General features: G+C 39.8%; 2 protein-coding genes and 2 long non-coding RNA genes across 4 annotated transcripts; 2 read left to right on the top strand and 2 right to left on the bottom strand.

The window, feature by feature from the left end:
• Window positions 1-6,236: 6,236 nt before the first annotated feature.
• Window positions 6,237-65,251, bottom strand: PTPRC (protein tyrosine phosphatase receptor type C). The gene is made up of 31 exons (XM_068199614.1): window positions 65,228-65,251; window positions 65,025-65,140; window positions 31,436-31,462; window positions 30,869-30,994; window positions 29,970-30,068; window positions 28,583-28,615; window positions 28,106-28,333; window positions 27,425-27,550; window positions 26,469-26,594; window positions 25,700-25,834; window positions 24,379-24,537; window positions 22,093-22,289; window positions 20,307-20,367; window positions 19,535-19,643; window positions 18,652-18,683; window positions 17,390-17,505; window positions 16,777-16,867; window positions 16,604-16,680; window positions 16,340-16,376; window positions 15,824-15,921; window positions 14,824-14,949; window positions 13,249-13,406; window positions 12,739-12,874; window positions 12,048-12,197; window positions 11,538-11,628; window positions 11,071-11,204; window positions 10,088-10,222; window positions 9,647-9,769; window positions 9,041-9,219; window positions 8,229-8,364; window positions 6,237-7,462 (listed from the first exon to the last, which is right to left on the bottom strand). The coding sequence occupies exons 2-31, from the start codon at window positions 65,089-65,091 to the stop codon at window positions 7,190-7,192; spliced, it is 3,585 nt and encodes a 1,194-aa protein (XP_068055715.1). The 5' UTR covers window positions 65,092-65,140; window positions 65,228-65,251; the 3' UTR covers window positions 6,237-7,189.
• LOC137479256 (uncharacterized) lies at window positions 31,395-65,180 on the top strand. Its single transcript, XR_011002091.1, has 2 exons — window positions 31,395-31,438; window positions 64,998-65,180. It is a non-coding gene; the product is annotated as an uncharacterized lncRNA (long non-coding RNA).
• A 9,462-nt stretch (window positions 65,252-74,713) lies between the features above and the next one.
• LOC137478963 (uncharacterized) lies at window positions 74,714-80,592 on the bottom strand. Its single transcript, XR_011001902.1, has 3 exons — window positions 80,398-80,592; window positions 80,196-80,286; window positions 74,714-74,836 (listed from the first exon to the last, which is right to left on the bottom strand). It is a non-coding gene; the product is annotated as an uncharacterized lncRNA (long non-coding RNA).
• An 8,265-nt stretch (window positions 80,593-88,857) lies between these two features.
• Window positions 88,858-100,205, top strand: ATP6V1G3 (ATPase H+ transporting V1 subunit G3). Its single transcript, XM_068199613.1, has 3 exons — window positions 88,858-89,146; window positions 96,475-96,575; window positions 99,768-100,205. The coding sequence occupies exons 1-3, from the start codon at window positions 89,065-89,067 to the stop codon at window positions 99,939-99,941; spliced, it is 357 nt and encodes a 118-aa protein (XP_068055714.1). The 5' UTR covers window positions 88,858-89,064; the 3' UTR covers window positions 99,942-100,205.
• The last annotated feature ends 21,691 nt before the right edge of the window (window positions 100,206-121,896 follow it).

Genomic DNA, 121,896 nt, shown 5'->3' with positions numbered 1-121,896 from the left:
ATGGTGCTCAGCTGCTGACAAGCAGCTTGATTTTCAGAGCTACTGCCGTGACAGCAGAACAGACTTTTCCTGTATGAAGAGGGCTATGACCACGATTTCACACATGTTGTCAGTGCATAGCTGTGCCTCTCAACTCTCTGCTACTAGACTAGAACAGCAGCCTAGAAAACTCAAAACAGATTAAGACCAAAATTTACTATAGCCCAAACTTAAGCACCTGCTTGTAGTGTAGTCTGTCATGAGTTGTGATGTTGTCTGGGTACATACATCTGTTGGGACAACGAACTTTTTCCTCTCTCTCTGGGCATAATGAGGAAAAAAGGAGAAGTAACTCATATCCCAACTCTCCCATTTGTTAAAACTAAAAAAGGGGGAAACAGCTGCCTCAGAAAACAACAGCATTTATAAAGCACATTATATAGCTTTGTACTTCAACAAAAGACCAGAAAATGAGATGAGGTGCTGTTTAATGCATTTCTGTGCAGCAGTGCACAGTTCATGACTTTAGAATTTTGAATTAGGAATGCAAAATTAGCAAGCCTGAAGCTGTAGCTCTCACAAAACCCCATCAGAAAGTTGTTCCTGCATGATGGAAATGTAGAGAACAAGATATCTACTTTGTAGCTATTTCTTTCTTATCTTGTCTAAGACGAACTTTCAGAATAAAACCTCAGCTGACCAGATGATAGAGAGGAAGAAGACACAGCTGTAGCTCTGAGTGGAAATGGGCCTTGAATGAAAATATCCATGAGCATCATATCTGTAGACCAATAAATTCAGCTGACTTGTTTCTTTCTCACCTCTACCTGCACAGGTAATCCCAAGCTAGTATTTTTTCTCAATAAAATCTGGAGTTTTAGTCCAAATATTCAGTTGGTACCTGTGGCATTGATTTTACAGGAATCAGTAGTTTTTCTGTTATCTACACATACAAGACCTAAAATATCGGCACTCTTCTGAAGCAGAAAAGCAGGACCCATGGAATTGTGCACCGTGCCACAAATGAGGCTGGTCACTGTCACAGCCCTGCTCTGCTCACCCTGCTCGAGCACAGTGAGACTGTGTCCATGTGGGGCTGTCCCTCTCCTGCTTTGCCCTCGAGCTGGGCTCTGCTTCCCCGGCAGGGCAGACAGCTCTTGCTGTTCCCTGGCACCCAGGATAAGGGCAAAGGTCAGGGAGCATGGGGACAGGGCTGGGCTGGGAGATGGAAACAGAAGGCTGTTGTGGAAAACAGATAGCTCTTCAGGTCAGTGAAATGCTGGAGCTTCCAAATCAGAGGAAAACCTAGAAAGCTGATAAAATTATTCAGATAGGAAGAGATCACAATTCAGTAACTGAGCAAAAGCTACAGAAGGAAGAGTCAGAGTCTTCAACAAATTGGAGTGTGAAGATGAGAGCAGAGCTGTCTGTGAGGGGGCTGTGAGCCCTGTCTGCCCTGCACTGCCACAGAAAGATTCTTTCCTCTGTGTGTGGAGCACAGCAAGGTGTTATTTGATAGTGGAAATGCCTTGCTCTCTTTGAAACAAGACATAACTCTTTATGGAATAATTTACTAATGCCATTTAAGAAATTGAATTCCTGTTCTGTGAGAATTTTATTTATGCTAAATCAATATATGAAGTCAGAATTTCATTTTATTGCTTAATAGAAATTATATTAAGAAAGAAGCCTAGAAAAAGGAAATACTTAATTATACTGAACTGTTTTAGTCTTGAAGTGCTTTCAGTGACATAATGATATATTAAAAATAATATATTTACATATTTGTGAAAATAGCAGGAGTAAAAGGAACTATAGTGCTAAACATAGAACAAGATATTGTTATTCTCAAAATGACATATTAACATTACAAAAACAGGACTAAAATTATTCATTATTCTTCAAGAAAAAATACTGAAAATTGACATTTTTTACCAAATGTCTGCATTTGACAAGAACACCACCTTCCAGAGGTAACTTTTTGTTGTCAATTTTTTACCATTTTTCTTTGCAGTTGAAGAACACGCACACCGATTTCTATTGCAACGTCAGGAGAGCTGACAAATATGTATTTGGTAGCCTCTGATGCCAGTGCTGATTTAGTCTGTGACAACAGGAGTGCTCTGTAGCCATGCAGTCTCCTGCACCTCACCTGTAATTTACTTTTTGCAAATTCATCTCTGAAAACCACTATTATAAAGACCACCAGCTGCACTGCCCCACAAAAAAAGTTAGTACAGGATCACCATATCATCCCCGTTTCTCCAATTTTCCTTCCTTTAAGCCAAGCAGCTGCCAAATCAGCAGCTCATGGATGTCTGGCTGGGGATGGAAGCTCACTCTTGAGGCAATGAGAGATGCATGCACACACACGCGCAAACACCCTCTGCGTCTGAACTGGAGCTTGGTCCTGGGGAGACACAAGCTCTGCAGTGCTGCATAAACAAATGCCATCTTCATCACCTCAAATGGCTCCATGTTACTGAAATGGAGCAAGCTGGATGCACTGCAGGAGGCTCGGAAGTGAGCAAAAGGCATTTGAAGAGTTTCAGCACAGCCTGCCGGGAAGCTCTGAAAATACACAAGGGTCTCCCCAAGGGCTCAGTGGAGCACTGACATGTGCAAGCTCTGACTCCCAGCTGACTGCCAGGCAAGGTTAGGCTATCGGGAGGGTTCATCTCCAAAAGCAAAAATTTGAATCTGAGTGCTGAAACTGATCCCAAATAAACTTCCTTCTATTTTTCCCTCTGTATGTCACACAGTCACACTTATGGCTATGTTAGTACTACCTGCTGTGGCACTACAGATGTGGGATTGAAGAGACACCCAGCTGTAAACTGATCTATGCCCATTCCTCTGAAAAAGATTTATTACCTTAATTTTTAGAAAGTTTAGTAACATCATGCATTGCTGATGCTGGCAAGCCTTTGTCTGAGGACATAACTATTTAAAGCTAAAACTATTTAAAGCTATATTTTACTAAACCTTGTAGTAAGTATCCTTCCTAAATTATTACTATAAAGAAGATCTTTGAGCATCAACTTGCACAGTACTTTTGTAATCATGTTCCTTCCTTTTGCATTGAAAAGACAGATTGACTTAGGCTTTTGTATAAAATATCCTCTGTTGCTGTACGTTTCAAATAATTGGATTATGTTTATCTGAAGACTTGAGGTTTTTCTGAAGCAGAGCTGATGTACATAGAAATGTTCTGTATTCCGTAAGTGAAACTCCCTTTTCTTCTGTTGTAGTTCTGCCTAGTCCAAAACCAGCACATTGGTCCTTGGCAAACAGTTGCTTTACGTATGGAAAAATAGCTGTGGTACAGCTATGTAGAGCCCTCAGGGAATTTCTGATTTTCTTTTAGAGGCAATCTGTAGAATGTACCATGTCAAAAAAACTCTGGGCCTTTACAAAAGCAAGATTCCTTGTCAAAGAGATAAGCACTGGTGCTGGAGTGTTCTTCTTAGGAATGTTAAATAAAAGACACAACTACTTCCTTAATGAAACACCTGTCTGGAGCCACCACACACTTTACTTTCTTTCCTATCTCACACAAACAAACAGCTCACACTGACAGGATTTTTCTTCCCTTTGTAACTCTTAGCTTCAGCGCTTTCTGTGGCTCAGACCCACTAGCCAGCACAGTTGATTCCATCTCAATCAGATTGTTCCATGCAGCTTTCCTGGACTGCACAAAGCCCAGAACGCACTGCCCGCCCCACTCCCCCAGCAGCCCTCCTGCACAGGAGGTGTCCTCGGGGTAACAGGGAGCACAGCGCTGGGACACGTGGGGACCCTCCAGGCCTGTCCCGACCCTCGGCTCTGCCCAGCCCATCCGCTGGGGGCAAGAGGCAGAATGCGCTCCCTTTCCCAGCGGGAGCGAGCTCCGTGCCCCTGGAGCATGTGCTGCGGCGGCACCAGCCGCCTCGAAGTGGAGACGGCGAGTTCATGCACACTGCACGAATGCGGGGGAAAGGAGCAGGCACAAACACTCCCCCAGGAGCACAAATCCAGCACTGCGAGCCGGGCTGTGGGACAGCAGCAGGGCTCCTGCCCTCTCCTGGAAGCCCGACTGCCAGGGCTCTGTGTGCTGGCCCTGTTTTGTGTTGCATCATAATGTACAGCCTCTGAAAAGGCTTTAATATGACTGCCTTGTTCCTTACAGAGCACAAGAAACAGGAAAAAACTAAACAAAAGCACACACTTACAGTCCACTCCTCACTGCAGTTACCTGACTGAGCAGAATCTTGTGTAGATTCTGGGGTCCTTCCTCTCCCCCACCTTCCCACACCGGATTCCACTAACACAGCACCGTAATTTTTACATACCCACCTTTATGTCAGCATCTACCCAGAAAATCGTGGGAGAAATTTAGTCCCTCTGGTCACATAAGCCCTTGATTACCTTTATTTGTTGCTCAAAGTCCTCTCTCAGCTCATCTGTTGCTTAGTTGTTTTTATTCTGGACTTCAGATTCTAAACCATTCTCCAAGAGTGGTTTGCTCAGCTTGAGGCAGTGGTTGGCACGTTTTCTGTGGTTTGGCTGTACTTCATGAGATAAACATTTTTCTTCTTACTTTGAGACTGTTTCTCAACTTTCAGTCTATGCAAAGCCAGTGTGCTACACTATTGTTCTTGCCCTGACAGAGCCAAAGCAGTTCCTATCAAAGCTTTCTAGCTTGGGCTTCGTGTCTCCCTTGTAAAATATTTCACCGTGTTCCTGGGGAATATGAGAGTAATACAAGTGAATAAGCCAAGTAACTGGAGCATCCAGCATAAGGACCACCTTCTACTGCTCTGTGTCACCACCTCATGGATGTTCAGGAAACAAAGGACAATAGAGAAGGCAAAAAAGCATCCCTGGCACACACATGAAGAGTTCCTGGAAGCAATCAGAACTTCTAAACTGTGTTAAGACAAGCTCCTTCAATAATTGAACTGGGATTTAATAAGGTTTAATTCTACAATATGTTCTTTAATTTTAAAATAATTAAAAGCCAAGAACTCAGTTTACCTCCTTGTGACTGTAAGGAACTTTACTGCAAAATTGGTTCACACTAGGGCACATGAGGGCAGTTTCAGTGCAAAGCTCCATTTCTCTAATAATGAAGACATGCATGAAAGAATATTTAACAGAGTTAAGGACTTCTCTTTCAAAGTACATGCACAAATCAAGAGTTAACTTGGCATTCTTCTCTTTTAAAATATACCAGCAAAAGAACATTGAAGTCATTCTAGAAAATAGTTAAACAAATCAAAATCATGCAAGGTTTTTACAGCCTAGGTGCTGCAGGAGCCTAAAAAACATAGGAATCTTTTTTCAAGGAATTGAAGTATATGATTGCCCTCAGATTTAAAATAAGAAAATTTTGGTGTAATTTTTGATTTGGGAAACACTTTCAGTTATTTTTAAAAGTGTGACTAGTCTCTGTCTCCACAGCCTTACATTAGAAAGCACTACTCACCTCTTAGTTTTTCTATGTGAAAGAGAGGCTTTACAGTTGGCAAATCTTAAACAAATGAAAATAAATTAATTGTTCTCTGACATGCAATGAACACCAGGGAACTAATCCAAGGGTCTTTATACTTTTGACCTTCAAGGTATGCTAAATTTGCAATTTTGTTTTTACTTCCTCTAAAACTAGCCAGCAGATTTTGGGCCTACAATATTTTTTAGATTATCTTCTCATGTAGTCCCTAGAGCTTTCCCTCCACACATGACCCCTTCAGCTTTGTTCGTTTATCACCTAACACAACTCCTTGCTGAAAAGGGAGTTCAGCTGACAGCCAAGGGGAATCCCCCTGCTCTGTGTCTGCTCGCTGCCACTTCCTGAAGCAAGACTGCTAGCAAGCACTTGTCTGAGCCGGTAATTGTGAATGATATATTTGATCTAGGCTAACAGCGCAATCAAATCAGAGTTTTAACCAAGTGTGACTGTACATGTTGGTTAGACAGCTCTCTAAGTGATTTCAATTATGTTTTGTAATGAGAAATTAGGAATAAGCAGTGATAAACTTGGACCAATGAATCTGTTGCATGACTGGTCCTTTGACAGCTTCAAGCAAAATAAAATGAACTCTCTGTTCTAAGAGAGTCATAACACTTACCTGTGCACACAATTTTAGAAGAATTAAATTATGTGTTTTCCTATTGACATTTGTAAATTCTATCCATGTATGGGACAGCATAAGATTTTATACATTTAGAAGTAAGTGATCAGTTTGCATAGTACTAGAGAAAAAATAATTTTCATCTTGTCAACTATTAATTACCTTTTTTATTTGTTCTGAAAACAGTAGGCCAAAATCCAGCAAAAAATAGTAAAAATATCAAAACTGTAACATACAAAACATCATTATGAAAAAAAAAATATCCTGTACCAATTAAATCTACAAGTAAAATTATCGAAGTATTTTCCAATTCTGAAAAGAGGTTGGAGGCATTCATGGAAGTAGTCCTTTAAATAAAAGTTAAGCATAAGAAATAGATATGCAAGCACTCAGTATTTTAAGCTCTAAGAGTAAAAAGGATGTGTTTTCCACCAGAACTGCTGCAATGATCAAATGCTGATCTCCAAACTCTGTTGGAGTATCAGATTAATATATGTGGAGCAATAAGGACACCTTGAGGACAGTTAGAAAAATGCAAAAATTTCTATTCTGCATTGATATGGGAGGATTTACACATCCTATGTAAGTCTGAATTCCTTGGAATTGCCACATGATGTAAATTATAAGCTCTTAAAACTGTTTGGCAAACTCCCACAAGTCCCAAGAGTATTATTAATGCTCTCATTAGTCCTGAAATACTAGAATATATGCTTACCTATAGGTTCACTTACTTGCTAGTAGTTTTGAGGACAGACCTTAATCTTGTTCTGAGTTGCTTTTTTCCTTGTTAGAGAAATAAAAATTTTTGCTTCACACTCCTGAGCATAGTATTACACTGTACATGTTCTTAAAAGTAAAAATATAAAAATAGTGAAGGTTTCTGAAAAAGTATTAAATGCAAATCTACACAAAAATTAAAATTCCACAGTTCTTTGTCACTCTCTACAAGTTTCAAGTATTCCTTTAAATTTGTACCTTTCAAAACCCAAAATAACTAAAATTTAAAAAAAAAAAAGTGGGAAGAGGAAGAGATCTTATACCTCCCTATTTGCTTAAGATTTTTTGCATGTGAAAAAATAATTTCTTTTAGTCTAGCTCTAAGTTAGAACTGCAGTCGTGGGGCCATTTGTAAAGTCTTCTGTTCCCTTAGTGCTATCTGCAGCCTTCAAACCATCACGTATTTCAGGTTCCTCAGTTTCCTCTGACTGTGGTGGGGCAAGATCACTTGTGGTCAAATCAATTTCCTGATCTGATTTTCCTACTTCACTGCAAAATTCAACTTTATCTTCCTGCTGGCTGTTCTTCTTTATCTGTCCATTCTGTGCAGGGTAGGTACTGGCAATGGTGTCATACAGAAATTGGTATTGTTCCTTAAAAATAAAGAGAAGAAGTTGGTGTTAATGGAAGGCTCAGAGTCCAAGAATTAATCCATTCTTTCTTTTTTCTCTTACATTTTAGAAATGTAGCATATAGTTGGAGAAGCAAGACTGCATATGAAGCACTTCCACAGCTTTTGGCACAGAGAGTGTTGCTCCTATGGTTTATTCTGACTTCATGTGTACATAACATCTCTGAAACTGTCTACATCAGCTATTCCAAGTTGTCACTCAGTGCCCTTTTGGTTCATAAAGTACTAAAAACACGTTTTTTAGAGTACCTAAGTTGTAACCAACATGTATTGTACTGAGTCTGGAAGGCCATGTAATAACCTGCCCATATCAATGACACCCAGGTCTGGTTTGTGGTAACTGCACAGTGTATATCACAGTTCCTCTGGAGTGACTAAACAAAATAGTCAGTGGCTGCCAGCCTGCAAATGGAGTCCATCTCCCAGTTGCAGAAGGGACACTGCATGTACCTCATGAACCAACTGCAGGAACAGCAATTTATGCAATTTGTAATTTGATACTACACACCCTTTGCCAAAGGCAGCACAGAATTGCAGCTCTGGATATCTCAGACTCCTTCATTCCTATCAGCAAGTGCCACTGCCCAAATGGTGGTGAGTGTAAATGTTCTGATTAGAATCAGTGCTCCCTATAGAGAAATTATGCCCAAGGTTATGGGGATATTAGTGATCATGGTAAGTAATCTCTTTTTTTTTTTTTTTTCTGTTAATTCATAAGATTTACTTACAAAGGTGGAGACCATTCCCAGCCTGGTGCGACGAAGTGATTTTACTACTTGGAAAACATCTATTACTTCTTCTATTTCTGCACTTTCCAAAAGGGTCATTAAAGCACAAAATACACCAGTCTGCTGTGATCCATCACTAGAAGATGATGCAAAGTATACGTGTAAATTTACAAAGTAAAATCAGAACTCTTCTGACTAAGTGTTAGATATATTTTTAAAACTTTACACTGAATTATATTTCCAAAGCATTTTTTACTGGACTGAAATTGTCACAATTAAGTATATGTGTAGGATTCACACAGGACATAGTTTATCTAGAGACTACCTGGACCTGAAGTACTACTTAAGGGGAAGAGGGAAACTCAAAATTTGAGCCTTACAGAGTCAACTATTGTTAGCAGGATTATTTTCTGGTTTAGATTGTATGCAAGGCTATTCCTGGAAATAGTCCTAGAAAAGTGCACTTTTATCCTGGAGTGAGAGATGATCCTAAAAACTCTACTGGATATCCACTGGTGCATCCTGCAAGTGCACTCTGACCTAGCATTTCCCCACAAAATAGGCGCACAAGCCAAGAGGAGCTGCTCATAGCACCTGCTCTGTGCCCACACTTGCCCAAGAGAAGTGTGCTTTCTTTTCATCACTACAATCCAAAAGGCCAAGATTGAGCAATTCAAGGAATCTTCTTGGGAGAGTTAAGTCTCCAGACACACAGAAAGGCTTGTGAGAAAAGGTAGGCATCCCAAAATTACGGTTGCTACTATACCCAGAACTTAGAGCTAGGGGAATGTGTGTGCTGAATTCAGACCCACCAGCAGTGGACAAGCAGTGGGACACTGCGGGTTCTCCTGTTGTCCTCAGTGACTGCTCTGGCTGGAAGTTTTTGTTTAATGTTGAGAATCATGCTGACTAAATCTTTGGGGGTTGCTGGCACATCACAGCCACTCCACTGACGGTACTGATACTGATACACCTTCTGAGTTTCTTTTGTCTGGAAAACAGCAGTGGAGATGTGGTTATTGTTCAGGATAAAATACAGATTCACACAGTAACTCTATTGTGGCTGATAAACAAAGGAAGAATTATATTCCTGAGGAACTGCAGGGTGATAGTTCTACCTCATGAATATGAGGTAGGTAGACATCCAAGCTTTGTTGAAAGTACAAAAGACAGCTGATCTCCTGAGACTCCTCTACCACAATCTCAGCAACTCACTAAATAGAAAACCTGATATAATTTATAGCATTTTTCATTATTGACTGTTGGTCTAGAAGAGAAAGTATTTCCATTTCTTAGAGCAGGAGGTAAATGCAGTGGGAACTGTTTCTTCTCTTTCTTGAGGCTAAGTTTATAAATTTGTTTTTAAATTTAAAAACTCCTTGAAAACCATGTTTTAGAATTTGCATAGAAACTTTTACCTTCAGATGTGTAACATGAAATGCACGTATGGTATAGCTAGGACCAGAGCTGACATCTGCCATTTGAACTTCTATGCCATCATACATTTGCTTTCCTTCTCCCCAGTACTGTGCACAGAGTTCCTAAAATGGATAAAAATACACACAGTGATTACCATTCAAATCTCCTTTTGCTTTGCCTTCCATGTGCACTTAGAGACTGTACTGACTTTAAAGTAGGAGGAGTTCCATTGAATTTTAAAATATAGCATCATACACTTTTCCCTCAAAAATTCATTGGAAAGCAAATTAAGTAGGTAAATGATAGGGCAAAATATATTCGAAATGCAAATTCCTCATCCTATGGAAAACATTTGAGCAAGGGAATGAGAGATTGCAGTGCAGTGTTTTGTTTGCATGTAGAGCATATTCAGTGTGTCAGTGTGCAGACAATGCCCCCACCTGATCTCCCTCCTTCAGCTCTGTCAGCATAACAACAACTTTGACTTTTCTTTGGAACACCATTTGCCAGAAGTCAGAGATAGTTTCCTGCAGAGGTCCCTGTGTTGCAATCATGGCTTTTGGACCCCAGTAACCCTATAAAAGAAATAATTTTTTTTCTTCAATTCATTTGAAATGTCTTTGTCAAACAATAGAGCTCATCATTTAAGGGATACCCTGTGAAATAAATTAATGAACCTGTTCGTTTATAGGGAAAACATGCCTATCATAGTAGGCATCGGTCTTACAGGAATTCCACTACACAAATGACACTAAGCTCAGTCCTCCTAAGAAGAATATCACTTCAGCCTGACAACAAGCTATATTGATGCTGCAGTGACTGAGATCTCACCCTGCCATTTTTTGAAAAGCATATTTTTAAGGGGTAAAACATTCAGTTTTATGCAGCCATTTAATTTTACCACTAAGAAATTGTGTTTGTACCACACAATGTTGGTGCACCAGTCAGTTCACACTAAGCTTCCTAAAAATAAAGATACATTTACCCTGAATAGGTATCCTAACTGTGCAGCATTTCAAAGGATTCAGATAATTGGAACTTAGCTAGTAATTCCATTAAAATCAGTTACTTCATTTATGACCAATAACTGTTCTTCTTCGGATATATAATGATATCAAAAAATTGTTGGCTCAAATTTTCACTGGTAGGGTTTGATCCATGTGAATAACTATAGTCACATTTCACTAACAGGGGCAATATTAATGTGGTTCCACCTGTAGAGAGATGCCCACTAATGGAAATATTTGTTATCATGAGGCCAGCTGAAGGCTAATGGTTTTAAACATAGATGGATTTGCCAATCAGCCATCAGTTCCATCTCCCTTATTCAACTAAATTCTTTTCTATTGTGATGCCAACAAGAGGACAAGAGTTTTAGCTGAAAGCTTGTGAAATGCCTATAGTGGCTCCTCTAAATACATACAGTTATGAAGGAAGCATTGATGTATTTGCTGGATTCCTCAGAGTCGCTGTCTTCATCCGAGGACTCATCTGAATCATGCTCACCCTCCTTACTGCAATCCTCTTCGTGCCTGATGGGCACTCGGTTAAAGTCATCTGTGTGAGACAAAGTGTCACCGTCACAGCACACGGCCCCCTGGGTATGGCATTTGTGGAGGCAAGGGAATAGAAAAGGCCAGTCCTTTCACAATAGACTGCAGAACCAAGGCCACCATGTTTGAAATAAACACTCCCAAGAATTCACATTGGTAAAAACTCATCTCTTCTTTTTTAATCACTTTAAGAAGTTTAGAATTTTACCGTGTTCAGAAAACTAATCAAATACTACTCTGCAAGGTGATTTGCTCATTTTTAAAAAATTTTTCTAATAGAAGAAAAGAGATAAAATAAGGCAAGGTAGGATAAAATAAGGCAATGGAAAATACTTACAAGGAATTATGTTGGCATTCCTATTTTTGCTTTTATTTTCATCCCGGTTCCCAGTGTTCTGTGTCCGCCACCCCTTATAGGAAGGCAATCGCTGAAGAAAGAGGATATTTGATATTATGCTTGATTTAAATGATTCTTGAGATCGGTGTCTCCTCAGGACTCTCACACCCAATCTTCATCTTGCAATGCCTCTCTCCTTACTTTAGTTCTTTAAACTTTGGTAACATCTGAACTACCATTTAAACATGCCTGCTACACCATGTACAATGGCACAAGTAATCATTCTGTGAGCTCCATCTCTCTTAAAAATATTAACACCAAAGCAGAAATAAAACTTCATTAGCATACAGCTTTTTTCCATGAATGTAAAGAAACTTTCTGTGCCAGAGAAATAAAATAGCACCTAAATGATATAGCACCTGTGGTATCTCTCTAGCTCATGACTAATGTGCAAGGCAATTTTTAACACAAGTGGGAAGGAAGGGCAACTGGAATGCAAAGCTTATTTACCTGGAACTCTGCCTCCAGCAGAGAAGGCTCACTCGGGTGGTCTTTTCTTTTCAGATTGTTAAGGGAAGAATGCAGTTCTGAGAGACTGATCTCCGTTTCTCCATACTGATTGTATTCCACCAGTGCTTGATGAATAAGGATGTACTGTGACTGGTGTTTCACATTTGAAGAGTTTAAACATGAAGTTATTAAAGAGTAAAAAAAAAAACAACTTTTTAAAATCATTATTAAAAGTGATTACTCCTTTGAATAATATCATTAGTGTTATTAATATTAAGCATTAACATTAAAAAGATATCAAATTCAAGTGTTAAAACTTTAAAATGCTGAAATAAGTTAAAAACATGCAATGCATCAGTCCATAACTTTTGTTGTACTCAACTCACATGAAAATTGCACTTGGGCAGATGTATTTTAGAATTTTAAAAATCCAGTTTGACTCTGCAAGCTCAGTTTTGCTTTTATGAGTTGTATGCCAAAAAGCTGTTCTTGGCTTCCTCTTCTAAAGTCTGAACTTAAAAAGTTGAAGTTTCTAAAATCGAAAAATTAAGTTGGAAGTTTTTTCCCTTTTAATACTTTTCAGAGCTGTATTTTCTATTAACAGCTTCAGCTGAACTGAGCAATGCACTTGTAAGAAATACTGCTGAAGCACTAGAACAGGAGAGTTGTGACAGGAGTTTCAGGGAGATACCTCTACTTGGACCATGAGGCATCGCTGCCGACGCAGTTTCACAATGTAGCCGTAAACATCCACTCTGCCTTCTGCGTCCAGCCCCTCCAGCATGGCATCGATTCCTATGTACGTCCCAGTGCGCCCAACGCCGGCACTGCCGGCACAAAGGGACTTGGTTATCGACAGGCAGTGGCATTAATTGGCAACACAAACAATGATGAGTTTGCATTTTCAGTATCTTTTAGTGAAAGCAAGGCCAACGTGGCCAAATACGGTGTTTATAGCCAGAGCAGCCCAGCATTGTTCTGGCTGTTTTTCAAAAGTCTGTGTATCCTCAGGTCTTATCAACCTGAATGTCTTTCATATCCTTCAGAAAAGAGGTCTTGTGTATCTTTTGCTGCCTCATTTTAAAGTGTTTAAGTCACAAAATCTGGGATCAAACAAAGACTTTTGCCAGATCCCTTTTCTGAATAGCTTCGTTTCAGTCATTTAACATTACCAGATTTTTTAAGAATAATATGTATTTACCTGCAATGAACCACAATCGGACCACTGAAAAAGTTGCTGAGGGTGTTAACTCTGCGTCGGAGTTTGAGAAGGAGATGTGGATCCTCAGGGACTCCATGGTCTGGCCAGCTTGTGAACTGGATATGAGTGACATCTCTTCCAGCTGTCCTTTCTCTTCCCTAGAAAAAGAGAAGTGTGTTTTTTAATATATATCAACCTATACATAAATTAGTATGTGTATACAGATGTATATATAAGTCTAAGTGACTAGATTAAAGCCCAAAGCACCTGAGTCTTGAGTGGACTTTGGTATGTTCCTGTTAGACTAAAAGAGAGGACATAAATTTTGATAACCATGATTATAAAACCAAATGAGAAAAACCCCTCAATGACATTCTTTTACTGGCCAAGATTTATATGGCTGTAGGCATTTTCCCACTAATTAACCTCAAAATTCTAACTCATAGTTGAGTTATCCAGTTGTGCCAGAGCTATTCATATAGTTGTTTGTCATTGTTTCAGTAATTATACATCACTATTCTACCAGAACTGCAGAAGTCTCCATTTTCTTGCCACAGACCACTCTTCAATTCCCCAACCAATATCCATTTTATCTTTATTGATATGATGTCAGCTGAACAAAGAGCAGATAGTTCTAAAAATATCAGCCCTCAACCTGCTGCAATCACTCATTTCTAATGTCAGATTCCTTAAAGGACAGAGCAATGTCTTTATAAATAGGTAATTTTTAACATCCTGATCTACTCACTGACCACAGCTTTCTTTTAATCAGACCACCTCCTGAGTAAATGTTAATGCAATATGAGACAGCAGAATAGGAATTTCCAGCTGTAATCACAAATCAAGATGGGCGGATTCTGTTGCTTTGCTGAAGATCTGCCAGCAGATTTACTTTTTGAGTCTGAACACTTTTAGCTATAATTTAGGCTCCATTTATTATCATTGAAATATTTTTGCAAAGAGCCTGAGCTGAGCATATAGCCTTTGATGGCAAATTTTGTTCTCAATTACACATAGGGCAACTAATGTGACTTCAGATGTGTGAAAGAGAGCAATTAACCAGCCTTAATGACTTTGCACATTGCTAAATGGTGATTTTAAAACACTTATATTTATAAACACACTTGAGATTACCAGAATTTGTGATTGTCCCACTGTACAATTACCAGAAGGGTAGATAATGGTTACCAATGAGTCACACTGATTTTAGTTGCAGAGGGTTATGCTGAGATACACACAAAGCAGCAAATTTTTTGTGTTAGAGAACAAACAAAATATATAAAGACATTGCAGTGTATGTATTAATGTTTTACCACTTAGCAGCATATTAACAGTATAATCCTAAATGTGGGTTCCAGAGGATGGAGGAAAAATACATTTTGAAGTTGGGAAATATATATCTAACTCATGTGTCTTGCAAAAAGTGACACATACATCTAAGTTTTCTGTTAAGCTACATGATGCTTAGGAAAGACAGCAGAGCATCTTCCACTGAGACCTGACTCTTCTCTTAAAATACAGACTCCAAACAGACACTCCAGTTCCAGTCAGTCTCACACTTTTGACTCAACTTACATTTGTGATGTGCAGTTTCTGAATGACATAGTCTGGACATGTTTTACTTTCATAGATCTTCACAATGATGTCCCCATACGTTGCAGTCCCATTCTCCATTGACGGCCAGTACTGGGCACATTTGTTCTGTGAAGAGCTGAAGTTAAGTAAGCAGCCCAGCAGTGAAGTGGCAGAGAACTGAGAGCTAGAAAAAAAGCCTAATTTAAAGTAGATGGCAATTCAGTATAGCTTTTCCAACTTTTCCATGCCAAATATCCAACAACTCAGGTCTCTGACCTGAAATTTATGGCTATGGAATTTAACTTCACATGCATAGTGGGAAAAAAAAAATCCTGTACACTAGTTGAAAAAATGAAGAGTGACTGCTACTGTTGCCTGACAGCTGGAGAGATGTTTGTAGCTACTTCCATGCCTTGTTTTTCAGTCTTCAATGAGGGCTGCTGCTCCTGCCTGCCTATTAACATCAGCTTGGGTGTGCTGTAAATCTGCAGGCTGTCAACATCTTTAACTGCACCAAAAACAGCAGCTCCCTTTCTTCCTGCTGTACCTGGAATAAGGAACAAAAGCAGGCCAGAAGCACCCAACCTTCCACTTAAAAAAAGGCAACAGAGGTAAAATATTCTTTCTAGGGTCTACTGAGGACACTGCCAGGTTATCAAAATAGACAGGAGAAATATAGAAACCATACCTTTTCTGACAGATCTATAGTTCTACCTATTCTGGATTAATTAGCTGTAATTTGAAGCTCACCCACTGCTATGTATTGCTGTGACTAAAGTGATATTTTCTGGTAAGACTGGTAATTCATAAGGCAACACTGTTTTAGCATGCTTTCCAACACAGGTTCTGCCACAATGAGAGAACACAGAAGAATGAAAAAAAAAGTACTGAAGAAGAGTGTGAAATTCAGCACAGCACAGCAATCCACTTGGTTTTCAGAAAAAAGAAGGATGGAAAGATAGAAGGAGGGAAGGATGGCTATTTCTTGGATATTTCTCACCCTCTTGCCTTCCTCACAGCGAGTCACCATGACAATAATGGTTGCCTTCTGTTCCCAGATCATTCTCCAGAAATCATCTGTGGTTTCATCCTTGGGGCCTAGAAGGAGATAATTTAAGGGACTTTTTCAGAGTGCAGCCACTTGGAAAAACACCTGCATGCTTAGCCAGGCAATCTGAAAAGCTAACTAGAGATCATGCAAGTAATAGCCATACACTTGATTTCATTATGGCTGCTGTCATTAGGCTACAACATTTAAAAACTCTCATCTGTATCTTTAGTGCATAGCTATGAAATCCGAAAACTTTTGGTGTAAAATTATACAACATGAGAAATCTGCCTTTGAAGTACGATTTATTGTCACTAAATTCCCTAAGCAAAAACTCATTGACAACTTTGTCATATTAAATGACAAAATGTCAGATTTTCATTTTTCCTTTAAGTTTACTAATAGGATTTTACTACTCTAAAAAATGGGTAAATAAAGAAAGCATATTCATTTAAGATTATAAATTACCTTGTGCAGCAATATATTTTCTTGGTTCTTTGAAGCCCTGTGAAAAGTACATTGTTATTCACTTTTAGAAAGAAAGCACGAACAATCTAAAAGATTTGCAACTTTAAAAATAAATTCAATATTCAACAATTCAATAATACCAATACATTACAAAGGTGAAAGCAACCCCAATGGAAATCCTCCAAGGTGCTGATGCTTTAAATACACAGACTACAGGATTTCTTCCATAGTGTCTAAGACTTTTTTTAAGTAAAAGTCACTCACATCAATATAACTTGCATTGATATAGTCTGATCCTGGATCTCCTGGCATCTCGGAGAGCTCAACACGGTTATGGTCATCTGTTTAAATCATTTAAACCAAAATAATTATATTATCTCAAGGCAGTGACAAATCAAACATATATAAAACATGTCAAAACTATTACAAATACTCACATGGAAGAATATCAATGTAACGGTTTTTGTTCTGATTATGGCTCTTTTTGGCCTCCTTTATAGAAAATTTACTGAAGACTCTAGGAATACTCTGTAAAATACCAAATTTATTTTATTAGTTAAGCCTAGATTTCAAATAGCCAAATGAATATGGAAATGATTCAGAATTACTGAATTTGGAAGGTAACATACTGCATAAGATATTACTTCATATATTTCTTACATCAAAAGTTAAAAAATTCTTCTCCTTAATCCAGTTAGCATGTATCTCCACAATTACATATTATTTATATCCCTGTGGCCATGCAGTAAGACAAAGTTTAAAAGAATGTATTAAAAGGTACTTTAGGATGAGAGGTATTTAGTCTGCATACTTTATACTATTGCTGAAGAACACCTTCAGGAAAAAAAAATATTTTCATCTTACAATGGGGACAGATTGGTAGCAAAATTAACTGAGGACTATTTGACCTTAGATGGGAATCCACTCAATTTTCTAGATTATTTATTTATTTATTTCTAACTAGTACATGTATTTCAAACATGCTCCTGGATGGAATTCTTCCAACCACCTGGATAAAAACCTGTGGTATATTTTGAGTGAAGGGCAAACCTGAAATTCTTCCAAGAAGAGCCTTCCTTCATCTGCAATCTTCCTCTTGTATGTGTCCAGCAATAGCTCTGAGGGTATTGGCTCTATGTTGAGAAGTTGCTTGTCATCATCTTTAACTGTGCAAATAAGTCAAATGTTTATTGTTACTGATATTGAAAATGTCCATCACACTTCAGTAAATGTGATTCTAAAACTGCCAGATAAATTAACAAAAGAACTAAACTCTTTCTTTTAACTTGGTGCATTTATTTTTATAAAACTGGTGTTGCCTGAGCCAGCTGTGAGCAAACAGGCTGTGGGAATAAGAGAACTTTTCCAGCTCTGCTGCCTGACTGGAGACACCTCTTGAGGAGGCCACACGCAGGGACAGCACATCAACACTGCTGCACAAAGTGGTGACTGTCACTTTCAGGGCACAGCAACTGCCTCAACACCCACAGAAGTTACACAGCCTTGCCTTCTGCTTCAGTTCTGGTCACTTATTGTCAGTGATTAAAATATAACAACATGTATCCCCTAACTCCCCCCATTTTCTCCGGTTTATGTTCTGAGTCGCAATAATCTGCAATATCATCTCAAATGAAAAAATAACAATTGAACAAGTTTTAACATCTCTTACTAGACATATATTATTTTTTCATTTACATTGAAAAGTTGTATCTAAGCAAATGGATTTGAATTTCAACACAGTCCTACCTCCCATTTAATGTAGTTCGTTTCTGTGAATTTTAGTGTTCTATTTTTTTTTTTCATGAAGCTTTCTGGTATTGAGTGATCCTGTCTTTCTTCACAGGCTTTGAAATCTTGTGCAAAAAAGTGCACAAAATTTTCAGTCTTTGGGATTTGAAAGCCTTCAAAATTTTTCAGTAAAAAATAGCTGGCTAATGTTCAGTCTCTTTTTATGGACAAAGGTGCACAGAAAAGGGAAATGATGTTTTAAACTGGATTTTATTCTGGACTTATTCTCAGTGTTAAACATACCACAAACATTGTCTGGGATAACTGTAACTGGGTTTTTAATTGACTAATAAATAAGAACTTTTCAAACACTGATGAACTTTCAGTTCACTCAAGTATATTCTATGTATTTACTGGAGTATTTTTGTCCTCCATATAACATGTTACCATGCTGATATCTGTAATCTGTGTATGCAACCTAGAATGCAAATAACCCAAAGGTGGTAGCAAGACCTGAGACTAATTTTATTTCCATTTGCTAAATGGAAATAAATATAAATTTCTGAATATATAAAGATACTCACCTGCAACAAGGTTCACGCCTTCAGAAGAATTGCTGTAAGAAGCAAAAGCACCTGTAAATGCTTTGACTAGTAAGATATATATGATAACAAGTTAAATAAAGTCAGTGAAACAAGAGTGCTGTCTGTCAACAAGAGTGCTACACCCAGGATTATGCAGGTGGTTGTGATTCTTTGTCCTTCTGCCCTGAGGCAGAGAAACAAGGTGGCCACATCAAAAACCTTTAGTGCCTGCATGATTTTGCCTATCTCACCTACAACAAATGTGTACTTAATTTCTTCACTGAAGTGACTGCCCACACCATCTCCTCTTCTCTTGCTAGTGACAGAAAACTGACACATACCTAAAATATAGTAAGTTTAAATGCTAAGTAGCCACAGGCATCAGGGAATGCAATGGCCATCCTTCTATTGCCATCCTCTGTCCTACAGAACTGCTGAGCCATCAAGAGGTCGCTGTAATAAGCAACACCGCCCTGAGATGACGTTTAGGGTGAACAAGCATTTAAAAGAGTTCCAAGAAAGTGTGTATTATTTTCATTACTTTTGATTTAAATCATGAAGGAAATGTTTTCCAGATATTTCTGAATTTTTTTTTCACAAAACTAGGGACAAGTAATTTTGTTCTGTGCCTCAAACAAGGGGTAGAGCAGAGAGATTTTAAATCTATTTCATTATATTTGTTTTGTTTGACAAACACCAAAATTGTGTTTCTTTTAAAATGATTTAAAGGTAAAAGGATATATTTTCCCAGTCATCCCCATTAATGAAACATCAAATTTGTAACATCTTGTCGCTACCCACTGTGAAATTTTGTGGAAAAACCAGAAGCTACCCCCATGCCCCTTCCATTTATGTAAGAGAGGGAGACAAACATGAAGCTTACCTAAGCTTTTTTTTGTGAAGATCATAGATTTTGTACAGAACCAGTAGTAAAGCAATTACAGTCACAATGATCATGAATGCCAAGAATATAATCAAGGCTCTAGAATTATCTACCAACAGAAAAAGAATACATTTATTATTTTAAAATTATTTTAAAAAATATAAACCTGTATACTCCCTAGAACCAGTGTTCATCAATTTTTGGTTTGGGGTAATTTTTGAGAAAAAAACTAAACAGGCTTGAGTTTGCTCTGCCAAAGTAGAGGAGGGAATTTTATGTTTTCATTAAGAAAACTTTCCCTTAAATTCTCCATGTCCATCTGTCAAAACGCTACAACTCACTGGTTCAGCATTACTGTGCTTGTCTCCTGCTCTGTGTGACCTGTACAGTGCAGCTCTCAGTTGTTCCTGATCTGGGAATTGGGAACCTCTGCCAAGTCACAGATGTTCAGCTCCTGAAATGCAGGATCCGAACACAGGAAAATAATCCAGAAGTGAATCATGTCAGTTAGAGAAATTAATTTCTAGTTGCATTTGAATGTTTCCTGAAGAAACCACAGCTGTGTAATAATTCTGAGTTATGATTAATGACTTGTCAACATGATCTGCTACATTAATATTGAATGGGGATATTTTTCAAATGCAGATCAAATATTAACTATACAACAGGAAGTTTGGATTTTTAACTAGGAGCAATTCAACTGAATTCCCAATTTACATTATTTATATTATGCTAAAATCGAAAGGTAAAGATGTTGTACATATTTACTTACATCTGGTTTTTATACTCCCCACTACTGCTGTCCCATTGTATACTCCATTAAAGATGAAGATCTGCATGCAGTGGGTGACAATAATAGAGATGTTCAGATATGACAAGTAAAAGTTTCTGCATATAATTCTTAAAAAACAAAGCACAATGGATTTTTCAAATTCATCCATCTATTGACAACACCATTGACACCAGTGTCTGCTGTCAGTCTCTGAATTGACATTTATAGTGCAGCTCAGGTTTCTACCCAAGTTACAGCAAGATCTGGATTCAAAAATATAGAGATGATAGGAAAAGAATGTAGAAAAATAGGAAACACACTTTACAAAATAAAAATCAGATGCATCTCAAAGTAAAATCAATTTTGTCTTTTATTAAGCCTCTCAAATCTGAAAAATAACTGCGCAATAGATAAAAACCCCATTTGCTGCAACAGTAAATATACAAATAGTCCACTGAATTTGATGGTTTTCATACAAACTTATGCATGGGTAGGTAATTCATAGAAGTTTAATTAAATAGGGTGTTTTCTTGCATCATTAACTTTTGGGTACTTTAAATGGTATTAAAACACTAACTTTGTTCAACTGTGTTTATGTTTTGTTGTATATTTAATATTTATTTTATCTTTTAAATTTTCTTAATAGAAATTCCTGTCAGATCTAAAAGACAGGTTGCAGTCAAATATTTCACACTGGGATTATTTTTCCTTGCGAGTTTTCTATAACTTGACCATTCATTACCAGCTAAGCCCATAAGGCTTTCTCCAGTTTTTGGGCAAGAATTAAACAAAATATGTGCAAATCAGAAGCCAGGATTTAGAGGTGCAGAAGCAAATTCCTTCTGTAAGGAAAACTGCTCACTTAAAGTGGTGGACAAAAACCTTAAATGGAACAGAGGTCCTGTGCTACTGGGCCAATGCAAGGATCTTTTGCTCCTACAGGACCTCATCTTTGCTTTTCAAATATAAAGCTCTCTGAGCAGAATCTGTTGGGAAAATCCTGACAAAATATTGAAATGAAACTGAGATTACTCAAGTTCCCTGAAACTACATTTGTGCAGGTAAAATCAGAGAAGAAGGAAAAGACTGTGGGGAACAAGCAAAACTTCTTCCTAAAAGTAGTAAAGCTCCATCACTCTTACTGGTTACTTTCTTGCCTAAACTTTACTGAGAGGAGCTATCCGGATATAAGAAATATTCCTACTGGCCATATTAAGGGAATCACATAAGACTACTGGTTTTGCAGGCAACCCCAAAAGGATGAAATGCCTGACAGACGAGAAAATTGCAGGAAGCCTTCAGGAAAGTGAAGTGTGTAAACAGAGGATGCTGTATTTTGTATGGACAGAAGGACTGGCTTGTAAGAGGCTGATGTTAGGGCATACAAAAGGATCTGAACTGCTTTACACTAATTATTCCCTGAAGAACCAAACATCTTCATTCATTAAATGGAATATGTTTTAAAAACTAAAATATCAGTCATACTCAAGAAACTACTTTAATCTCATGGAAACCCCAAACTTCTCCTGAGCCAAGTACAAACAGTCTATTCTGCTTGCATTTTTCTTGCTGTTAGAACCTATGTGGATTGATTGCTTGATAGGTTAGGCACATATGCATTTTAGTTCCAAAATAATAATTACTTTTTTACACCTAAGGCCTATAGATTATAAATTGACTTCTCTGACACCATATTTGCCTTCTTTCCCTAAAATCAAGCATAATATGCTTAAATAATGAAAATACAGCAATATTTTATATATTTTAATGCAATAAGCTGACTTACCTTAAATGTATAGTTTGTCAGGTAAAAGAGATTTTCTCTTTTAAATTCACATTTGCTTTCACTTTCAATTTTTCCATCATTCTCCCAAATCAATTTAAATTCTGCATGTGGTCCAAACTCTCTTTGTTTTTTGCATGTAATCTGGACAGCATTATCAGCTGTCAACGTTGTTTTAATATGATTCACTTTTTCTGGTACTGTAGACAAGAAAAAGGGTTACTTGCTCTATTTCATCATTTCAAACCCAACATTTCGAGCTGTATGTGCTCATGTCTGTTTCCTGTCTTCGTTCAATAACTTCATATATTTTCTTCCTTAAAAATTTCAATCCCAATTTAACAAGATAAGTATAATCAACTTTGACTTAATCATAAGCTTATCTAAGCTGAAAAAGATGTGAAGTGGAACTGAAATGCTCTACTGACAGTCAGACTGCAAAAATAGTATGATGGCAAATCTCTCTTACATCTGACATCACTTTCTCATTTGATGAACATGGGGCAACAGACAAGACAGGAGAAAAAAAGAGTTCTCCATGTGAATATTCGTTTCAAAACTATTTTAAATTAAATTTTCTCCCAGAAGTCACTAGTATATTCTAATATTTGGAACAGTGTCCTTATACTTAAGTCTGGCCTAAAGCCACAAAAACTTTTTAATGATACAGAATCTGTTAAATCTAATCTGTGGTTTCAAACTCTAGTTTCTTCTGTTACAGCAAATGTTGCAGGTTTCAGACTGAGGGGCACAGCCAAGAGACCTTTCACTATGAGCTGATAAAACCTTTCAGAAAGTAAAATGAGGCAGCCTTTGTAAGGCAGCCTCATTTCTGTAGCCATATTTCAGTAGCCATATCTCAGTAGCCACATTTCAGTAGAACACCACCACGGAAATTTTCTACAAAATTATGTCAACTTGCAAAACAGCATAATGAGAAAAAATAAAACCCTAAAAACTGCAGCTGATTTTTATTTCATATGAAGAGCTAAGACCTGTAAGGCTCTATAAACAGATCAAATATCCCAGCTGAGGAGTGGCAGGATATTTGACTTGGCTGAGTGTGAGGTTACATCATGGCTGATCATTTTTATCCACAAGGCAGATCTGTTAGAATCCTATTCCACATAGCTGTGACAAGGAGAAAGTGAACATTTCTGGAGGCAATGTGTTTGTTGAAGATGAAAACATCTTTTATAAAATGTAGGGGTTTTCCTGCTTCCAAGGACTTGTGTTCGACTGATATATTCTTCAATTCAAGAAGCCACAAAACTCTTCCACTTCCTGCTTATCTTGTTATTAACTGTTGTGACAGCTGGAGAAGGTCTAATTAATACCATTAATTCATGATGCAACTCATTATTCTTGCAAAAAAATAAGGGGAATGAGATTGTTTGCACATCCATAAACTTATATTGAAGACTTTAATCTTCACCTGAGTTATTAAAATAAGTGGAATGCAGAAAGTGGGGGCTTCAAAATATGCTCAAACTATATTTTCATGGAGAAAAGAACCACGATCATGCTCATATTAGGGCTGCCTAAAAATTAAAGCCATATTTAAATTTGTATTACAGTTAATTCTCAGATCAACTTGTTTATATTTATCAGTAAATTAACTTATCAGCTTTTTTATTTTTTTTGTGGGGCTTCAGGTGACAATTTGGATCCCTGTGTACTTCAAACTGTACATTTGAAAGGATAGCCCCAAAAAGATGCACAGATCTTTCTGTCAGCACAAGGGTTGGCAAACATTTTTTCATCTTTAACCTAATGTTGGAAACTGCGTACAGGTACATCCAAACTAACTGACATCCATTACAGATGGACAGTGTTGGTGTAGCCTGGGTCTACTTCAAGCAAACAAGTAGCTACACAACAGAAGGTACAGGCTGCACATCTTTGTAGCTTTCATGCCACAAAGAAAAAAAAACTTTTTAAATTCTCTTTTTGTTTAATTCAGAATGTTTTCTTTATATTGGGATATAATGCTTCCTATAGATTTCACAAGAATTTCAAATTAATTAAATATTCTTTTTAAAATTATATATATATATATGGGGAAAATATTAATATATTGCATAATATAGTGCATAATTAAAAAATAGATCAGCATTAATTTATTTTAAAAGAGACACTAACTATATGAATGTCAGTACAATTATTTTCATTTTAATCAGTTTCTTGGCTAACAGTAATACTATGTATTAAAATATAATGTACTACTCTAGGAAAAAACAAATTCTTTGTGTTTGTATCAGCCTAGGTCATAATAGCAAACAGATTTACCTCCTGCATTTGTTACAAATGCACAGCTTTTACTTCTACCTTCAAGTGTGTCATTGTGTTTGTTGATTGTATATGGAATCACAGATACAGAAGCATCGGTATAAGGTTCAAATCCGTTGAAAGTATAGTGGGTTGTGTTGATTTTTGTGTCATTAAATGCTGAAAAATGAAATTAATAAAATTAATTAAATCTATGTTAGGAGCACAGGAATTCTTACATTTTATCAGAGCTACCTGAAACCACTGTCATGTGTACTTCTATTTTAATTACCTTAATCTGGTTGCTTTGCTTACAAATGCTAAGTGAAGGCTCAGGAAGAAGAGGAAATACATAAGTACATAGGGTATTTACACATAAAGAGTACATTCAGCCTGGGAAGGGGTAAGTACAAAGGTGTCGCTGCACACTGAGCAAGTCTGTCCTGGTGTGATGCCTGAGATGTGGTGGTAGTCCTGCTTCCAGGAGCGGCAAACAGCAGAAGAACAGAATTGCATGAGAAGCAACATGAGCAGAGCCACTGCCCACACTGCCCTGGGCTTCGGTGCCTCGGGGAGCGGGGGAGCCACGGCCTTCCCGTGCTGCCTTCTGCCTGCTGCCATGTGGCCTCCCTGCCGCCACACGTTACTGCCTCCGTCTCCTACACTGGCCAAGCCAAAGCAACCACAGAAACTGGCCTGTGGGGCTGCCGCCCTTTTGGGCTGTGGTCAGATTTGGGGCATGGAGAATGGGAGAGATGATTTGCATCAAGGAACACAGGAGCATGACAGCCTTCGGTTCCTGTGGCAGCCCAGGTTTACATAATCTGCAGTATGTGAACAGAAAGGCTGAATAAAGCCTAAAGGATCAAGCCAGGACTAGCTTAAACCTGATACATATTTATTATTATCAGGCTCCTGATATTAAAAACCTTATTTTCCAGTTCTTGTTTTGAAGAAAAGCTTGCACCTGGAGAACATGATCCCAGTACGATGGATACAAATTTACTCATTGAAATGTAAGATGGCCTAGACCAGCATATCTGGAAGGAGTGGCCATTTAGCAGAAGACAATCCCCTGGCTATACCCATCTAAACATATTTATGCCTAATTGCCATGCATTTGTGCCAGCTGAAGGGTGACAGGGTCAAGTCCTTACATGGTAAACTGAATACTCTCAACTGAAAGTTCAACTGGAACAGCCTTAAAGGAAGGAAATTTTAACATTTGTCTGAAAAATAAATTGCCCTGTTAAGAGACTCCAATACGACTTGACAGTACATTATACCTGGTGCTCTGTAATTATGTACATGCAATTAATTATTTATCAGTGAATAGACTTACGTTTGCCTTCCACAAAGACTTTCACCAAGTAGCCATGTATGGGACCGTTCGAAGTGTTCCTAGGCTCTGCCCAATTAACTGTTACACTTGTGGTATTTTTATTTATTATTTGAAGGTTTTCTGGTTCTCCTGGAACTGTTGTAAAAGAAAAATAACAATAACTATCAATAAATGAAAATAAAAGTATTCCTCTTTTGACCGATTTTGATTAATTAGATTGAATGTCATCTGACACTAAAGCAAGATACCAACACCATGTAATATTTTTTGTACTCTATTTCAAGAAGGTATACATAAGTATAAACTGAGTATATGTAAAAATATCATATTACAGTAATTTCATACATTTCATTAATTCAGGACAAGGTGAATACAGCAACATCACATTTTACTAAAATTGTCCAATGTCTTCAAATGAAGAATTTAAGACTTGTTTCAGACCAGGTCTGCACTTCTTTTGTGTGTGCGTCTTCATTAAAAATTCCATATAGTTGACCATGTTCTCAGTCTCCAAAACAACGACAAAAAATAATCACGGTCTCTGATGGAAGGAAAGAAAGGCTCAGAATGGAAGACTGAGAGGGTGACTGCAATGAAAGAACAACCACTAGGGCAAGAGACCAGGAAAGAGGAGCTGAAGGAGAAGCTGAGTATGGCAGAGAATGCTGCTCAAACTATCTTTAACGCCGGGAAACACAGATAATGGGTTTCATAGTAGGAGTTCCCAGAAATATGTGGAATGTAAACCAAAAGTAAGCATTGCACTTACCACCATAGTCTGTATGTATGGTGAAGTTTTGGTTGGCAACGTTGCTTTCATTAAAATGTATGGATCCAATGCAGTTGTACCGACGGTTTGGTGATAAACCTTCCAGCACTCCACATATTCTATTACCTGTAGACACAAGAAGAGCTTTATCAATATTTTTCACTACTCCAAAAGCATGTGGCACCATTTTAACTAAGATTTTCTCTACCATATTTATTTGATATAATTTTTAATGAGCTATCATGATATTCCAAAAAGAAAAATGTACAACCTGATCCAATTACTAGATTTTAGGTTCTTACATACTAACTTAGTTTGCATAGACCTTTACTTTACATCAGTAAAAGTCATAATTTGACTTTCTACGGAAACAGCTTTCCTACAGAAATCAGAACATGTCATGGGGAGTCTGGCAGAACCCTAGAATGGCTTCCTAGCTCTTTGGCTCCCTGAAGCAGGAAATCTCCAGCCCCAGACATTCATCACCCATTTTTCTGGGACACATGAGGCCATTCAGCATCCATATCTGCCCTGTCACACGAGGTGCCTCTGAGCCAGCATGTCCTCAGGTTGGCTGACTGGGAGAGCAGAGCGCCTGGCCTCACACCATCCAGGAGCCTGCGCAGCCAGTGGCCAAGGCAGCCTGCAAGGGTCAGCTCACAGCACAAGCACAGACTGCAGCATTTCCAAACTGCTCAGCTCCCCTCCATAAAATCAAACAGGACCTCAAAATCTCCAGAATTTGTGCAACTTGTGAAACTGGTAAACTCAGCAGAAGAGGCCTCTGGGTTTGAAGCTTCCCAGATCCGCACATGTGGGGATGGTAGCCCTCCAACTGGCAATCCCAGGAATTCTGAGCTACCCTCTCCTCAGACTGGCACAGTTCATTTAAATCTGCCAGTCTTTCACCAAAAGACAATATCAAGAGTGCTTTTAAAGATAAATAAATAACCCACTTTTAGAATACATTGAAAGTGTCCCATTGCAGGTAACAGTCACATTAGCACAGGCAAGTGAGCTACTCCAACATAAATTGGCAGAGGTGTCGTTTGTGTCCTTGACTTCAAGAGGTTCATCGGCAACTGGAAAGAAAGAATATTATACATCGTTATGACACTGGCTATACTGAGTCTTTAAATAACAGTTTGTTCATGTTTTTTGACTTGTTCTGCAATATGAAGACACAATCAGCATAGAACAATATACAAAGAATTTAATAAGAAATGGAAAGCAAAAATTGAAAAAGCCTTCATGAGATAAAGACTCACAGGTATTCAAATAATAAATTTATGTTTTAGTGTCGACATTCAGCATAAATACCAGCTCTGAAGTGGTGGCTGGTCTTGCTATTGTTTACCACAATGCATATGGCCAATGCAGTTAAAGTTCACTTTTTCCTTTAGAATGAAAAAAACTATGGTTTGTTTTCATTATTCTTTAAGAAAATACTGAGAAGTTCTAATATACAACTTCAAAATAGCTTGCAAACCTTGGACAAAATATGAAAACTTTCTGTCTGATTCTCTGAAAAGCAACAAGAATAGACAAAGAAACCTGGGGAAGCTGAATTACTGCATATAAAAATAAATTCTAAAAAAAAAGAAGAAAAGAAACTACTAAAACCCTTGTACACTTACCTTTTGGAACAAGAAAAGAAGAAGAAGTACTGTCTGAACACTTGCCATTTTTAACTTCAACAGTGTAAATCTGGCATTTTGGAAGCTCTACTGAACCACTGCTGGAACTCACAGTTATGTCTATGCCATCTCCCAAAATAATATATTCTCTGTCTTCAGTGAGACTTTTCAGTAAAACTTCAGCCATTTTAGAGTTGTTACCATAGTCTTCTATGTCTTCAATAATATCTAAAAGAAAAGCCACTGTAAATGGAGGTGAAAAGACCAGAATTGTTAAATAACTTTAATCTTACTTCTTCCAGAACTGGAAGACATTTTATAAAATAACTAATTGATCCGTTTAAATGCTAATTGATTGGTTGGTTTGTTTTTTTTTTTTTTTTTTACTGCTTTATCAGCTTTACCAATTTTCTGTATTTGAGTCTACTATTTGGTCACATTTCAAGACTGAAGGAGAATAAGGGGTTTGGTTCTTACCACAAGATGCTTCAGGTATCGCTGTGGTAGTTTCTATAAGAAAAGAAAACAATATGAAGGTCTGTCTTAACAGATTGGGTATTTTTTCCACAGAGCACTGAAGAAGGGAGACCAGTACTGCCCCAAACTCTCTTTTCAATATATTCAATACAAGTAAATGTATTTAGCACTCATCTCACATTTGAAATAGGGAAGGAAACATCAGCTGTACATAACCCCATTCTTTAACTAGTTATTTTAGGGATCATGTGTCTTTCACAATTTTCCAGTGACATCAATGAACTAGAAATTAAACTGGTTATTAGTAGTATTTCTGGGTACAAAGTTACACAAGACTATTCCAAAATCACACATTCTCATAGCAGTATGACAAACTACAGCAGTTTTCCAGGATATGTGTGCTGTGGAATGGGTAACTGAGCTGTATAAAATGTCACCAAAGAAACAAAATTAACCTGCTTTTTGCACTGCCACTCTTACTTTTGGAAAGAGATTTAAACAGTACAGATTGTTTAATGACTACTTTTATACCAGGATACCCAAAAGAAATTTTTGCTGGTATTTTCTGTAGAGAAGCTTGAGCAAGAGTTACTGCTTGAGCAGTAACTGAAAACAGTTACTTAATATATCCCAGGGTAAAGGTGTCACTAAAACACACTGATATCTAATTTCTTCATATATGGCAGGCCCTAGATTTGCCTGTCTCCAGGCTGGGAGCCACCAAATGGATGGTGGCCCTAAGGAGAGGGCAAACTAAGAGGGACCACTGGAGAGTCACCAAGACTGTAAGAGGCAGAACACTGACAAGTAAAAGTGAAGTTCAGTTTGTCGAAGAGCAGACAGCTACTTGAAGGACAGTTCAAAAACACAGAAAGTGTCCAGCTCCTGAATGTACTTTGCACATGCACATACATATATTTTACTGACCTAACTCCTTACAGCCTAATGGCAACTAAAATCACTGTAAGTGCTTGAACTACTAGATGCCAAGAAAGTATTACTGCTGTGTGAAACCAAAGGGAAGACATCAGAAGACAGAGAGGCACACAGATCTTGGATGTATTCACACTTTTTTGCTGCTTGGACAAATTTCTGTGAATAACAAGAGGAGTACTGACACAATAATTGACAGATTTACCCTCCTGCTATATGCCACTGTGTGGAAATAATTTCTGTTTTGCACTTGCTTGACAAGTAACAAATCTGGTATCTTTAATATTACTCATAAACAGTTTGTAAGGTTCCTAAAAACATTCTTAAGTTTAATGCAGTTGTATGCCTAATTTGTATGCTTAGATTTGATACATTCTAAATTAATTGTCTCATTCAAACCCATTTTCTGTGCCTGATGTATCAGAACTGTGGTAACTGTGTGCAAGTTTGTCACCTATTGTGTGAGTGGAGCTGAGAGTGGGGCTGATCGCAGTGCTTGCTGGCATGTTGACTGATGAGGTGGTGCTGTGCAAGGATGTTGAATTGTAAGAATCTGTAAGAAAATAAACAACATATCAGCATTAAAATTGAAATTAATTCTTTCATATGGCTTTGTCATCAGAAATGTCTTACACTACATCACTTCTCTGTTTTTGTTTTTTCTTATGGGATTTTTGTAATTTAGAGAAGACTGCTGAAAGAAAAGTGATGTTAATATATCAAATAAACAAAAAAAAAGAGTATTTAAGCAGAAAGCAAATTTTTAGGAGCATACCACTTACAAATGAATTTTGCAATGTACAATGACAATTTTTTGGTCAATATTTAGGCATAATTCCAGATGAAGTCAAAATAAAAACAGTGTTACAATCTGTGAACTGGGAAAAACTAGAACATTTTGCTAGATTCTTACAGTAAGACACAATTATGAATAGTGCTTGTGCTGTTGTACAAACAGCAACTCTAGGTAGTGCTCATTTGCTGGATCATGCATCTTGCTCCCTATATTTCTTACTATATTTCATTATTTATCTCCCTGTTATCTCACTGACAGATCTCTATATTCTCTTTTAGGCTCATTCCTACTGCTCTTGCTTTGGGGACAGCCTTGTTGGCAGCAGCTGGCATTTTGATGCTACTGTGGTGACAGCAAGACTCAGCCCTCAGATACCAGACCTGGCCCTCCGGTACCAGATCCTGCACATAGTCCTGGTATTTCTGCCATGCCGAAGCACAGACGCCTTCTCCATTTGATGAGCCATGAGCTGCAAAAGGCTACCCTGGTGCTGAATGACTTCGTTTTCCCCTAGAGTTTTGAGAGCAGAGCTTGGCTTCTAAGGGAAGACAGCAAACCTGCAGAAGCATCCCCGAAGGCAGAGGGGGTGCGTGCGGTGAGGGCAGCAGAGCTGCTGCTGCGTGCCGGGCTGCTCGGGGCCGTGCCGGGGCTGGAGAAGTGCGTGCTGTGTGCGAGGCTGGCACCTGTGGGAGAGGTACAGCAGGGTCGGTAACGCTCCATTCATGTGTGCCCGGCCGAGGAGGGACAGAGCTGCCCACAACACCAGGGTGCACTGCTGGAGCACTCTCATCCTGAGACACTGGGAATTTTTAACAGAGCAAAGGCACATCAAACATTTAAAGTGCAGGGGATTCAACAGGTGTCAGATGAACAACAGGTGAGTGTATTCTTTTTTGGTTATGATTGTGCCTTCCATGCTAAATGCTGTGTTTTTAAATACACCTAAATACATTACTCAAAACCAGACTTGTCTGATATTCCTGCCTATTAATACAGCATATTTCATTTTGTTGGGTGAATGAAAAGGCACTCTGTGAGGTAATTGTGTGTGAGAAACAGAAAGAAGAAACTGTCAGGGAAGAAAAAAAAATCAGTGCAATTCTTCCATGTAAATTGTTTCTTACCAGGTGTGATCGTTGTTGTCTCCTGCCCTGAAAAAGAGAAAGCAAGAGAAAACATGTAAATTACACTTTCAAGGAATTTGCCAAAAATATAAAGACACATTCCTTCCTCCCAAATATCAGCTAAGCTTTCCCCAGGAAATTACACATTCTTAAGTAATATTTAGTGGATATAGCAACAACCAGACGCCCAAAATATCAAGTATACGGTCACAGAATCACAGGTCAGGTCAGGGTTATAGAGAATTTTAAAGATCATCTAGTTCAAACACTCCTGCCATGGGCTGGGATGCCACACAGCAGATCAGGCTGCTCAGGGCCCCATCTGACAAGCTTCCATCCACCTGTTTGGCTCTTCCTTCCTCCTTCTCTTGCTCTTTTTCTACCAGATCTTTCCCACTATGTTTGTTTCTTGGAATCTATCTCTTTTTTGTAGCATTTGTCTTTCAGATAGAACTTCCCTGTTTATACTTTCTCTGTTACTTCAGCTTCCCTGCACAGCACTTCACCAGCTGCTGTAGCTTTACTCTTGAAAATAAACTCCTTCAACCTTTAAAGCAAAAAGCCAGGTTTATGTGAGAAACTGCCATACTTGTGAGGGATACATAAGTATCCTGTTCATGTGTCAGCATCAAAACCATGTCCCTCATCTCTGACACAGAAGATCAACATAAGCAGATATTTTCTCCTGATCGACCTGGCAAGCAGCAGCACACATGTTGGCTGCTCAGTGGCCACCATGGATTCTGCACCCCATATGGACAGTTCAGAAGGCTGACAACAGCTGTTAAAAACGCATAACCAGCGATGGCAATGTCACCTGCAGGGAGTGAGAATTTCTTGGTGCTCGGAACTGTCGTGAAGTGTGTCTAAGCCATGATGTGAATATGAATGTACACAAAATCTTTGTATGTACACAAAATCTATGAATATACACAAATACTTTTCTAGTCAGCAACTGAATTTGTTGTGGACTGTACATAATGCAAGAGGTCTTACTACAACTGACAATTAGGAAAAAGCCAATAGCCTGATACCTTACAGAAAAAGTATCAACAGAAGTTAAATGAAGTTTGGCTGAAAACAGTAATGCAGCATTTATTTCTTTACAGAAGTGGGGAAGAGTGTTGCCTAAAATCTAGTCCATGAGATGAGGATATGGGTCTATGAGGTTTGCCTGAAATCATATGAAACTCTCAAAATAACATTGCTCTTAATTGGAAGAATATAATCTCTAAAATGTAGCAGACTGAAAACAGATTGAATAACATAGGTGTAGAAGCCACTATATGATATATAATATATATATATGTAAAACTATACAACAGGTATAGCATGTTAATTAATTTATATCTATATACCTTCATTGAAACACAGACCATGCATTCTTTTCAAAGCTATAGAATCTTAGCATGTGAAGCTTCCTAACCTAAGAGAGGTTACAGATAAGAAACAAAAATATAGCTGGTCATTTGAACTTTCAGCGTACCTTCAGCATCTGAAACCTCCTGTCTGGAACATTTCTTTACAACAATTGCATGATCTATAACTATATGCATTAAACTGCCAAGGAACCCTGTAAAAGCTAACATTCATATCCATTCGTATTTGCCATAAGCAATAGATTTTCAATGTATTTTCATGGTTTTCAATTCAGTGTTTGAAAGCTGGCAGTTAGTCATTCTAAATTCCATAATATGATTTTCTTTTTTCAAAAGGCATATTAGCTGAAGAATCAATTATTCCCCCTCCTTTTCCAAATCTTACTTGTTTAGCACATCAAGTAGACCTCAAGCTAAATATTAACTTTCCATGAGCATCGTCACAGATTAACTTTCACTTAGAAACTTTTCCAAAAACAGAATAAAAGAAGATGCAGAAAAAGTCCTAAATTAACTCTGCTCAGATTAGTGAAACATTCAGAAATAATTTTCAAGCTATTTACTGATCTCTGATGCAAACATAATAGAGACAATATTATATAAATCAAGATTGCCTCTTCCAAGTAAAGTGAGGGATTATAGGTGAGTGTGAGATCATAAGCTTGTCAATGTTGTGTTTCTGGTTGCCTCATTCACTTCCTCAAGATTCCTGCAAAAGTAATTTTCCCCATTCTCCCCCTTGTAAAGTTGCAATAATACTAATAGCTTAAATAGATTGTAAGGTTTATTACTCACTCCCAGTGAGAGGAGCTAAACATTACACAAAATCATAGAACGCCAGGTTAGAAGAGACCTCAGGAGATCACCTGGTCCCACTGCCTTGCTCAGAGCAGTGTCTTAAAACAGTAGGGGAAATAGTAGTCCAAGACTGGCCTTTTTTCCTGTCTATAACTAAGCACTATCATTTTAACAGAACTTCATGGCAGTTTTATGCCCTTCTAAGCATTTCAAGGGTCTCCTGCTCTCCTGTGAATCTATTCCCCGATATGCTTTATTATAGCAATGGAATAGAACACAGTTGAAAAGAATTCAATAGGTGGCACCAGAACACTAAAAAATCCTGTCAAAAAGAAAAGCAAATGCATTTCCCCATGAAGTCTTTTTGAGAGGTACTGTGTAAAATGAAGGAAAATCAAGAAGAATCCCAAGACACCAGACTCTGTTACTCTCAGATTAATAGGTATATTGCTACTATTAATTTATTTTCCAAAAAATGTCCCAGCACTAACAAATGTCTGAGCTAACCTCAGGCTGACCAAGTTTGCCTCAAAGACAAAACTGTCTTCTCGTGTTTATATTCTAAAACATAACTCTAGAAACTTGAAAGCTGAAATCCAAAAATATCTTTAAAATGTAATGAGGATGTCCAATCCCCCAAACACATGCTTTGCAGTATGAAAGCTTGATGCTTGCCAAACTAAGCAAGTCAGTCTGAGTTTAAATGGGAACTACCCCAAAATTTTTCTCAAAGCTTAAACTGCATCCAACCGTAAGACATTCTTAAGATGATATGTGTAAGATAACAAGGATAACATTAGATAACCCAAATGGAAGAATCAGAGCATAGAAAAGGGAAAAGGTTCCTACTACTGCAGTCAGTTTTTTAAGCTTCCCTCTCCCTTCTCTTGATTTGGCCACCAGTTGGTTCCTGCTGACATACCTAAAAGATTTCAAATTCATCAGTAATGTTTGAGCAGATCTGGCCTTAATCACATGCCCTGGAAAAAGATATAACCAGCAGCCCATCCCATGGGCAGATGGGAGCTTGGCTAATTGCTTTCATTCTCCTTCCTACCAGTTGGCGGACAGAATGCAGCTGCGGCTTCAAAGAAAGGTTTGAGATGAAATGACAGGCTGCCAACAAAATACACCTAAAACAAATGAGTTCACCACTCTTTCTCCTGAAAGCCCAAAGATGGACTGGCCCTGGGAGTGAAACATAGGAGTACTGCATTATGAAGTACTTTCAGCGTTCACCAAGAAGAGCAAATGGGAAAATGGTGAAAGAATCCAGGCCACCAAAAAGAAAGCCAACCTCTCAAACCCCTAGGACAGTAAGCTGTCTGGGTCACATCTGGAGGTACAGGAGCTGCTACATCACCTCTGCAGTACTGACTCTGCACTCAGTGCAGTGCTGTGGTTGCACCTGTATAAGAAGTCCAGTTGTATAAGGAGACAGCTTTTTGCTGTCTTAGGAAAATGTTTTCACTTGGCAGGACCAAGCAACTCAGCAGAAGACAACTGGGACCTACAACATGTTAGAAGATAAAAATGTGTTTCAAGGAAGTCCAGGGTGTGATCTTCTTGAGCAGCAGGAAGAGCCAGCACACATTTCCTGTGTGCATGTGCTATTAATAACACAAACTCCAGCTGCTAAGATGGAGATCCTGTTGAATCAGCATTAAGAGCCTAAAAATGTTATCATGTTTATAGGGGCAGAAATCCATTACCTGATGACATGGAACATATCTTTTAATTCCATTCTGCTGCTTAATTTGCACAGTGAGTAAAATGGACGTGGTTTTGTATTTCCTGCTGGACTGGCCAGGAGGCTACGCTTGCATGGCAGCAGCTCAGGCTGTCTGCTCTGAGCATAGGATTGCTGCAGGACTGCATGCCTCCATACACACAGCACAGAGCAATGTGGGGAGGATGCCTCTCCTGCTAATAGTGCATTTGGTGTTTTACCTAGAGTGGTGCCATACCAGCTGGCTCTTCACATCCAGCTGTACTCCTCGTGTCTTTGCCAGAGCTGGGAGGGGGCAGAGGAAGTAATCCTTCCTCTCAGCCTCGTGTCTGTAAAACAGTTGGCAGCCGGGTTTTGCTGCCAGGAAAAATGCTTACTGATTCTGCAGAGCTGCTGCCCTTTTCCCAGGATCTCTCCAGCCTTTAGCATATTGGACAGACCCCAGCAACCCCCACCAGGCAGCATTTTACACCAAGCAATGAATGTAGGTCCAGTTTCTGCCTTCCCTCTTTTCACAGCTGAATGGCACTCCTTCAGCAGGGTCAGGGCTCTTCACATCTGCACAGAAAGCAACAGGATGTGGTCTACTTGTTCAGATGGGGTAAAGCTCTTTGAGGGGGTCTCCTAGCAAACAGCACAGACATTGCAGCTCCCCTGCAAGCCAACACTAAATTGCAAAAAAGAACAGTTCCTGGTGGGAGGTGAAGGGTGAGTAAGGCAAGGAGCCTCACAAAATGCTGCCAGCCGCCCTTTGATTTATTTTTAAACTTCAAGTGGGATAGGATGTAATTCACACCTGCTTTAAAGCTCCCTTGTGCTGCCAGAACCAGCTAACGAGACCTTAAAGTAAATGAGCATCGGGGCCAGAGATGTTACTGTTATTTTTGCTGAAAACACAAAACGAAGGGATCCATTGCTACTTTATAAACAAAGCTGGGCAGACCTAAGAATAGACCAACAAACACTTAAACATCTGAATAATTCTATACCACAGAGGAGCCCTCAAATTTTATAGGTGGGATCACATGTGCTAAAGTGCTTTCATAACCAGAGACTAAAGAATTACACTTTATTCTTTATCTCCAATTCTGGGGAAGAAAAAACTAATAATATTCCCAGTTTCTGGAAATATTGATGCTTTTTGAAAATCGAGTAAAAGATTGCCATATAGAGTTCATATTAAAAATATGTGAAAATTTTCATGCTCTGAGTCAAAAAATAAACTACTCATTTGAGTTTACAGTAGAGAATTTTCTCAGGTGAGAGATATTTCTGAGGACCCTAAAATAAAAATCTATTCTTGTGGTCATTGAAGATGAAGCCATCAAATCACTTCTAAGTTATTCATTGTCTAATTGATAAAAGTCTTCATAGCCCTATAGCAATCATAGAAGTTAGAACTAAATAAACATTACAATTTCTTTTCCACAGGCAATATTTACAATATTTATTTTCACCAGAAATTAGGGGTAAAATGTTGAAACTGTAAATTTTAATTTAACAGAAATTCTAAAATGTTCTGATTAAGAAATGCCAATTTCATTGGCAATGCCAATGCTTTTGATATCTGGATTTAATGTCCATTCTGACTTTTCAAAATGATAATTAAAATCGTTCCCATCTGATTTCTCAAAATATTTCCTTTTGTGCAAGTTCATTAATAATTGCCTCCCATAGAAACTCCTTCACACAGTGCATCGTGCTGCTCAAGAGCCTGATCCTGGCACTCTTTCCTGCACCTTTAACCTTTGCTTAAAGCATTACCTGAGAGTCAAAGGCCTTTTTGTTCCCAAGCACCTGCCAGTGCTGAGGCCTGACTTGCAGTGGGGAAGGAAGGCGTGGTCTGCCTGCAGAGCACAGCTCAGGAGTGAGTGCTGCTCTAACTACGGCCAACGTGATAGCATGTGGCGTTATGCTTTTAGCGAAAATTCACCCCTGAAATTAATGCTTGTTCTAGATCCCTCTCCTTGCTGTCCACCTTCCAAGACTGGAGTTATCCCTATCCTCCTCAAGTTCAGAGTCAACGGTGAGCATTAATCAGCATTTACAGCTATGGAGAAGTGAAAAGTTCAAATTAGCCAGCAATCAAGTACAAGGGGAGCAACCAGAAGAAAGGGATGGAATTAAGAATTTATAACTGACAGATATAAGGAGGAACACAATGTTACGATATATGCTGAATATTTCTGACCATTTTAAAAAAGTATTTTTCTGGTTCTAATTATGCAAAATAAATATAGGAGTATAATTTTTCCAAAGGAAAATAAAAACACTGAGCAAAAGAGAAATTTCCCTGAAGAAACATTAATTTAATGGAAATAATACTTGTTACCAATGATATGTAGAATTTCTCAAAACCATAAACCTGAAGCAAAACAAAAACCAAAAGTAGCAAATCAAATTCTTTTTGCCAACACAGTTCCTGCAAACCTAAAATAAATACCCGGGAATATTGTTTGTTTAGCAGTCAGAAGGAGGGGTTTTCTATCACTTACACCGTATTTTAAATGACATTTTCAGTCTTCACAGGACAGCTTTGCAGTAACCCACTTGTACAGCTACAGCTAACGACGCCTTTGCTGCTCTGTGGTTTCTCTCATGCTGTTTACTTCTGCCTTTCTTCTACAGAATCCTGCTCAAAAGGAAGAGGGTGCAGCATACTGTGGTTTTGAGCTTAAGTGCTTCCAAATGCAAATGGAGTTACCATAGCACCCACATGCCCAAGCAATCAGACTTATCTTAGTGCTAAACCACTTCTCTAGTGCAGCCATGAAATGTCCCTATACTCCTTTTCATCACATTTGCATTTGTAATTATTTTCAGTTGTACAGGTTCATTAATATGATACAGTGAGGGGTGGCAATCTTTGGGATGAAGTCCAGACTGCTTTGCAGGGAGTCCTTGTCACCATGTGAATTGTCTGCAAGAGAGGAGAATATCAAACCCTGATGTAACAGGTCTATCTGCTCTGAAATGCTGGGTACTCTCCACAGTCATTGAGAAACACCTATACATGAGGAATGAAAGACTGGCTCTGATATTTGTTTGGCAATTTTGTGCTACATGCAAAAAAAAAATCTGTGTTCATATTTGCTTTGCCCTTTATATATTTTCAGTATTTGTGCACAGAAAGTCTTGAGCCAGATTCATGTTGTTCCCATGCTAAACTTCTCTGCTCCCCAGGGCCAGTCCCTCCTAACTTCAGTCATGACTTTTCCAGCCCTGCTGGATCCTTCCTTGATCTTCCTTTCCCCCATCTACCTTGAACAGAAACACTTGCTCCATATTGCTCTGCTTAATGGCACTGACAGAATGGTTCTGGATTTGCTGAATGGATATTGTTTACAGCAGGCAGAAGGAGGAAAGAACTTACACCTATTTTATCATCCTCTCAATTTGTCCTCCCACAGTTTTTGCAATTGCTGACTCTGTTGGTCACAGGAAGCTCTGGAGAACAGCAGAAGGCAGCAGCTCTTAGTTCTCAAGAGTTTTGATCACAAAAAGAGGCTACAGCTGAGTAGCCTGACTGACTGACTGGCTTAGTGAGAGTGTGAAGCAGGGGCAAACCTAATTTCAGGCCCTTCATTGGACCATGGTTTATTTAAATATCTGACTCGCTTCTCTGCTTCTCAGAGACAGATATCTTTGAGTTTCTTCAAGACTAAAGCATTACCTGGTTATGTATATCTTCCTGATGGAATATAACTTTTTATCTAATTTTGCCAGCAATAGAAAATGGGTCCTTTGCTCTAAAAAACAAAATCAATTTGGAAATACTTCTCTTAACTGGCTTTAATTAGCTCAAATTCAAACCATAAACAGTTCAGTACCATTTGAAGAGTAGGGGAGGCTGCAAGTAAATGATGTTTAAGGTCTAGTCTAACTCAAGTCTTTCTGTGAGTCTGTGATTCTAAGATCAGCATTTTAGCCACTGATAACATAAAGCCTGTTGAAATCAGAAATACCTTCTGTTTCTCAGAGTTCTATTAGCATGAAATCCATGGATCAACAGCTCTGTACTTACTGGGAGCATTACATCAGTGAGGACTCTGATCAGTGATTTTCAAAAAGATTCAGCTTTTTAAAAAGAACATTTCTTTCAAGAACTGACATCTGCCTGTGAGTTATTCCTTTTCATAATAATATTTTTCCCTGATCCACTGTTATGTTAAACACCCTTCCAAACCACTTGTTTGATTGCTATACACTGCAGATTTTTTACTGATAAAAGATATATAAATGTACCACAGGAGTTCCATGGTTTCACCTTGGCCAAGGGCTGAGGGCAGGGCAAGCAAGGCTGCGTGGTGGCACACAGACTCGAGCCAGCAGGACCAGAGTGTGACACATGACAGAGCAACAGCCCACCAGAGAACAAGACTGAGTAACTGCTGCAAAGGTGTAGCAGCACTGACAGCACCTGAGTCTCGTGCCCCTCAGCGGTAGCAGCTGGGGACAGAAAGAATCCAGAGCCCCCAGAGCTGCAGTCAGGGAGCTCCTCTGGCCTAGTGACACAGGTGAATGTACAGCTGTAGCTGCACCGTCCCCAGAGATTTTCCCTTCACCAAGGTAATTCAGTACTGCTGCAAAAATCACACTTTTCAGACATTGCTGTGAAAACAACATTTCTGATAGTTCTAGGAGATGGCACCTGGCTCAAAGGAGTGCTGCTGTGAGTGATGCAGTGATACTTGGTGCTTCTGAAACAGCCCTATTACAGAATCAGATGCTGGGGCTGGGGGATTCAGCTGCTGTTTTGGATAGAACAAGTCCTGTGGTTCAAATGGGCACACTGGATTCAGAGTGAAGATCTGAGTGAGGATCTGCCTTTATCTACTCACAAAATTAAACATTAAATTTTAATTGGATTATCTGATGATTGTGCAGTTCAGGCCTAAAGAAAACTAGCTGCTTTATTCCACAGCAGAGAATGCATGAGCTATTGCTCAGTATCTCCAGTCACAGTGCTGGGTTTCATTGTGCCCAGTTACTCTGCCTGCACAGCTTCAGCCTTTGAAAGATTCACAAATCAGAATAAAGATGTGGCACAAAAATTTCCTTTTTCAGTGATCTGTCATTTGTATTTCTGTGACTTCTTGCTCCAAGCTTAACAGGACCCTCAGCAGTCCCTGTGCTTCATGAGGCGAAGTCCCAGCCTCACATCTCCAAGCAGCAATGCTCTAAACTATCCTGCTAGTCTCAGTCATCTCCTATGACCCAGATTTCTTCCAGGATGAAGAGAAGATCCTAACCAGCACTGGCTGATAGACAACTAGCTTCTGTTTCTTGAAAGGATAGAGAGTACAGAGGGGAAAAAAATCATTCAGCTCAGTGGAGAACTGTTCCCATACCAACTCTGCCTGCCGGGCAGCTTCTTCACCCTCCCGCAGCTGCCTGCTGCAGCCAGCAAACTCTCTTTGTTTCAAGGGACACTGATTTTACTTGGCTACTATCTTCACTTATTCTTTTTCCTCCAGACATTCAGGCCAAAATTTATCAGAATTGAATATCCTTCATCAAATATGCTACTGAATTAACATTTTTATTGTTCATAAAATACTCTGACAGCCAGGATTCACCGACCAACAGCTAAACCACCTAACTGCATTCTTGTTAGGGTGCAATTTAAAACAGAGTAATCTATACACACAAAATGTTGATAGGAAGCATCATGTAAGGGTCAGATTCTACCAGCATTGTTCATGCAAAAATCATTTGAAAAGTAAATCATTCAGTGATGCATGTCATTATCTTCCAGAACACTGCCAGTTAAAATTTATCATTCATTTTTTATTATTTCCCGGGAGGTGTTTAAGAAAAGGCTGGATATGGTACTTAATTCCATGGTCCAGTTGACAAGGTGGTGTTATGTCATAGGTTAGACTCAATGATCTCAAAGGTCTTGTCCAACCTAGTTAATTCTGGGATTCTGTGAAAAGCAGTAATTACACTATTTAAATTAATCAAAATGTCCTATATTTGATGTGCGACCTGAAATCCATCTTGTCCTCAGCTAGAATGAGAAAAATTGGAACTGTGACCAAGTCCTACCCAGGAATTCCACATTTTACTCACTTAACTGCATGAGTGGTTGGATGTACCCTCCATGTCTGTGTCTCTCTAACATCCCACGCAAAGTGGAGATAATGGCATATTGTGATTAGAAATTAATTTAAAATTATGAAGTTCACAGACAAGGGATCTGAAAGTGACATAAAAAATATGCCCACATCCGTCTGATTGCATAAACAGGAACAGGCTGCAAAGAGAGAAACTCCTTGAACTTGAGCTCCCCAAAATGCCCTGCACACACTTACAAAAGCCTCTCACTATCTCAAAATCTGGATTGCAAAACCTGGGCTCTGTCCCTTCAGGGAAGCTGAGCAGCTGAGCAGGTCAAGAAGGGGCCCTTGCTTCATGTCACGTCAAAAGCAATGACGAACGGATTTCAGAAGAGAGCAGAGTCCACACAACTCCTCTGGAATCCAATAAAAATGTTAAGTGAAAGTGATTTCTTGATCCCCTCTCCTTCTTTATTTTCCTTTTGAAACCAGATCAGTAATTTTGGTACCCAGCACTGGGCCTTTCACTGCATTTTAAATATGTTCTTTTGTTTCCTCTTTCTCCATTTGCTATTTTTATTTTAACAAATAGGAGATGTGAGATCCAACTTTAACAAACCACCTGATAATCACAAGCAAAGGGAGGTGAAAACATTTCATCTAATTTTGCTTTAAATGCTATGCTGATCATCCTTTTCTAAAATACTGTATGAATGTTTCAGGAAATAAAAATAAAGGCACGGAATGGAAGGACTCCACTCTGCTCTCATGTTCCTCAAGATTTGAACAACACTGATTTCAGTATCTGTTTAAATCATTCAAGGCAAAAAGAACATATATAGTCTGTGCTTCCATCTCTTGCTCATGGAGGGCAATTTTCATTAGCATTTCAAGTTTCCTTTTTTAATTATAATTTTTGATTTTAAAATTATTAAATGAGTGATCTGGGAAAGAAAAGAAAAATCAAAGGATAAGGATGCTAGACAAGAATTTATTTAGGAAAAGAATTGTATGGACCTTTCAATGTATAGGGGCCCATGGAAAGCCCTCAGGCCAAAGTTAAAAGAACATCCAATTTCATGCTCCAAATAAATTTACACTCTTTATATAGGCACAGCTATTCACAAGCCGGGAAATAGCACAGACCTGTAAACATTTCTTATGTCTAATAATAAGAAATGTGTATATAGCAGCATTACATATCTTATGACAACAACAACTCCCACTTGGAGGTGGGAGGTCAGAAACCCAATTTGATTTGTAACACAAGTATCAGTTTGTATATTTATATCCCCATAGATGGAGCAGTTTGGAAGTAGTGTGTGTACTGGCTGCTGTGATGACAGATGGAAAAGCTGAAGCAGAAAGACACAAGTAGGTGCAAATGTGGGTAAGGCTTTTCTAAGTCTATACTTTTACAGTATTTGGTTGAAATGCTGGGGAATATGATCTGGTAAAATTTACTGCTCTTTCATTTTTAATATGGAAATATATAAGGTTTTTTTTCAGTTGTGTAGACCAAGGCACTTGAAGATATTATTCAGCAGCTATTATTTTGCATTTAATATGTATGCCCCACAAAATTGATAATACAGATAAACTAAAAAAGACAAAACCTTCTGGTAAGGTGTTCAAGGAAGTGCAGAAATTTGTTATTTGCCATTTACTTCAGTAGGAATTAAGTATAGCTTGGAAAAAGACCATAGTTTGAAGAAAGATAATGTGAATCAAGACTTCTATAGAGTCTGGCATGTAACAGATCTCTTAATAACCCCCCAGCAGCACACGCAAGCAGGAAGTGGGCACTGACAGTGCTTAATTCAGCACTCTGCTCTGTTGGCTCAGGAAGGCACGTGAGCCTTCTCTGTGCCTCCATTTGGTGCATGGAGACCAACTCCAGTGTGGGATCACCTGGATTTCCGTGGGCTGCTCTGCGCCAGCGTGTAAACTGTTAGGTGTACTTGGATAAACTGAACTATGAACAAAGCCCTGCACAATCTACAGCACCCTCACCCAATTTCTTTATCAAATTTTTCAGTTTTCATTATGCTTCATGCTGAAACTGAAACTTTCAAGGTAGTTTAATTCATATTAAAAATATGAAAGACCATTTTAATGGTGTCCAACATTAGCAAGGCAACTGAGAAAGAGACTAGAGCATTTTAGTCAGGATTATCAAGAATACCCTCATGAGCAGAAACTTTGAAAAATCTACAAGAAAGTAAAACTCTAGTTTCTGGATTTTCATTTTGCCACATAAGATCCTTTTGAAGGATATTCCATGGTCAAGGATGATGGTCAAGAAATTCCATGGTCAAGAAATTCCATGGTCAAGATGCTCTGCTCATCTGCTGATGAATAATAAATTCTGCCTTGTTAACACAATGTGATCTTTCTTTCCTTTTGGATATAAAATATGTTCTTTATATACATTTACATAACCAAGACCCAAAGAAATTAAGGACAGATGAACATTATCTGCAGTGACAACAGCATAAAGCAGTCTGAAATAGTGCAATGAAAGATATGTCTGACTGTTTTTAAAGTTGACAGGGTCAAAAGAATGCATTAGAAAGACTTTTGAACTTTCAAGAAAATAAGGAACACAATGATCAGGGAACAGAACCCTGTACCAAGGATATAATGTGTTTCTGTTAGGGTACGAATAGCCACTCCTCCAGGGCCACAGCAGATGGTGTAAAAGAAAATTGAATTAAAGGCTGTCAAGTCATTTTTGGCACATGTATAGGGCCGACAGCCACCCCAAAGGAACAGGATTCTCTGATGAATGGAAATGGAACTTATTAAAAGAATTGTCCAATGAATGCAAGAAATTGCATTAAGGTCAACAGCATCTCCTATACTGAGCTGAGATCCCCCTGCTCAATCCCACATCATGAGTGATTGGGGAACTGGCAGAGGAGCTGGCTCTGCAGAGATGAGTGGCTGATGGCTCAGTGGGATCCCACGGCACTTGGTATCATGAAGAACTTCTCACATTAGAACCATTGCAATCTATTTGACCATGGCTTTGGTCTACATTACATGAGAAATACCGGCCTCTTGCCAGAGCATTGGCCCTTCAGCCAGGAGCGTAAGTGCTTTTACTTGTGCAAAGGTGCACAGAGCTAAAACAGCTTAACTGCCAAGCTTGTTTTGTCTTTCAGTTTTAAGTTACTGGCAGCTGCTAATGAAAGTCATCTTTTACCTCATCAAAGTTAATGAGCTTTGGCACTACACTCCTGAATGCGGTCGGTCGTAAAAGTCCTGCTTCCTCCAGTAGTTGTGTTACTGCTTGTTCAGGGGCCTCTCTGCCTGGCATTGCTGTACTGTGGAATCGTGTCCTTTTTGGCTATGACTCATCACAGGCAGTCAGCCATACGGTCTAACTCCCTTTTCAGTTTAAATCAGCTTCAGGATAGATTTGAGTGGCTTAACTATGGGAGGGTTCCCATTGACTTGTTTCTCCCTTCAGACCTGAGGAGACAAAGCTGAGAGTCGATGTTGGTGTTTATCCATTAGTCAGCTCTACGTTTTGCTTTGGCAGAGATATAGAGACACCACATAAAGCAGATAAAACCCACTGCAGTCCACCACCTCAGCAGGAAGGGGCAGAGGAATTATATTGACACTTTAAAGTCGGTAAAACCCTTGCTACATGTGTTTGGTCTGTAGTGTAAGTTTGACAAAATGTCTGCCTCTGTTCCTTCCCAGGCTCTGTGTTAATGCTGACACTGACAACAGCTCATGAAGCACGGCTGACACATGAATGGGCCCACAGTGGGGGTTTGGGGCAGGTGCTGCAGGGCCCCAGTGCCTTCTGCACATCCACCCAACAATGCTACTCGCCATTGTGCTGCTTAAAATTGCAAAAGCCATATGTGAGGGCCTCCTGCCCTCCCTGCCAGCCAATGTAGAAGCTCCTGATTCGATGCTCCTTCAGCAGCTGACCTTTAAAACTGCAACGGTCCCACGTTCAGGGGCCTGGTCCCTATCTGCCTGGCTCCTCATTATCTTATCATTGTGCATCTGCTTACAACACACTCCAGGAAACTGGCCCACAACCCTGATGATGCCTCCACAGCACAATCTGGAAGATGTGTTCAGTCTAACTCAATAGTCAAAAAATTACATGTTTTTGCACCAGTTTCACCAGGAAATTACAGCTGCTTCAGGCTTGCCACCTAGACTGCTGTTTAGGAAGCCTTGAGAGTTTGCTGTCTGCCAATTTGATCAGAAATTCTGAAATTCAGAGATGATAAGATCACAAGGATTAGTTCAGTCTTCTACAGAGATAGTAGCTCAGATTTGCTTGTCCAGCAAGCCTGGGATGCATAACCATATTACTATGTTTATCTTCCTGGTCTTGACCAGTTTTCACTGGGATAATATGGTTTGACTTCAGGTAAACTAAGAAGCTTAATTAAAATTTATATTTCTTTTCAAATAACATACTGATTTCAGAAGAATTCCCAAAACAGACCCATTCAGCCCTATTTAATAATTTATTGGTTAAGTTAAAGTTGCTAACATTATAGAGTAATAAAAGGAGAATGCCTACTTCCCTAGTCAATAACTTAATCGGAAACATATATGTATTTCAAAAATCAAACACAGTTGAATTTTTCAATAATTTTAAGCTGCATATTCAACATCTTTGGTACAAGGGTACACAGGAATTGGCAGCAAATAATGATTACAGATGTACAAGAAGAGTTGCATTAGCTACCAGTTCTGTGAATTTACTCCGTTCACCTGGAAACCTATTATGGCAGAGAAGTAGCCAGAGCTGGTTTTGCTCTTCCTCTGCCACCACCAGGAAGAGTTGCATGAGCAGAGGGTTAAGCTCACAAGGCACATTTTCAACTGTGCACAGTATAAGGCAAATCAAGTATAACTTTTTTAAGTCTTCGCTGTTTTTTAACAGTGTTTGGAGCTAATGGACTTATTTCAATTTCCTGGTAAATGGCAGCCAGCAAGAACTAAATGGTGTGACAGGATGTGGGTGCCTGAATTTTATCTCCATTTAGCAGAGCACTGGTCTGTGCTTAGCAAAGTAGCTCTCAGCTTGCATTGCCAGCAAGCACCTTTCCATTCCCAGGCAAGGCTGCCTGTCAACCCACAAATGAGTAAACTTCCTCATTGAGGTAAGGGGAATGATGGCAATGTACAGAAGCATTAATACTTCAGCCTACATTGTTTGAGGACACAGAATTTTGCAAGACTAAAGAAACAGAAAGTGTAGTTGCCCTAATGACTAAGTTTTTTTTCATTTTTAGTGTGCTTTTTTAGCTACAAAGCACAACACAGGCAACCACCACAACGACACAAACTTTATAGTACACTATGAGATGGCAAATACCTCAGAACAAAGACTGTCATTTCCCTTCTCTGAGCATTGCACAGAATATCCAGAGACTGTCCTGGGCCTGGATGATCCAAGCTGCCCAGTACAGACCTCCAAAGTACTTTTTTCTTTTATCCTTCTGCTATTACAATTTCAAGTATTTTTTACTTACTGAAGCTTCATTGATCTATCTAAAGTCCAAAGAGCCACCATTATTAAAATGATGATCCCCTGGCTACCTCTACCACAAGCAGCTGATGCTTAGGCAGCTGTTTTGTTGTTTTGTTTGGGTTTTTTAAATTGGAATTTCATATTCATAAGTCCTTCAAGAAATATTGGCTGAATTCCACAACATTCAGCTCTGCAACTTACTTCCTACAGATAACATCCACAAGCTTTTTTAATAAGCTTATGCATAAACTTTTCTTTCCTAAAAGAAAATCTAGCATTAGTTAATTTTTTTTATTAAAAAGGCAACAGATCTCATTTCTGCTCTTCCCCAGTGCTCCCAGAAGCAAACACTTTGTGCTGTTAAACTGCTGGCCCCCCTCCTTACGAATCTCTCTGGGGCTGACTGCATGAAAACTTGGTAAAAAGGCACTTTAGTCTTCAGTTTTATTGCTTCTAGTACTTTTTTAACAATCTAGCAGACCCATCAAGTTATTCACAGCTTTTCTCATACATTGGAATAATTTGTTGATTAATTATGGTTTATGTGATTCCCTGAATAATGTCTTCATTTTGGTAATAATTACTTTGAACTTTATCTACAGTAGTAGATATTAGCTTTATTTAGTATCACTTTAGATGGATTTTCATCTTCAGAAAACCACTACTACCTACACAAACACTCATAACCAAGCCTTTATTTTTTGCTCTGGCTTTACTGCTCCCTCTCCATTTAGCCTGAGGCACACACTTGCACAGTGTGTTGTCATAATTTCCTGACAGGTTCTAGGATTTCAGCTTATATTTGTATACTTTCCTTCCATACATTCTAAAATGCTTTCTCCTAGAGCTAACTTTTAAACTCTCGTCCCAGAGAAGACTAGAGCTCATATTCTGCAGAAATAGCACTGCTATTCAAAGGAGCACTGCAGAAATAGCACTGCTATTCAAAGGAGATGTAACTTTTACTGTTTAAATTACACCCAGAAGATAACATATATACTTTCAATACATTGCATTTATGTAACATAGTCACATCTCTCACTTTCTAATACCAAGTGTGCATATATTTTTACAATACTAACTCCAAATACTACTCACAATACAGAAGCTCTTCATGGTATATCTCTGCCACTGCCTTAAACTGTGCAAGTAGTCCTTTGGTTAGGTATGCTGGGAGCTTGATACAACAGAGTGAATTAAGTGTTTCTTTGTATGCCCGATTTCCAGTCTAACTTAATGGTGTTTGCAGTGAGATTCTACAAATGTGTGCCTTGTCCTCAAAAAGAATACAAACTCGATTAGCATGCACTCCCAAGCACTGGGGATGGAGGATTTTTCAGACCATTAAAACAAATCACCGCATCTGCATATTGTTACCTGTGCTTTTTAAAATTGGAATATATTCTCTGCGAAAAAGCACCAATTAAAACATGACATTAAACCAAGTCATGGTTTTTTTTAGGTAAAAATTGGTGACTTACTACAGCAAGAGCAAATCAATCACTGGAAAAATTACACACTGCCTAAGAGTATGATGAGAGGCAACCAAATGGCCTCAAGTTCCATCCTTTGTGCATCAGTAGAAATGGGTGAATATCACTATACCAACAATCCTGACAACACTTCCAAGATTGCAGGTCCAGATCAAGCACTGACATCAAAGGGGAAACACCTCCATCTGCCACACTGGCTCTACATTAAGGAAGCCTAAATCTGCAGGAGAGATGGAAGCAGCCACGTGTGCCAGGGTGACTTCCTGGACAGCCAGAGGGCTGACAGCCAGGCAAGGATGTCACACCATGCTTCTCTCCTACCTTATCATTTTTATGGATTTTTTTTAATTTCATTGTTTGCATTATTAAGCTTTTTAAAAAGATCCTTATTAATACAGTTTCTCTAATTTACGTTTAAAAACCCCTTATTATTAAAGAAAAAAAATTATCTGTATAACAAAATTACAAATATTAGAAAACAGCAAAAAATCAGTTGATTTCAATAAAGTTGCCCTTACCGACAGATCATAAATGCCAGTGGAAAAAAATACAGAAAATTCATTCTGTTTAATTATTTATCTGCTGACAGCACAAAGGTAGTGCAATGGACCTGGGTGGGTCCTTGAAATGCCTCTAACCTTTGTAAGCAGGAAAGTGGTCAGAATTTGTTTTGCAGAAGATGAACAACCCCTGCATCTCCACAGCATCCTTTGAACCTCCCAGATGTGGAAAATCTGCTTGCTGTGCTGTTTAAACCTCTTTTTTTTTTCTGTAGCATGCAGACAACTCCTATCCAAAATGAGAAACTACGGAATCTTTTTTACTTTCTCTGTTTTCCTCATAACAAGGCTTGACCTATGAAGAAGGCACAAGCTGGGCTTGCCAACTTGATCATTATATTAATAAATCCATCAAAAACAATATTAGAAAGACTCATTAGTAAGACTGCAAGCACTGGACAATAAAACAATATAAAATCTAATTATTTTTAGCAACGAATCATCAAAGAGCTGAAATTCAGAAAGAATTTTCGATATTAAAACAACAGCAGGAATATGAAAAGCAAGTGTACCATAAAGATAATGAGTAGAGAGACCAAGTCAGGATGTATTTGCAATCAAACTGGTTTCTCCTCCAGTAACTGCATTGTGAAGCATCTAGATGGAATCTGTGGTCAAGAAACATTTCAAAAACTCAGCATCACACACTGTCAAGCCATTCCCAGTACTATCATGAGTAAAATCTCCTGTCTCTATATGAAAAGATGTCATAGGGATTTGGGTTTGAGCTTGTTTTTGAGCTAAAAGCTTTGAAGCACTTTTTGTTCTGAAATGTGGCATCACAATGAATTTTGTGATAGATCATTTCCCTAATGATCACATTTCCTGTAGTGAGACTTTTCATCTTCCTCTATGTGACTTCACCAACACTGCAACACCTTCCACCTCAAGTGAAAAGGCTCTTATAGTCCCTTAGATTGAAAGAGAACTCAAAGAAATGTGTCACTCTGACTTAAGTCCTGGGTCAGGACTCTGCAGCACCAGCTCAGCTGATCTGTTTTGATTTGGGGGTTGGACTTGTTTTAAGAAGAAAAGATGGTAGAAAGGTAGATAGTAACTCTATAACAGTCTGCCTCACTAGGACCTACCATCATCCTGATCATGTTAATTCTCATTTGTATTTGCCTCCTGCAATGTTACAATAATTCCAAATCAGAAAATCTGGAACTGTTAAACATACTGTGCCCTACTACAAAATTACTGAGACATCACTGTTATTTCTCTGCTCTTGATTTACTCTTGCTCATGCCCATTACAAAATAACACCCTCTGATCTGACCCAACTGTTCAAGCAACTCTTTTATTCGTGCTCAATTCTATACTTCTGACTGGAATTAGGCAGAACTTTTTCTGTTGAAGATGACAGCAATCCTCCCCCAGGAAGAAGATTAATGCCCTCAAGTCCTCCTGCAGTAGTCTTTGCTGAATACCACATTAAGTCCTTGTGTCCACCCTTACTTGGAGGACAAGTACTTTATGCAGAAGGTTGACCCAGGATTTCTCAAACTGGCTGAGGTGATGTACAGGCCTCCTACCATGCTGCTGATTGACCAACAGGGTTCATTAAATTAATGGTTCATGTATTAATCAGTGTCATACTCTGTACTTCATACTTCATAAAGGAAGTATGTGACTTCCTTTATGAAATTACAGTCACAAGCAATCAACTTCAATGTTTGGATTTAAAAATGCTCCTTTTTTCTTCATTTCTGATACTTTTTTTTTTTTTTTTTTTTTTTTTTTTTTTTTTTTTTTTTTTTTTTTTTTTTGCTTCTTACTCAGCAAAAGGTCCAGAGCATTTCTTTTTGTTCAGCAGCATTTCAAATGACCTTTTGGAAGTCAGCTATCTGAATGTTTCCATTTAACACAGAAATCATAACTTTTACTTGCTAAAGTGTAAAGTGTTCTGAGCTCTGTGGAACAGTAAGACATTTAGAAAGGTGCACTGAAGTCCATTTATGAAATCGAAATATTTTATATCACCACTGTGAGGTGACAATTTGCTACGACGAACAGGTGTCCCAAGGTTCTTTTCTTTAGTAAATAATGTTTACCAGCACTTACTGAAATAAATACGTGATCTGATTTCTGCAAATAATACTTTTTCCCACTAATGACATAAATATTTTGCAAGGTAATATTGTCATAAAAATTTTTTTTTTAAGAAATGGGTCTTTTAAGGAAATCACATTTCTTTGTCTTACCTAAAAGATGAAAATAACCATCACTAAAATTATGTTTCACTCAAAACCACTTATGTGTGTGAAATAATAAAGATTCAGGTACATTCCTGAAAGCAGGATCTATTCTAAACCCTTCGGAAGAATCATTGTGTTTCTACTTGCATACAGAAACTCACACACTGCAAAAACTGGCAACCCATTCATGGCTTGTGAATCCTGAATGGTGTCTAAGGGGTGGCCAAGAGATCAAGCTTTGTGTGTCTGGCCTGAAAAATGATGTAGTTTAAATTCTCTATAAGGAATCCCAAGGAATTTGGCCAAATTTAAACTAGTGAATAACTCTGCTTTCTTAATGGCACAGATTTAAATAAGGAAAACACTGAAACCTTATTAACACTGATTTTAAAGACAAGCTGTGTGGTCTTAGGCAAAACTCTCACAAACATGAGAGCTTCTCCAGGTAACAATCTTCTGAAGAGGCACTATAATCCTTTCTCAGAGCAGAATTCCTCCTCCCACACCTGTAAGAATTGCCTATACTCTTTCTTAGATTGGAAGAATGAGAATGTTCTGCCTACACTTCCTGGAAACTGTGCCTAGGCCTGTGTGTCTCCTTTTATCAAACTCTCCATCAAAGGTCAGGTAATTTTCCATACTCATCTAGAGACAAAGATGCTACCTATCCTGATTAATCAGTTCAAGAATGTTAGTGCTTTTCCCTCAAAACGGATCAGATAGAATCACTAAGAAAATGAAGTGCATTATTTCCATGACTGTCTCCAAGTGTGCTCAGAATTATAATCGTAGCAGATTCCACAGCTTCTTCCACTGTGGCCCTCCAACCAGCTCTTCCCCGGCTTTGGAGCTGGTGGCAGGGGACAAAGGGCTGAGCAGGAAATCAGTCAGGAAGGGCTAACTAGACTTCTGCACTGGTTCTGACAGCTATAAGAAGTATGAGTATAGGACACAGAGCACTAGTTTTAAAAAAGAAAAAAGACAAAAAAGAGAAAAGGGCAAAAAAGTGCTATCACTGAAGAAATGCTGGAGATAAGCCAGTAGGTTTTCATACTCTTTAGACTAATGCCAAAAGGTGATTGTGCCTGCAGTACTAATTTACTTCTTTCATGAGAAACTCCCTGATTTACTGGGAAAGAAAACAATGACTTTTTATAAAGTAAAATAACTTTTACTTGCTAATGTTCTGAGATCTGTGGAACAGTAAGATATTTAGAAATCACATTGAATTCCTTTTACGAAGTAGAAATATTTTATATCACCTCTATGAGCTGACAATTTGCTACGATGAACAGGTGTCCCAATGCTCTTTTCTTTTGCATTCCCTTTAATAAATAATGTTTACCAGCATCAGGGCTGCTTTTTATAATAAAATCATACACATAGCTGTTCCAAAAGTCATTTTCCAGGGAGCAAAGGCAATTACTCAAGAGCTGGCAAATATCCATTTGCATTGCCAGTGCAAAGCCCTAGTCCTTTTCCTTTCCTGATACTGCTGAACATCCACAGAGAGGTTTGATTCTGTGATCACAGACTGCTCTTTTGGTCCAGCTTAGAACACAGCTCCAGAGCACATGGTGAAGATGCCTTTCACCTGCAGAGCTGATTCTGTGCTTCTGCCATGGAGTAAGGGAGGCAAAGAACCCTGAGAACACAGAGATCTCACAGCTAGGTAGGGAAATGGTGGTTTAGGTAACAGGAGTAATATTCCAGCTCTCATCACAGAATCTTGTATGATGTTACAAAATGTAGTCACACTAAATTTTACATGCAGCAATCGTTAATAAATGGTCTGCATTTAACAGGTTCTTAATTATACCAGTCTGATTGACAGAAGTGGTGACCTTTCAAAACTGAAAATTAATCTGAGACAAGCACACCTCTCCTTAAAGCACTCCTAACTTCAGTTAATTTTTCTGATTATTAGACTGATCTTCTCTTTGGGCCATTTTATCATCACAAGTATGGAAATCCATATGTTTGTAGCACTTAGCTACAGAAGATCAGCAGGAGCACCTTCAAAAAACATAAAAAGAAACAAGTATTTCTAGTTGTAGAAAGTTTTCAGTAGCAATTCTGTAAATATGGCCTGAACTGTACATTGAGCACCACAGACATAAAACACTGAAAAGATTTTCATTCTCTTCACAGAAAAGAGAATCTAGTAGAGGAAAAACCTCTTTCTGAAGTTCTGAAGAACTTCTTTCAGTGAAGACACTGATTGCATCCACCACCACTGCAAAGATCTGGTACCAGCCATATGTCAGCTTTATCACCCTCTCTTGCAGTGCTCTTCAAAGACTACCTTAGAGATGTAAAGCAATTTTTAAAAAGTGTGTAGGGTTACTGTACCTGCTATGGTTACTCATTATCTTGAAGAAAGGCTGTCATAACAGACAGAGATCAGATTCTACAGAAAGATTATATTAATAAACAGTTATTACACACATATTACACAGTACAACTCCATTCAAGGCTCTGCTTACAGCTGTATCTTATGATCAACTACTGCATTTGCAAACAAAGCCATTCCAAATGCTTAACATTTTATAATAAAACCTTTTCACTCAAACTTGCAGCCATCTAGGACCCAAAAGTCCTCATGACACTGAAATCCAACGCTGCAAATTAAAAAACAATCAATGCCACAAAAACCAACCAAACAAAAAACAAACCAAAAACCCCCAACCCTCTGTAGTGTTTAGTAAATGTTTTTAAATATTTTCTGTATTGTATTACAGATCCAGGTCACACGTGAATTAATTGAAGAGCTTGTATCTCCTAGAGCTTGTATCTAGAAAATTCACCCACTTTTAATCAGGAAATGTGATTTTTTATTTACGGTCTAAATAAATCAATTAGGTCAATTACATGTCAAAATTAATTTATTATTGCTATTACTATTTATGAGCACTTAGATATGAAAGTGCTGAATGCAACCTTAATTTTTTTTAACTGAACAGAACAGAATGTGGAACCTCTCTTCCACATCCAGATGCTGCTCACATTAGCTCATCTCCTGCAGGTAGAGGAACAGCTACAAGAACTGAGAATCCGTAGGGTGGGATTACATGCTCTCCCATACAAGACAGTGAATGTGTGTATGTGTGTGTTTGTAACACATCATCCACACACTCTCGTTTGTTTACTGTATTTCACTCACTGGTGGGAGAATGCAATATGTTAATGAAAGGATTAAACAGCTGGAGAAAATAATCATTGCAAATAAATATAGTGTCTTTGTATGTGACCTGATTTTTTATTGCTTCCACACACTTCCACACAGCAAGAGAAGAGCTGTGGAACACTTTTTTACCCACAGTAGTTTTATCATTAAGTGTCATCTTCCAGGAATACTTACACCAGTTGTTGACATGTATAAAGATTATAAAAGCACAATGTGATGATATGTACAATACATGGACCTGTGTAGGACAGTTCATCTTGAATCCTGGGAATAATTTATTGCATGCTGCTTTGAATGAGGTGTTGTATGTCCCTTTCTCAGAAAAGGAAGCAAATGGCACAGGGGATTATGCAAGTTCTCTGGCTGGCCACATATGCTGCTATTACTTTTTCCATTATCAGTCTTTCCTCTCACCACTAGAGCATTCCCTTTTAAGAAATATCCATGCTGTCCAGAATCAAATCAGAAATCCTTTGAGAACAAGACTATATTCATCCCACATTTGTCCAGCACCTGGCCCAGCAAGAATGCTTGACCACAGCTATGGAAAATAGCCCTCCTACAAACACAGAAGACAGTCACAATCACAGAGAGAAGCGGCTCATTCCTGACTTCCCAAGTAACTCTTTCTTTCCTCACCAAGTATTCAGCATTCACAACTTCAGAAAAACTTTTAGAAAATATTAACTTGCAGCTGAACACTACAATTTTTTCACATTGTCTCGGTGACCAACACATGAAGGTCCTCTGAAAATCGGATCATTTTATTCTACGTAAAAACAGTTCCCAAGCATTTTAGAGCTTACAGTCAGAGCCAGGCATATCTCTTCCAGAAAGCTTTCTCAGGGCAGCTAACAGGAACTTCGAGTTTGAAGACCCCCAGTAGTCTTAAAGGAAAAAAAAAAAAAAAACACAAAAAAACCACCCCAAACCAACAAAACCAGAAAAATAAAATAAAATCTGTAAGACACTTAAATCCTTTTCAGACTTTCCACTGACATCACCACTGAGGTGAAACTCAGGTAAGCAGCAATTTTATTGTGAAGAGAAACAGAGAGCATCAGCTGCAGTGAGAGCAGCTGAAAATGGCATTTCTGACATGCATTTTGTTATGAAAATGTCTTCCTTGCTTGGTGAAGAGTGTGGTTTTTTAGAAACCATGGTTTGCAAGCAGTCTTTCCCTTGCCATTTAAGACACCCTCCTGCAATGACGACACACTTGATGACATCTACATTGTAAATGGCTTTCTTTCCAATATTAACACAAAAACTTCAACCAGCTACTGCACCAAACATTTGTCTATTTATTCAGGGCAGTGCAAAACTGCATCTTAGCAAGCCATTGAGCCCAGCATTAATTACAGGAGGAAGACAAATGCAGCCGTTGGTTTTTCATTAACTTTTCGAATAATTAATCCACATATCTTGGCATTTTTATCCTGAACTGTTCTATGATTTCTAATCAATTTAATGCATCATGTGTTGATTCAAAAGGCATCTTTAGGTGAGTTCCATAACTGTATGCCTCTATAAATAATATACTACATATTAAAACTTAACTGTTTTATCCCTTCAAAATCCTCATGGCCAAACTGACCAGTCTGTGAAAAGTAAAAAAATGCTAAATTTGGCAAGCCAAACAATATAGGACTTTATGAAAGTTTCATGTCTGAGTATTACAAAGCCTTGATCCGTGTTACTGTCAAGGTTAAATAACTCTTTACAAAATTCACATTCATTTCCTTGAGCTGCCTCCCTTGTATTCAGCACTATTCCACTGTAAACTTTCTAAATGTAGAGAGGAAGCTGACACTGGGTTAAGCTGTTATTATTCATACATTTTTTTCTAAGAGCAAGAATATTGGATGTCACTCAGAAACATTTATTTCTAAGTCATTTCATTAGCAGACAGACAGCAAAATCAGAAATGCTACTAATGTCTACTAATGCATATTTCTTTCTGCTCTGTCACATCTTTCCCTCAAATTTCAACCACATTTCTTACCTCAGACTAACACACCAGACTGCAGGTGTTTGGAGGATGTAGAAAGATCTTTCACTTCTGTTGAGGCAGCACAGTTGAGCATAGCAGCATTAATGAAGCTGCAAACCAAGTCAAGCTTTTTTCTGTACTTGTTAGACAGTCTGAGGTATCCCAAATATTACCCTTCCACTCACACACACTGCACAGGCATGCATATTCACAGACTGTATTTTGGGAGGAGGGACCTTGTGTACTGCATACAAGAGACCTGAGGCAATAATCTCTTACTGCCATGAGGGATCAAGAAAAAAAATTCCACATAATTTAAAAAATATATGTTTCATCATTTAAAGTCTTCCAAGAAAGTATGATATTAATAAAGAAATCCTCCAGATACTCTATCCAAAACTCATTAAAGCTGGATGATTTCTCTAAGGTGTATACACACGTGATTTTGCATTCATTTTAGACACCAAAGGTCTATCTTGAGAGGTTAATCAAACTGCTGCAGTAGCAGCACTGGTCATCTTTCCTTTGGTTATGTGAGTGTATGATTTTACATTATATGCTGACAAAGTCAAGTTGGCCTGCACTTCTCTAGAACAGTTATTCAGGTATATAACTGCAACCACTGAGACTCCTAAAACACCTAATTTACTGGACAGGCTTCCTATTGGATGTACCCTTAAGTGTGGAGGATTCTTTATAACATGACTCCTTTTGCAGCTGTGGTCTGTTCAGCACACCTCAGCTCATCCACAGACACAAGAAGTAAAAGGCTGGTGGTCCTGTTCTGGTGTCTCAAGAACTCATTGACCAGCTTCAGATATTTCACCCAATAATGGGTAAAATAGAGACTACAGTTCATGTGATCATGTTTTACAAAATTTCAGATTTGTTAGGGTTAAGCACAGTATGGGTTGTTCTTACTCAGCACAAAACTATCAGCTCCCCATTGACAATACCTGTGCCTTAGGACTGAGAAAAAGGTATAAATTTATGTACAAGTCATTTGCTCCATGCTTTTGTTTTCTTTGCTCAGATACTCTACCCAAAATACTCTAAGGCACAGCCAGTTTCATCACATTAATTGGTGGTAGTTTACATGTTGCAAGACACAGGCATATCTGTAAATATTTAAGGAATTAGGATTCTACATTTTCGGCAAGGTAAGTGTTACTATCTTCAACTTGACAGATGATGAAACTGAAGTCTAGAGAAATGAAAGCAACACTTCACACCAGGAGTTTCTGAGACAGCCTAGACTGCAGCTGACTTCTGTCTTTTATATCTTATTCTAGAAGCCTGACTCTGTCGTTTATCTTACCCTATTTTTCCCTACATAAATCTTAACTTACAAGCCTTCAGGAACAGTTCAGGGCTTAATACTATCTGAAATATTCAATTCAGTTTTGCAGTGTATATGATTACCTGGAAAGGCAATACTAGCCCTTTATTTTTATAACATCTCAGCTGAGGTTCTGTATTATATACTCCTCTGAGTGTAAAAACCTTTCAACTCATATAGGACATATGCTCCAGTTAACGAACTACTATTTCCTTATGTATTTTACAAAGAGCTTCATTGTATGGCTTCATTTTTCTATTAGACAGCTATTTTGATTATTTCTCTTACTGTCAGGAAAAGAATCTATTTCAAAAGGCAATTAAAATATTCTTCTGTGGAGTTCACATTTTTTGAAACAACAAAAAAGTCATTCATGCCCTAAAAAAGGTACCTCTAGACCTCTTTGCAAGGCCGTGGGATTATGAATGAAGAACAGACAGATTGTGAGAGAAGTCTTTGAAAGCAAAGAATAGAAACCTAAGCAAGCAGGCCAGCCGAGAAGGCACTGACACAGAGGGAATAACTGCAAGAACAGTACTGCAAAGTAGTGGTATAAAAGAAAAGAAGTGGATCCTGTTAGCTATACAACACTATGGATAATATAAGCTAGCACTGAAGTGCTCACAGCTAGTTTCTAAAATCCTGGCAAACTGCTTTACTTGAAAGGGAAAAAAGGCTAGAAATAGATAAAATGCTGTAACAGTTACTGAAACACCAGTGAAGAAGACCTGTTTGCAAGTGCATGGATAGCCTGGAAAAACATCAGGACATGCAGGCTATAAGAACAGTCAAGTTGTAGGGAAATAAACAACTTTCATAACTATATCTGTTATTTTAATCTTGATATTCACAGGAGGAAGTCAGAGTTTTGCCACTCTTTAAAACTTCTCACCTTTTTTTTTTTTTTTTTTTACAGAAGTGCTTCAGGGCCTAAACTGAGCTTTGAAGGGAGTCAACTACTTCCTCCAAAACATACTGGATGCACTTCATAAGTTTGTCTGAAAGAAAAAACTACTTGATTTTTGTTATATATGATGTAAGGTACATCAGTGTGAACGATGGGTATCTCAGGAGGATGCAGAAAGCAGCAGAGCTCGGGGACAATCGCCGTCTCGCAGGCAGAGCTGGCAGTCTCAGTGCCAGCAGCCAGCTCGGTGAGCCCATCTGCTCTGAGCAGGCACAAACACCCAGCCCAGCCCTGCCTAAGCCATGCACTCCTGTAACACACAGGCTCTGCTGGGGCTCAGAGGAACTCACAGCCACAGAGCGGAACTCTTGCTAGCAAGCCTTGTCCAGCACTTCAGACCTTCCTAAGCTGAACTCTTGCTAGCAGGCCTTGTCCAGCACTTCACACCTTCCTGCAGCGCTTCTCACTCCTTTGCTGTCTCGGGTTCCATCTCTGCATGCTGTGCTCTTCCCGCTTTGGTTCTCACCCTGGGACTGGCAGCAGAGGAGGAACAGCCTCCCAAAGAAGGAGGAATGACTGAGTAAGTCTGCCCTTCACAGGGAGATGTAGAGACACTTCAGAGACACTTGAGCTAACCACACCACGTAGTTGACTGAGTACAGAAAGTCAAGCCATGTCAGCAGACCTCAACATGGGTGAATTTCTTCTGCCTTCCTGGTGGACCAGATTTATGCTTATGAATATTAACTCTTAAAGTAGATAGAGAATGTAAACAGAGAACGGACATTTCCATGCCTTGCTGGTCTCTCCTAGCTACCAGCGGGATACAGTAAATACCACAATGCAGCTGCACAGCAAAGGAAAACAGAATATATACAATGTATTCCCATCTTCAATGTGGAGACCACTGTTTGTTTAAAGCATACACATGCTCCCGGACCAGCAGGCAGTTCTTCAGATAGGTCATGGGAGTCAGAAAAACAGAGCTTGATTCCTGACACTCAGCACATATGGAAAGTCACTTCATCCTGTCTCCTCCCCCCATTTCTTCTGCCTTATTTCATTATATATGCAGTATTTTTAACATGGTTGCTGTTGATTCATTTTTCAGAACCTTAATATATTAAGTTCACCAAATTGAAACTAAAGGAAGTGGTTCCAAATACCAAGCCACCAAGAGCTGGACCCTCTTTAGACCTGGTCTCTGCATGACAGGTTTTTTGGCTTTAGGTCTACACTAGTAAAATATTTTTAGTATATCAATATACTGATGTGAGTGAATAAAAATGACTAGAACATGTATTTTCCATACTATGTAAGAAAGACACACTAGGCCAGAACCAATCTCTTGCACTGTCTGCATCAACAGATATACCTATAGCACATCCACAACCCAGCCATCTGCTTGTTATGTTTGAACAGATCTAGGTTAATGAGTAAAAAAAAAATCACATTCAGTCCAAATCTGTATCTAATTTCAGTCCAGAAACAAAGTTGTTCAGCCAGAGTTCTGCTGAGCTCCAACTTGTGTCCTGCCCGTATCTTAGGTATGACACCACAATGAAACTAAACAGCTTCCAGTTCAGCAATTGTTTGTGTCTGGCCAGCCCAGGGAGCAAGCAGAGCTGCCAGCCACCTGTGTGCACAGCACTCCCTGCCTCCATTCACTAGGAATAAAGCACTGGGGTGGTGCACAATGTGTAAAGCAGGCAATTTGTTGTAAATGGTTAAGAGGCCCCTGAGTGCAGGACTCTGGGGTAAGCATTTCCAAAATGTAGTGCACCACTACAACAGAAAAGAGCAGTCCCCAACAGAACCTGCAGTGAGGCATCTGTAAGAGGGCAGCATCAGTGGTGATGCTCTTCACTTTCTTCTACCTTAATATACATTCTCCTGCCAGAGCAATTCCCCTTAGACTTTATCCTACACATAGAATGAACCAATATTACTAAGTTCCACTGCATAAAAAATTAGGTTGGCCAGACTCTTTCCAAGGGTATAGACTGACCTGTGAAAAAGATTTTCATGGAAAATCAGAGCCATAGGATAAGCTATCTGAAAAGAAAATGCAACACTTTCAGCTGGAAGCTTGCAGAGCTCTTGAGCATGGAGACTACATGACCAGAATTTCATGTGTGTGCTGGTTTTGACTGGGGTAGAGTTAATTTTCTTCACATTATCTATTTTGGGGCAGTGATGAAAAATGAGGTTAATAATCCAGAGATGTTTTCATCACTGCTGAGCAGCACTTACATAGTCAAGGCTTTTCCTGCTTCTCGCATCACCCCACTAAGGGAGGAGATTGTGGATGCACAACAAGCTGGGAGAGGACACAGCTGGGACAGGTGATCCAATTGCCCAAAGAGATATTACATATGGCATCATGCTCAGTATTGGAACCTGAAGGAAGGAGGAAGTGGGGACATTCAGAGTAATAGCATTTTTGTTCCCAAATAACCATTACATGTGATGGTGTCCTGCTTTCCTGGGGATGGCTGAACACCTGCCTGCCCAGAAGAAGCAGTGAATTAATTCCTTCCCATTGTTTTTTCTTTACCTATTCAACTGTCTTTATCTCAACCTATCATTTTTCTCACTTTTACCCTCCCACCCAATCCCACCAGGAGGCACTGAGCATGCAGCTGTGTAGGGCTGAGTTACCAGCTGGGGTTAAACCACAGCAGCCCTCCTTGGCGCCCAATGTAGGGCTCAAAGGGGTTGAGATAACAACAGCTTTGACTGGAATGGGTTAGATGGAATTTACAGCTGTTGCTGCTCTTTGGCTGCGTTGGGCAGACTTCTGTGCTTGCTCTGGGCTTGGTGCCTTACAGTACATTAATGCAGTGCTCATATGTGGCTACTTTTTCTTTCCCTGCTGTTGTGCTGCTGATCTCCTCACTCTGCTGTGCTCGGGGACATTTTGAGGACAGTAATGGTGATGCACAGGGACTGGCACATGGCCAGGGCATCATTGCTGTTTCTGTGCTGCTGTACTGGACTGCTGGAACTGCCTCCAGTGTGAGCTCAAGTCAAAGAGACTGTGACCTGTGGGTGAGTCCACGTGGGAGCAGGATATCCTGAAGCTTCTCTGACCATGAATAAGTCCATGACAAAGTGGGTACATCTGAAGTGCCTGTGGCCATGGCTGTGTCAGTGTCAGTGCCACAGCAGGTGTGCACCAGAAGGCACTGGGGCCCGAGGCCAGCTCCGTGCTGCAGCAGGTACAGCTTGAAGCACCAGCAGCTGTTCATGAGGCTGGGCTGGAGCACCACAAAGGTGTGGCCATGGATAAACCCACAGCAGAGTAGGAGCTCCCTGCAGGGACTGCAGCCAGGAGCGAGGCCAGGTTGGGCAGGTTTGGTTTCTGAGGGGACAATGACTGTGGGTGAGGCCGTGCTGAAGCAGGTCTATCTCCAAAGGCACTGTGGCCATGGACAGGGCTGTGCTGGAACAGCTGCCCCTCAGAGCCACTGTGGCTGTGGATAAATCCATACACCAGCAGGTGTGTCCCTGAAGAGACTGGTTCATAGACAAGGCTCCACTTCGAGTACGTACAACCCTAAGGGACTGCAGTCTATGGGTAAATCCAAGCTGGAATAAGGGCAAGGGGAACAGTTCATTGCAATGTTAAACCAAACAGGGAGTGGGTAAGAGACTGTAAAATACCTTTAAGTTGTGATAACCCATGATTTGAATTGCATATTATAGGAATTACTATAACAAGAACCACCCAAACCTATGGAGGAAAAGCCTTACAAGAAACAGAGCAAGTGCATCAGGAACCCAAATTGAGCTGGCTTTGGTGCCCAATAACCACAAAACAAACCACCTCTCCTGTCCTGAGTATCACCACAACATGGAGCCCAAAGTCATGGACTAAATGGACTCAATGCATGAGTGGTAGACATCTTATGAACACTTTGCACTGGTACCTGTGTATTACACCAAAGGATGGGAAGGTTGTGGTTATCTACCTCTATTATCAACATGGTTTTCAGCACAAACCCATACTAGCTACTGTGTCCAAAATTAACATTATTCCAGACAAAACCAGCACAGCGTGCCTGCTGAAGCTTGATACTTTTAACTTGGGGAAAAAAAAGTCACACCCAAAACTATCAAGCAATTATTTAGTTTCCTGAAATAAAGGAAGTGGCTCAGAAGTGGGTGAAAGCTTTTGAAAGCTGTCAAATTGCTAAAACTTTTGTGGAGGAGGGGGGAACTTGAAATAATGATCTAATGGAAACAGTGCTTGTTCTGCAAGCATTTCTTTTTCTAAAGAGAAGCAAAGGTGTTTTTCTGACTTTTTTGGCTTGGGTTAGGGGTTTTTTGGGGAGGACTTTGGGGTATTGGTCAGTTTTTTTGGGGTGTTTGATTACCACTACAATATCTCCTTCTTATCAGAAAAATTAGTTGGATACATGCTTTTTATTTGAGGGATTTACACAGTGAAAAGGCATTTGTGCAGGCTCTAACTTCTATTTTGTTTAGTTTAATGTAGTTTGATGCTCTTAAATGAGGTTTAGTGATTACAGGAAATAAGTGAAGTTCTATAGGATGTCTGAGCTTGTGGAGGAAGTAAGACAACCTTAAAATTTCTCCTGCTAAGTTTTCAAAATCACTAGGTACAATAGGCTGCTGGAAAATAATTTTAGTAATAACAAAAGAAGTCCCAATGCCCACCAAACTGTTACAATCAAGTGCCTGAAAAGTGATTGCCATAAAGCCAAAGCCTACGCCACCCTTTCGAAATGCTGCTCCTCCATTAAGAAACCCCTCCCTAGGAGATTGCCCAGTGTCCCTTGGCCACGAGGCAGAGCAATCTGCACAGCAAATATGAAGTTTAATGGCTCTGTCACCCTGAGAGGAGATGCAATCTCTGTGCCAAACTACATCATAAAAACAAGGTCTATGATGTTGTGTACTCGATACTACAGCATGAGATTTAATTTAATAGAGAGGAGTTAAAATATTTCCTTGAGGCTCTTCAGTTTAGAAAATGTAGAGAGGAACTGGCTCAAGTCAGACTACCGTGTGTGAACAGAGAAAACAGAGAAAAATAACTATTACTTGAAATAAAATGCTATTACCCATTTATCTGGCTTCCAGCCCTCTCTGTCAGCTAACATGTTGACTGACTGTGGAGGTGGCTGAGAGAGCAGACAGTAACCTGCCTTTTCTGGAGAAAAGGTAGCAGTGGGAAGTCTCAGAATGACTTATAAAATGGAAAGTAGGACAGCAGATTAAAAAAAAGTCAGGAAAAGCAAGAGATTTTGTTCTTTTCCTCTGCAGTGCAGCATTCACTTGTTTTCTTATAATCTCCAGCAGCTATCAACCAGATTTATGCAGTCCTGTCTCTGTTCAGAGACTTTGAGGGACAAGAGAGCTAATGCTCAGGCTTCAAATGCTCTTCTTAGCTGGTTATCAACTAAAGGCAGATCATTTTGTTGCTTACATCAGTATAAACCTGGAGTTACTATAGTGACATGAGGGTAGAAGCAGGAATGAATTCAGTGTAAATGAAAAGAGATTTCAGCCCTGCATATAACTCGCTGCCACTCCAGAAAAAATATTTCCAGCCACTTTGTGTCTGCCATTAACTATCCCAAATTACATTACCAGCTAAACTGATGGAAGATACATATACATAAAATGTTGCATTTTCTTCTGAAGAAAATATTTTCTTGAACATGGATACTTTTTTGACTTTAGGTTAAGTATTACCACAAGACTAATTGCTTTTCTTGCTATTCTCTTTATCTGTAACATCTAACAGGTTCTGCAAGATCATCCTCTTGGACTCTTTCTCTCAAAAGGTCAAGCAACAAATTCACCAGCAGTGGGATAATGAAATATTCCAAAGACTATTTAAGGAGCCATTTTTACAAAATAAAAAAATGTTTTACAAAATAAGTAATTTACCAATAGTAGAGATTAATTTACAACTTTTAGAACTTGTTACTAACCCCCCTGCAGTAAAAAAAATCAAAACTTGAGCAACTGTAAGCAGATTCTGTAATCAGGGAGTGGCTAACATTGATGGGAAGACTTTTTTCTTCACGGATTTAAACACAGAAAACCAATACTACATCATGAGATGAAGCTGAACATAAAAACTACATGGAACAGGTTCACATAAGAGACCTAAATGTATTCTTTTTCAAATTCAGCTATAAATTTGGTTGTTTTTTAAAATGGTCCATATAACTCTCATATGGGACCACGCAGAAGACATTTTAGCCCAGTGCATGATGTACCAATCTTCCTGACCTAGGTTCTTGCACCATTGCACACAATTGTATTCTAATTTCTGAACCAAGATGGTATTTCTGCACTCTGCAAAGCTTTTCACTGGTTTTACATCTACAGAGGATATTGAGGGATCAAAATGAGAGAAAGAAAAATCAGTTGCGATCTCAAACCTACCTTTGAGAAAAGCATCCTGTCCCAGAAATGCAACACCAAATGCTAAGAGTTTAAGCCACAAAAACATGGTTATTTCTGGAAATCAGGCGTATCCTTATGAAACAGCATGTGTCTCTCTCTGGAAAGCAAAATAAATGTTATCTTTCTGTAAAAGAATTTCTTCACAAAACTTGAACCCAGAAGGAGACTAACTAGGCACATACATTGCACTGCCTGCTTATCTGTGAAGGAGCTGCTTCCTCTGTTACCCCAACTAACCACTCACAAACTCGCAGTGCACTGTAGTGATGTCAGAGACAATTACTTCTTCAAAAAAACTTCTTTCAGTTTCCAGGAAGTCAAAGGGGTTTTTCTTAGGTTCCTGCAGTAATACTTAGTTAGCTTCCTTAATTCAACTAAAGTAGATTATTTTCAGCTAATTCTTCCTTTGTACTTAGGAGCCACACAGGACTCCACTTTCCATAGGACTGGATTTAGCAAAGTCTTTTTTTTCCCTTCATGTGCACTTTCCTGCACACATTCACTGATTCCCATGTATGTTATGTAAGTTTCTTGAGATTTCCGTTGAGAGAAAGAGAAACCCTAACCACGAGTCACCAAAACACTTCTTCTGACAACAAGGCCTTCATAAAAATGCATCCTCAGGTGAAGTTACTGATGATTAAATGAAAACCAATTAAAAATGGGGTTGAACTAGATGATTTCTACAGGTCCATTCCAACCCTAACTATTTTGTGATTTGGTGGGATACATTTCTGAATCTTTCTACAAGGATGTCTTTCTGGGTATGACAGTAATACACAACAAATGGATAGAGGCAGTCTTATTCTGTTTTCTGTAATGTTTAGAATGGGAGAACTCAATACAAATCTTTACCATAATAGTGCAGGAGGATTGTTGTTGCTTTCATGGACTTAATACAAGGTACAGCAAAGACATTTTCCCTCACTGCATGCACTAAGGCAGTTCTCAACAACTTGGTAACAAATGTCCTGTATATAGTAGACTACAAGGGGAAGAAATATTTGATTGCTTCTCTTATTGAAGATCTCCAAGGTTCTAAAAGAACCAGCAGAACCCTGTCATAAGACAGATAAAGAAGGGATGAGAATACTTTTGTGCTGCCTATTCATAAGTCCTTCAGAGACTTCCTAAGCAACACACAGGAAAAAAGTTGCACAAATTCACATAACAATTCACAAATGACATGACTGAATTAAACTCCTCATAATATTAAATACTTCTACTATTATGAATCAAGTCTTAGTAGACAGACCAAAATCTTAGCTTAGCATTAAGCAGCATGTCTCCATACAAAGTGGCTGTAATAATAATTATATTGTAAATGTGTTCAGAACAAAACTGATCTAATGATATTTCTCTGACACGCCCAAGACTCCAATTTTGATATAAAATAACCTCATCATTCTGGAGTTGTCACAAATTAAATTTGGACTTTAGCCATACATTGCCTGCAGCACTGACATCTTAGTCCCTTTTATCCTAGACAAAAGCAGCATACCAGCATGGCTGATGTGTGCCATCTGATGAGCAAAGTGTATGACATCCAGTGAAGAATCTCTTGTAAAGGTTCTCAAAGAGAACCAGGCTCCATTCCCACCTGACCTTCCCCAGTAGTTTTATACAATCTCCACTCAACACCTCTAGCTGCAACCCCAAGACAAATTCCTGCAGAATGGATCTTTTCTGGCTGTGTGATATTTACAGAGCTTCCACAGCACTGAAATATTGTAACATACCCTATCTATTATTTAGTGAGAACATCAAACACTCCAGTGATCCCACTGTTCTAGGTATACTGCTGACCATAAACCATCAGCTGTCAAAATTAATGACCGAAGTTACAAAATTACATAAGAAGGACACAGAACTGTTGCAGCAAATCCAGAGGAGGGTCACAAAGTTGATAAGAGGATTGGAGCACCTTCCCCATGAAAGCACGCTGGGAAAGTTGGGGCTGTTCAGCCTGAGAAAGTTGTGTGGAGACCTCATCTGAAAGGGTCTAGAGGGAAGCGAAAGGACCCTTCATTAAGAACTGTAGTGACAGGACAAGAAGTAACAGGTACAAGTTGAAAGAAGGGAAATTTAGGGAAGAAATTCTTTACTGGGAAAGTGGTTACTGGAAAAGGTTGTCCAGGGAGGTTGTGGATGTCCAAACACTGGCAGTGTTCAAGGCCAGGTTGTATAAAGCCTTGTGCAGCCTGGTCTAGTGGGAGATCTCTCTGTCCACCAAAGGAGGGTTGAGCCTGGATGATCTTCAAGGGCCCTTCCAACCTTTAACATTCTATGATTCTGTTAGAACTCGTGAAGTCTTTTTCCAAACATAAACTGCAGTCTTCTTTCCCAAGGTTAAACCCAAAACTTTCTTTTTGTGGGAATGGGAGAATTAATTTACTCTATTTGCACATTAAACAATGGACCGGTAAAATAAATCCTTTCTCAGGACAGACCCTGAATTTCTAATTGGCCAACAAGATTATGTCAGTATGTAACTAGAGCAGTATACTTCCCCTGTGTCCTGGAAAGAATTAAAGCCAGAACCATCCATTTGTATTAGTAAGGATTTCTAAAATGACATTAAAAATGTGCAGCTGCTTAAGTTATCCATTTCTTTGGAAGTCTTTCTCTTTTTTACTCATCCCCCGGGTAACCTGGGAGGGAGAGTCTGGTTCTCTCACTGCTAATAAGACCACAGCATTGGAGCCAGGAGCTGTGATCCTCAAAATACTCCACACACCCATCTCTGTGCACAGCCTCTCATATGACATCAGACAAAACTGCTGTACATGCTCAGTGACTGATGTTAGACAGTGCAAAAGCTCTGCCCAGATCCCAAACAGTCTTAGAGCTAGCTGAGAGACACCAAGGTGTCTCAAAGCCTTCCCAGTCCCTGCTAACTTGCTTCCTACCAGGAGGTGTTTCTGTAACTCTGTTTTGTAAGTGGTGCAGCCCAGAGGCAGGGTGTGACAGAGAAAGGGAGGGAGCAAGCACACATGCACGACACTTCTGCCCCAGAACAACTCCACCATATGCTAATGCAGCTAAAAAATACCTTACTGTTCTTTGGGGAGAAGCCAAGGAGCTGCTTCCTATTCCAGTGAAGGGCAGAGCAAAGTAGAGAACAGCCACAACACTCACTACTATTTACCCTAAAGGAAGGGAGAGCATGAACTTTTCAACCATGTGGTATTATTCTGAGATTCGCTTTTTCTTCTCCAAGAGTGTTCCCCAAATCATTCCCTATCTCTGCCTGGTACTACTGAGCCAGGAGGAAATAGACTGGAAAGATTAAAGGAAGGCAACAGTAGCAGTAATCAGGGTACAAACAGCATCTTCATACAGCCACAAGCCAAATAAATCTGTGTCTCAGGTTGGATTGTCACAGGTTGCTCCCAAAGATTGGCCCCACCCTGTATCTGCCACCAGGTATCAACAGCCACACCTCCCCTGCACTCTGACACCTACGGGGCCTGTGCCACCCAAAAACGACCATTCCCTGTGCTCACTGTGTTTAATGCCATAGGAACCAGGACTGAAAGATACCAGTGAAACCTCATTCTGTTGTCTCTTCATAGGATTTCATGCTGCTCAGTTTCACCCTAAGTGTTCACTTCCCTAAGAGTTTAGCAGCATTCACATTCCTCACACAACACAACTTCCAAGTCCAGATTATCAAAGTCATTATGGTTTCACTTTGGTATTTATCACCAAGAATTTTAACTGGGATTTATTTGTTTTTCAGAGGGTATAATGTTGTGGAGGGTAAGGGTTAATTCAGGCAATGGTGTTCTTCACTGGTACCTAAACCTAATGCTGTTTTGTGTTAATGTGTTTCCAAAATGTAGTATGAATTAGTTTTCTCAATGTATTCTCAAGTACTCACCTGTGTTTTCCTTTTGTTCAGAGGCCTTGAAAGAATTACAAAGCATGTAACTAAATAAAAAATAAATTCTCTATATACTCCATACATCATTTATATTTAAATAATACAGACTTATTTTTGCATAATTTCCCTTGCACTGAAGTCATCTCATATGACTCAGCTCAGTTACAGTGATACTCAGCACACCGCCTATCAGAATTAAGCAGTTCACAGAAACTGAAGTCACATGCTTTTTCAAACACTAAGGGACAGAGGATAAATTTATCCCAAAAGCAACTCTGTTTAAATCAAGGGGGTTACCTGCATTATGCATTTTATCCAGTAAAATTAATTTGACAGTCTTACTGTGAAAACACTGTTCATGCTAGAGAATATATCTTATAACGGTCTTAATGTTTCACTGAACATTTGCTAAGGGATCTATTTTTTACATACTTTTCCAGGCTTGTTTTCAATTGCCAAGAACTATTTTCTGAAGAAAGAAAACATTTCTACTTAATGTGTCATATTGGATCAAATTATTTTAAGGTCAAGAGTAAACAATAGAGCTCTTTGTGCAAGCATACTGCTCTGCTGCTATCAACCCTCAGGCAACAATGATTTGACATCTTCACTTCATATGTTGCCTGCATGATCTGTGCTGTACCTGCTCAGGACAGAGAACGTATTCTGGTATCCCTGAGGCACTCTTCACAATCTGGCCCAAAATGAGCAATAAGCCTAGGAGAAACTCTTGGAAGTGCCAGGCACCTACTTCTTGTTCACACGTAAAATCAATGCAGGATAACAGTGGGCTCAGTTATTGTGAAATGAATGCTCTTGAACAGCTCCCTTTAACATGCCCACTTAGAATCTTCTACCCTTAAACAGTGTCAGCATACCCATAAACCTTGGGATTTGTTAGATTTGTGCTGAACATCTGTTCTGCCTCCTGGTTCTGAATGAGTGCTGGATGCTGAGAACAGCTGAGGATTTAGCTTTGTATAAAGTCTATAATATATAATATTTGAATATTGCACAGTGAATGAGATAATTTTTCATTATAAAACATCAAATAAACATTTTTACCCATAGCGCCTTTTCTTTCTATCCTTCCATCATTCACTTTGAAAGGGAAAATGAAAAGAAGGGATGACAATTAATTGAATATTTGCTTCCCCTGGACCACTTCTTGAACTCTCATTCAGAAGAGCTCTTTGACAGTGGCAGATTTTTCCTCCTCTTAGTCCAATTCTGCTTTCCCCCCCCGCCCAGTTTCATCTCCTAGTACCAACTTCTGGGTTCTATAGGCATTCCTATGACTGTCTCAACAAATGAACAACAATTTTAAAGGGCAGTGAGCTCAATTCCGGGCAGGGCATTGTCCACTGAACAATCAGGCTAAAATTCAGGAATACCATCCCAGCTAAGGTACTAAACAAGCTCCCTCTGTGCAGGGTCTCCCCTATTACCTTCACAAAATCCACCCTGCCTTCAGTTAAACTGGTTACTTATTTGCTGATGGTTTGGAACTAGCTAATCTATAGCTGCTGGTTAATTTTCCCAAATTATATGCAGAATTATACTTAATTACATGACACTCTGCAGTAAATGCTGTCTTACCTGCACCATAAAGTGGGCCATGTTTGCAGAAGTCCTGACAGAACATGAGTAAAGCAATAGTAGCACCTGCCAACACAAACAAGCCCACACAGTAAAAGAAGAAAATGCTTACAAACAGTCTTTTTCAAAGTCTTTACATTCTGGTTTTATTGCAGATCACTGGGTATTCCCTCATCTCTTGAACATTGTTTCCTGTGTGCTCTGCACCAAATATAAAGACCAGTCTGTTTATTCTGAAGGTAATACACAGAGTGGGCTTTATTTTTTTCAACTTTTTTTAATGTTCAACTTCAGCTGAAGCAGGCCAGGACCAGGGTCATGGTAGGCTACTGAACCCATGTTCCAGGCTATCTTCCTACAATATGCTACTTCTGAGCTAACTGCTCTCTAGTCTCTGTTGTAAATGAGCAGACCAGCTTCCTTTCTGTGAGTTCTCTGTCCCCTTTTCTGTTCTTCCCAAGCAGGTATCTTCTGTGATTTTAACTTCTGTATCCTTTGCTTCTACCACTGTATCCTGCTTCCACCCAGACTGCTTCTCACCTGGGGTGCCAGATTGATAGTCGTACCCTATAAGCTGTGGTCTACAAGTTGTCCTGGTATTTCACTATCTGTCAGATGACAGTGCTTATAGCCAAGAGTATTTGTATGCATTTTTCCAATAAAACACAGGATTACTCTATAGCAAATGTTTTTCTAACATCCCAGCTATGATTATGTTTTGGATGGACAAGCAGTCCCACAGCTGATTGTAATCATTACTGTATAGAAGCACAAAATGCCTTTGAGGAAGGTATTTATAAGCATAAACCACAAATCTTTACCTAGAAGGCTGGTCTGCTTACAGTGATGCTGTCAGTCATCTTCTGATAGCCCATCTCCTGCCCTTCTTCACATTGTGACATGATTTTTCTCTCTGGAGCTGTCCAAAGGGGTTAGAGAGATGTTTCCAAAGATAAGCATGTGGCAGGCATTACTTCTTCCTCAGTGGCTTGTCAAGAAACTACTGCTACAAATCTACAAGAGTCTGGAAGATTTCTATAATCTGAAGTCATAATAATCATCTTTGAATTTGAAACAGTTAGGAAACCAAACTGATCCCACTGATTTATTTCCCTTGTACATCAGGGTCTATATCTCCCTCCCTCAGTTTCCATGCCTCTAAGTCATTCAGTTTATTTGTTTCACACACACTATAAGCCATCTTAAAATGTGACAAGTTCATAGTGCTGAAACTCTATTAAAAAAAAAAGTCTGTCTAAGGATGCACTGGATGTCTTGGTTTATTCTCACACTAAAACAACAGAATATTTAGCAAAGGCAGTAAATTCTAAATTTTAAAGAAAAAGAGTAATGCAAAAGTCATTCATGTAATTGAAAATATTTCTTTATCACTTCTTGTTAATGGGCATAATTAGAGTCACCTAACAGAGGTGCAAAAAATATTGGATATATGCTTTTAAAGTAACAGTCATGTAAACAGTAGACTCGTGGAAGACAAATTTTGGTAGAAACAAGCAAATATTTGAGTAATTTACAACAGGTAAGACAAAAGACAGCATTTGGAAGTCAAACACTGACATAAATAGATTCTTTTCAGTATTTGGGTTTTATAGCTGATTTCTGTTTCACTACAGGACATTTCATAATAAGCACTCAAAGACATTTAGCACAAAGTGGCTATTTTAACTGGGTCACAAAGCTCAAGAAACATATTGCTGAGGCCTTATATATACATACAATCTGCGCATACAGTGCAATGGAAGAGCCAAAACTAGAACCCAGAAAGGATGGTGGAAGGGGAGGAGGGGAAGTTGGTAATCCCATGCTGTGGTATTCCCCAAACACCTGGAATTCTCAGAGTGTAAACCACTGAATTACAACAGAAGCAAAACAGTATCAAATTCATTTGTTTCAAGTAAAAAAAAAAACCCTTCCATGTTTCTCATAAAACAGGACGCTAAGAAACACCACAATTTCACAACTGTTTTCTAATATGTGCTCATGTGTACACTGCCAAAAATCTAGTCTCTGTCAAAAGAAAAAAAAAAGGCAAAAAACATAGTATCACTATTGTTTCTTAGGTTTCATTATAAAAAAAATATACAATGCTAGCAATATAAATTATTAGCAAGAATAGCTCATTTTTTTCCATACCAAACTCAGGCTGATATATTAATTTGGTAATGTGCTTTCTCTCCCCAGATCAGCATAAAATATTTGCACATCCTCTTTCTGCCTTACAGCAAGTCTTACTTCCTACACTTAATATGTTAGGAAATATCACAGAAGATGAAACTTCATGCAACAATTACTTAACAAGAGTCTCTGTCTGTTTTTTGCCTTCTTCTCATAAGAAGATCCTCTTTAGAGTTTATGAGATTCTGTGTTAAAATACAGAGGCTTTATTTAAAATTGATTTTGATGCAAGCTAAAAATAAAGTGCTGTTTCCTAAAAAGTCAGTTTGTCAAGCCTACAACCTGGTAAACAAAAATTAAGGCTTTTCCTTCAGACAAAACTATGTTAGGTATCTGAAACTCATTTTAGTTTCATATCCAGCTTAATTTTCAGTTCACTGAGGTTCAGAAAGTTGCTCCATCAACACTGATCAATAGAGACACATTCTGAAGGGGTGAATTTTCTGAGAGACTTTACCCACTCCATCAGCCCACTGTCCTTTTAGGTGGAGAAGACCATGGAAAAATACAGATTCACAAATAAATTTGTCTAAGAAAAGCAAATAACCTGTTCATTTTCCTTTCCTTCTTATACTGTAAACAGGAACAAATTAAAGACAGATGACAGCAAACAAAACATGACCTTCCTGCCCTCCACTGTCCCTGATCTAAAAAACCCTTCGTGCTATTCCTTGCACTCAGAACCTTCCTTTCTCCAAATTTCCCACATCAGCCTGAAAAAAAAATCCTGAACTGTCTCACTACTCTTCACAGATGGTTCACCTTCTTGATTCATGAATCTGTATGGTCAGACTTACATACACTCTTTTCTAGCTGGAAATAACTTTCACATACTGCTACAGTTTTTGGGCACTAAAATACCAGTCCTGAGGAAAACAAGCTCCATGCATATTTTTGCACGAGGAACACAAGCAGGGTGAGAAAAGAGAAGTTCAAAAACAAGGTGGGAAGAGCTTTTCTCTGCTGCTTCCACAATGGCCTCTGCTCTACTCCAAGAGGTAACAGGAAGTAGAAAAAGTAGTTTTGAGAAAGCCTGGGGTTTATACATGTCCTAGCTCATGTTAGAAAGTTGAGCAGCTGAAAATGTACATATTCTTTGTATAACCATATAACTATGGGATCTCTCTGAAGATCATGCATCTATTCTTATTTACCTATTTTAAATAGTTCTATGCTTTCATTAACATTCAGGTTAATTAAGGGGCAAAAGAGTTTGGTTTTCACGACCTACAATAGTTAAATTATGTGAAACCAGTTTTATAAATTATCCTACCATCATCCAAACCACCTACAACCGTTTATTGAACAAGTAAGAGCTCAAAAGGAAAAACAAAACTGCAAAGTCCTGTCAAATTGATTATTTCTCTTGAATCCCAGCAAATACCCACTTAAACTACTGACAGTACTTTTTATGCTGTATTTGTAAAAAATGTATGCAGTTGAAGCAAGTTTTGTTTAACAGCAACATCAGATGTATTTAATACCTTTACTGTCATGAAAGATCATCAGCAGTGTTTTTCAGGACTGTCAGATTAAGACTATTAGACCAAATAAAGCTATAACTGAAAACCAATAAAATTTTCTGACTGTTGCTTCTTGCTCTTGCCTCAGCTTGGCCCATAAATCGAAGCTGCTCTCAGCTTTCCAAGCTGGTTTCACTTTCTGGTTCCTGTATAATAATAACCAAGGCCTAGAAATGGTGAAGAGCTGCAAAATTCATAACTGAGGAACTTAATATAACTTTCTTTTCCAGCTAAGTGAAATTCCAGATACATCAGTGAAGCCATAATTTCATTTATGTTGTCTCTTTGCAGATGGACCTTCTGGAGATCAGCTAAGGCATTTTGATGCAGCCCACTGCAGGTCCCTGAAGTAGGGAATACTTTGGGAGCTGAAAACAGAAGTATTGATATCCTGGCCCTCAATCCCCAGCCTCCACTTAACATACTGAAACACTTGAGGTGAGTCCATGCCTTCTTACCTTTGGATTGTCTGGATGACAGGATTGATCCTTTGGGGTCAACCTGACATCTCAGCTTTCATTCTGTGTATCAGAGGTACCAAGCTCCTCTTCACCAATCTGGCTGCCACAGGTGCCAGCACTTTCTTACTGAAAGCAGAAAAGTACAGAGACAGATAAATACCATCCATATTCTAGTAGTAGTAAGAACTAGTAGTAAGTAAGTTCTAAGAACTACATTAAAGATTTGGCAAAACCTTTAGAGTCAGATGCCTCTGGTTTTCCTCAATTGATAAGCTGCTTTCTTAGCTCTTGTCATGATACATTGGGTGATTTGAAGCTTGCACTGAACTAAAGCACAGGACACTGATTTGCAGGTGCTGCAGGACCTACAAACCCTGCTCTGGGGCAGGGGAGAGGTTGCAGAAGTATGTAGACATTTGAAGTTCTGTCCAGTCCGTGTGCTGAGAGCACATCTCGCTCCTCCTGGCCCCAGCTGCTCTTTCAGCTTGTCAATACCTCCCTTTTGACAGGATAGGATTTGAATACGTTGTATGGAGCAAAATGATCCACTACACAGCTCTCCCAATAACACTTTTGGGCAGCACCTTTGATGGGGATGCATTTTATATCTCAGTGTGTCTTGGCTTGCACTTTAACTACATATTTTAGTCTACCTATGGTATACACAGTTACTAGTATCTCTTCCTCCCCTTACCTGCTGAAGTGTGATGTTGAGTTTTCTACGTTTAAAAAGATATAGCTGTCGCTTTATGGCCATTTCTGCAGGATTGTTTGGAATAATTTGAACACTTTTATCATTGGATGACATACACTTCTAGTGCAGAGATTTGTGTTGTCCTTCTCCTAAACTGGGGACAAGCACTGACAGGCTTTCTTTTCTCCCCAGCTGTCCCTTGACATAGCAGTGCTCAGGGAAAGTCACGCTTTGACAGCCAGCTCTGTGCAGCACACTCATGTTCTGGCCAAGCAATGCAATTGTGAGTGGGAGGGAAGGAGAGGAGAGGGAAGAGAGAGCAGAGGAGAAAAGCAGATCATGGAATCATGGAACAAGAAGTGGTGGTCACTGAGCTCCACCTAGATGTCAGGCTGCTGTGTCTTACCCTCAGCTCTACAGGCATTTGTGAAGTCCCAAGGAGTGTTCCAAAAGGGCAATGATCCACAGGATTCTCAGTGTATCTGCAGGTACATAAAGGAACATGTACATGAGTATGTAAGGTTGGATGAAGTTGCAGAATAGTTGCCATTTTTCGATGGAAGGCTTATCAGGCAAAGAAGATCCTTTAAATGTTTTGTGTTTCATGCTGCATAAAAACTTTTAAGCATACACTTGTTTTAAGCAGCTCACACTGCCCAGCTCAGCAAGGGCAATGCTCAAATTTGCTGCTAAAATTAATGTCAATAGCATTTAAAGGGTCTCTTCTTGGAAGCTTTTAGCTCTAAGAACCATAGCAAATACATATCTAGCAAGAGACACAGCAACTTAGATTTATAACTTGACCTTGAATTATGGGAAAGTATTTTAGAACATTGTAGATTTATGACTTTATTTCCTGGAGACCCCGACTGTAAAAATGAGGCTGGACTTAAAGAAGAATGCTCATTTCTGGTTTTCTTAACAAGGTGTCCTTGAGCTGTTATCTTGTGACATAAACCAGACAATCTTTTAAGAAATCTATGTTCTTCCTTAATTGTCTCATAACTAAAGGCTTTAAATCCAAGATGAGGTATGTACTTCCTGACATCCACAGATGCAGAGATACTGAGCAAAATTCTAGCTTTTATTATGCAAATTTCTTGAGAGTATGATATTCTTTTTCTCCATATCCTAAATTTACAAGTACCTTTTCTCTTTCTTGATTTGTAGCCAACACAATCTTTGCATCATAACATTTGCAAATTTTCAAATTTATATCAAGCAAAATATCCATTCTTAGCTACAATAAAAATTCAGAGGTAAATGCTTTAAAGTCTTATGGTCTCACGTTTTCAGTGATGTGTAAACAGACCACTTGTCCTACAATCATTAAAATTTTCTAGAACAGGATTTTACTACAGAAAACTCAAATAAAACTGTTATTCACTTGACAGCTTAAACTGATAATAACACACATGCTTATACTTAATTATTCCCTCTGTTTAGGAGTCAAGACCAAAACCTACCTTTAAATTATTGCATTATTTTCTGTTACAGTTTTTCACCTCTCACTCATCTTACAAAAATACAGGGAATGTGAGCACAAAATAAAGAAGCAGAGAAAGCAGCTTCAAAAATTGAAAGTTTACTTTATAATTACTTCCCTTTTCCTGGTTTTCAGGAGTAACTATAAAAAAGCTCAGATTTTATTTTATTTTATTCTTTTCTTCAAAGGGTTGCTGGGAATAGAATTCAAATTATCAGAGGTTCCCTTTCTTATTTAGGGCCACTGACTGACCCTAAGAAAAATGTACTGAGGCATTAGATGTTTTTGTTTGAAATACTTGATATTGAAATTCAAACAGTTCTTCAAGCAGAATACCTAACAAGAAGGATTTGTGACAGGGAGTCTACAAGATTTACTTTGAAGAAAGAAAATGTGTGTTTAAGAGACCCTCAAACCTTCAAAAGAACACCTCCTTCAAAAGGCCCCACCTCACAGCTATAAGGGATTTTCAGAAGTTAATGTATTTACATGAAGTGGAAAGACTTGCAAACTGTACAAGGCAATTACTGAAAACAGTGGTGTAGTATTGAACAAAATGGTCCTGATTTTCCTTGTTTTGTTTTGTTTTTTTTTTTTTTTCAAAGAAAGTCATTATTTCTTTCATCTACACTAAAACTATAGACCAAATCCTACAGTTCTTACTAAAAAAAAAAAAGCAATTTTACAGACTTCCTGCTGGTCTTAGGTGGAAAGAAATTGAATGCTCCAGTGAGTTGAAGGACAGAAAGAAAAGGAACTTGAAAATACAGTCCATATGAAAGAAAACTTGTATTTAAAGTGCACCAAATAAACACTAAAGGCCTATTACCATGTATTTGAGCAGCTTTTTCTGACATTTATATGACTATACCTCTATCTATTCAGACACATATATCTGCTTGTATATTCATGCACCATTCCACACAGAGCTATCCAGATGAAAAGCCTGTCCCATCCTTCTTAGTTTTAGTTAGAATACATTGCAACCAACACACATCAGCTAAGACTTCCCTGAGATAGGACTCCATGGTGTCTTATGTTTTAAATCAGCTTTGTGAACTTACTAAAATTATATTTCAGGAAAAGAGGGGTAGAACAGCTAGAAGACACACATAAGCAACAGGTCTAGCTAGGTAGTTCAAAGTGATCAATGTATTTTTTTTTTTAATTTAAAAATATTTTCCCCCTTCTAGTTTATGAACAACTTTTGCCTTCTGAACCCCACCTTTATGTTTCTCTGGAATCATCCTGAAAATGTTTCAGAGAGAGGGCCAGAGAACTGAAAATTATTTTCACAACAGAGTAGGACTGGTAGAGCTTTTCATCAACATTGCTGTAGACATGATGCATGAGCACATGCACACATCCACTGAAGATTCTTCCCAGACTCATAACTGCCCAGTATCAACCGAAAAAAGATTCCACACTGCAAAGCATGGTAGAATAAGTGTTTTTGTATGGGAGCTCTCTAGACTTCATCAAAGAAATCTCTTCCCACTAAACACTGCAGTATCATTCAGCCTACACACAGTAATATATTTTAATCTGGCAATGCTTGCCCATGTGGTAAGAACACCCAGGAAGTAAGATAAGACTACACAGTATCTAAATTCATTTCCATTCACCTTCTTCAGTAACAGGGAATCTATATTTTTAAAAAAATGGTATTCATTTTTGAAACTATCTTAAATAATTCAAATACAGACCATCAATCAGCTCCCAATAAATCAATCACTCTGACTGAATGCTTGAGACTGTTTAAAATCATGTTGTATATTTGAAGGGAAAAAAATATAATTTTTTTTTTCTACACATTCGCCAGAATGTATCTCCATTGATCAGTGTGAAGCAACTTTCTGAACCTCAGTAAATTGAAAATTAAGCTGGGATATCAGACTAAAATGAAGTTCAGATTGCTCAGCATATCTTTGTCTGAAGGAAAAGCCTTAATTTTTGTATGCCCAGTATACAAAGCTATGAAAGAATTAAGATTCTGTAGCTGCAAAAACTACATAGCTGACCAGGAAGGTTACAGACACAAGCATCTCCTAATTATTCTCAGCATAACTAACAAGATAGCTCTGAAATTCTAGGACTCCAAAGTCACGTTGCCTCTTGTAGACACATGGATGGTGAATTCTGAAATTTTAAAAGCAAAGCAAAGGCTTCCATTTATGCCACTCTAGAGTGATCCTGTTTCCTATTTGTATGGGAGTCTGAAACACTTCTGCTGTGAATCATTCTTTTCAATACAAGGGTTTCCCTCAAACACAGAGCCTACTGCCACCTCACCTACTATTAAAACTCTGAACTTTCAGAGTCTGTGTAACCACTGCAGTAAATGCAATGAAATTTTCAAGCCATTCCCCAGTACTTAGACTTTCCTCTGTTGGACTTTTAAAGCCTGCTGCTGTATGGTTGCTGTGCAGAGCTGTGAGTCAGTAACATGACAAAAAAACATGGGCCTGGAAACATTTAACTGAGCTCTTGGTAATTACAGGGGAAGAAATACAGTCTCTAAGGCTTCTCCATTTTCCCACATGGATATTAGTGCAAGCTAGAGAACACTAACTCTAACAGTTACAGCCTAGATATATGCAGGAGTTTTTCCTCTTTATATGCCTTGAACAAACCTTAGAAATGAAACTTCACCACTTTTTCCCCACTGCTACCTGCAGCTGTTGGACAACCTGAGAGACATCATGGGGTGCAGGAAAGGGCTGGGCCATCTCTGTATTCTCTCTAGGCCAGGACACAGACAAGGCTGTCCACAGACTGCAGTACAGGCCCTGTCATTCCACAGCTCTCATGGCTCTTGAGCCTGGAGGGTGAGGATGCCTCTTTGTTGCTGCCTCAGGGGACAAGCAAACTGCTGGTAGGTGTGGAACTAAAACACTTTCATTCTCAAGTAGGAGTCAATGTGTTCAAATCATGTTCCTGCAGAGAACTCTGGGGGTTTTTCTTGCAAAATTATTATTTAGGTCAGTTTTCTAAAACAAACAGATTCTTTGACAAGGTAGGCTGCAAAGCTGGTATGAAGATTTGTAAGCCAAATAACAGGATAACACACACCTAACCACAAGCACAAGCATATTTTCACTCAAACCTTTGATTTGTTGGTAGTAACCTTATCAGATACTGTCTGAGGAAGGGAAAGTTCCCATAGCCAAGTCATCCCTTTATATATCTAACCTGCAAACTTCAAAACAGCAAGATTTTATATAGAGGAAGTCAAAGTTACTGTAAAGAGTCAGGTTTCTGAACTTCTTACCGTCAGCTCCCCTCCCACCCTTTAATTCACATACCTATTGACACAGGTTTCTATGCTGTAGGAGCCTTGTTATTTCTTCAGTATCATCAATACTTATAATAACAGGTGCTTCACATACTGCAGAACTGCAAAAACAGAAATGTGAGAGAGTCGGAAGAAAACACTGATATCAAAGATATCACAATAAGAGGGGGTAATTTATACTTGGAAATTTCAAGGAAACGGTAGTGCTTTACCTGTAATGCTTCAGAGCAGTCCCCAGGGTAACAGCACATTCCTGTAGGGGTATTTTCCAGGAGTACATGGGACATAATATGTACATTATGAAAAATATATCAACTTGTCGCTATTACATTCAGTTTGCACAACATCCACACTTGACACACTGTAGCACATTTATTTGACATATGCAGGTAAGTGCCTGGCCCTGCACCTCAAAAGGATAAAGCCTTTATTTTTTCATCACCACATCTGTCCCTCTTCTTCCCACGTGGGATTCATTAAAAACATGGCTGTAGGAGCCAGCAAAAGGGCTGGCAGTGCTGCACCTGCAGCTGGGGGAAGAATCCTGCCTGAAGGCCAGACTCAGCCTACGCCCGGGGCAGCAGCACAGAGGGAGCTGCTGGCATGGGCAAAATGCAGGAATGGCTGCTCGTACTGTCACAGCTCATTTTAGAAAAGCAGAGCTGGTTATGTTCTGAAGGCGAGGAGCAGTCAAGTGGCCAGAAAGAGGCAGAAAAAGAGTAATTTCTGAGACTCTCAGTACTTTGCATACAGTGTTCACCCCTACCTCGGAAAAGGGGGAGAAGTGAAATGAACAGATGAACTGCTGTAATGTTGTGGATTCTGGGACACATATCTACAATCAGCTCTGCTATTAAGAGGAGGATCTCAGGTGGCTTGGAAAGGAAAGATCCGGTAGGGCACACCGACAGAATAAAAGCTATTACTTCTTAGGCCTTTACTAAAGAATTTCAATGGATTTAATTTCATTTCAAGAGTGTTTTGAGAGCCAAGACTGTGTAGCCTTTTGTCAAGGGTTACCATGCCCATAAGCATGAAGCTTCTTTTTTTAATGTATCTTTTGAGGCTTTTCAAAGCAATGATTTTTTTCTTTTGAGAGACTTCTATTACAGCTTATGCCATGCTCTGTGAGAAAGGTTTAATCCATGCTGCTTCTCCTATTAGCCATAGTGTCAAAAAAGAGCAGTGCAAATATTCACAATATCCTCAGACAGAAATAGAGAAAATACTTTTGTGCTTTGTAACCTAATTTTAACCTAACCTTACATTTGTAACCTAATTCAAATTTTTCCTCAGAAAAAAAAAATCCAGGCATTTATTTCAAAGATAAAATAGGCAGCTGCTCAGAATTGCCAAATTGATAATAATTTGACTTTGATTCCAGCAGCTCCTATCAGACCACATATTTACTAGAGCAAACTTTTCATATTAACAGCAAGTGCATGTAAATGAAGTTTCATTTCATATTAAAAATATTTATTTTTTAAAGTCATCCACCTTGTTCTTGTTATAACTTCAGACTAGCAGACAGCAGTGAAGATCCCCTTTAAATGCTGTGTGATAGTAAAAATCCTGTGGCTCTCTGCAGAGCCAGAAAATAGTCCCTGGGATAGACAAGAATCTTCCAAAATGTTTTCCTGTAAAATCTTTTGCTCCTCTTTGTTCTCCCAGCCAAAGTTTGACCCCTAGAACTTTTGTGACACAAGTACAGGAGGCAGAGCCGACTCCCCCCACAGGAGCTGTGAGGGAGGCCCACACGGAGCTCGCTGTCCCGCGGTGGCCCATGCTGCACGGTTGGAAGCATAGTTCTTGCCAGAAATGCACCTTTTCAGCCTATCCCACTTCCAGGACAACGACACCAACCACCTCTGACCTATCTTTGGGTCACCACTCCTGTTATTTCGCATCCCACGCCAAGGAGAATGTCACACAAGGGCGGGGCGAAAGCCCATTGTGGAGCCGAGGTTGGCCCCTCCTCCGGGGGTGTTCTGAGGGCCCCGCTTCGCCGCGGCGGCCCCGCCGCCCGGTCCCAGCGCCTGCAGCCAGGCCCAGCCGCGGCTCTGGCCGCCTTCCCCGCCTGCTCCTGCCCGGCAGGCCAGCTCCTGCCCGGCAGGCCAGCTCCTGCCCGGCAGGCCAGCCCCTGCCCGGCAGGCCAGCTCCTGCCCGGCAGGCCAGCCCCTGCCCGGCAGGCCAGCTCCTGCCCGGCAGGCCAGCTCCTGCCCGGCAGGCCAGCCCCTGCCCGGCAGGCCAGCCCCTGCCCGGCAGGCCAGCTCCTGCCCGGCAGGCCAGCTCCTGCCCGGCAGGCCAGCTCCTGCCCGGCAGGCCAGCCCCTGCCCGGCAGGCCAGCTCCTGCCCGGCAGGCCAGCTCCTGCCCGGCAGGCCAGCTCCTGCCCGGCAGGCCAGCTCCTGCCCGGCAGGCCAGCCCCTGCCCGGCAGGCCAGCTCCTGCCCGGCAGGCCAGCCCCTGCCCGGGGCTCGGCGGGGCCCAGCGGGAAGGGCGCTCAGGGCAGCGGAAGGAGGGGCGGCAGGCGCAGCCAGGCTTCCGGACACGATTAACACGCTGTAGTGGTGCTCAGCTTCGTAAGCCCTGACCCTACTGGCAAGTGAAGTGTTTGAAAGAAAAGCAGAACTAATCGCGAATTCTGACCTTCTCCTCAAGCCTGTAAGAGGCTCTACATTAAAACATACAGACATCCTCACCAGCAGAATTTCCTTCTGCAGAGGAAAACCCAAGTCCCTACGAGCTACCAAGAGAATAGCAAAAAGAAAAAGGGGGGGGGAAATTGCACTGCACAAAGGCTTGACAATAAAAATCCTTCCCCTTCTAAAATGAGGAACTGCCTGGGACAAGACTCGCTGCTCTCACAGCCACATGACAAGCAAGAGAAACAAGGAACAGAAATACCAGAGACGTGATGTAAAGTGGTGGATAGGCTAAAATTAGTTAATGTTCTGATTTCTTTTATGAAGGGAGGATAAGTTCTGTTTTTATTTTTTTAATTACACCAAAAATCCTAGAGGTCACGGGAAAGTGGTGGAGTAGAGATTTTTAAATCTCAACACACATATGTAATAACATCAATCCATATACGTGTTTGTGTTTAGGACCACTAATTAAAAGTTGATTTTACAAAGTAAGGAGAAAAACACCCTATTCACCTTCGGAATGTATCAGAATAACATCAGAAAAATTTACAGACTACTTTAGCTAAAGCAATTTCTAGTCTACTCATAAGGTAAAGGTTGCCAGTATTTCTCTTTTTTCCACTCCATCTTTTCTCTCTTACCTTTCCAAATAAAGCCTTCCTTCTCCCTATTGAGGTATTCATATTCTCACAAGAAAGGAAATGCTTATTCCTTCTTCTGACTTTTAGTTTGAGCTGGTGTTGCTCAGAGCTGGAATGAAATGACTGAGTAGAAAATTAAAATTTTGTTTCAAGTTAGGAAATTGATTAAACAGCCTTAGGCTATACACAAAGCAACAGCGCTTAAGTACAATGCAGAGGACCACAGGTTCAGCTCCTCTAGGCTGCAAAGTTGAACTATTTGCTTTGTGTTATCTTTGTTGATCTTGTTAAGTCTAATTTGAGACAGAGCTGAATTTTTCTGATATAGTACACTCAAGTTTTCTTCAAGTGAATGTTGAGCTGTGACTCAGATATGAGTTGTAGGTTAGCCTACACAGTTCAAAATACACTTACATGGCTCCCCACTTCCCCTCCCTGCCCGCCTGGGTGCACAAATACACTGATGATGTTTCAGACTTCTTTTGGGAAAGGCAGCAATGTGAAGAATCAGAGAGAGGTATAGTAAGGGAGGAGGCACTATCATGGTGCACAGGAATGGAAAAGAAGACAGCAAGTAGCTGCACTGAGGGAAGAAAAGAAAAGAAAACTCCCTGAAATGAAGCTGTGCGCTGGGGCTGGCTGTGATTGAGTCAATTGCTTCATCGCAACCTGCACCTTGCCAGCTTGCAGCTGAAATGGTGCTGATAGCACAGCAGTGCTGGAGGTGGTGCTGAACAGGGCTTGCGGGGTGTTAGGTGTTTCTCTGCTCCTCAGCTCTGTGCTCCACGGGGCTGGCAGGAGACTGGGAGTGGGCACAGCCAGGACAGCAGCTCGGGCTGACCAAAGGGGTGCTGCCAGGCTCAGCCACAGAGCTGGGGTTTGCCCCTTCCTCAGTACCCCCTCTTTGGAGGCTGACTAGGCACTGGTCTGCTTGTGGGAGGTGAGAAGTGTCTCCTTTTGCATCAGTTTGTGTCCCCCTGCCCTTTCCCTCATTTTTAAAACTGCTTTTATACCTTGACCTACAAGTTTTCTCACTGTTGCTCTTCTAATTCTCTGCCCCATGCCACTGTGGGGGTGTATGTGATCTGCTGGGTGCGGATTTGCCAGCTGAGGTGATCACACCATAAACTGAGAATAACCACAACCATAATGACAGTGAAATTATAAATTATCTGGAAGTTACAGACACAGAAACTATGGCGCTTTTTTTCTGCTGCTTTTTCTTTTGCACTTTTTAAAAATTAATATTTGCTCTACCCGAATTTTCACATGGGTAGTGAGATTTATAAAAAAAGGACACTTTTTAATTAACTTTTCTCCTGGATGTTGAAGAGGTCTTCAGGAAAATTAATTAAATATACAGCTTACACTAGCTGTCTCTGAATGTGAAAACCCCTATGGTTGCAAAAAAAATTACGTCCATTAAGACACAGGCCAAATTTAGGAAAAAATATGAGCCGGTTTAAAGTATGTGTTCAATATAGGGTCATCAGAGTGCTACACCAGCTGAAGCTGGGGCTGTGTTGCAGACTTGGCCAGCAGTCAATAAGCTCACCCAGACAGTGTGGCAGCAAGCTGCCTCTAGCAATATTTTAATATTTATTCATGTTTGCATACCTTTTTGTTCCCATATTTTTCAGGCCGATGGGTGAAATTCAGGCTGTCGAGGTCAGCTGTGGTGATGTCAACAGAGTGAAACTGTCAGTGTCAGAAAATGGCTGCAGCAAGAAGCTTAGCTTGCAGACATAATTACAACTTCAGAACAAAGTTCATAACTTTTTCTTCTATGTAAACAACCAGGGTTTTTTAATTCAGAGAGAAAAGGCCTGGATTTTCAGATATGTGTGATGGTTTTCACTGCATACTTACCAATTTGTGTACAAAGACCTTTTGCTGTTGATGCTAACAGAAGCCCATCACTCTTTCTCAGCATGACAGATCCTACTGCATCTGAAGGTGCTCTGTTTTCACAAGGAGCAGTTCACACCGTGCTGCAGGAAGCCATGCAGGTGTGCACCCTGCTTTTCCTCACTTAGGCCTTTCTAGAGCAACAAAACAAAAGGCACACAGACCCATAAAAGCACCTGAGGCAGCTGCCCTGCCTGACACACTGCTGGTCTTAAGGCTTTATCAGTGAATCAACATAGCTGCTTCGAAGCTGCAGCCTGCACAGAGTGTGCTACTTAGCAGTCATAGCGGCTCACTTGGAAAGAATGCTGTTCATAATAATAAAAAAAGAGATTTAAAAAGTGTGTGCCTGGGGAAGTACAGCCACAGAGACAATGCATTGGAGACCTTCAAGTGAAACACATTTCAGTGGAAACTCTTGCCTGCTTCCCTCCTACATACACGAGAGTCTGTGCACACTTAAACTGCAATAAAAGGATGCCATAGCACTACCTTTACTGCTCAGTAGTAGGTGGATTGAGAAGGTGGTAAACTCATGCTAGATAAGGCTCAATCTGAGTTACAGCAAGCAGATTTTTCCAAATAATCTGAATTACCTGGGGTGAATTCAGCCACTGGCCCTGGCCTTCCCACTGCAGAGATAAAACAGCAGCTGCACAGCCTGCATCTAAACTCGAAATGCCTGATTTAGAGTGTTTCTGCTGTTCAAGCTGTGGGTCAGCAGGGAGAGCTCAGCAGGGTCTCTTATCCCTTGTAACACTCTTCAAGAGCTCTTGTTCTACAGCTTTGCTTTGAAGGAGTAAGAATGCCAGAACTGAGCCCATTTTTCCCTTTCTGTCAGTTGGGATAACCAGAAAAGGCTCAGGAAATTCTGGAGGCCAAGACAGATAGACAAAATGCTGAGAAGAAAAAGGAGACTTTAAAAAAAAAACCTTTCTCTGCCTTCTCTTGCTTTGGTAACACCTCTCCTGCCCCCATCACCAGTCACCACATCAGCTTCTCTTTTCTAATTAAATGAGTCTGCAGCTGACTTGGAAAGAAAGCCAACAACTACGACACAGAGAAGTTTCATACTGGTTTGTGTGATGAAGTAGGAGCCTGTTTGGCCAGTCCATGGCTTAACCTACTTTATTTTAATGAATTATCCATGAGGTGGGATACATAGAGGTGCCATGTCAGCATGGTCTGAGGTCATCACCAACATCATCAGACAAGCTTTGAAATTACTTCTAAGTGGCAGTACGTCGTGTGTTGTCTAACAAAATGTGTATAAGCACCAGCCAAAATAAATCATCATCTTCTCCCCTGCAGATGTGCACTAGTACCTGCCTGATGCCACGAGGGCCAGCATGGCATGCCACCCCACTGTATGGAAACCAGCCACAAGGAAAATTATAAACTGAGACTTTTTTTTAATTCAGAAAAATATTAAAAGTGTGAGCTGTGACATGTGCAGCTCAAATGATCTGCATAAGGAATATATTAATTTTTTCACAATGGAAGAACTTTATGGTCTCTTGAAGACTGTGTATTTTTCCCATAAAAATTCATCATACAGAACGATTTCCTGTTAAATATTAATTAATAGATTGTAAATATCAAAATTCTGATGATTAGTGATGCCCAAATATTATAATTATAGTATTGAGAACTGCTCTGAAAATTCAAAGGGTCTCACCCATAATGTTTTCAGCCAAGTCCGGAAACTGAAGTAGTTTAATTTGCCAGTAGTTTTGTAATATTTCTCGCAGCAGTGAGATTTGCTTGACAAGACCCTTTGCCTGAAAAGGGATATACTTTTGATGTCTGAGACGAGCCTGACATTTCCACTTCCTATTTAATTTTTAAGTAACTTCTCCTTTAAAGTTCTGAGCTCAAGTTTCCTGCCCCGAGTAAAGCAGATCTCTTCATTTTTTACTTTCATTTTCCACTTCTGCTTTTCTTTGCCAGTAATATCACTTGTAGTTGAATCACAGTGGCAAATGGCTTCCTAACCCTACAGTTTCCACATTTTCTGTAGAATTTATCGTCACTTCTTCTGTTTCTGAATAAAATAAACTTCAAGGCTATGCATTAAAATCTTCTAAAAACAGTGCTATGTCTGCTGTCCTGCAGTTAGAGTGAACCTCTGGTTTCAGTGCTGGAGATGAGCAAGCATCACATACAGCTTCTGGATGAAGAAACAAACTCAGTGATTAATGTGAAATTTCACTCAGTATGAGTGAAATTTGACTTTGCAATAGCACAGAATGGAAAACAAAACAAATTTCTTTTCCAGGTCTCAGTGCTGCTGTCATTCAGGGCACTGCCAAAGACACTAATAGGACAAGAGGCTTCTCCTTCCATTTTCTCTCAAACCTACAACTATTTGGCAGGGGAAAAAAGACTTCATAGCAGTAATACACATTTCCTTATCAGGATCAGGTAACAGCCTAGCACAGCATAGTAGCAGCATGACACAGCTGCCCTGGGAAGCCCCAGAAAACAAAGGGCCCTAGAATAAGAACCACTAACAGAGCACCAAATAATTTTTATATAAATGTATTTTATGTATAATATATGCAGAAATCATATAACATGTATAAATATATAATTATGTATATAAAATTGCAGCACAAAAAAACCAATTATGTCAGGAGGTGATCTCCAGTCCTGGCAGAGCTCTATCAAGAACCTGTAATAAATATACTTTACTCATGCTGTGAGTTTTGTTTTTTTTTTTTAACAAAAAATAAATCTGTTTTAATTATGCAATGTGACATGTCCCTCTGCTATGCAATGGCTGAAGTACCTGTAACAAGTGGGATTTTTTGGGTTTTTTAATGAGGATTCAGAAGATGAACATGCTGTTTATTCATGCAGTAGCTCACAAACCACTCTTTCCTTCTGTAGGGAATGGGATGTGCATTTACAGCCATGCACAGGCATTCATTTGACTGCTGTGTGCATTATGACTTGAAAGTAATACCTAGCCCACCATTACTACCTGGCAGGAGTCTGAATGTTAGAACTAATTCCACAGTTTCTCAGTCCATCTCATCTCCACTCACCTCCACCATGGCAGATTACAAGGTAGACCATACCTCAACCACTACATACTTTTTCAAACTTTAATCCCCAATGAATTAATTCCTATTAAATTTTTTTAAGTGAAAACCATAAAAAGTAGTGTTAAGAAGTAACACTAAACAGAAGCCTACAAGCAGTTCTTGGTGTTCAACCAAAATTAATTGTTGACTGAGCCTGATTCTCCACTTAGAGGGGAAGTTTTATTTAAAGGTAATGCCAAGAAAGTATTTTTCCCCTCAGTTCCTAGACAAGATTAACTGTATTCTGCTTCAAAAAGAAAAGCCAAAAAAAAAAAAGAAAAAAAAAAATCTCCATTAAAATATAAGCCATTTGAAGTGTTCTTTTTTGCCCCAATGTGTTAATCAGAGATTTCAAGTTCTCTGTGACCCTGAGGAGAGGAGGACATTCCCTTCAGCCTTGCTGCTGTGTTTTTCTGACTGCACTCCCAGGCCTGTGTACCCAGCAGCAATCCAGGCACAGCCAGCTGGGTTGGTACAATCTGGAAGCTTGTTGTAATAACACACAGAACAAAAAACACAAGGAAGAGCCTGGCAGCTGTATAAAACTCCCTCTGAGCTCCAGTCTCCACGGAAGTTCACCAGCCCCAGCAATCAGCATGACCAGCCAGTCTCAGGGAATCCAGCAGCTTTTGCAGGCAGAAAAACGTGCCAAGGACAAACTGGAGGAAGCCAAAAAAAGTAAGTAGTTGGCCTGGTTTTACTGTACTTCTCAAGTGCAAGCCCTTCAGAATTACAGTAGCTCACAGAAAAAGACTATTTCATCTGTATGCATTCACCAGTGCTGAGCCTTGACTGCAGGCAGGCATTAACTCAAATCTGAACAGAGCTTGCTTAAAATCCCATGTGCTTGTGCCTACGTGTACATGTGCCTCATTACATTAAAAAGTATTTTATTTGTTATATTCATCCTGTCAGCTGCATTTGTTCTTCCTTTATCTCAGTGTTGATAACGCCATTACTGCCTTGCTATTTAAATTAAATTTCTACATGCCTTTGGCTGCCAGCTCTGAAGGACCAGACTCCAAACTCTTTATTTTTCTTAATAGGTCTTGCTAAGATTTTTCACTGTTCCTTTTTACTTGCAAAATCCAGTAACTTCTCTCCTAATTGAAGCTGAGCTTCAAAAAATTATATGAAAACTAAGGGAAGACTTCAGCACCCTGATAGTAATCAAAGTCACAGTAAAACCATTGGTACTCTCATTACTGTAGTAGATCATTCACAGTAGTTTTATTACATGGTACAAGTAATTATTTTCCTGAGTGCAGGTACAACCACATGAGTCATTGATCTGCACTAGCACTGAAACATTAATACTGTTTTTTGGAGTGACCTTGCTTCAGAAAACAGCAGCAGAATGCAAAGAAAATGGATGGCAATGGTGTCATGTAGAGCAAGAGAACAGTTAAAGGAATATATTTTGTTTTCCAGGGAGGAATGGAGGCTAAACAGAATAATTTGTGTAGTTTCCATATCCCTTCTACACGTGAATCAGCATTGTTGTGTGCTCCTTAGTTTTTAGTGTGACGTGTCAATTTGTACAGCAGCACACAAAAATAAGTAGAAAGGCAAGTTCCCTCCCTAAGCACCCAGGCACAGCCTGTGCCTTGCAAACACAATAGAGATTAAAACAAATCCTCCCACCTTCATACAACAGAACTCTCTCAGGCAGAAACCTGAAGACAAGGGATAGTTAAGTAGTGTTTTGACCTCTTACACAGCCAAACTAGGAGCTCTGGCAGGGATACTTTTTCCCTTCTCATGTAGGGCAGAGGAAACACACGGCTCCCTCAAAGCAAGAGAGCACACAGCCTGGAAAGGCTCAGCCTCAGTGGAAGGAGTTTGGCCTGAACACAGAGTGCAGAATCAGGCCTTAGTTTGAAGGGGATTACTTTTGGGTTTGGGTGGGGTTTTTTTGGTGGTTTTTTTTTTGTCTGTTTGTTTTGGTTTGGTTGTTGTTTTTTTTAGGTGTTGTTGTTGTTGTTGTTGCTTTAATTTCATTTGTGTTTGTTTTTAAAACCAGAAGAGTCACTTTAGCTTTTTCTATAATGGTCAGTTAAAAAGGAAGCTTCATAAATTAAGGAACTCTAAAAATGAAAAGAATAATTATAACATAAAAGTGATGACCAAAGATTAATGACTTGCAGAAGCCAGACACAGTTATGGATGCATTTGCTCTACTCTGCAAAAGACACACTCCCTTGTCATCACCTCAGCCTCACTTGGAGTGCTTGTGGTAAGAACAGGATTTCTTACAGATAAAGTATCTTCAGACCCCTCTGAGTCAGAAATTTGAATTAAACCACTACCAGTGTTTACCTCAACACTAACACACTAGTAGGAGTTATTAACCAGCTACAGAAAAACAGCTATTAAGAATTTTGCTATCAGTAAAATTATTCAGAATAAAAATATATAACCACTATGGCTTTCTTTTCTATTACTTTTAAAATCACTTTCTTTTAATTTATAAAAATTATTAAGGAAAATTAAGATTTCAATACACAAATTTAAACATAAGGAAACAACCCAGTGACTGCAAGGGAGGAACAGGCTGCCCAGAGCTGGGGAATCTCCATTCTCAGAGACATTCAAAACCCCCTGGATATGGCCCCAATCAAGCTGCCCTTGCTTTCATCAGAGAGTATATCCTATAGGCTCCTTCCAGCCTCAGCACTTCAGTGTGATTCCATGAAAAACCTCTAGAATTTCCAAAATTAGCAGATCAAGAGCAAACTGTTTAAATAAATCCACCCTGGATTTTGTTCTAAACCAAGCATTATAGGTAATCTACCAGCATAACTATACCTAAACAACCATTATATTCAACATTGCAGAAGTCTGCAATGAAGCAGCAAAAGAAAATTTAAAATTTCCATGTTGTCCCTAATTTAAGTATTTTTCATAGCACTGTCACTACACTACCTTAGATAACTATGCCAGCATAGGATAAATACTGTGGGACAAAGGCAAAAGGGATTCTTTTAGAGGCAAATCTGGCTATTCTAAATTGGGATTACTTCAGCAGTTAGATCAAAACAAAGGATTGCAGAGTTTGTCTCTGAGCATAAAAGCTAAGCTGAAAGGCAATACATGAAATGCAGCAGGTCTGTGCGGTGCAGCTGGCTGACCTGTGCGCACACGGCTGGGTGGAACAAGGAGGGAGGTGCTGCTTCACCCCAGCATGGGCAGCTCAGACCCACCCAGCACCAGCTGGGCTCAGCAGCTGCTGCTCAGGGCCTGCACTCTGCAGGGCTGGGCTGCCAGGGAAAGCACTGAACCCTCCCAGCCCTGTCACCTTTGTCACCCCAAGCAGGCACTGCGCAGCACCGCTGCACCGATGGGTCCGGCTGCTGCGCTGACACTGGGACATCAGCTGGCAGCTTGTTCATGGGACACACCAGGAACAGGCATTTGCAAGGAGATGTGACTAGCAAAACTACCCTGATGCAATGCCTTCCGTGTTTACAGTTGATACTCACATAACCAATCAAAATGTAGTGTGAACACACATAATATTGTATATAAACAGTTAATGGGCCTAGGTTTTGCTGACATATGTGCAGTTGTTGGTAATGCAAAAGCCACTTGAAGTAACTGAAAAAATTAGTAAATAAAATTATATTGATACGCATAAAACAAAGCAAAAATATAATGCTAAAGCTCCTCTATACATGCTTTTTCTTCCTTCTTGCTCAATACCCTTTCTCCTGGCATGATATCATTAGCTGATATCATTTATACCTGAAAAATTATTAATATTTTTAAAATTTAATTAAATGAACACATGCAAGGCTGAAATTATTAGATTGATTAAACACATGCCAAACCAGTCTGCAATCCTTTGAACATTTGAACATGGTGCTGCTTTACCTATCATTTTTACTTTAAGCACAATTTGGATCCCAGAAATAACAGCATTGTCAGTGCCAAGACATCAATTCCTGAAAATCCTTTTGGGTAAAACAAGGGAAACAAATGTGTCGTGAACACTGGGCTTAGAAAAACTCATTTTCCTATAGATTTTTATATCTTCCCTTGAATTTCTCATGCCTAATAAAAAGAAAACTCAGATAAAAGATTATAGAAAATCAGATTAAAACCAAATGTTAATCAAAATAAGATATTGTAAACAGAATTATATCCATGGCGCACTCCTGGATAATATCCAAGACATGTTTTATCTACTGAGAAAGCTATATATAATGCTCAGCTGCCTCTATTCTATTTTATTAAAAGTACAAAATAGTTTTCTCACAATGCAGATCCCCAAATCCCATTTTCCAGACAATTTAGCAAAGACAACTGAAATGGTTCTATTTTAAGAAAATATTATTATTTTTTGGCATCTTCTTCAAATGACTTGATTTCTATGCAGAAATTCAGCTAGAAGCCCAGATTATATGTTTGAAACAAAACTCCAATTTTAGCATTGCAGTTTTTGGAAACTAAGATAACTTAGTGTTTGAACAAATTAGAATGCAACATTTTTGCCTCCTACTGTCTTTCTTACAAGATCTAAAAAATCCCAACAACCTAAAAGACAACAATTCTTGTGGATCTAACCAGAGCAAAGTGTTTCATTAACATCACAGAAATACCTAAAAAAGGAATACAGCCTTTCTTCATGCTAATAACACCTTCCCATGTTAGACAAGAAAATCCTATATGGTGCTGACTGGTCACAGCAAGTTTTTTAAAATTTGGCCAATTTAAAACAATGCCTAAAAATGTAGAGGCTGTGGACAAGGATACCAGGCACAGCACTGCTGCTTTGCATCTCCCCATCTTCAAGGATGGAAGGAGAGACAGAGAGCCAGCAGCAATCCTGGCCCCCACAGCATGACCTTTGTGGCAAAAATCTCTTCAAACGTGGGGCTTTCTGTACCTCGTCTCTATGATCCTGATGAAATGTCAAAGGGCCAGGTTGGTTTGCCCATCCTCCTGCACTTCTTGCCCTGTTTTTGCATGATTTTGGCTGAATTTCAGTGCTCCACCACCCTTCAGCCTGTAAGGGTTGAATTCAGCTTGGCTGTGCTCTGCAGAGAAGCCAGCCCAGCAGGTCAGTAAGGCTTTGAAAAGGCAGCCCTGTATTGCACGACTGCGGTAGCAGACAAGTGGTTAACAACAGACTGATTAATTAATTTTGGTTTGTCCCTAGTGGAACAGCAGGTTAAGCTCTAGTTTCTGCTTAACTTAATCAGGTGCAGCATATGCACCAGCGCATATGTTGGCAGTTGCCGATTCTGTCCACAACGTTGTTGGACTAGCAGTAATTTACTCACAGCTTTTCCACTTAATTAAATAGGAAGCAGCAGGTTCCTGCTGTGCCAATCCTAAAGGCATCATGGAAAAATGAAATGGCTGCCACCCTACAGTGACACCCTATGTATTGTGCTTACTCCAGAGCACTGTCAAGAGCTGACACGTATGTGTATATATATACTCTTTAGTTCACTATCTACGTTGTCAGAGGCAACTGAACTGTTGTTTTATAGTTAATCTCTTTCCATTTTGTGCATTTTAAATGGATATATTTATCTATCTGGTGGCCAAATATGCAACATATTTACTACAGATGGCCCCCCAGATGGAATTTGAAATTAAAATCCCACTGATTTTGAAATAATTTAATTTGCTATAGAGATCCAGTTCCTCAGCTGGTGAAATTGGCAAAGCTTTGTTGTAGTCACTCCCCCTGACTGCCAGCTCCAGAGAATCACCCCCCAGCTCCACTCCTACAGAGTGGAAACTCTACAAAAGGCTGATCAGCTCCAAATTTGGAGAGGAGAATAAGGGAAACTTCAAAATACAGACCTGAACCTGGTTCCAAATTTTGTTGTCCAGACTTATGTCAGGCTCTTACACAGATCTGTCAGTTCACTCATCCTGGTCCCAACACTTCATACAGTGAGTGGCAGAAGCTGGGTGAACTCAGCCTTTTTCAAACAAATACAAACTCTGGAAAAGTACCCACTAGGTTTAAAACGGCCTCTCTCCACTTTATACATAAGCACAGTGGCTCAATGGGAGAAGGACTCAGAAATATAATTTCCCCCACACAAGAGCCCTGCACCGATGGACTGGGAGTCAATGAAGCTATCTACTTCCTCAGTAGGCTGTTCCTTCCTGTTAAAAGCCTGTGTACATGCCACCCCCAATGTTCCACAATAAGCAAATAGTCCAGGAATCAAGACTTAAAAGGTAATTCCCATTTTGTGCATCTCTCTGCTTCTACTCACCCATCTACAGATAATTATTTTGGAAGGAGCAATCGGCTGCAGAAGTAATTTCCTGATGAATCAGGTAGTTTACCCAGGCTTTTGCTGAATCTCAGGTGTATTAAAGCAGTCTTCCTCCCAAGTTTCAGCTTCCTCATTATGCCATGCTCAGTGGGAGAAAGTTGCTAGATGATAAGGCACACCTGATAAGGCTTGAGAAGCCCAGCTCAGATGTAACCAAACCAAAATATTTATGTTTGTCTTCCTAGCCTAGACAAAGAATGAGAGAATGTTACGTAGGATTTCAGGAAAGGAGGAAAGGTATCTTTTGTCTTCTGTGCTTGAATTAAGAGCTTAAAGAAAAAGGTTCTTACTGCTCAGAGGTGTTAAATAGGTTGTTACCATAAGTAAATAAATCAATGTGCCACAAGAGATCAAGATGGCCTTTCAGCTGCCTAGGCCACCAGCCTAGGCCACCACTTTCACATTCTTGCGATATCCTAATTTAAGCAACTAAGCAATTTTTCAGCTACTGAAGATACTTCTGTTAAGAAAAGACAGCAACCTTATTCCCCCCACTCCTAAAATTCTAGCTGTACAGCAGAAAGAGACCCCAAAAATCAGCATCAGCCAAGGTATCTCAGGTATAGCATACCAACATTCCATGCAGGAGGTTTACAGTTAGAAAATTACTGTTTCCTCACAAGGCAGTGCAGCAGAATCCTGAGGAGATCCATGCAACTTTAGTGATTTTATAAATGACAGAGAAGCCCATAGGGGGTTTATGACACGCTCGCCAGCTCCTTCATGTAAAACCTTAAACATCACATTTCCATCAAACAGTTTACCCTTATTCTTTACATGACAGCCTTACTAGATCCAGGAAGGACCTTATGTCCAGTCCTGCAACGACTTACATGCTCTTGATTTGACAAGCCCATAGCATTTAACCTAAAACGAGCTATTCACAGCAAACAAAATTAGGTATGTAAGCAAGCCTGGTGAGGAGGAAAGCTCTAGTTTCCACTACACTCTAAAGTGTCACCTTACAGATCACCTTCTTGTTTAAAATGAAAAACAAAACAACAAAAAAAAAATGTAATGACTTTCATGGTTTCTGCACACTGGCAAAGAATTGACCTCCTTCTCTGAATCATTCAGCTCTGCATTTAACAAAGGTTGGTAGAAAAGGTTGGGGGAGGAAAGGACAAACCCTGAAAGTTGCAACTCAGTTTGGTAGTGGTTAAGACATCTTACATTATTTTGGATATCTGCCAGCTCTAAGCAGAATCCAGTTGGTGTGGGATGAAGGGATTCTGGCAACCAATCAATACAGGAAATCTTACAGAATAACGTCTTTTCCCATCCGTGACAACTAAAATCTGTTATCTGGCTGCTACTATTGCTGATGAAGAAAAGATAGATATTTATTTAAACACCAAGCCGTGATTAGAAAAAAAATGCATTTGTGTTGTGGGAAGATGTCTACTTGCAGAAGGACTTCTGTTGTCAGCAAACCAAAAAGCTCTTCACTTGATGTGTGCTTCTGCACAGGAAGTTGGTCTCAGAAGAGGGGTACTTGCATGACTGGCTAGCAGTCAAAAAGTGTTCTAAGTAAATCACTTCATCTCTTCTGACCATTCTTGTGCAAATAAATCCAATGGACAAGACTTTGAGCAAAGTCAGTGCTCTACTATGGCAGCTAAAATATCTCTGATTTGGAGAGCTTCATCTTTGGGGATAGAGGGATGGTATGAAATAAATGCCTCTTTCTTCCCCCTCTAGGAAAGGGTAAAAGGCTGAAGCAGGCCAAGGAAGAAGCCACAGCCGAGATAGACCACTACAGACTACAAAGGGAGAAGGAATTTAGAAACAAGGAAACAAATGTAAGTAAGAAACGTGCATGTGTTCTTTTGTCTTACCAAACTGCTCAATGGTAAACCAAATTGTTTCCAAGTGTACTACCTGGAGACTTCTGCAAACCAGTGTGGTCATACTGATTAAACAAAGAGGTGTCATCTACAGTGTCTACATGCTTCATTTGGACTTTTTCACAGGCTTTGAATGCATTTGTAGAATAAACTGTGGACATTCACCACTAAAATGGTCCAGATTCCATATTTGGTTCATGCTTATGCTTTGAAGACGTATGTCCCTTAAGGAAAAATACTTTTGGGTCCTTTTTCTATAACCACAGACAGACGTGGTTCCTGTCCTGAAACTGGAGGATTCAAAAAGGTGGATGTGTCAGTAAAAGCAAAAGTTTAAAATGCTTCTTTCCATTTTGTTCCACTTTAGCTGTCTCTTTTCATTACATATAAGACCACATTCCTTGTCAACTGAAGTCACCAAAACTTTGGAGTTTTTCACTGTTTCTATAGTAAAAGTGGTCTGACTCGATATTTTCCTATCTGAATAAAGTAGTTTTATACACTTATGGCATTTTTCTCTAGTATTTCCATGAAATTCACAAACTCTTTTTACCAGGTGACTTTCCTCTTACATTCTTGGTCTTGTTTTCTTCCCCAGGTTGTATCATGCAAAGACAAGGAAAGTACTTGTGCAAAAGCAGACACAAAAAGGAAAAAAAAAGCCAAAGAGGTCAAACAAAATCTGTTCTACCTACCTGTCATTTCAGTCACACTTCACATCAAACATTTTCCAGCAGGGCTGACAAGCCTTAGGAATATCTATACACACAAAGTGTTGGTATCATACCCTGCTAACCCCCAGACACACTGTCACAGAGTCAGGCTGGGTAGAAGTGTCTCAAATGTACAGTTTCAGTTATTTACTGACACCAAAATAAAGTATAAACACCTCTAACATTTGTTCACCTTTTCAGTCTAGCCATACTTCTTGTTCTAGGTCTTGATAGCAGAAGAGTAAAGATGTTGCTTTCTTGTGAACTCCATTTTGTCATCACAACCAAATTAAAGCTTCAGGGAAAGGCCACTATTGGTTGACAGAATGTTTCACAGGGGCAGGACAGAGCACATACTGCTCCTCAAATGACAGCACATTGTACAAGATCGTTGCAGTCCTCGTGCACGTTCCCTGACCCCCATTATGTAAACATTCACCTTCCCAGACCAATGCCATCATTGTTAACCTGTGTCTGGGAGGCAGTCGGGAGCTCCAGCAAAGCCAGTGCAGAGGGAGCTCTGATGCCCGGTTCAGTTTAATTTCTTGGGTATTTGGACACAAGTATTTTTAATTCTCTGTCACAGTCTCCTCTAATGCCATTCTTCCTCTTACTTTGTGTCGCTTGTATCCAAACAGGAGCAAATTTTCTCATACTATGAGAGGCTTCATGTCCATCCAGAATTAAGAACAGCAACAGAAAAATAAAGATTGAGGTTAGAATGACAATATGCAAAATCTTTTTTCAAAGCCTGCAAAATTTTTTGCCTGGATCTCAAACCAATTTCGCTTTTTCACTCATTGTCTGAGATCACCTAACTCTGGAGAGGTGCAGCCTAGTTCTGAATTTTGTGGCTTCTGAGCCTATGTAACATTTTAGCAGCTTTGAAATGGCACTAGCATAAAACCTGTGTGGGAAAAATAAGGGAAAAACCTTCAAGGTCAGCAGAAATCATAAACTAAGCAGAGCATTGCCTGCATTCTGTGAGAAAAAGGTCCTCAAATTCAGAAGCTGAAGAAGAGAGGGGGAAAAACACATAGAAGAGTATGAGTTTACTATCTCAAATGACATTAGCATGAGCTGAGAAAGCAGGTCTGCAGAGGCTTTTCTTAAAATTATAATACTTTTCTTGAGGCTTTTCAAAAGTATTTAGTGGCTGGATAACATGCAACCATCTGGGATCTCAAGGAAGTTACTTTCCCCAGTGGAAAAATTCAGTTCCATAAATCTGGTCTAAGCTGTACAACCTTTCCCACACGCAACCCTTGCAACTTGTCTAAAAGTTAAAATAAAATGTCAGCTAAAAATAGTTATTATAGAAAACTATAATCTTTTCCCAATACTTATTATTATGTCTGTAACCTTCATTTCTTCCAAATTGAAAAATGGTGTGCATGTGGATTATGGACAAATGTCTTACTACATTGCCAGGTACTGATAAACAGAAGAGGGAAGATGACCTATGCAAAAGATGCTTTTCCTTCTTTTAAGGACTAAGTTGGGCTGAAACCATATGGAAAATAGAGTTAATGACCCCTCCCTTGTTTCTGGTCATGCTCTAGGTACCCCACTAATATACCAGAGGTTAGCTCCACCTGCTAGTTCACCCCAGAGAACCGTGGCAGGAATAAGAACAATATTTTACTTATGCCTTTCTTATTCTGCCAGCATGCAGAAATGTCTTCTTCTCTCCACATGTAATTCTTCAGCTGGAAATCAATTTCTCTGCTGGTATCCAAAGGACTTTTCCATAAGGGAAGCATTCAAGGGATGTTGGGGCAATGGGGGAGGAGGGAGCAAAGTCACAGATTTGGAACGTGTGCATCTGTTTATAACATAACCTTGCTAAAATGTTCAGTGAGTCTAGAGTCAATTAAATTCTAACCGAATGTCCTGATATTAACTGTGCCAGAAGCTGTCTGGTATTTCGCCAGATAAGAAAATGTAACATTAAAAGACCTTGTCTGAGGCCTGTTGAAGGTTATACATCACTAACTGCTGAAGACATTTCAAGTACTCTAAAACTGTAATTATGCATTTTCAGGAAGGTTTTTCCATGTCTGTTCCTTAGCTGCACTCACAGGCATTCTTAGTGAGGCCAAATGAAGGCACACAGTGATAGAACTTAGCTGCCTAGTCATTAAAATAGAAAACAAATTAAAATGAGCCATATAAAAGACAAAACATACACAATGTTTTTCCCATAGTGAGCTGGGAAACTTTCATTACATAGGGAGATTCCCATTGCTAATGAGCATATGAGAGTTGCCTTTAATCCTGTTTTTATGCCTACAGTTGAACCCAGATCAAACCCTCACTGTTTGGAAGCACTGTGATGTGTTTGTGTTATGTTTGTGCTACATGATGAAGAAAAGTACAATAAACATGGTTATATAAAGCCTCTCATTTTGCTCAGAGCTCCTCTGCTTTTCAGGTAATGGGCTCCCAAGGTAACCTCTCTGCCAAAATAGAAGAGCAAACAACAGAAGCCATCCGAAACCTCACAAGCAGCTACCACAGGAACATGGAGGGCATGATGAAAAAGCTCTTGAGCACAGTATTTGACATCAGCCCTGAAATTCACCCAAACTTCAGACCTGCAGTTTAAGATTCATTAATGTGCTGTGTTTGCAAAGCAAAGTAACCTTCTTTCTTGATAAGCATAAATACTTTCTCATATATTGTTTTTGTATGTGTGAGAAAAAAAGAGCACTGAAGCCAAAAGCACACAATTCCACACAGGCTTTTGATGTGACAGAAATTATACAGGGTTTCACAAGCATTTGTTGGAATATTGTTTCCTGTAGCTAAGCCCCTGTCATTTAGGAAGGGACAAGTCAACAACAGCAAAATAAATGATTATTTGACACCAGCAGGTTTTCAGTGGGAGTCTTTGATCCTTTTGTCTTATAAAATGTTCTGTACTTGGATGTTATGTTGCATAAGGTCTGTTTATCCTAATCTTTACTGTACTTCAAGTCATATGAAATAAAATATCATAAAAAACTAAAATGGAACATTTCTGTTTTTCTTGTGACACACAGAGTGGTCAGGTTATGGACCATACAGGAACATTTGATTTTGGTCAAAAAGAATAGGTCAAAGCATTTTCAATTTTTCTATGCTAGTTTAAAGCAAAATGTAGTTAACTTGTACAAAACTATGCTTAAAAGCCGTACTTAAATTACTATATTAAAATTTAACTACACCACAACTACAAACTTTATATAGATTTGTTAAGTCTGAAAAATGAGAACAGGCATAATAATTATTTACAAAATTGTTATGATGCAAGGGCCAGGCTAGCACATCTATTGTATGCTATACAGTTACCCTGAAAGCACAGGAACCCAAGGGCTCAGACTCTACACCAGTTATCTTAAATGGTACCTGAATCCACAGGTTGTCTACCAGAAATCACATCAGCTACAGCTCATTTCTGTTACCCTAAGCGACCTTGGGTAATATTTCCCTCTGCAGTAGCACAGATTTCCCTTGGAATGAATTCTACTGAAGTTAGGAAAATACAATATGATCTGTGCTCTCAAGGTGAAGCCCATTCAGTGTGATGGGAGGCTGATGGCGGGCACTGATGAAGTGGGGATCTGACACACACCTGCGATGTGAGCTCCTTTAATGCCTTGTCTCCACTACAAAATTACACCAAATTAGAAAAGAAGCCTGAGGAATGGCAATGACTAGCAAACAATAGCCATGATTTTCAGTCCACGTAGACACAGACAAATCATTTCCATTTCACAGCAGCTAGTCATAGGCAATCTCCTGTTCCAGCAAGGTTTACACACTTGACGTGCTGTCATGTGTAAAATGACCGTAAAGCTGTAGTCAACCTAATGTCAGCAAACATGACTCCTCAAGGCTGTGCCTGGATACTACATAATCTCCAAGCCTTGATTGTTACAGTCTCCTGTGCCTGATTAGATTCTCTGGGGACCCAAGGATGCTGAGGAATGGGAAAGAAACTAGAAATCCTATTGACACCAGCTGAAAGGCTCATTTATTTAGGAGCGCTTTGAATCAATGTGTGATAGGGTTTGATTTACTGAGGGGATGAAGGCACTCCAGTCCCAGCCCATGTGCAGGACCCAATGCAGGCACCTTCCTGCACAGCTTGGGACAGCCAGGGCTGTCTCACAGCCAGGGGCACATGCCTCCAGCTTGGGTCATGGCTGCAGCCCCAGTGCAGCGCTCAGCTGTGAAACACAGAATTTATTAATCAATAAATTCTAAATCCACTGATTAAAGTATCTCAATTAACAAGTAGGTCATAAATAACAACAAAAGGTCATACCAGTGGAAAGTACAAGAACTGTTTTATACAACTCATGACATGGACTGGGCTGAATTTCTCTGGCTGTTCTCTCTCAAAATTCTCTTTTGAGTTATAATATATGAGGATGTATAATATAATATATGAGTGATGTGGTTCCCATTCATGGGTGATGAGGGTAGATCTCTGAACTCATGCCAGTAAGACAGAATATCTTTCAAGTCTAAATAAAGTAAAATGAAACAGACATGAAAAATTAATACTACGCTCTGTGCTGAAGCTGTCTACTGACTTTCCCATTAATTTCTGAAGAGTTTGGAAGCTGGGGTTTGGGAAATCAGAACCAGATGTTAATCCATTACATGGATTATGATATTAACTGAAATTTTTCCATATTAAAATATACTTGGAAGTTCACACAATCTGTAAAACATAAGTTGTTCTTGTAAATCATCATATGTGTAGGGTATAAGTGTGTGTGTATGAAGTTTTAACAGAACAAAATATTTCAGTCCCTGACTTAAAAGATTTTGTAGCTCCAGGGCTATGAGGAATGTTTCCCTCTAAGTTAGGACAGGATGCTCTGCTGTTGCAGAGCTCAGGAACCACCATAGGGCAGGTGACAACAGACTGCCATGACATACAGTCACGGGAGATGTGAACCTGCAGATCCATACTTTCCCACACAGCCTTGCCCAGAAGCATCCTTAACTGCAGACAAAGCAGGGAAGATGTCTATGAGAAAGGATATATTGGGCATCCCTGCAGCAGGGGACAGTGTCAAACTTTGGGTACAAATTTGGGCAGGGTCAGACATCAGACTGAGTCTGGGGCTGAAGTTTAAAGACATTGTTAGGCTATTAAGCTACACCTTCCATCATTTACAGCAGCACTGGCTGTTAGCTGTACTGACAGGCAGGTAATACTGCCATCAGTTAAAGACATGTGAACAGTAACAGTTCTTACAAAAGGAAAAAATCAACCTTGCCCCTGTGGTCCATCAATGGAAATAAATTATGTTCAACTGGAACTTCTCTTAACTGGGTGCATCTTTCAACTATGGATTTGGTTTTTTCTCTAAATAACAGCATGCAGACTAGTCAAATGTTGTCAAGAAACAATTCTTCAGTCTTAGCCACAATTCAGGCTCACACTCTAGGATGCCCTCACCAAAAGACTAACTCATGGGAATGGTACCCGTGTGGCATCTCATCATCACCTTCTCCAAACTCTGGGGCAAAGAACATGGCCCTGACTGTCCAACAGCTCAGTGCAGAGCCAGGTGCTATTGAAAATAAACACAAGGGGAGCAAAGGACACCGGGCAAAGATTTTGGGGTGACAGCAGTAATTCCGGGTCTTTTCTGTTCCAGAAGCCCCCCACAGCCACATGTTGATTAAGTAGGAAATTTGAACATTATGTAAAATTACATTCTGCTTCATGTATACAATGCATATTCTTCAAAATAATTTCTTCCAGCTCCTTATTGAAACAGAGGGAGTGCCTTTCCCACAATACACAAGCATCATGTATTCCTGTCAGCTTCACTGTGGCCTGTCCTTCACAGATTTGATTATTCCACGTTTTATGGTACTATAAGGCACTTATACTCTGAGTCTTCCCTGAGGAACATTAATGCTTGTTAGAAATACATGACCCAACCAGTATTACTACAAAACACTTGGAAAATGTTACATTGGAGTACTATTAATACACTCTATTGCACATGCATTACATGACTGCATGTGGAAAATCTGATGACTTGCAAGCTTACTAACTTACTGAGATTCCTCATTGCTTTTATGAAAGATATGCCACAACTGAACTACCTGACCCTGGGTGATTCCTGGAAGTTCCTTTGGCCCCAGATCTGATTTATTTCCAGGGACATCAGACTCCAATATGCTACCAAATTTGATATCACTTTTGTAAATACAGAATTTTTGAGTAGAGCTGTGCTCCAAAAACAAGCTTTCCACAAAATATGCCAGGAAAATTACCTCAAAACTTGCTATTAAAATAGACCTTGCTTTAAGAAACACAGTATTTATAATTCACCTGTAACAAACCAAAGAGCATAAATATTAATATAAAACAGATCATCAATGTCAATATAACCTAATTTGTATAACCTTCTCTATATATTTCATGTAAATATTTATTTAACAATCTTGTGGCACTGATTTATTATAGAAAAGAGACAGATAAAAACAGATATATAACATAAATGTAATCCAACCATTTATGTGTCTTTGGCAAATAAGTCTAGCATTTTGTGTCAGTGTCGTTTCCATGCAGACTTACTCACGGGAAATGAGCAATCCCATTGCTGGCAGCAGGATGACTCATACCTGTGTTTTAAATGGAATAACGGTGAAGTGTGGAGGCAGCTCCAAGTGCAGAAGTGAGATGTAGCAGCAAGGACAGACTGCCAGGGCACTGCCAGGTGCTCACAAGTGCTCCTGCCATGAATTCTGATCCACGTCTCTTCTCCAGGGGTGGCTGCCCTGCACTTCACACCAACACTGCTGTTTCTACCAGCCCATGAACACACAGCCTTGACTTTCCAAACACCTGGCTCCCAAGCATCAGGAGGATATGTTTTACCTCTTACTCGCGGTTTCCCAGCTGTTAGCAGCAGCAAAGAATGTTTAATAAATTAGATAATTGTGTCTTATAACAGATTTACACTTCTTAACAACATATCTACTGAGATGAGTTTCAAGGAAAAAAAAAAACAAAGTATTGTTTCCTATTAACACTTAACTGCTCTGTCTGTATGTGCTATGGGTAATGTTTCTTATGACACAGGCTGCCAAATCCATTCAGAGTATTTTCCCTAATGCCTTTTCCATTCAGCTCTGGAGTAAGCAAATTAGCATTCAGCACTTTTCTCCTGTTTTTAAACCGTTTTTCTTCCACATCCTTTGGAATCACCCACAAAAGTGACATTGAGACAATAATTTACTCCAAGGTAGAGTTTGGAGAGTCCTCACCAATTTCCAATTCCTACTAACTTCTACAATTTCAACTGATGCATTTATATATATGAGCAAATACATACATCCCATATGTATCCTTGGTATTCAAGAAGTTAAAGTTATTTTAATTATTCATTCAGTTTCTTTCTCTGAACATAAGTATTTACCTACCTTGGAAAAATAAACAAAAACTACTTTCCTACTTTTTTGTGTCAAATTCAAGCCTGAGTGATTCACCAGTTTCCACTTAATCACTACCTAAAAGAGCCAATATTCACCATAAAGGGTTTTAGACCTGGAAATATTCCTTCCAAACTTTTGTTTATGTAGAACTATTGCAAGGAAACCACCGAAGGCTTGACTGTCAGCTGCTGGGAATCTCTGTAAGTCAGATGATACCAACAGGGTAGCAATCAACACAGTTTTGTGAAAATCGGTGAGCTCTGCATCTGTCTCAGGCACTTTCTGTGCTGTTCCACAATGTTCCAGCACGTCTGCTGCTCTGCTGATTCTATTGCTCCTATCTGAAACTAGATTCAGTAAGAAAAACACCTTGTGATGGAGGGGGTCGCCAGCCTAACAAGGCACAAGAAAGATGAGATGGTCACAGTTTGTGCCAGGTCTGTGTGCAGCCTCTCTGCTGCCCAAAATAGCCTACTGTCAGTGACAGGCTGCAGGGTACACTGGAGAACTAAAGAGAATTTCAAAGTGGGAGCACTTCTCAGGAAAATTGGTACTTTCTGAGAGAATTTTCCATGAAAAGTTTTTTAATCAGCTTAAGCTTAAAATTGTGCTGCTCTACTGTCTTCAATGAGAGTAGCTTTAATAAAGAGAAATTCTGAAACACAGTGCAATATTCTCTGGACCAAGTCTGCTTAAAAGAACAAATGGATACAGCCATGTTCAGTGAAACATGAAAATTTGTCACAGCTTTGATCTGCACAGAAATTCAGTAATTCCACAGTAAAGCATGGTGTTTAGAAATGATTCACTTGTTTGACATGTGACTCGTTCAAGCACTAAGACCAATATTTATACTCTTTGGTGGTTAAGAAAGATGTTGTATTCAGAAAAAAATATGTTCTACACAGAAGCATGTGGACTTGTCAGCAAACACCGAATGTAGTCATATATACTAATATGTTATTAAGTGCTTTGTGGATAGTAAAATCAAGTCCCTGATGTACTTCAGAGTGAAAATATCTTTCCTCTCCTTAAAATGGAGAGCAAACTTGTATCCTACACACTAACATGGATGCCAGCATTCTCAAAATCTTGTGCCGCTATTAAATTAAACTTGAGATTCATTCTCTATTTCCATGTTGAAAAGGTAAGATTAAATATGTAATAGTTAAGACAGCATGCAATTAAAATCCAAAGCATTAACAAAAATGGCACTATGCAGTTTACAGTTGACTTGCAGACATAAAGTTTAATGAGCCTCTTTGTTTTCTCACCCCTCTGCAGCTGCCTCCAAGTCTTTTAACTATTCCTTTGCCTTGTAAATTCAGGTCCATGTAAGGTGAAGATCAGTGTGAAGGTGCATGTATCCTAATGAGCCTGCCTGAGTTTGTGTTTCAGTGCCCTGCTTCCCTTCAGCAGCTTGTGTAAGACTGGAACATGCAGAGCACCAACAGCAGCCGAGGGCAGGAGTCAGCCCAGGAACTGGCACTGCAGTGCTTGCAAATGTTTGTGGAGAAAAGAACATCAGTGATCCCTACAGAGGCATTTGCTGACCTTACAGGCTACTCCTGGTGTTCAGACTTCAGGGTTTCTATGGAATAGGTGGGAATTGAAAGAGCAATCTTAACCCAGACCTATAAACGAGAGGAGGCACACTCCAACAGCATGGGTTGTAGGAGGTCCAGTTCTTGACTTAAAGCCTCAGGCTACTGCCCTAAGAAAATTGCTAGATGTGCAATATGCAGCTCCTATGCACAGTGGGTGCTGTCAACAACCACTGGGGTACCCAATATTTGTTCTAATAAAAGAAGGCAGAAAAGGCTTATTTACAAAGATCACACTTCTGACATAACTGAAAAACTTGAAGTCATCTCTTCATAATTCTGTATACAGATTTCATCTGCCTTTCACAGGATCTCTGCACAAATTAAGCCTATCTACCTCAAAGGAGTGCAGGTATGCTGCAGTAATGGTTTGTTGGTTAGTTTCTTTCCCACAGCCACTAGCACAATTGTGAAGAGTGAAAAAACCCAAAAATACAAGGCCCTCCAAAACTTTCCTTGCCTCTCACTTTCATCAGGCCAACATTTTTCTCACACAAAATGCAATCTGCTTTTCTTTACATCTAATGTGTACCCTAATTTATTCCCACCATAACCTTCTTAATTTCCACTTACTTTATGCATCCAGTTTTCCAATATCCTCTAATTACTTTTTCAAATAATTATCTTCATGCTTTCTCCTTCTCTAACAGGAATTCATCATAGACACACATTTCATTGCTTCATTTTCCTTCTCTACAGTCCTAGTAATCCTACCAAAAGAGCATGGCAACCTTAAAACAAATTGTATTTTGAAGCTACTACCCAACAACAGACAGGAACCATCCACCCTTCTGACCTCAGCTCCAAGTCCCACCTTCACTGAAGTGCTGCTCCACAGCTGTGGTACCCAGGAGTCATCAAACACAAATTATTCCTGTTAAACAACAGAATCTGTATAGGGTTTGATACAACAGAATAACTGAGGAACATTTTAAACTGAGAAGCCATAGGTAATTCTATTCTAATTCTAACTTGTCCCTCTTACACTCAGTAGAAAGCAAAAAACAGTCCATGTGTTTATCCCTGGGGTAGGATTAAAAAGGCCCACTATAAAAAAAATCCCATTCACATTGTTTTTACTGAAAGACTTTAATTTAACAGGTCTGACCTGGATTAAAAATTATGACTCTCCAAATTCCAAACATTCTTCATGTAAATACTGGCTGTCCATTTCTAGCATAATTCAAGCTTGTTCTTAACTTGCAGCTGGCTCACCACCATGTGCCATTAACAGCTTGTTCAAAGTTGAACCTAATTGTACAAAGAGATAAGGAAACCATCAAAGTTATTTCTTAACCAATCCATCATCTTTTATGCCCATCTCTAATCATGCCACTACACTGCTGGTAGGCAGACTAATCTCTCAGGTATATAAAGGGAAGGGACTTCTGCTTTACCATTACTGCTGGCTAATCCTATTAAAATAACAATATGTATACAATAATTAGATGTCAGAAATAATGGGTGCTGCTCTAGTCCTACCCTCTCCTGTTTTTATTTGACTCTGTATTTCAAGAGAAAGTGCTGGTGGCCTCTAGTTCTGACCTTTATCAAGTATTCCTGAGATCTGCAGCTCAGCTTTTCTAATCTTACCTTGACTTCTCTTCAGTGACCCCCGTTCCCCATTACAGACTTCCCCAATTACCTCAATATTCGCAGAATTCCCTAAAGCACCACTACACGGAACACTATTATCTCTTATCTATTTTATCTATTAACCTTAGGCACATGGGCAAGCTATTATGAGCAATCACTGTGCTTACAGAAAAAGGATAGAAAGGAAGCTGGGCTTTAAAAGCGTATGTGGAAAATGTTTGCCATTTTGAATACATTTTGTGTTTTCTTCTAAAGGAAAAATAACCAGATACTTCAGAAGCAAAACCAAAAGTATCTCAATTAAGCCTCTCAGCTCTTCTGCTTTCAGTGAAGTACTTATATTTTTTAAAGATGTTTCTGCTTGATTCCCACACATTTTCTATTGCTCACTCTTCATAGAGAGCCTGTCAAAAGACAACAGCCACCTGGGGATGGAGGTGTTCTAGATCTCTAACTCTAGCCCCATACCCTGTTTTCCAGGTTGACTGCCAGACTCATAGGTTGGCAATGCTGTGCATCTGCCTGGAGACAGGAAAAAACTCCTGAAGAGCCGGCAGCTTCAGGAGAAATAGATAGTTTGGGAGAGAAGGAGCAGTCAGCTCCGAAAAGACTATAATAGCGTGAGACAGATGCAGGAGAGATCTGCAGGAGCAAAGCTCATCCCTGTTCATGTATCATCAGTAGAACCGGCAAGTTATTTATTTGTTTCCCAGTCAAGAGGTTTGGGGCTTTCGGAAATCTGAAATTTAGAAATAACGTATGTAAAGACAGCCAAGATAATTTTTCCTCACTCACTGGTGGTTTGTTTGTTTGGGGTTTTTAAGTTGCAGATTTGCCCATGTGATCATATTGTGTAATATTGCTGATTTCAGATAAAAGGGGAAATAATTTGTCAGCTTCAAAAACAAATTCAAAGCATACATTTTGATCTGCTGGGTTTTCTTACTGCTGTTTTTTAAAAAAGGGAAAAAATATGATCTTCCCTTTTTCCAAAAAGCTCAAATGTTTTTGAAAGCTATTTCTCAGTCTGAGGAGGAGAGCAGGGGCAGAAGTATACAAATGCTCTGAGCACAGGGGCAAGGAGAAATCCTTTGGCCTCCACTGTACTTTTTGAATGACATTTTGGAGGTACAGATCTTAATTCCAGCTCCTCCCGAGACAGTCATATATGCCAAAGTAGTCTAGGCAATTAAGAGGTGCTGAGTTTTTCTGGTGAGGAAAAGAAAATCCACGTATTTTGTGCTTTCCATGTTTTTAAATGTTGTTTAATCACAATTAAATTCTATTTTGAATTGTAGTGCAGAATACTATCCCCAAACAGGACTCAGTGCTAATTCCATCTCTAATCAGCAGATGGCACCATGAATTCGTCAAACAGGATGGAGACCAGAAAGAAGTATAAATTTATCCCCTAAAAGGAGGGGGGAAAACAGAAAGAAAAAAGTATACACCCAACTTGACACACATAAATCAGGAATTAAATTCAGAGGGTGTAACTTTCCCCTCATGCCACCTCTCCAAAAATAAAACGGGCTGTGGAACACGCTATGTGACACCCTGATGCACAAGGAGCAGCTACACCTATGATGTCCCCAGCCTTGCCCTGTCACTGACCTACATTGTCTCGTGGCTGACAGTGAGACTTTAAAAAATAAAAAAATCAGAAATATCCCAACTTCTGACCTCCCCTTGCTCTGAACAGCACCTCTGGGGTAGAAGGCCTCCTCTGGGCTGGAAGGGGGACCCAGGATCAGCACAGCAAGGAGCTCAGGGGAGAAGCTGCAGGCAGAGTTGCAGATGCTGCTCCTGCATGGGTTTAGAACCACAGGGGTTCGAGCCCACCCAGGGAACCACGGGCTGAGAACAGGCAAGTGCACAAGAGTTTGCAAGACATTTTCTTCCACTCAAACAGCAAAATTTCTACTTGGAATTCAAAGGCTGGTAGAGGCAGCCTCCCCATGTCCCTCATCAGCACCCTACATCACTGAAGGAGCACAGCATGAGCCCACAGCTCCAGCAGAGGCAGGAAGCAGGCTCTGCTCAAAGGAGAAGTTCAGTGTGTCTGTGTCTGCTCCCTGGCCCAGCCATGCTCATCCCTACCCCTGCTGGTAGGATAACTCTCTTGGCAGGCATGGAGCTGGCACCCACCTGGCACCTCTTCACGCCCCCTGGGCTCACACAGGGCTTTGCTGTGGGCACGGCATGCCATGGGAAAGTGGTTCCTTGGCACAGGTGCCAAAGGATGTGCAAGATGTGCTCACCCCCAGCAGAAATCTGCTGCCTTAAATATGGGCTTCTCCATGCTCTTACTTATGAACAGTGAGTGTGAAAATCCTGCCTGTCCATCTGTTCCTTAAAGGTTTCTTTCTTTTGCTGCGTGTTAGAATTTCTCCCCAAATCTTCTTCAGCAGCACAAATCACATCAGTGACATTTATGGGTTAGGTAAATGGTATGCTGCTGACATCATCTAAGCACAGTAACAGGCACAGTTAGGTTGTCTGTGGATAGCTTTAGTGCTATGGACTTCAAGCTTCATTTATCCTGTTCTCAATAAGCAATAATTAAAATGTGCAGTAAAGAAGTATTGCTCTGAGAAGCAATAGGCCTACCTTGCAAAAATCAGAAATTTTCCCAACAGAAGAGAGCATTCAATCAACAGTTTCAATCATGGCACAGAAGTGAAAACTCTGATGTTTGAAATTTAGAGAGAAAAGCAGCACAACAGTGAAAACATGAGCTTACCTTGCATTGCATAGAGTCATATTGTCTCAGGCCCAAGGAGCAGATGTTGTAAATTTTTGCCTCTGCAGGTCTGGTTGTTGCAAAGTGATTTTTCTTCCTGGCCATTCCTTACTATTTTCCCAGCTTGCCTAGCAGGCACAAGTCAGGAATTACCAATACCTCGGCAGTGACACAATTGATTAAGTATGAGCAATACCAGCTTGGGTTTTGCATTCAGTCAGAGCTCTGTAATGGCAGCACAAGGGGCCTCGCTTGTTGAGCAAGAAGGGCTTTATGTCACTTGTCCCTAGAGCAAGGCACAAGTGATCTTGATGGAGAAGGCAGCAAACATACTGTCAGAAGCCATATTCACAGGGAAAAGGCAGAACAATGGAGATTAAATGACAGGGCAGAAGCAAGGAATTAAATCATCCCTGAGGCTCAGCTATTCCAGGCTTCCCCATGACACCTGCAAGAGGCACAGGGGAAGACCTGGAGCAAATCCCTGTGGAAGTCTTGCTGTCTGTACCAACACTCTGATGGAAAGCCTGCAAAATTGCTTGTGGCTCTTCTAAAAATCATGGGCCATACAACCTCATGTCCAGCTGCACACTCACTTTTCAGTCAGTTTCCAGTGTGAAAACTGGACTGGAAAACAACAGTAGAATTGCTTTGAATTCAACTATTTTTAACTTTTTCTTTCTGTAAACAGCATAACTCTTGACTGCCCTTCTGCTGTACTAGTGTAGTTCACTTCCAAATGGTAAAAAGAAAGGAAAATAATTGCTTGCTATAAATCAAAGGAGATTGTGTAGGCCACTTACACACTTCTAACTTGGTAGTAACTCCATTCTTCCAAAGGACAGGAGGCACCCTGTACCCACACCTATGCTTTCAACAGTGTGCCCAACCCAGCACGGCACAGCCCTCTGCACATGAGCATCTTTTCCTCCAGATGTTCATGCTCTTCTGTGCTTACATGAACCCATGAAAGATATTTTGGCTGGAAAGACAGTAATGAGAGATTTTGGATTGTCACCTGAGAGACACAACTACAGTTCCAGGCCTAGTGCCAGGGAAAAGCTGAGTTTTCCACAGACAGGGAAATAACTGTGGGGAAAAAGGGAAAACTAGAGGTTTGCTCTGTCTATAGCAGCCTGATAGCTACTGTATCCTCCCAGACCAGAGGGAAGACACCTTTGCTTCAGACATGAAGACAAAGCCCTGGTCTGAATCAGATGGAAAACTTAACCCTTGATATTGCCTTTCCCAGGTTTGTGCTGGGATTGGCACAATGACTGTGCAAGAATGAGCAGCAACATTTCAAAGTCTTAGTAAATAAGTTCAAGATACAGTTACAGTAACTTACGGCTTCCTCATATTGAATAAAAAACATTTACTTCTGTGGAGCAATGGTTCAGGCTGGCTGTAGGTTTGTGAAGTTCCTGGCTCTTTTAGATTCAGTAATACATGGGGATGATGGGCACTGCTCTGCATGCCTCTTCTGCTGGTGTGCTGCCATGACCTCCACTGTGGCCTCTTCAGACTATCCCTCAGCTTGGTACAACACTCAGGGGTCTTGTGATCTGCTCTCAGCTCTGTCAGGAACATTGCAATGGTAAGCTTGAATTTTTACATAGCTTTTCCATCTCTTGCCTGTAAAATGGAAGTGACAATAGTAATTACTTAATATTAGAAAACGAACTGTATTTGTAGGCAGTCTCTCTGTGCCCCATTTTCCAAAGAGCTTCAGGTATGAATCCATTCAGGTATGAATCCATCCTCCTGTTCCTCCTCATTATTTACTTACTTTCAAAACATCAGAGCAGGAAAGGCCACAGACAACTGGCACAGTTCTGTTACCAATTGCCAAACCTCTGAGCTTGCAAGGAGGTTCCTCTGATGCTTTCATGGTTGCAGGGCTGTGCCCATGTAGAAGGAAGCCACTTATGTTTGCATGATATCAAGGATTGTGGGGTCTTAGTTGAAACATGAGGCCTCTAACACACACCAGTGCAAAAAATTATTTTCAATTGGTGCCAAAAAGCCTGTAGGCCATGCTCAACGTCTTCACTAAAATAGCACCGTGCCTGCTTAAAAAAGAAGAGAAAGTTACAAAACAGGAGCCAACACCTGCTTGGGTGTCAGCCTGAAATACACCAGGTGCAACTGCTGCTCTGCTCAAACAAACAGGGAGCTGATGTTAAACAATGCAGTTGCAAGGGAAAAGTGATCAGCAGCAATATTAAATAATTTATTTCATTCATTCATTCACATTTACTTCATTCATTATCAATATGGGACTGTTTCCCTTATACTTTACTCCTCAACAAAACAGGTTTTCTATGCAATTTGCTCCCAGCTTCAGGTTGGATACAATCCTTTTAAAACTAGCTGCTTAAAAGGAGAAAATTAATCTCTTTGGCATGGCTTTGGAAAATTGACATTATTTGTGTCACTAGTAGGATATCACTGGGGATTTTGTTTAGCCAGAAAGGCTGTGTTTAGGCTAGTGACTGAACACATCTTCAAGACCCCCAGAGCCTGTGTCCCTCCACACAGCTTCTGCTTCCCATGGGGGAATCGTGAGGCTGGCACCCCCTGCTGCCACCACCACACCTCAGCAGAGAGGGACATGCCTTTAGCACCACTCCATGGCTTTCTGATCTGCTGATATTGCCAGTTTTCCTGTACATGCAGATGCTTGTTGTTTAGACAACTCTATAACATTAGAGAGCTGCAATGACTGGTCTCAAGCCTGAAGCAGTATTTTCACTGTAAGCACTGCTGCTCAGCCCTTAGAAGTGCAGCTAAGTAATTCTGTGAGAATTTTATCTGACAAATGTAAATATGGTATGCTGCAATTTAGCCACTATCTCTAGTGATAAACAATCACACCAAACCCTCTTTTCAGTTCCTTCAGTTTAAAATTATTGCAGATATTTCTTTGCGAATAGCTCTTTGCTTGCTGGACCTTCCTTCAAGAGCTTACATATTTTGATTTATAACTAAAGTCTGAAAATCTTTTTAAGTTCTCTCTGTCTGAATTCTATGCTCCAAAACACAGTCCCTCCAGAGCCCTTCCCAACCTTTGCTCCATTCACCTCTGCACCTCCTCTTGCAGGGCTGCACAAGGCACAGGAGGAAAGAAGTCACCTGGCAGCAGAGACATCCACAGATAGTGAAGGAAACACATCCCACCAGCCTCAGAAAGCTTCATGTGTACCTGCTAGTTATACAACAACTGTCCAAAGGTATCCAGGCTGTGGAACAGCCAGAAGGTTGAAATATATTCACAAAACCATAGGAGCTCTCCCTCAGATTAGTACCAGAGTCTACTGAATTCAAGCTGAGAGGCATGGACACCTTCAAAATGTGCAGCCACGGAGCTGTGGACAACCTGACAAAATTCTGCATTTCATTGCAAAGAAGCATCTAAGTCCTCGAATGGAACATTGAGCTAATGTCAGCACTAACCCAGAAACATATAGCTGTGTAACAGCAATTTGAACTGATTTCAGAAGCAAGCTGAAAGTATCATACCAACAAAATGCACTTTATGACCTAGTCCACACCTAGTTTTAGACACCTCAGAGACCCTTAATGGTTTGGGGCTTTTTCCTTTGTAGGGGTTGTTTTCTGGGTTTGGTAATATTTCATTTACAGGAAGGTTGAAGACTTCATGCCAATATATGCACTTGCACCATATTTCTTTAAATATGTTCCAGGAAATGCCATACTGATGAACTGCTCTGTAATATAATCCTTCAGACTGGAGCAATTCATAAGATCCCAAGAACAAAAAAGCTTTTTCAGCAGGTATGGTTAATCAGGAAGTGAGTACATGCCATATTTGTATCCCCTGAGGGTTTCCAGTCTTCAACCAGAGCATGGCCAGTTTGTTGTTTTGCTGGGAAAGCTGTCACAGGACAGACGGACTCATTAGAGCTCCATTTCCACATTCTCTGGAGTTCAGAGCAAAAGCTTTGCCATGTCTGCTCTGAGATCTTTATTGGTTGTAAACCATGACAGACTTGAAGGAAAATTCTCAGCCCTACAGTCCAAAAAGTTCACAGTGTAAGAAACAATTCACACCAAGGATAAACTGTGAAATGCATTCCTTAAAGTGTTTTATTATCATTTTTTCTTTGAGCCTGGTGCTGGAGGTAGACATCTCTTTGACACAAAACCCTTTGTCCCACAACCAGTGTAAGAGCTCCAGGGACAAAACTGCAAATTGGTTTCCAAGTCTATTTCAGGAACGGCTTAACAATCAGAAGAGGAAATGTGATATTCAAATCAAACGGCTAAATTTTTCAGTAATAAAGGTGATGGGGCGAGATCTGCTCTAATGGCACCAAACAACAAAATGCAAATATTCTAGCACCGAGTGGATTTGCTTGGGCCAGCACCTGCTGAAGTCACACATTTCTACCTGCTGACTTTGGTAGGGAACAAGGCTGTAGGGGAGTTCCTGGGGGACAGAAGCCCAGGGGGCTGGGGCTGGTGTCCCTGCAACAGCACAGCAGCCAAAGGTGAGCAGCACTCTGGCTGCAGCTGCATCCCCCAGCACATCACCATAAACTCCAGCTGCCCAGCAGCCTCCAGCAATCATCCACAAGGGACCACTTATTCCATCACATGAACACCCCAAAAAGCAATAGTTTGAGTGACACAGCACCTCTAAATATTGCACCTTTCTTCTTCCTGCTGGAGTAGACTCCATTTGAAGAGGATAACAAATTCCATCAGGCTGGCACATCGAGCAATAACTACCCCAGCACTGAGGCACACAGGTCTCTGGAGCCTGGCAGGATGTGACACAGGCCCCTGGGCAGCACTGCTGCACAGGGCAGCTAAGGTGCCTGCACAGACATTCAGTCCAGCTCATCTCAAATGCCACTGTTTCCAAAAACTCCACTGATAAGAGAATACAAATATATATGTAACTAAACTCAGGTTTGTTTGTGATTAGCAGAGAAAGGTTTCTTAGTGTTCATATTAAGCTATTTTTGAACTGGTACAGTTACTTAGTGTTCACTTGCAAAAGCAGAAGGCTTTTATAGATTTTTGCCAGAGAAGCAAACCAAATGTTATCAGGTGACAGCTTAACACAGTCACCAAAAGAGAATGGAGCAATGCCTATTTACAGGAGCAAAGGATCCTGCCTCCAGCATCCTCTGTGCATTCAAATAAAATGGACACACTGCTACTTTTCATCTGGTGTAAAAAGTACTGGAAAATCACTGTTGGTGCAAAACTAGCTGTGCCTTTGTACTGGTTTGTCCTATGGAGCACATCATGTGCATTTGCTTTGCCTGATTCCCAAAGCAAGTCACACAACCATGCACCACACCGTGGGTGTGAAATCCATCCACGTGCTGCTTTAGGGGTGTCTGCATAAACCACTGCTCAAAAATCCAACTGTCAGTGGTGCTGGCACTGGGGGCAAGTCAGTGCTCTGAGATGAGGCCACTTATGGGAAATACTCTGCTTGTCTAAGGGTCTGTCAACATAGGGGAGATCTACTGAGTCAATTATCCTGCCTGTAACAGGGCACTAACCTGCTACAGTCACACTGCTGCAACTGTTAGTACTGGAGTACTTATCTGCATTTCAGATTAAATTGATTTGAATGCAATATAATTATTACACTGCCAGAATCATAACAGCAAATATCCCTTTGCAGACAAGTTCTAAGGAGCGAAAGGCTTTTCTGCCCTGGAAAAGATTAGGCAGATACAAAGAATGAATCATCAGATTTTTTTCTTGCTCCTATTATCTGTCTCTGCTAACAGCTTACATGTCAGGAGGCTTGAGCTAATGGACTGGGCATGGGTTTAGGACAACGAGTGTCTCATCTCTGGTTTTCATATGCTGAGTGACAGCAGGTAAGTCACCTGTTCTTTTTGCCTTTGGGTTTGTTAGTAGTACCAATATTTTTTCTGGCAAGTCAGTAGAGGCAAAATGCCAATTTAATAGTCACTGTCTAATTTTCCTATTTCAAATGTTTTTTTCTTCTTAACACTGGTTAAAATAAACAGGATATCTATTGCTCCGGCATTCCACGTTACCACATTCCCCGCAGAATTATGGCTTCTCTGCTCAATGCACCTGATGCCGACAGTTGCAAATGGTTTGCAAACTTAGAAACTGTCTGAGCTCAAAACTCAGGTCCTTTGTGTGAGTCTAACCAGAGTAATTTTCTTGAGACAGATGAGGAAGAGCAAAACCACATTTGATACAATACTGTTACCTCCAAGCCACAGAGGAAGAAGTTCTTTGTTTCAACGTAGCATTTTACCTGCAGTGCTGCAGAGATGCATGTGGTGACCTGCAAAGAGGCATGTGCCATCACAGATCTCCAAAAATCATTCCTTCTACATTAGCTCACTCTGCTAGAATGACTGGGACATGCAGGAGGTCTCTGTCCGACTGAAATGACCTTGAAGTCTATTTGCTGGTAGGTTGGTATTGGTCTAGTCTCAAAAACCACCCAAGAGCTGTGCTGTGCCACTGTTCCAGACCATGATGGGCTGCAGAGACAGCAGCACCTGCCAGCCAAGCACTGGCTTGTGGGAGCCTGTGTGCCTCTGGAGACCCTGATACAGCATCTCTCGTTCCTTTGTCAGCCCTATTCCCAGTAAAGGCTCTATATGGTCTCCATAGGCACCAACCTATGCCCTAACTAGGAGGCTTTCAAAATTAGGGGATAGATAATGTCATGTATTTGAGGCCTGAACCACCAAAATGAGGCAAAAGCCTTTCTTTGTGGTAGCTAAGTCAGAACATTCTTTTCTGAGACTGATTTTCTTTGCTGGCTTGACTGACAGATGAGAGCTAGAGGCAATCTTCCTTCTGATGTCCAGGTGCCTGCCAGCACACAGGGGTGTGGGCACAGCTGCCAGAGGCTCCAGCAGGTGCCCAGTCATGGTGAGAAGCAGCAAAGCTCCACGGCCCTCTGAGGCATTCCTGGTAGGGAGTTCCACAGTGGGAATGCTCAGCCTGGCATCACCACTGGGGGAACCACGCCATGCAAAATGATCAGTGGAGCTTGGCTGCCCTGTGCCCTTCACTGGGGTCTGGACCCTGTACAATGCCCTGTATTCAACACACACTGCACCCTGCCCACACTTCACTGGGGTCCTGGCGTGGAAGAAGTGTTTCAGAGACAAAGAGCCATGAGAAACTTCTAAGCAGATAACAGCTTGACATAAATGAGAGGAAGACAGTACCCCTTCAGACCCAACCTGCAAATAAGTGGAAAAAGACAGTGCTCCCAAGGCAACAGCCCGAGATGATTCAGATTAAAAGCCGGTGATGTGCCATTATACTCCTGAGAACACCTTGGGATGTGAATTTTTCCCCTAGTATCTTTGAATAGCAAAGTGTAAATCATGTGAAAAGGTATGTGCGTCCCTCTCCACCCAGCTGGCACAGGCCACAGTTAGCAGCTAAAAGAGATGATGTGTCCTGTGAAATGCCTGTGATAAAAAAACACGGTGAATGTGCCAGCGCATGAACATGAAAATATCAACCTTTTTGTTTCCTCATAACATGGAAAATGTGCATCCATACTGTTTTCCACAAAGCAGCTAAAATGAAAAACACTAGGAATATCTCACACAGGAACAGTTTTTGATAAATAAAAGCAAAGGTGGGAATACATAAAGTAGCATTTGCATGCTATCCATTGGACCGTTTCACATACTGAAATGTCTCTGTGAAGTCCTGGACTCACTGAGATTTGAAGTCAGTTTCATACATTGAGTATAGATGAGGTCTTCCACTCAAGAGAAAAGGGATTTTAAATTTAAGTCATGAGTTGTGATAACACCTGGAAACTTCCTGCCTTATCATATTTTTACCTTTATACTCAAAAGTATCCTGAAATACTTAAGTTAGTATGTCTCTGAAATATTCACAGCTTAATAAAATATAACTGTCATATGCTGCAAATACTCACTTCACATAATCAAATGACCAGTTAATGACTTTGCAGGTATTATAATGTGCACACCCTTACCTGACAAACAGAAAAAATTGGATTTCATCCATGTGGGCCACACTTTTCAGGCACATGATGTGATTCTTGGGGTTGCCTTCTGCAGGGCCAGGAGCTGGACTTTGATGATATGTGTAGACCACTTCCAACACAGGATACTCTATGATTCTGTTAGCAGAATGACACATTTTAAAATCAGTATTTCCAAAGCATCTAAATGTATGACTCATGTAAGTGTTGCACTGTACAGCTTCATACTTTTGAATGAGTTTGTTCATATTTGCTAAACTAAAGAAATATACAAGTCTTTGAAGACATGGGGAAAAGTCTGAGACATTAAGCTGTACACCAGAAAAAGAGAGATCACACAGGCAAAGAGATGGCAAAGATCAGCATGACATGGTTACCTCATTTCTGGAGTGCTTTTAAGAAAAGTATTAGATATTCAGGAGATGCTGAGTATTTATCTTCAGAGAAAAATCAAGCCCATCTGAAGGTGCCAGGCAATCAGCCTGCCCTTGAGTTTCACTTCCACTGTGCCAAGAGACATTTTGCCTCACCTCAGCAAGTCTCTAAAAACTCTGTAAAGATGTAAACACTTGATGGAAGGTGCATTACTCCAGGACATGTGGCTATCACAGCCACACGTGAGTCAAAGAAATATCAGGAAAATTCATCAACCACTCTCGGAACATTAATTTCCTTCAGGGTTTTTCTGTGGCTTGTTTTCAGTTTGGTGCTTCCTTAATATTTAATATTTGGCCTGGAATGCTAGCACTGAGTGTGGAGCAGCGTGGGTCATCCCAGGCAGCATCTTGAGCTCCAGTGCTCCAAGCAGCTGCTCCAGGCACCAAGGGAACCTGGAGATGAAGGGCATTGTGCACTTTTTAGGCATAGGTTGTCAGAGAAGTTGCTGCGCCTGACACTTTTTTGGTGCGGGCACTCGTTTCTAGGAAACACTTTGGTAAACAGCTTTGAAGTCAAAATGAAAAATTACAGCCTGAGTGCTTTCTTCGCTTTTATCCACCGTACCTTCATGACTGTACTCATCCATTTAAATGGAAAAGCAGTGCTGAATGCAAACAGCCTCCTTCTGCAGGCTGTCTCCACAGTTCAATTACCAGTGCTTTAACAGTGCTAATTAGCATTCCTCAGAGCTAGATCTCTTTGAGTGACAGGTAACCATGGAGAGTCACAATCCTGTAGGTGATCAGCAAGAGTCTGACTTTTCCTTTTAATTAAAAATTAGAAATGCCTTAAACAAAAATAATAATTCACTGATTTTTGCTATTATCCCAGGGTTGCCAAGCTGGTGAGAATAACATTAGTGTAGTAAAAATGAAACAATTTTTAAATGAATAGACTAGGGCGATATAAAGGAGAGCAGGTTTATTATCTGTAACAAGAGATTGTACTCATAATGATGGTACAAAATAGTAGACACTTCTCTAGAGAGTTGGCATGGAGACCAAAAATAGGACACTTTCCTGAATGTGGGATGGGATTGCCCCAATTTATTTTAGATTTTAACAAGATAGATAGATAAATACTAAGTCTGTTGCACAGACAGAAATTTCATAGGGATATATTTTCAGTAAAATTTAACCATGAGTTATACTGAGAGATAATATTGCATCTGGTCCAAGTGGGAGCCAAGACTGGAAATTGAATCAACCAGATAATCAATTAGTGAAAATTATTTTCAACGTAACTATGCCATTTTCCGTCAGCTAATGATCTAGGTCTCCTTCCAGAAATGGACTCCAGCAGCAAAAAATTCAGTCATATTTTTGAAAACGCCAGTGGGTCTAAGTCAGCAGTGTTGGCCCAACCAAATCTGAGTATTATTCATCAACAAATAATAAGGAGCATTTTTAAGCTGAACATGCCAAAGATAGGAGGACGGATATATGAATATTTGTAATTATGAAATATTTCCCAAGCCTAAGGAATTTTTACTCAGCAAACTCATTAATTGTAAATTCTAATTAAAATAACTGCATATAAAACAATAAAAGGAAACAGATGATTGAGCAAAAAATTTTTCTTATAATCAGCAATCACAATGCAGAATTCTAGCCATTGTTCATAGGCAAAATCACGGCTGTTAATTGTGAACCATCAATTGAACAAGAGATTTTTAAACCTTACCCATATAATTTCTTTCCTATATGCAAAAATCCCAAAACCCCCTAACCCCCAAAATCAATACGGCTTGTTTTTATATGGAAGTATTTACGTCTTTAATCTAAATGACAGTAAGATTTAACCTTATACAGGAAGGAAAGAACTAAAGGTAATTTCATCTCTATCAAAATTTCTGTCGGATTGCCTAGTATTATTTCCATCTAAAATTAAAATGTTAACCAAAAAGTTAATTTCTACATGTCCTGGGAGGAACACTTTCCTAAAAACAGAAGTTAAAAAACCCAGATATCTTTCCAATTTACCAAATATGAATGTATAATAGGCAGTAGTAAAATAAATACCCCATTTTCAGCTCATTTATTTAATGTTTTAAGCTAACAAATGGATAACAAAGTATATATCTATAGCTGTCAAGATACGCAAACAGACAGGGCTAATCACAGGTTTGCTGAAGTTTATAATACACTCGAAGAAAGAAAGAAAAAAAAATGATGAGCCATCTCTGAGTCTAATATTATCTTTCATTTCTTTCTGTAATTACAAAAATATCAGTCACTGACAGATTTTTAGCTCCACTGAATGCTCTGAACTTTTTCTTTCTGAAAGAGAACTTTTACAAGCAAACAAATCAGAGATCTGGCTTTGTGCTGTTAAGAGACTGAATGTGCTTCCCATCCTGTGAGCTCTTATCCAGAGAGATCTCAGCAGAGCCGTAGCACCAGGCTGGCTCAGCCCCAGCCAGCCCTGGTGACTCCCAGGAAATTCAGTTTGACAATTTACTGGTTATCCACACACTCAGACACACGTCTCCAAATTTTTGGTCTGGTAATCTTCTTCTTACTCTCATATTTCAAGGAAATAGTAAATTCAGTTTTATGATAAAGCTATTTTTGCTCTAAATTGAGTCTGCCTGTGTATCCACGTTGAACGGTTCATTCAAAAACTGCAAACTTTAGTCACTGGCATGGACAGAAAATTCTTAATAGAATACAATTAATTAGTAGAAAATAAGTCTCAGAATAAAGACAGCCTG

The sequence above is a fragment of the Anomalospiza imberbis genome, chromosome 9 (genome assembly GCF_031753505.1).
Source record: "Anomalospiza imberbis isolate Cuckoo-Finch-1a 21T00152 chromosome 9, ASM3175350v1, whole genome shotgun sequence".
NCBI lineage: Eukaryota > Metazoa > Chordata > Aves > Passeriformes > Viduidae > Anomalospiza > Anomalospiza imberbis.
The sequence above is the reverse complement of the archived record's forward strand: the minus strand, read 5'-3'. Positions and strand labels throughout refer to the sequence as shown.

What these genes read in the sequence shown, in the direction of transcription:
- ATP6V1G3 (XM_068199613.1), top strand. Translation starts at nt 89,065, where the DNA reads ATGACCAGCCAGTCTCAGGGAATCCAGCAGCTTTTGCAGGCAGAAAAA. An exon ending in ACTGGAGGAAGCCAAAAAAA is followed by an intron (nt 89,147 to 96,474) that starts GTAAGTAGTTGG and finishes TTCCCCCTCTAG; the next exon opens with GAAAGGGTAAAAGGCTGAAG. An exon ending in TTAGAAACAAGGAAACAAAT is followed by an intron (nt 96,576 to 99,767) that starts GTAAGTAAGAAA and finishes TCTGCTTTTCAG; the next exon opens with GTAATGGGCTCCCAAGGTAA.
- PTPRC (XM_068199614.1), bottom strand. Translation starts at nt 65,091, where the DNA reads ATGTTTTTGTGGCTTAAACTCTTAGCATTTGGTGTTGCATTTCTGGGA. An exon ending in CAGCTCCACTCACACAATAG is followed by an intron (nt 28,616 to 29,969) that starts GTGACAAACTTG and finishes CTTTTCTTATAG; the next exon opens with AAACTACCACAGCGATACCT. An exon ending in ACTTTCAATGTATTCTAAAA is followed by an intron (nt 26,595 to 27,424) that starts GTGGGTTATTTA and finishes TTGTGTCTACAG; the next exon opens with GTAATAGAATATGTGGAGTG.